This window comes from Pyrgilauda ruficollis, unplaced genomic scaffold (assembly GCF_017590135.1).
Source record: "Pyrgilauda ruficollis isolate IOZ18807 unplaced genomic scaffold, ASM1759013v1 scaffold185, whole genome shotgun sequence".
Classification (NCBI taxonomy): Eukaryota; Metazoa; Chordata; class Aves; order Passeriformes; family Passeridae; genus Pyrgilauda; species Pyrgilauda ruficollis.
Window position 1 is genome coordinate 318,490 of NW_024517540.1, and position 134,152 is coordinate 452,641.

General features: G+C 57.6%; 10 protein-coding genes across 17 annotated transcripts in view; 4 read left to right on the forward strand and 6 right to left on the reverse strand.

The window, feature by feature from the left end:
- LMNA (lamin A/C) overlaps nt 1-10,380 on the reverse strand; it is a 22,214-nt gene extending 11,834 nt beyond the window's left edge. Inside the window, exon 1 of the mRNA XM_041464925.1 lies at nt 9,918-10,380. Within this exon, the coding sequence (XP_041320859.1) occupies nt 9,918-10,267 (350 nt within the window). The 5' untranslated portion in view covers nt 10,268-10,380. The remainder of the gene's footprint in view (nt 1-9,917) is intronic.
- Nucleotides 10,381-27,987: 17,607 nt separating this feature from the next.
- MEX3A (mex-3 RNA binding family member A) lies at nt 27,988-46,697 on the forward strand. The gene is given in 5 exon segments (XM_041464882.1): nt 27,988-28,132; nt 32,139-32,154; nt 33,089-33,784; nt 33,786-33,826; nt 45,592-46,697. Coding segments are annotated over 5 exon segments (2,004 nt in total).
- Nucleotides 46,698-59,918: 13,221 nt separating this feature from the next.
- Nucleotides 59,919-64,131, reverse strand: LOC121352183 (ras-related protein Rab-11A-like). Its single transcript, XM_041464901.1, has 5 exons — nt 64,122-64,131; nt 60,696-60,891; nt 60,427-60,620; nt 60,265-60,345; nt 59,919-60,058 (listed from the first exon to the last, which is right to left on the reverse strand). Exons 1-5 carry the CDS (start codon nt 64,129-64,131, stop codon nt 59,919-59,921), a joined length of 621 nt encoding a protein of 206 aa, XP_041320835.1.
- Nucleotides 64,132-65,859: 1,728 nt separating this feature from the next.
- Nucleotides 65,860-69,982, reverse strand: LOC121352132 (ras-related protein Rab-26-like). Of its 4 annotated transcripts, none has more exons than XM_041464806.1 (5): nt 68,935-69,982; nt 67,854-68,049; nt 67,548-67,741; nt 67,333-67,413; nt 65,860-66,555 (listed from the first exon to the last, which is right to left on the reverse strand). In XM_041464806.1, exons 1-5 carry the CDS (start codon nt 69,680-69,682, stop codon nt 66,425-66,427), a joined length of 1,350 nt encoding a protein of 449 aa, XP_041320740.1. In that variant the 5' UTR covers nt 69,683-69,982; the 3' UTR covers nt 65,860-66,424. The 4 variants fall into 4 exon arrangements, 3 of the variants coding, with proteins under 3 accessions (XP_041320740.1, XP_041320741.1, XP_041320739.1); XR_005954898.1 differs by having other exon boundaries at nt 66,417-66,555; nt 66,915-67,413; XM_041464807.1 differs by having other exon boundaries at nt 66,423-67,155.
- A 152-nt stretch (nt 69,983-70,134) lies between these two features.
- LAMTOR2 (late endosomal/lysosomal adaptor, MAPK and MTOR activator 2) lies at nt 70,135-72,105 on the reverse strand. Of its 2 annotated transcripts, XM_041464808.1 has the most exons (4): nt 71,952-72,105; nt 70,829-70,991; nt 70,625-70,714; nt 70,135-70,347 (listed from the first exon to the last, which is right to left on the reverse strand). In XM_041464808.1, the coding sequence occupies exons 1-4, from the start codon at nt 72,017-72,019 to the stop codon at nt 70,291-70,293; spliced, it is 378 nt and encodes a 125-aa protein (XP_041320742.1). In that variant the 5' UTR covers nt 72,020-72,105; the 3' UTR covers nt 70,135-70,290. The 2 variants fall into 2 exon arrangements, with proteins under 2 accessions (XP_041320742.1, XP_041320744.1); XM_041464810.1 differs by lacking the exon at nt 70,625-70,714.
- Nucleotides 72,106-72,251: 146 nt separating this feature from the next.
- On the forward strand, nt 72,252-83,954 carry UBQLN4 (ubiquilin 4). Of its 2 annotated transcripts, XM_041464803.1 has the most exons (11): nt 72,252-72,650; nt 74,530-74,681; nt 76,858-77,063; nt 77,394-77,656; nt 78,747-78,905; nt 79,575-79,800; nt 80,174-80,313; nt 80,760-80,843; nt 81,445-81,560; nt 82,182-82,359; nt 82,756-83,954. In XM_041464803.1, the coding sequence occupies exons 1-11, from the start codon at nt 72,486-72,488 to the stop codon at nt 82,906-82,908; spliced, it is 1,842 nt and encodes a 613-aa protein (XP_041320737.1). In that variant the 5' UTR covers nt 72,252-72,485; the 3' UTR covers nt 82,909-83,954. The 2 variants fall into 2 exon arrangements, with proteins under 2 accessions (XP_041320737.1, XP_041320738.1); XM_041464804.1 differs by lacking the exon at nt 80,760-80,843.
- Nucleotides 83,955-87,410: 3,456 nt separating this feature from the next.
- Nucleotides 87,411-89,754, forward strand: GPATCH4 (G-patch domain containing 4). Of its 3 annotated transcripts, none has more exons than XM_041464930.1 (8): nt 87,411-87,541; nt 87,573-87,681; nt 87,953-88,026; nt 88,103-88,195; nt 88,401-88,508; nt 88,626-88,732; nt 88,848-88,898; nt 89,009-89,754. In XM_041464930.1, exons 2-8 carry the CDS (start codon nt 87,606-87,608, stop codon nt 89,601-89,603), a joined length of 1,104 nt encoding a protein of 367 aa, XP_041320864.1. In that variant the 5' UTR covers nt 87,411-87,541; nt 87,573-87,605; the 3' UTR covers nt 89,604-89,754. The 3 variants fall into 3 exon arrangements, with proteins under 3 accessions (XP_041320864.1, XP_041320862.1, XP_041320863.1); XM_041464929.1 differs by having other exon boundaries at nt 87,436-87,497; nt 87,550-87,681; XM_041464928.1 differs by having other exon boundaries at nt 87,415-87,681.
- Nucleotides 89,755-89,902: 148 nt separating this feature from the next.
- Nucleotides 89,903-92,067, reverse strand: NAXE (NAD(P)HX epimerase). Its single transcript, XM_041464931.1, has 6 exons — nt 91,837-92,067; nt 91,479-91,587; nt 90,979-91,089; nt 90,721-90,834; nt 90,489-90,636; nt 89,903-90,408 (listed from the first exon to the last, which is right to left on the reverse strand). The coding sequence occupies exons 1-6, from the start codon at nt 92,010-92,012 to the stop codon at nt 90,206-90,208; spliced, it is 861 nt and encodes a 286-aa protein (XP_041320865.1). The 5' UTR covers nt 92,013-92,067; the 3' UTR covers nt 89,903-90,205.
- A 314-nt stretch (nt 92,068-92,381) lies between these two features.
- On the reverse strand, nt 92,382-95,763 carry TTC24 (tetratricopeptide repeat domain 24; the record flags this gene model as incomplete). Its single annotated transcript, XM_041464883.1, has 10 exons — nt 92,382-92,493; nt 93,127-93,303; nt 93,529-93,661; nt 93,771-93,835; nt 93,931-94,001; nt 94,118-94,234; nt 94,352-94,473; nt 94,596-94,724; nt 94,804-95,016; nt 95,094-95,763. Coding segments are annotated over 10 exons (1,797 nt in total), but the record flags the coding sequence as incomplete, so codon positions are not given.
- A 1,579-nt stretch (nt 95,764-97,342) lies between these two features.
- IQGAP3 (IQ motif containing GTPase activating protein 3) lies at nt 97,343-112,552 on the forward strand. The gene is made up of 38 exons (XM_041464927.1): nt 97,343-97,395; nt 98,122-98,209; nt 98,538-98,694; nt 98,973-99,050; nt 99,228-99,304; nt 99,443-99,510; nt 99,771-99,884; nt 100,849-101,043; nt 101,323-101,385; nt 101,651-101,814; nt 102,000-102,087; nt 102,232-102,395; nt 102,552-102,712; nt 102,959-103,083; nt 103,257-103,423; nt 103,604-103,694; nt 103,774-103,941; nt 104,470-104,612; nt 104,688-104,858; nt 105,139-105,222; nt 105,705-105,776; nt 106,332-106,401; nt 106,782-106,990; nt 107,183-107,335; nt 107,428-107,591; nt 107,735-107,959; nt 108,044-108,184; nt 108,645-108,729; nt 109,009-109,241; nt 109,330-109,462; nt 109,743-109,845; nt 109,991-110,135; nt 110,286-110,373; nt 110,990-111,202; nt 111,312-111,478; nt 111,635-111,736; nt 112,094-112,202; nt 112,439-112,552. Exons 1-38 carry the CDS (start codon nt 97,371-97,373, stop codon nt 112,550-112,552), a joined length of 4,917 nt encoding a protein of 1,638 aa, XP_041320861.1. The 5' UTR covers nt 97,343-97,370.
- The last annotated feature ends 21,600 nt before the right edge of the window (nt 112,553-134,152 follow it).

Sequence of the window (134,152 nt, forward strand, 5' to 3'; positions counted from 1 at the left end):
CTTTCATGAAGAGGCAAACAGGCCCCCCTGTCTAGGATTCCCCAAATCCAGGATGTTCCTGTCCCTCCACAGCTCCCATCACCAGGAACACTGCTGGGAGCTGTGGGTGCACACCTGACCATACTGATACCCCAGGAATCAGCCACACACATCCCTCTGAAGGTCTGAAGAAGCTTTTCTCCTGCTGGATGCACCAGAGCAAAGACCTGTCACCCTTCAGCCTCCCTTCCTGCCACAGGAGCAGCACTTCAGCTTCAGCAGCACCACAACAGCCACGCGCTGCTTAAGAGCTCCAAGCACATTTCTGACAATAGATAGAGTATTAATTGTTCAGAATTAACAATGCTGCAGCTCAGTGCTGGCTGGGGAGCCCCAGTGTGGCTCCCTCCCTGTCCAGGCTGTCACGCCAGCTGGTGACTCACCAGCAGCTCGGAATGGAAATCCCAAATCACCAACTGACGCCGCTGTTTGGGCTGAGTCCCCCACAGTAACAGGACAGCCCGTGGTTTTGGAGGGTGGGTGGCTTCACCAGAGGTCTTTCAGAGCTGGAAAAGGGGGTTTTGCCCTTTTGCCACGTGGGAATCGTCGGGGAAATGGGAAGGACTTGGTTTTCTACAGCCCACGTTGTGTTTTTGGGGGAGGTTTGTGTCAGGCATAAATCTGTGTCTCTGCACAGACAAAGGGCAGGGCTTGTCCTCCATGGACAAGTGTCCCAGCTTGGAGTATGCACCAAACACCCCAGTTTTGTGTCTGCCAGTGCCTGGCTGCCTGGGAGACCCCCTGCCAGCTGTGGGACCCCATCTGCTGCCCACAGGACCCCCTGTTACCCCCGGAACTCCTTTTCCAGCTGCCTGGCAAAGCTTTTCCAGGGTGCAGCAAGGCCCAGGGGACAGAGGCAAAGAGGATGCAAAGTGCAAGGAGGATCAGCCACTGCAGTCCCCAGTGCTGGGGGCAGCACAGGGAGCCCAGCAAAATGAGGGCAGGATTTCCCTGTGGGGAATGCCTGCACCAAGCCCTGGCTTACCTGGAATGAGCCTCCAGCCTGGGGTGACATGCAAAGTGCTACCAGTTCAAACTTGATTTAGCAAACCTGGCCCAGTCCCAGCTCTGCTACCAGAGCTGGTCCTGAAGAGCTTGGGAATTACACGGCACTGGGAAAAGCTGGCCAGTGTCCATGCAGGTCCTGAGGGGGGATGAGCCTGGGATTTCCTTGCTTGAAAAAACTGCGTTTTCCACTGAAAAAAGTCACCAAACACTTGAACAGGGTGCCCAGGGCAGTGGTGGAGCTTCCCTCTTCCTGGAGTGATTTAACAGACAGGTAGATGTGGCATTTGGGGACACGGCTTAGTGGTGGCCTTGGCAGGCCTGGGGGAACTCGATGATCTTGGAGCCAACCTAAACTATTATGTGATTTTATCTCCTTATAAACCTGAACATCTCAACTTCTCAGAACACCAAGAGCAAACACTGGCCAAGCCCCCTCACAGCCCAGGCTCAGCACAACCCAAACCCATCCATTTCAAACATGCCAGCCTGCCTTTTCCTAGCTTCCCATGAAATCTTGAATTGGGTTAGCTAAAACACACTTGATGGCCTGGGATTGAATCATCCTAAATATAGATTAAAACAATAATGCCCTTTACCAAGAAAAAGAAACTTACTAACAAAAGTTTGGAATTGAGCTGGAAAGAGAATTTTTTTAGACACAACTCAAAGATGTCAATACACCACCTTCCACACTGCTCAATTCCACCTTCTGAGGGCAAGATTTCACTAGGGGAGACACGAGAAAAAAGCTTTGAGGTCATGGAATATCCTGAGTTGGAAGGGACCCACAAGGATCATCGACTTCTCCTGCACAGGACAGCCCCAAAAATCCCACCATGTGCCTGAGGGCGTTGTCAGCTTGTTTTTCCCAATCCAGAATTTGCTAACAGTTTGCAGTGCTGTCTATTGCTGACTAAAGCCAAAGCCTTTGGGAAGAGGAGGGAAGAAGGAAATTCCAAGTCTTCATGCCACTACTCTGAACACTCACCATTTTAACAAGTCAGGTTTGTACCATTAATATAGTTAAATTACATGTTAAGTAATGACAAATTAACAATTAAGCTTTGGACTGGATGAAATTGAAGGAGTTTTGCCCAGTCTTGATTATCTTACTCCAACACAGCAAAAGCCAGCTTTTGAATAATTGGGCTAAAACTTAATGGGAAAGTTGTGGGTTTGGTGTTTTTTTCCACCCAGAACAGCTCTGAGTGTTGCCCCTCCATGGAAGCCCCAGAACATTCCGTTCACTTCAGCACATCCTTCCCTGGATGAAGGAGAAACTCTGAGCCCATAAACCACCACCTCAAAGGATGAGACAAAGCAGAGATTCCCGGTGTTTCCCTGGGAGACTGGACATGGTGGGAGCCTTACAAAGGAGGTTAAAAACAGGGAGCTGAGTCACTGTGTTAGTCATGCTTCGGGACAGGAGCACTGGGGGAAAACAGCCCTAAACTGTTTAGCTAGGAGCTGGCGACACAGCCAGGATGTGCGGCAGGGATGCAGTCCCAGGGAGGCAATCCCAGCCCCAGGAGCAAGGAAACATGCTGCCACTGTGCAGATGTGGCTGCAGCTCCCTTCCCTCTGCTCTCACGTGCAGCTCCTGAGCCCAAAGCGGGGTGGGAAGGGATGAGGAGGTCGCTCCGTACCTGCTGCATCCTGACCCACAACGGAAACCAGGGCCCTGTGCAAGGTGGGACAAGGCAGAAAGGAGGCAAGAGAGGCAAAACAGGGGGCGAGTTCAAGGCCTCCTTTTTCTCTTCAGAAGCAGCAGTAGCTCACCGAGCTTTTCATAAATTGAGTACGCAAAGCTTCTGGCCCGCAGCATTTGCTTGAGAAACAAAGCAGGGGATTGTTGGGTCCAGATGCCACACATACTCCTGGGAACAAAAGGGTTTGCTATCCCGGCTCCAGCAGCAGATAAAGGCAGACAAGGTGTTTACACTGCCACAAGGTCTGTTTGCATGTGGTGGTGGCAGCGGGGCCGGGGCAGGCTGCACTGTTGAGTCACTGCCGGCACAGGGAGCTCCAGCTGCTGCTGGAGCGGCTCTGGGGATGGATACGGACGGGATTCCAGCAGGAAAACGCAGCTCAGCACAGGGATGAGCAGAGACCAAGGTGACTGCCTGTGTTTTGGTGCACTGTGCCACGTGCAGAGCTGCCAGAACACCCCTGCCCGCTTTCCCTGCCAGCCTGCACTGTGCAGGGATGGAGCCCAGACCTGCTTGGCATGTGGGCAGGCAACCAGCACTTCCCCAGAGAGGGCTGCAGATGTGGCATCCCTAGAAAGCACAGCTTAGCCCCAATTGCTGCTTGCACAGAACTGCCTGTGAACAGAAGCACCATGAGATGCTCCAGCCCCCCATCACCTCCCTCCTGCCCAGCACACTCTCACCACCCAAACCAACCCCAGACCCGTGCCTTTTTGCCCTGGAACTGCGGAGCTGAGGCTGGGTCTCACAAAGCAGCGTCTCTGCCCTGAAAAGGGGGCCTGGCAGCCCCCCAAACAGCAAAGCACAACGCCCAGGGCTGAGGCTGCTCCCCTTCCTCCTAAAGCCCCCGACACGGAGGCTCAACTCAGAAACCGCCCCCAGTTTCTCCCAGTGTAGCCTGGTGTCCGGGGGGGAGCATCCTGGCACCCCACGGATGCTGCTGGGCTATCTGCCATGGTGCCAGGAAGGAAGGGGCAGAGCAGGGCTGCGGGACGGGGGGGCCCCAAAGCCCGGCCCCGCGGAGCCGCGCCCTGCTGCAGCCCAGGGACGCAGGCTGAGCCTGACTCATCTCCCTGCTCCGATGCCAGCCCTGCGAGGGACGGCACACGGCTCTTCAGAGAGGGGACTGGCAGCTGGACCCCCCTCAGTGCCGAGCTCCCTCCGGGTTCCCACCCCTTTTGAAGCTCACTTTGCACATCCCCAGCAACAGCTTGGATGGGCTCAGGTGACTCACAGGGGGTTTTAGGGAGAAACTGTGTCCATAAGCTGGTAACAAATAACCCCAAGAAACTGAAAGCTCTTAGCTTGGCCACGCCGAGCTCTGCCTGGCCAGCATGGTGGCACAGGACTGGATGGCAGGAGGGCAGGCAGGAGGACGTGTGTGTGTGCAAAGCAGCAGCCAGAACAAATGGCTGGAGGTGGCTTTTGTGCAAGAGGGAGGAGAGACCTCTGCTATCAGAACCTTGCTCCTACAGAGGTGCTTCTGAGCCACTCACAGCCCCGACACAAAAATTCAACAGCTTCAGGAGAGCCCATGTTTGTTCCTACCCTGGCTCTGCCACCTCTCCACAGGGACACAGCACCAACGCCTGCAAGGTGCAACCCCATAATTAAAGAAGGTACAGTACAGGCAGGGCAGCACCCACCCTGTGTGCTGAGAACTTTGTCCCTGCTGTTGTTAGCAATTCCTAGCTCTCCTAACCATGGAAGGAAGAAATAGAGGGTTGGCTGCAGCTTGGGAGACACCCCAAGCCAAGGGCACCTTCACTGGAAAAAGGTAATTGGTTTATGACAGAGAATGTGAAATGTTGACTCAGCCTCGCCAGGAACAGAGGTGTCCCAACCCCAGCTGGGTTTTGTGGTATCTCTGTGGGCTGAGTTCAATGCACCTCATTAACCAACTTCCACACCCTTTGGCTTTCCCCAACACCCACAGCCCTGGATATCACACCATGGCTCATGGACGTGCTGAGACATCCTTCACGTATAGGAACAAGGAAAAATGTGGGGATTTTATTATACTCTTATCAAGGTTGTGGAGTGAAGACTCTGGGCAAAGCAGAATGGCTTTAAAGCGAGAGGGCAGATTTAGATGAGGTGTTGGGAAGAAACTCTTCCCTGTGAGGGTGGTGAGGCCCTGGCATTGCTCAGAGAAGCTCTGGCTGCCCCATCCGTGCAAAGACTGGGCTCCTCCTGGGCAGCTGGGAGTCTGGCTGTCACACAGATGTCTCTGCAGTCAGGGCTGCAGCTGCCACTGCACCAGGCAGGGCTGGGGGACCCTGCCAGCCCCCACAGTTGTTCAGCTCCACACTGGGGATATTCAACCCTGGCAGGGAGGGGAAGGGAGCAGAGGCAGGTGGGCACCCAGCCCTGACACCATGCTGTCTGGTGGCAGCTGTCAGCAGAGACAGGTTTTACATGGCACCAGCCTCAGCTGTTTGGGAACGTGCTGAGCTGGTCACAAAGGAACAGGCTCAGCAAACAACCTCACAAAGAGCAGGATGGTGAAACAGGTAACGCAGCCAGTGGCAGGACAGTGGGAGGTGATTCCCAGCTCACCCTGAACCCACTGGGCTGACACTTCCTGGGGAATCCTCCATGACAGCTCTAATTTTGGCCAGGACCAGAGGGAGAACTCTGGTGACTTCCTCCTTTCCTGGTTGCCAGCAGCACAAAAGGAAACTACCCCTCCCAAAGGCCATGAATTCAGCCGAATAAGGAGCTGGCAGCCGCCCCACATGTCCCACCCTGGTTGTGTCACCTTCTCTGTCTGCATCCCTGAGCACCACACAGGGGAACTCCCTGTTCTCTGGGCTCCAGACTTTCAGTGTTGATGGGACTCAGGCAAGTGAAGTGACACGTGCAAGGCTGGAAAACACTTGAGGCAGCATGTGGGACCGGGCAGGCTGGGAGGGGCTGGATCCCTTCCCACACCAAACTCAGCCCTGGCCCTCTTGGCAATCGCTTCTCTTTAACCCCCAGCTCCAAAGACAAGGTCCTTCATTTTCCAGAGTGGATCCTATCATCCTAAATATATATGAGGCAACTCTGACTCCCCTCAATCCTGGGAAAAGTGAGCTGTGGCTGGAAAACACTGGCAAATGCAGAGATGGGAGCGAGGTCACAAACCAAAAGTGCTGGAGCACGTTTCTCTGCCACAATTTTTCTTGGAAAAAGAGGGGCTGGATGTTTGCACAGGCAAGAATTCCTCTCTACTGGGAACAGCTAATGAAAACCTTCGCCTGGAAGAAACGTTTTGCCACGGAGCCCTCCAGCCCTGCAGCATGCCAGGAGGGCTGGAATGCCCGGCCATCCTGAGCTGCTGGCTGCAGATGTCAGGGGACAGCCAGTGTGTCCACAGGGCTGGAGATTCAGGGTGGCTGGCGTGTTTAAGAGGGTCCCAGAGGGCCACGGAGGTCTGGATCAGCCCAGCTCTGTGTTGATGACTCCCCCCAAAGTATCCCCAGCTGCACAAGCTGCTCTTTGTTTGCTCCGAAAGGGCAAAGCCTCCTCCCAGCCAAAGCATTCCCTCCCTGGCAGGGATTCCATGAGGCAGACGGGGGAGAAACCCAGGAGCCCGAGGTTTCACCCCACGCAAAATGTTCCAGCACAAGCTCACGGCTGCTGAAGGAAGTGCAAGTCCCCACCCCCCCAAGAGCACTGAGCCTTAATTCTTTTTCCTCCCTTTTTTCAACTAAACAGGTTTTGTTTACCTGCTCCTGCCTGGAGGATGACAAAGCATGGGGCAAAACCCCCTCGGGCTGGGGAAGGCTTGTGGAGTTCACCTCCTGGCACCCCAGTGCTGCCTCCCTTGCTCTGCCCCTGGACGAGCTCCCCCCTCCACAACAACGTTTGGGAAAAAGGAGATTTGTCCTCATTATGGCCAGGGATGAGATCTGGGCCCGGGAGGAAGAGGCGCTGCCAAGACACTGCCTTAATCAGGTTAGGGGCTGCAATTCAGGAAGGCATTGCTCATCAGCGTGGTACTAACGAGGGCTGGTTCCTGCCTGGAGAGGGCAGCTGGTCACTGTGTGGCCACCACATGGCCACTCCTCGCCCATGGAGTGGGCACTGAATCCTCAGGGGTCTCTCCTGGGACTGAAGGTGCCAAGGGCTGCATTCTACACCCCTGCATGCCCAGGCTGGAGCTTGCACTGTGGGATGGGATTAACTCCCATGGAGCAAGGCAAGGGCTGTGGCTCTGTTCACCCTGTGAGTCAGAAGCCAGCTTAAAGAGAGGGGGCAATGGGCAAGACCAAGCACAGAGCACCTCTCCAACCCCCAGTGCCATGCTGCAATCCAGGCGTTCTCCAAGGAGGGGACAGAAGCTTGAGGACACCAGGGACAGAGGCATTTCAGACTAGTCCTACCTCTGCCCGTGGCCTGGGAGGGGATGATGCCGCTGTTGCCAGCACCCCTGAGTCACCAGCCACCCTCCCCACACCCTCTGCCTCGCCTGAAGCGTGGCTACAGCACAGCCAGAGGCCATCCAGAGCTGGGGACACATGTGGCACCAGGACAGGCTGGACTGCCCCATGTCCTGGGGCACAACCTGTACCAGGCTGCACAGGGCCGAGGGTTCCCGTGCCAAGAGCCAGGTGGGCACTTTGGGAAACCCCTCCTGGATCACCTCTGGCAGCAGCCAAACAGGCAGTGGGAAGATCCCACTGGAAACTCTGCCAAGAGAAGAGCAGTCGGCCAGGAGCAGAGGGGTGGCAGGAGGCAGAGGGCAGGCAGCCCAGCTCTTTTCAGACCCTCCTCCACCCATGCAGCTCTTGCACTGGTACTGGTTAGACTGGTCTCCTGTTTGCACAGCTTGTCCCCCTCCAGCCAGCAGCTCTTTCCCCACCCCAGACAGAGCACCCAGCACCCGGGGCCGTGTCACATCATGCCCTGGCATCCCGGCCCCCCACCCTCCCTCTGTGCTGGCGAGACAACCCCTGCATCAGGCAGCGGCGATGCTGTGGGTGCTGATAACACCGCCCCGGGCGCCTGCCCTGCGGGAGATACCCGGCGCTTCTCCGGGGCTGACGGGCACAGCGAGGGGCGCAGGGAGCTGCCAGTTAATTATTAGCCGAAGTCTCACCGTGTCAAGGACAGTGAAGTGGCTCCGGTGCTGACCCAAGGGCTCAGGGTGCCGGCAGAGCGGGCACATCCCTGCCCAAGTGGGTGCAGGGAGCAGAGCACTGTCAGTGCCCTCCTGATCCCCCCAACAGCTCTGACCCTCAACAGGTTCGGCCTCGTGGCTGCCCCATTCCCTCATGCCCCAAAGATTCGGGACAGCCCAGGCAAAGTGAGCCCAAGGAGCAGCATCGCAGCTCAGCAGGTGATTGTGCTGCTCTCTGAGCAGCCCCGGCACATCGAGCGGGTGCCCAGGGACACAAGATGAGCTGCAGCCTCCTCGCAGGGGTTTTGGGGCTGGAGAGCAGCTCTCATACCGCGCCCTAGGAAGAGGGGACAAGCCAGAGGCAGGAATGAACAGCAGCGGCTTCCCCCGCATCTCCGCTCTTCCATCGCACCGTGACTCAGAGATGACTCAACACAGAAACACCCCTGGCCCCCGGAGCCCGCGCCCCTGCTGCTCTCCCAAACCCACCGAAATCCATCTCTCGAGCACAAGCTGCTCTCCGGGAACCCCCGCCAGTCACAGCACTCTTTCAGGGGATTTGTCAGCGCCCGGGAACAAGCACCGCAGCTCCCGGAGCGCAGCCCCGTCGCAGGGAAAAATTCCACATCCGTTTTCCACAGGGCCGGCTCCACAGCGCAGCCAGCTCCAGCTCCCCTCCAGCCACGGCTGCGAGCCGGGCATTTTTTCCAGCCCTCGAAAGATCGTGGCCAAGATAGTTCTGGGTTTGCATAAGGCAGAAAAAAGCCTTTAGACAGCTCAGCTCCTCCTCTCAGCAGCATCCGGATCCTTGGGATCCGGGAGCAGGGATCTGGCGAGCAGCAAAGCGCCTGATCCGAGGACGGAGCTGCAGCGGCGCACGGGAAACAGAAAGCTAAATATAACCGCAGACAGCTTTCGGATACGGCTCTAACAGCACAGTCCCTCCCTCCCAGGTAGAATATTTATGGCATCTGCTAAGGAAGTTAATTTTAGCCTCATTTGGTACAGGCTCAAAACGAGGCGTCCAGAATAAAAGGCAAAAGATCAAATGGAGTAAGAGGGGGCAGTCCCGCCACTGCCCAGCCCGAGCGCGGCTGCGAGCCAAAGCTGATGACGGAAAGGGATCCGCTCGCTCCTTCCCTGGAGCGGCATTCGGGGAACTGAGCGCCACGGGGACATGTCCCGACGCCGCACGGGCTGGCAGAGCCCGGGGGAAGCCCAGCGCCAGCCCCTGCTCGGCCAGCAGTGACACTGGCCAGGGAGCCCCGTGTCCTCAGGGGACCTGTGCCGGTAACCGGTGACAGCCCCGAGGAGGGCAGAGGCACCCAGGGGCAGCAGGGAGGGGTCCACGAGGGGGGCATTTCTGACGGCAGGGAGGGAAAGAAGCGAGCCCGATGGGAAGCGGCTGGAGGAATTCGTGCCTCAACGGGAGCACACCGCCCGGTGACAGCTGGTGGGAGGGGGACGCGAGCAATGCCCGCACACTTCTACCCCCAAAGCCGGGGACCCCGCAGAGTGGGAGCAGCTTGGCGCAGGGAGGGTTAAGGCAAACAAAACCTGGAGCAGGTTCTTTAACCGGTGCCAAAGACAGCAAAGGAAAATAGGACGAGCAGGCGAAATCTGTAGGCAGGACAGAGCCAGCTGGCTGGCACGGCTTCCCGGGCTGTGCCGGAGCGTGTTTAGGAATAGCTCCAGCATGACGAAGGCGGAGGGGCCGCCAGCCCGGCGCTTGTGGCCCGCATAACACCGACCCTGCCGGGGGCCCAGGGCATGTCTGCTCAGCCCCTGCCCCAAGCGTCCCCAGCTCCGCTCCCAAATCCCCGCTCCAAGGGCATCCCGGCCAAAGATGGCGCTTGGATGGAGAGCAGGAATGACGAGAGAGCTTCTCTCCTCTTTTGGTCCCTACCACAGACACTCCAGCCCCGGCCAGGCCGGGGATTTTTCCTCTCTCTCCCTGCCTCCTCCAGGTCACTCCTTCCTCCCTCCCGGCTCCCTGCCAAGCATGACGACAGCACCCGTCCCGCTGCAGTCCCCGCCGTCCCCAGGGCACTCACCGGGCTTTCAGCTCCTTGTGCTCCTCCCGCACTTTACTGAGCTCCAGCTGCAGCCGAGCTCTCTCCTTAGCCACCGAATCCAAGGTCTTGCGGGCATCCGCCAGCTCCGACTCGTAGGCAGCCTTGATGCCCGAGACCTCGCGGCTCACCACCTCCTCGGACTCGGTGATGCGGAGCCGCAGGCCGGCGTTCTCCAGCTCCAGCGAGCGCACCTTGTCGATGTACACGGCCAAGCGGTCATTGAGCTCCTGCAGGTCCTCCTTCTCCTGTAGCCGGGTGATGCGTGTGGGGGACAAGGGGGTCCCCGAAGCCCCGCTGCGGGTGCTCCTTTTCTGCGAAGGCGTCGCCATGGGGTCCGGCGTCGAGGCGAAGGGCACGGCTCAGGTCACGGCGCGATGTCCCACGCCACCCGCCCAGCTGTCGCGGCAGCTCCCGGGGCCTGAGTGACTTGCTTATATCCCAGCTGGGCTGTTCACTGGGAGGAGGAGCTGAGAGGCGGCGGCGGGTGGAGTTATCCAAAACCTGGGTGGAGACAACTCGCATCAGTCCCAGCCCTTCCTTAGGAAAGGCTGGGAAAATATCCCTGGGTGAAGGGGCCTCGGGAGGGCGTCTCTGCGGACAGGGTCCGGGGAAGCCCCCTTCCACACGCTGGAAAAGGGCGATTCCCCCGACAGAGGCTGCATTGCAGACTGGGGGGACTTGGCCAGGGAAAAGGGCACCTTGAGGGGGGCTGCAGTGAGGAGGTGCAGCCAGGCACCCCCAGGACTCCTGGGCTGAGCACCTCCAGGGCACTGCTGTCCCACAGGACAGGGCAGGCAGCATCTCAGCAGCTACCCCAGGGTGTGGGGGTCCTGGCACACCCCGAATGCAGGACCCTGGAGTACCTAAAACTGTGGGGTCCGGGGACCCAAATACAGTCCTGAAACACCCGGGTCTGGGTTCTCCTGAATCCTGAGGCATCCCTGAGATCTGGGGCACCAAAGAATGCCCCCACCCACCTACCCACTTCCCTGCACTGGTTTTGCCCAGTTCTCTCAGCACTGGGATTCCCCATTTCCCAGCTCTCCTCTGTGCCAACTGTGCCAGTTTGTAGCTCCCCAAATTCTGAGCACCAGCTGTGAGCACCCCAACTCCCTGTTTCCTGTTCTCCTGCCTCTCGGCCCTCTCCAGTCCCACTCAACCCTTCCAGTATGGCCAGCTCCCAGCAGGGGTGGTTCCCAGTCCTCCCAGCAGGTGTGGGGTGCTCTTGTCTCCCTCGAAGCTCTGCCGAGACTCGGGACTCGTGATTTCCAGATCTGCCAAATGCTTCCCGGCACTCTCAGTGCTACCAGAGAGAGGATGTCCCTTCCTCGGACTTCATCCCCCTCCTGCGTTGTGCTGTGGAGCCAAACCCTCCAGTGTGTGAGAAATGGGAATGGAAAAACGACCCTTTGACAGCCTAGAAATGATGGGTGCGTGGGGGTCCTGGTGGGATCCAGCTTCCTCCGTGTGAGCTCTGCTTGGAAAGTTGGGCTCTGCAGCAAGGAAAGAAAGAAGGCAGCTGCACCTTGAAGCTGGGAACGCTGGCGAGAGCCGGAGCACCCTAAAGCACAACCTCCCCCAACCATTCCTGCGAGCAGAGGGGTCCAAGGTCAAGGGCACAGCCAAGCCGAGCCTCCCCCGGAGCCGCGGCCTCCCGGCTCCTCCCGTCCGCGCTGCAATCCAAGCTCAATTTGCTTCTGCGCTCAGGGAGGGCAGCAGAGCCCCAGGCGGGCTGAGAATGACTCACACAGCAACGGAGCAACACACGCAAACACGCGGGGCGCACACAGGACACACGCGTGTACGCTGCGCGGCAATGATTAACCCGCTGGCAGCCGCGGGCTTGGGAAAGGAGCCGGCAACAATCCAGGGTCAAACTTTGAAAAAGCAACAGTTCCGCGCCGGGAATCTGCCCCAGCGCCACGTCAAAGACGGGAGGGGAAAGGGGAGAAAAGGCGGGGGGGTCAGCTGGGCAGAGCCCTCCTGGCATTGCCACGGGGGAGGGTCGGGATTCGCCCTCCTTCCCCCTGCCCCCGCTACACCCCCTTGCCCACCCTGGCTCGCAGCGTAGCCCTCTCTGCCTGGAGAAGCCCCCCGAGTGCTGCAGGCATTACTGCGTCTCCAGAGGGGTCTGCGCTCCTCCACCCCATTCCTTTGCCCAGTGCCACACAGATTCCTCCTTTCCTGCCTCCTTGCCTGTCCCGGGCTGCCTCTCCTTCCCCATACCTTTCCTTCCCCCTCCCAGGCGCACAGCCCCGTCCCTGGTGGGCGGGGGGACACCGCAGCCCTGGGGACAGCCGTGCGTGTCACACACCACGGCAGGCGAGAGCAGGCGGGCAGGACGCTGCGGCCGGGCCATGGGACAGGGACGGCAGCAGGGATGGCAGCAGGGATGGCAGCAGGGATGGCAGCAGGGATGGCAGCAGGGACGGTGCCCCGAGGGCCGGCGGGCAGGGCGGAGGGCGGGCCCGGAGCGCTCGGAAGCTGCCGGGACGCGCGGCCCGCCCGCCCTGCGCCTCCGCGCTGTTTTCTTTCAAACCCCGAGCCCTGGGTGGGAGCGAAGCCAAAGGCCGTTTGGCCCCAGGGTGCTCTCTCAGCAGGAGGTGCCCGCCTGTCCAGGGCATCCGCGGGGGCACGGACCTTGGAGCGTTTCCAGGGTCACCAACGGCGGGCGAAAGCTGATTGCCTTAATGTGGGAAACGGCATCCAGGCTAAAGGCGGGAAGGGACCGGCTTGGGCAACAGCTGGAAATCACAGCTAAGGGTCACTGGCACAGCCTGTGGCTGATCTGGCACTCCTGGCACCTCATGCTCCCCCCAAAGCTCCTGCTGTGGATGGAACCCCGGCTCAGTATCCCACCCTTCACTGCCCCGGGGACCAAACCCGAGGGGTCCCTCGGGCTGGGCATCGAGGGGGGACCTGGGGGAGCCGGCTTGCTCCGGAGCCCGCGGGGGCTGTTGGCAGCCCGGAGTGAAAAGCCCCCAGGGAGGGTCAGCTTCAGCTCCTTTGCAGTAGCTGCTCCACACGCAGCTCCCCCGGGATGGGAGGGACAGTGCTGTCCCCACGCTGCTGCTCTGCAAACCCCCTTCTCCTGGACATGGAGATGCTGCTGCCCTTCCCCAGCAGCCCCCAGGGGCAGGGGCATCCCAATCCCACACAGGGACAGGGAGCTAGCACAGCCCTGAGCTGGTCACTGGCTCTGGCGGAGGCGCTTGGCACCCGAGCAAGGCAGGAGGGCTTAACTCAAACCAGATGAGCCAGGAGGACTGGCTGTGCTCCACGGCTCTGGCACAGGCACGGCGCTGTGCTTCAACACAGGATTTCTCCAGGATCCACTACCGTGCATTTCCCAGGATCCACTGGTGTGGATTTCTCCAGGTTCTGCGGGCACTGAGGGAACTCGGGGTGCAGAACGCTGCAGCAGAGTAATGGACTGAGGGACAAGGCATGGATGGGAGGCTGGGGATTGAGGAGAGGCCCTCAGCAGAGGCTGCATTCTGACTCACATGACTCAGAAGGCAGAAAGGAGCCGCATCCCTGGAATTTCAACGCACTTCCGGCTCTTTAGCCTCCAAAACCAGCCCAGTTTTGGGGCCTGTAATTGATGCCATTTTGTGATACAAACAACATGTGGGCAGTGATGAAGCTGGGTTTGGGATGGACAAGAGGAGCTGCAGCTCCAGGGACCCCCCTCTCTGGCTGCTCCACTGGAGGGGCACAGGAAGGGGATGAGCCATGGGGTCAGGCAGTGTCCCTGGGGGCACCCCTGGGGCCTGCTTTGCTGGTGGCTTTTCAGGTCTTTTAGGATCTTTGCAAGGAGCCTGGGGTTCATTTTTAGATTGTACAGCTTTTGGCACTTGCTTTTGCAGGTGCACAGCAACCCAGGGCTGAGCCACCCCTGTCTCCCAGAACCTTCCAAGTTCTTCCAATATATTCCCCTCAATTCTGCTCCCAGCACAGGGCCATTTCTCCTTTCCAGGGCAGACACACCCCATCTCCAAGTGGGATTTTACCCTTTAAACCCATTCTTCTGGCCCATCCTTAGCCTTACACCCCCATCTGCCTCACTACCAGGAGGAGAAGATCCCAGCCTCAACATTTTTTCCCATCTGATCCCAGAAAGTGGAGAATTTCTGGGTTGGATGCAGGCAGCAATCCTGATCCCTGATAGCCCTGGCTAGGTGACACACCCCAGAATGAAGAGACAGGTGATGGTACAGGCAGGAATGGGACACGGGGAAGGGTGAATGGCTTTAAACTGAAAAAGATAAGGTTTACAGAAGATGTTGGGAAGAAATTCTTCCCTGTGGTGAGGCGTCAGCACAGGTTACCCAGAGGAGCTGTGGCTGCCCCTGGATCCTGGGAAGTGTTCAGGGTCAGGTGGGACGGGGCTTGGAGCAGCCTGGGATAATGGGAGGTGTCCCTGCCCATGGCAGGGGGTGGAATGAGATGAGCTTTAAGGCCCCTTTAAATCCAAAGGAGCCTGTGGTTCCATGATCTCCCCATCCAGCATCCTGCCCCATCACATCACGCTGTGCATCACGCTGACCTCGAGACCCAGCTGCAAAGGGCTTCCAGTTCCCCCCATCCAACAATCTGTGCACATAAGGGGGTTGGGGTGTGTGCACAGAGGAGTTTTAATTAGCTAATAATCTTTAATAGGGTTTAATTGCCTTGTTATAAAAGGTAATTACAGCAATACATCAATTAGAGCTGTAAAATTAATAGATTTACCAGTTGTATTTATTGAGGAGCTGCGACAGGCAGCGTGCAGCAGCCAGGCCAGTGCTGGTGGTTCTGCTCTGATATCCAAGAGGGGGAAGGAGAGCAGCCACCAAGCCTCTCTGGTGTGGGTCCTGCCCCTCCACCCAGGACAATCTGACCACCAGCACCAGCAAACTGCCCCACGACCAGAGCAGATGGACAGGCAGGCCAAATGAGAATATGAGCTCTGTAGGTGCAGGCTCGGGCTCACAGTGTCCCTGCCATGTCCCTGGGGGACACTGGAACAAGTCACCTCGGGAGATGGAAAGAGCTCTGTCTGCACGTGCTGGGGCAGATGTCTGCCCACAGCAATGGCTGTGGAGGTGCCCATGGCCCCCCTCATCCCCATGCTTTACTTTCAGCAGAAAAGCCATCCCCATAACCAGGGTCTGAATTTCTCTTTAGGAGACAGCAGGCACCCATGGGTGCAAGGATGGAAGCCCACCCACCCTGCCAGGCAGAGGGGAGTGTTCTCAGGGCTGTGCAGCTTGCTCCAAGCTCTGCCAGACCCTCCCAAACCCCGAGCACGGGTGCTGCAGTCAGACTGCCAAGTGGCAAGTGGTGACCCAATGGAAAATGCATCTCATGGCTTCCCATGAGCCCTCCCAAGGGGAGGGCTTTAAAGGAAAAGCTGTTCTCGTGTGTTGCTTTGTGGCTTCGTTATTCAGTTCATGGGTTAAGCACATGGGGGATCAGGGATGAGGTGCTGAGCCCTCCCTCCCCCTTTCCAGCCTTGCTGATCCTTCTCTCAAGCAGGATCAGCCTATTTTCCATAAAGTCAGTAGACCACACGAACATCTGCTCAAAATATCCCATTTCACTGAAAAAAGTGCTTCTGATATAAGGTCCCAAACAAGCCAGTTTCCTGCTCCCCACAGCCCCAGTTTCCCAAACAAGCCAGTTTCCTGCTCCCCACAGCCCCCAGCCCCGCAGGGTTGGGGTCACACTCACGTTCTCATGACCAGCTTTCCCCAGCAGTGAGCTTGGTGCCTGCAGGAAAACCCAAAAGACAATGGCTGGCACGAGACCAGGCCAGCGTGGGGCAGAGGGATGGAGGCTCACACACACAGACACCAGCCTGGGATGTGCCCCACTGAATGCCACTTTGGAACAGCCCCCAAACCTGCAGTGACTGGCAGGACCCTGGCTCACCCCCATCAATCCTGAGGGGGACTCAAAGGAGTTGAAAAATCCCTTTGTGCTTTGCCCAGACACCTGGGGCAGATTAGGGGACCCTCAGCACAGCTGGAAATTAATCTTTGCTTCCCACACTGCAGCAGCAGAGTCATCTCAGCCTTGGAGAGAGCTGGGGATCTGCACAGTTGGTGCTCTCCGTGGGCACACAGTGCCTTGAGGCAGAGCAGGGACCATGGGCTTCACAAATAACCCAGCAGAGCTGCCTGGGGTCACTCCTGCCTGCTCTCACCGTGTGTGCTAGAAAAGCTCCAAAGCAGGGATTGCCAGGCAGGGATGGGATGGGATGGGATGGGATGGATGGGATGGGATGGGATGGGCCTTGGGATTCTCCCATGAGCTGGGAACCCCCTGGAGCCCCCAGGCAGTCCCGTGGCACTGCCTCTCCAGCCTGTGGCAGGGATGCCATCACAGGGATGTGATTTGTGGTGGTTTCCTCCCGCAGTCTGTGCCAGCTTACCCTGGCATGCAGAGCACCGGAGCCCCGGCAGGGCTGGCAGTGCCACGGGCAGGATGTGGCTCTGCCTGCCCTCCTCCCAGGCCAGGGCAATCCCCATCCTCACCCCTTTCCCTGCAGGGCTCTGGAGGTGCCGAGGGGATGTTTGTGCAGAACAGAGCTGCACAGGATCCAGGCCACTGGCAGGGCTTAGCCCTCCCCAGTGCCACACTGAAGGTGAGTAAAAGCCATCCTGCCTCCAGGGCTCACCTGAACCTGCTGAACCTGCCCAGCATCCTCCAGGATGCCAGCTCAGCCCCAAACCTGCTCTGAGGGCCCAAGTCCCTGGGTTGGCAGGGCTCCTGGCACCTTCACTCTCTCCTGGGGAAGCCCCAGGGTGGGGGTCCTGATGTAAGAAACCTGCAGTAAAACATCCTTGTGCTCAAGGGTCTCCGCTGCTTGGGGCTTTAAGGATCCCACAAGAAAAATAATATCCAGGAACAGCTTCAGGATGAGCTATTCCCACCTCTAGAGTGACCTTTTCCTCTTCTACACTTTGCACAATGTCCAGCTCTGCCCCTCTGCTCCAGCTGCAAGGAGAAAAGCTCACCTTCAGCTGGGGGCTGTAGTGGAGAGCAGCCCCCAGGCCTGGCTCCCTCATTCCTGCTGCCCTGGGGAAGGCACAAGGCACGTGAGACACCTGGAACCCCACATTGCCTGTGCAGATATTCACATCCCTTTTCACTGCTGTTTAAAGGCAGAAAGGGGGAGAGGCCTTGGCATGGCCCTCCTGGGATCCTTGGTGCAGAGGGGCAGAGCAGACTCACTCCCTGTTTCCAAACAGCATCCCATGTCCCCAGCAGCTTCATGCTGTCCCTGTTCCTCAGGTGGTGCCACCTCCTCTGGCTCTGCAGCTCCTCAGGAAAGGGGCCATGTCTGCAGATGTCCGTGGCCAGCTGGGAGCAGAGCACGTGGAGCATTCCACACTGGCAGAAGGGAATCAAGCCCCAGCAAATCCAGCCATCAGCATCCTGAGGTCTTCTTATGCCAGAGATGTTTTATAAACTCACTGCTCCTCCAAAGGCAGCATTCTGTCCCTGTTTGTCCTTTGACCACCCTGGATCTGACAGCAGTGAGCACCTCAGTGTCAGCACATCCTGCCAGAAACATCCCAGACATTTTCTCATACAAAAGATGGTGTTAGCTCATTTCAGCTCAGAATGACAGGGACATGGAAGTCTCCACTCTTCCATTCCTTCCTTCCAAATCTGCCACCTTTGCTGCTGTGGAGGCAGCTCTGAGCAGTATTGACAAGCTCAGAGAGCAGGATTCCATGGGAAAACTAGAATTATGGAATATCCTGAGCTAGAAGGGACCCACAAGGATCATGAATCCCACGAGGACTCCTGGCCCTGCACAGATCCCCCAACAATCCCACGCTGTGCCTGGGAGCAGTGTCCAAACCCTCCTGGAGCTCTGGCAGCTTTGGAGCCATGGCCATTCCCTGGGGAGCCCGGGCAGCTCTTGGCCACCCTCTGGGGGAAGAACCTTTTCCTGATATCCAGCCTAAACCTCCCTGGCACAGCTCCAGCCATTCCCTTGGGGAATTTTCTCCCTGTCCCAAGCCTCATGCTCCTTCACCAGCCCAGGGCCGTGGGGGTGCTGAGCACCTTTCCCCCTCTTTACTCTCTGTATTTCCTAGAAATCTGTTGCCCATATTGCATTAGCAGGAAAAGCTGCACGGGGAAAACCCTGCCAGCCCTGCCAGGTGTGTCCACAGCCACTTCCATTCCTTTCCATCCCCAGTGCTCTCTGCAGCAGGGCTGTTTTCTGCTGTTTTCACTGCTCTTCTCCCTCCTGGCCTGCTCAGTGCTGCCTCTGGGGTGGAGGGCAGCATGGTGTGGCTGGTTGGCTTTATCACATTTAGTGATCTGAAAAGCCAAATTTAAAAAAAAAAAAAAATTGCACTCAAAACAGTACTAAACCTAAGTGCTGGGAGAGTCCCTCCGTTTAAAGGAGAAAACGAAACTGGGCTCAGTTGCAGAAATTAGAGCAGGAGGTTGCACAAAGCTGGAGTCAGAGCATGGTGCAGAGGGGGTGTGGGACTCACTCTCTCCCCTGCACAGGTAGAACAGCCCTGAGGCTGGGAGGTAGAAGTCTTTTCCCAAAGCAGGGTGAACAAATCTGCCCCATGGAGAAAGCTCTGTGTGTTGGCTCTGAGGAAGGGCCTGGAGCCCCAGAATGTCCCCAGGGAGACCCTGAGTTGTGGTTTGCAGGGGGAATCCGGGGCTGGCAGCACGGGACCGAGGCTCACCTGTGCTGCCCCTTGGAGCTGCTCCCGCAGCACCCCCAGGCCAGCGGGAGGAGCAGCAGCTCGAGTTCTCTTCATGGGCTTTGGACGTAAAAGGCAGCAAAGCTGGAGGTGAGCAGATTAACATCAAAGGAAAACCGTGATAAAAAAGTGTTTCATCCCGGTTTGTCCCAGGCAGGACAGGCCCAGTGGCCAAACAGGCTCCCAGCCCCACCATGAATCACGCTGCTGACGAAGGCAGCACCGGGCTGTTTGTTTGCCTGTTGCCAAGGGCCCCGTGGCTGTGGGCTGGGATCCGTGAGCCCTGTGGTTCAGCCACTCTTTCAAGAGGGTTTGGGATGGGGAAGCCCGGGGATCCCTGCTGTGATTTGAGGGTAGAGCTGAGACCACAGGGTGGGGTTGGCCTGGGCAGGATGGAGCTTGTGGTACCAGGAAAGGGGGCTGTGCTGGCTGGAGACCCCAACTGCTGCAGAGAGCAGAGAGATGGAGGCTGTGGGGGCCAGTGGCAGCAGAAGCAGCGGGTGCTGTGACACACACCAGCCCCAAGAACCACTGCACAAGGAGGGCTGGAGGACAGATCCCTCTGGGAATGACTCACGGACAATCAGAAAACACCCTTGGCTCCAACGACAAAGGCAGAGAGCACCAAACTGCCCTCCTGTTCTGTGTTGGAGGTGAGTTTTTCTTTCCACTGCCTCCACTTCTACCTTCTGCCCTTCTCTGTGCAGAGCCTGGCTCCACTCACTGGATGCTCAGATCTGCCTGGTCTGCAGTGCCCAAGTGCTAAAGCATCCCCTCCACCCTGCACTGAGGGCTGGGGTCTTCAGAGCTCATCTGTCAATGATGCAGAGGTCCATGCCTCCATCTGCCCATCTGGGTTCAGCACATTCTGCCATTTTTCCATTCTTCCATGACTCTCTTAACACCTGGGGCTTTGTCTGCATAGGGGTGGTGTCTTCAAGCATATAGAACATCAGAGTCACAGTCTGATTGGGGTAGAAGGAGTTTTAGAGCCCATCTCCTTGCACCCTCGTGCCATGGGCAGCACGCCTTCCACTGGGCCAGGTTGCTCCAAGCCCTGTCCAACCCTGAGCACTCCAGGGATGGGACAGCCACAGCTTCTCTGGGCACCCTGTACTGGTGCCTCACCACTCTCACAGGGAAGAATTTCTTCCCAATATCTAAACTAAACCTACTCTTTTAAAGTTTAAATTTGTTGCCATTTGCCCTCTTTCCATGATCCCTGCTCCCACTGCTTGTCCATTCCCTTCCTGCCCTTCCAGTCGACCAGCAGCTCTCCCCTCAGCCATGCCAGTCTCTTGTCTTCCTTTCCTGATTTCTTTCTCACGTGGATTGAGAGTTCTTGCACTCTATGGAAAGGGTCCTTAAAGACCTGCTAACTCTGTTCTGCCCCCTTGTCCCTCAGGGCAGTTTCTTGGGGTCCCATTGACCACCTTGCAGTTTGCTTTCCTAAAATTCAGGATCCTGTCCTAACTTGAATCTTTGCCTGTCCCACATCCCCCAGGGCTGTGAACTCCACTGGTGTGGTCACTGCAGCCCAGGCTGCCTCCAATCCTGATGCTGCTGATGAGCTCACATGTGTTGGTGACCAGCAGGTCCCATGGTATATCTGTCCTCTCTGTAGGGCTTCCATACATGGCCCTTGCAAAGTCAAGACCTGCTCTCCTATGAGGACGCTGGAAATTACCATAATGCAAATAAAGCAATGTATTATTAATGATAATTCAGCATCACTCACACTGCAGGCTCTGCACAAGCCTCTAAAGGAGGAGGGTGGGGAGGCCCTGGCACAAGTTGCCCAGAGAAGCTGTGGCTGCCCCATCTCTGGAATTGTCCCAGGCCAGGCTGGACTGGGCTTGGAGTAACCTGGGATGGTGGAAGGTGTCCCTGCCCATGGCAGCATGGTGGAAGGAGATGGGCTTCAAAGTCTCTTCCAGCCCCTCAGAGATTCTGGAATCCCCAGGGTCTGCCCGGTCCTGTGGCTTTGCTGTGACACACAGCTGGGCTCATCCCTCCCCTGGGCAGTGAGAGGCACAGTGCCCATGGGCACAGGACAGCAGCAAACCCTCTGTCACCGCGGGCTCGCACGCAGACCCTGCCCCACCCCAGACCCTGCCGGCACCCCCAGACCCTGCCCGCACCCCAGACCCTGCCCCACCCTAAACCCTTCCCGCCCCCCAGACCCGGCCCAGCGGAGCCTCCAGCCCTGGAGGTGATGCCAAGGTCACTCCGTGGCCCGGCCGGCCGGGGCCATGGCTCGGCGGAGCGCAGCCCGAGCCCGGCAGGGCACAGGAGGGATCGGCAGCTCCATCTCGTGTCTGATCCCCGCAGTACAGAGCGGGCAGCCCAGCCCGGAGCGCGCTGCCCACGGCGCTCCCCGCCCCGCGTCCCGGCGGGCGGAACGCACGGCCAGCCTCGGCCCGTGCCCCCGAGGGAGGCCGGGACTGGGGACAGAGGCGTCACTGGGCTCTGACAACTCCCAGCCTGGGGGCTCGGAGCGGCGTGGCGATCGTCCGGCACCCGTGCAGAGCCCTCCGGCTCCCGCACCTCGGGGGTGCTCGCTCGCGGGGATGCCACCCCCTCGCTGTCCCGTGCCACCCCCTCGCTGTCCCGTGCCATCCCCTCTGTCCCGTGCCACCCCTCAGCACAGACCCCCTGCTCGGGCCGCAGAGCACGTGGCACCGAAAGCACAAGCACGGATTCATTTTTGCAGGCACGGGGCCAAGCCTGAGAGACTGCTTCTCATTAGGGAAGCAGAGCTGGGAGTCAATGCTCCCGAGCTCCCATTCAAGGCTGGCGCTTTCCCTAGGGGATGAGGAGAGAAGCCATCCCTCGCCGCGGTCCGCACTGCCGGCAGCACTTGTCCCTGAGGCTGTGAACAGCCCGTGTCGGGGGGACATCGGGGAACACCCCCTTGATGAACAACCACGCCTTGACCCAGCAGTGGCGGCACAGCCTGTGCCTCCCTCGACCCCCCCGCCGAGCCGCTTCTCCCTCCGGGCTTTTTGCCAACAGCAAAGAGAGAGGGAAAGGTTGCCGGCCAGCAGATAGTCCCGGTGAGCCGGCAGGAGACGGACACGCTGCCAGAGCACTGCCGGGTGGCAGCGGGAATCAGAAACCAGCTGGTGGCGGTGCCACCGCGGAGCTGTGGGACGGGGACAGAGATGAGCACAGCTCCCCGAGGCAGAGACCGCTGAGCAGGACACGGTGGGATGCACACAGCTCCTGCACGGAGCGCGCCGGACACACGGCCAGGCTCCCTGCTTCTGGGCTGGACCCCCGGTTCTTGCTGCCTCCCGGTGCCCTTCCAGCCCAGCTGCACAGCCCTGGCATCTCCCCGAGCAGAAAAGAGCCCTCGTGTTGCTGCCGGCACAGCGCTGGCGCCGGGATCTCGTTGCTGCCGCGGCAGAGCGCCAGGCGCTCCGGTGGCAGCGGTGGCAGGCTGGGCTGCAGGTGCTGGGCTGGCCGCAGCTCCTCCCGCTGCTCGGGGAGCTGGCGGGGCAGCGCCGGGGCTGCTCCGGTTTCCAGAAACAAGATCTCCAGGGAGGCGCCTGGCCCGAGCACCAACTGGCAGACGTGGCGAGCAGGGCGGTGGGATGGCCCGGCAGCGAGGTGCTGCTCTGCTGCACCACAACCCTGCCAGTCAAGGGCTGTCGCCTTTGGAGCATCCCAAAGGACCGGGGAGTGGGGGGGACAGGAATGAATACCGGGATTTTGGTGTTGCTTCAGCCAGATGGTGCCCAGCACCTGCCTGCTGGTACTGGCTCTGTGCTGCTCCAAGGAAGGGAACAGGCCAGGCACGGCCCAAGGTGCCCACTGCATCCCCTACAAGGGGGTCAGGAACAGGGCCCCATGATCCTGGGAGGGCAGGAGGGGCCTCAGACAGCCTGGGTGGGGGGGAGCCCAAGGTGGAGTTTGAGGCAGGAGCAGGGTAACACCTGGGATCAGCATTGCTGCCCTGGGTGCTACCCCCTCTCCTACCCCACAGCGTCCTCCTTTGGCATGGCACAGGGGCAGGGTGGCACTGTCCTGAGCCACCTCCCTGCCCCCGAGATGCTGAAATTAAGGATTGAGAGGCTTCAGCCACTGTGGGGTGCTCCGGGGGTCTCCTGGACTTGCCAAAGCAGGACCAGCCCTGTACTCCATAAAGGGCTCTGAGCCCAGGGCAGCGCTGAGTGGTGAGACACCCCTGCTGGGGTTGTGGAAGGCTCAGGAATTGCCTCCCATCCCCTTCCCCTTTCCCTGCTGGCTGTGCCTGCTCGTGACAAACGCAGAGCCCCTGTGCCCCAGGCGTGGCCGGGACTCGGGGAGCTCCCGGGAAGCAGAAGGTGTCCCCCACACTCCTGTGTCCCCGCAGCCGGGGCAATCCCGGCGTTTCGGGAAGCACGAGAGCAGTCTGCAGCTCCCGCTCGGATTTACACCGCAGGGAGGGCCCTTCGCTGCTTGCCCAGGATCCGGCCCCTCGGGCAGGCTCCGAAATGATCCCAAGCCCCCCTGCTTTGTTATTAAATCAAATCCATCTGGCCTCGACCACGGACGGTTGTTATTCGAGATCCCTCTCCTAGAGGAGCTGGGATTAGCTCCGGGCATGGGGGATTCTCCCTCCCTCCCTCTCTCCCACCGCTCCCAGCCCTCCTGCCTCTCTCTTTTGTGTTTCTTCACTTCTCGAGGAGCAGGGGGAGGCGCGGGCGCCTCGGCAGCTTTTGTGCAGCTCGGAGCTGGCAGCAGGGGTGTCCCCGCAGTGTCACCGCGCTCCGGTGGGTCCCATCTGGACATGCCTGCACCCCCTTACCCACACCAGGGCAGCCGAACCCCCCGAGCCCCGGGAATGCCACAGCTGGCACGGGGGGTGACAGTGACAGTGGCTGTGTCCCAGACGCCTGCCACCCCCATTTTTGACCCCAAAACGCTGCCGGGAGCTGCTCTCCTCAGGGACACGCAGGGTCGCAGGGTAATCCCCTGTCCCAGCCCCACAGAACCCACTGCCCCAGGAGAGCAGGCTGAACTGGAACGGTGTGGGATGTGCTACTGTGGAGCAAGTGCTTTCAGCTTTACAGCCAGTGCCTTGAGTGCTGCTGCTTGCCCGGGTGTCACTGCTGTCACCTCCTTAGGGCTGCAGCTTCCAAACCCCCATTGAGGAGCTGCTGGATCGAGGCTTGGGCTTTTGGAACCTTCATGAAGACCATGGATTTCCACTGCTCTGACAACACAGAAAGCAGGGGGCAAGTTAATTGGTGATGACCTGCCAGCAGGAGGCAGAGGCAGGGCACCCCGCCCGTGTGGGGATGTGTGTCTGCTCCTGGAGCGACCCTTGGGGCCGCCTGCACCAGCAAGGATAAGGTGACAGCATGTCTGGCTCCAGCCCTCCAGGGACTCCTTTAGGTTGGGCAGATGGAGTCGTGGTCCCCATGGGCTCTCCAGTGCTGGGCTTTGTGTTCTGGCTGGCAGCAATTAGTGCTCCAGCTTGTTTTGGAGTGATCACTGGGTACAGGCTCTCCCTGAGCAGAGCTGGGGCTCAGAACATGCCCTGACAGACCTCTCCTGGCTGAGCTTGGCCTCTTGCACCTCCTCTGCTGTGAACTTCTCTTGCAAGGACACAGCCTGACACGCAGGTACCCCCACCATGGACAGGGTACACAGTCCCCACCAAATGACACCCCAGAAGCTGTGTACGAGGCACATCCCTCCTGGGAGGAGTGACTGTGGCAGTGTGGGGAGAAGGCCAGCTGGGCACAGGGTCAGAGGCCAACTCTAAACATGGGTTCAGTGTTTAAACCCCTTTAGTGTGTAAATCTACAGAGCAGCATGCAATTCCCAGCCGTGGCAAAGCCTTCACCACACCCCAGGGGAACCAGCACCAACCCCAGCATTTTCCTCTGACCACAGGGATACCTGGACCAGAGCCTGTAGACAGCCTGGACTGGAAAGTGGCACCTGAGCATCCTGGCTGGTCCTTCCATCACCCCTGGAACTGCTGCAGCACCTTCCGAGGCTCAGAGCTTCCCTGCACACCAGCAGCAGCCCCCAGCTCACTGCAGACCTCCTGCAGCCAGGTCTGCTGGACTTCAGCCTGCCTTCCAAGAACTGCTCCTTCTGCAGCTGACTGGAAAACATAAAAGGAGACAAGGCACTTTCTGAGGGAGCACTGGAGTCCAGGGAATCAGCAACGTGGGAATTGACAGTAGCACCTTCACTCCTGGGTCACACCGAGGCACAAACATTTCCACACCTGCTCTGCTCTCCTGGGGCACCTGCAGCATTTAGGCACAAAGTTTGCATCCCACAGGTACTTTGTAATGGCACAAGGGACTCTGCAGTGACAGAGATGGTGCTCTCATCTTTCCTGGATGACTCTGCTGGTGCCATCCCCTCAGGGACCAAAGCACAGCCCCCTCCATCACCCAGCCCTGTGGTAGGCTGCCAGCCCGTTGGGGAAGGGATGGGAAAGTGTCCACTTGATGTGCCTGAAAAGCAGCACACATCTCCCTGTTGCTATGGAAACACTGCTTTTAAAGCAAATTAATAATAATAATTAACACCATCTATTAAATAATGGTAATAAAAGCATTAGTAATGACTTGTAATTGGTAAGGCACTCGGAATAATGCACACTCACCCTGTGACCTGCTCCCAGCTCGGAACTGGAGCTGGGGGCGGCATCTCCCACCCGCAGGGGAGCCCTGGGTGAGGGCGAGTGCCCTCTGCCTTCAGTACTGTACAGGCAGGGGCTTAGTGGGATTCAGTGAGGGATCAGACTTTTATCTGGATAATGAGGATGTCTAGACTGATAAGAAGAAGGGGTAAATTGGCTCAGGGCCTGATTCTGCCTTGCTGTGTGCTTGGTGGTGCCTGGGCAAAACTGAGGTGGGTTGAGAGCAGGAGTCTGTGCCAGGCTAGACAAAGCCCTGGTTCCTTCCAGTTTTTAACCTAGAAATCAGAGTACTTCCAGGGCTGTTAACCCCTGGGAGGCAGAGGTGAAGAGAACTCTAAGAAACTTTTAATGTGCTCGAATTCAGCCTGGAGAAGGGAAGGCTCCAGGGACACCTTAGATCTGCTTCCAGTGCCTAAAGAGGCTCCAACAGAGCTGGAGAAGGACTTTGGACAAGGGCCTGAAGGGACAGGACAAAGGGGAATGCCAGAGGGCAGGGTTAGATGGGATACTGGGAAGAAATTGTTCCCTTTGAGGGTGGGGAGGCCCTGGCACAAGTTGCCCAGAGAAGCTGTGGCTGCCCCATCCCTGGAGGTGCTCAAGGCCAGGCTGGACAGGGCTTGGAGCTACCTGGGATAGTGGAAAGTGTCCCTGCCCATGGCAGGGGCGTGTGACAAGATGAGCTTTAAGTTCCCTTAGAACTTGGTTGCAGCCAAGGGGATGGGGCAGCCACAGCTTCCCTGGGTCCCTCTGCTCTGTCTCTCACACCTCGGGTCCTTGTGTCCCACTCATCAGCCTACACCACCAAAAGCAGTGTCCAGAGCAGAGCACGCAAGGCAGGGCCCAGAGCTGTTATAAAACACCCTCTTTTCAAGCTGTGAGGTGCTTCCAAAAGGATCTGAACTGTGGAGAGAAAATCAATGCAAAGACCTGACAGCGTCACCCGCTTGTTTGTGCCCAAAGTCCCTGTGCTGACAAGGTCTTCTCTGCACGGCAGAGCAAGGACCTGCTCTCAGAATCACTCAGCTTTCCCGCAGGAGCCTGCCCAGACAGGCAGAGCCAGGATGTGAACACCTGGGAAAACCTGGCCCTTGGTTTAGGTGCCTGCATGAGCCTGAACTCTTTGAAAAGCAGGTCCCCACTGTCCCTGCTGTGCTTCTGGAGAGGCATCAGCCATCCCTGGACTGGCATAAGCAAGTGCAAAACAGCTAAAAAAGTGCTGAGATGTATTCCTTAGACTTTCCCCAGCAAGGTCTGGCACCCAGACTGCCGTGCAGCTTTAGGATTGCAACACCTGCGTGGCTCAGGCTCCATCCCAGCCCGAGCTCCCGGCAGCAACTTCCACCATGAGACTAAAATTAGCAGCGACAGGAAGAGCTCTGGAGCACGACAGGATGATTAGAGCCTCCCTGGAAAGGAGGCATCACCTGCAACGTAATGACTTTCCTCATCTCTGTCAAAATGTGCAACGACCGTTGTGGAATATGATGGGGAAAAGTGAGGCAGTGAGACAGGGGAAGGTGCTTCTGCACAAAATTGGAGTGAGCATTTGTCCAGAGGAGAAAAAAAAAGGATGCTGGCTCTCTGGACTACGCCCTGTGTGACAATCATACCTGAAAGGTTGTGCCCTGGACCTGCTGCATGACTTCAATCAAATTGCTTAGAAAGACACAAAAGACTTCAGGATTGTGCATGCCAGCTCCACCCAAGATTTATAAACAGCAAGAAAACACCCAAATAAAAGGTAAAGAAAAATCTTTTACATGTATTTATATGTTATGAGTGTGAATAATCAGTGTCACTCTTCTCCAGCACCAAATCCATGCTTCAAAACTCTTTGTTGGCCTTCTTTGGCTAAAAATAGCCAACACCACCCACATCCATGTTCCTGAAAGAATGGGATGTCATTGGGCATCACCCCTCCTATAAACTTGCCCTGTTTTCATTTAAAATAACTCATAACTAGAAAGAGCATTAAAAGTGGGTGCACTGAGCCTCCAAGTGGGAAGATGTGACTGTGCTGGGGGAACTCGTGTGTGGCTCACAGAAATGCCAGTGCCACTCTTGTTGCACCTAGTACAAACTGGTTTGACTCCATGACTCACATTCCTGTCGTGAAACTGGAATTCATGGCATAATAGAATCATGGGATGATTAGTGTTGGACAAAATCTTAAAGCTCATCCAGTTCCATCCCCCTGCCATGGGCAGGGACACCTCCCACTATCCCAGGTTGCTCCAAGCCCTGTCCAGCCTGGCCTTGGACACTTCCAGGGATGGGGCAGCCACAGCTTCTCTGGGCAACTTGTGCCAATGCTTCACCTCCCTCACCGGGAAGAATTTCCTCCTTATACCTAACATAAATCTACCCTAATTTTGGTTTGAAACCATTTCCCTTTGTCCTCAGAACATGGCCCATCCCTCTCTCTCAGGTGGCCCCTTACAGAGAGGGCTCATTTGTCAGGATAACAGGAGACAGGCAAGTCCCTTGGATGAAGAAGAGTTTCCCTTCAAGATCTCCTGGACAGAAATACGTGCACATGCGCTGCACAGCTTGACAATGAACGTGCAGCGAATCCAACACATCCTGGACGTGTTGGATTTGCTGGGCACACATGGACCATCTGGCCAACACATGGGCCTCGGGCTTGACATGTCCAGGAAGCATCTGACTGATGGTGGATGCACCAGGCAGGCAGAGGGAGCACATGCAGGAACCCAGCCCCACTGGCACCGCGGTGGAGGTGGCTGTGATCCTCACGGAGCTGATCCGCGGCTGCGCCGGCATTCCTGGGCTGATTTCTGGAGATTCAGACACAGGTAAGTGCCAAAACCCCAATGTGCCCCTGGACAAATTTCAAAAGAGGACATACCCAAGGAAAGTCATGGTAATTCTGATGTTCTGGAAGTTGAAATTGGGAATTATCTGCTTGCAGAAGATGGGATTCCAACGGGAGGAAAACACGTTCCTTGGAAAATGAGCTACATGTATAAGCAGCAAGAATAAGGGGAGAGTGTGACCTTGAAATTGAACACCCCCTTTTGATCCCAGACCTAAAATTATCCAGATTTCAGCAGAAGATTCTTCAGTTTTTAAAAACAAGCCCCTGGTGACTAGAAAGTCCAAACCCTCCACGTTATGAACACAACCAAGTGTGCCAAGGGTGCGGCACCCGCGATCCCAGCGCCAGATTGTCCCTGTAGCTTAGCACCCATCTGCAGCCAATATGCTGAGCTCTTAACAAAATTGAGGGCTTTTAAAACCTGGTCTTCCAGGCCTGATCCCATGGACCTGGGCTCACCAAAACCAATGGACTTCAAGGAGCTTTGGATCAGGCTTTGCGCTAATTTACTTATCTCATAGAACAGCTTAATTAACAAATGTTTGCAAAGCACTTCAGGATCCTTCCACGGACAGTGAGACTCCTCTTGCTGCCAGTCCCATTGACAAAGCAAAGAGGTTTAATGTCAACAGGCAGCAGATGAATTGTATGGACACAGACGGGGATCGGCCACCACGGAGTCCCCCCTGAACCGTGTCCTACAGGGAATGGCCAGCACGTGGGCTCAGAGTGGAAGGGAGCCCTTACAGCTTCCCAGAATTTGGGCTACTTCTGTTTCATGTGCAGCTGAGCAGTTCTTGAAATGAGCTGTCCAGGGACAAGGAGATGAAGTCTCAAAGCACTCGTGGTGATGGTATCCCAGCTTAAACTTTCTACCTCAGGATATTCTATGATTCTATGCAAGATGAAAATGAAGAAAAGCCTAAAAAAGGCTGTCCTGGCTCCTAGCAGGTGTTTGCTCCCCCTGTCCTCCCCACCACCAGCTCATCACCTCAGTCTGTGGGACATGGGATGCTTCCACAGCATTAAACCTTTCCTAGCAGCTGCCACCTTTCCCCCAGACTTGGGTCATGTCGGTGGGCAGAGGGATGCAGCACTGGGAAGTGCCAAATTCAGCTTCACATTGATGACACAAATTCATCCAGAAAGTTTCTCCCTGCGTTAGCTCTTGATGGTGACTCTAAGTCGCTGTTCTGCCTGAGGACAGGCTGCTGGCACCTCCTCAGTCAATGTCAGCTTTATTGCTGCCTCCCACAGAACTTTGTGTCACCAGCCGTGGTGCCTGGCCACCCCTCCCCGATGGCTCTGGCACCGGCAGCAGCTGCAGTTTGCAGTTTCTCCCTTTTCTTTGATCGTTCTGCAGCCTCCTGCCTCGGCAAGGGGCACGTGATGCCGCTGCCTGATCCCGACCTCTCCGCTCCGAGGACTCCGCTGCCATCCCTGGCTTTAATTAATACTTTTTTTCCCCCCCTGACAGTAATTCGGGGATGTGGATTTTCAAACATTTGGAAATACCCGCTTTTTAACTAGAAAAACTGCGTTTCTGCCAAAACCTCGGCAGGGTGTTCGCTGAGTGGATAGAGCTGTGCAGAGACTACACCCATGGTGAAATCCTCACTCGCAATCCAGCACTACTTACCCCCAAAAATAACCTTTTACCCCCCTATCCAGGGAGCTGTGAGTGATCCAACAGCTCCACAACATGAGCCCCTCTGACCTACTCCAGCTCACGGAGCTGGCTCAAGCCACCTGGCAGAGCTAACTTTAACCTGAATTACTCCTGAAATCCAGCTTCCCCAGAGGCAGCGATGCCAGACGGGAGGTAAGATCATTCCCAAGCAGCTGCTATCACTGGGAAGAGGATCAAAGTCTTGGTTGTAGCCCAGCTACGCCCCCAAAATATTGTATGAACTGGGAGATGCTGCTATCAGGGACCCATCAGGATTAGTCACTGCCCATGTTGCCAATTCCTGTGATTTTTCTAGGAGCGTTTCTGGTTGCCTTAAATTCCCAGCTCTGTGAGTCATGTGAATCTGTGTGAGTATGAATTTTTGGTTTTTAAAGTAAGTTTCTAGACCCTGTGGCTGTGCAGAAAAGCAAGGTGATGTAACCAGAGTGAAATCCAACAGCCCCAGAAGAAGGCAAATGAGAAGAAACTCAACTTTCAATTTTTTAAATTTTTTTTTGGAGTCACACAAACTTTTTAGTCAGCTTGGTGATTTCTCGGCCTGGCTCATGCTGCTGGAATGCTCAGAGCTGGAGGTCCATAGTTTTTCCCTTTTTTCCTTTCACTTTCTGATTTCCAGGAGCACTTTCTTCTCCTGAGACCTCCGTGACAGAGCTTAAAATGGAGGTGGAAGCAAAACCATGTCCCTAAAATGACATGCTGCCTCCAGAGCAGGCATTGCTACCAGCCTCATGCACAAGATCCAACTTGGACACGTGAAAAGTCCACAATTTACAGGGCAGAACACCATAGTTCCCACCACCAGCACATGGCACACACAGGATCCTCACCCACGCTGGGAACACCCCTGCATGGACACATGTGTGCACACAAATGCCTCATACACACACACACACGTGGTTTTGGGGCATATTTCAGTGTACATAATTCTGTGTTTGCACCTGTAACTCATGCTCACACAGACACACACAAGGGTTTCACCTGGTTGTAAGCGTGGAGTGAGCCACAGCCAGCAGGTGTGTGCAAGGGAACCAGCAGTGTGTGTGTGTGAAATTCCATGTCCATTAAATGCACATTTTTGGCCATTTAGTGGGGCACACCCAGCCTGTGTTAAAACTTGCCACGGGATGTGTGTGTGCCCTATGGAGCCACCATCCATCACATCCCAAACAGACATTCCTCTTAGAAGAAGGAATATCCCAAACTTCCACGAAGGAAAACATCCCAAACTGCCACTCTCAGGACTCCCATCACCACACAACGGTGAAAAAAGAAATAAAGCCCAATTCAGGACAGTGCTCTACAGCATGACCAAAATGAGCTGCACAAAACACAGCAGTGGGTGGGTTCTCCTGTCCTTAGCTTTACTTTTTTTCCCTTTTTTTTTTGTTGTGCACACCTACAGCACAGCCACCACAAGCTCTAACCCACAGCAGCTCCACGCCGGGTCCCGCGCAGAGGGGAGCTGCCCCTCCGGCCGTGTCCCAGCATCTCCCTGAGTTTGTACTACACATCAGGAAACCTGGATGCCAAAACCAAACCGAAAGCAGAAATTCCCCTTCCCAAAGTGCCGGGGCAAACTCACAGGGAGAGCTCCAGCAGCACCTTACCGGCTGAGTCAGTGGATGAGCCATCTCCTTGTGCTGGGTGCCCCATCTGCCGAGTTTAGCCGCAGCTGAGATCTTCTGCTGGTAAACCCAGAAAGGGGAGGTGGGGGGGGGAAAGAATAAACCTTCCCGCAAGGATCCCAGAAACAGAGAGAGCAAATCACACAGGATACAGTGGGGGGTGGAAAGGTCCAGCCCCGGTGACAAGGCACCGGTGCCACCACCCCCCAGCCCTCGCCGCAGCCGTGGCCATTGCCAGAGCTGCAGCGCGATGTGGCTCGGCGGGAGCTCGCATCCCTCTGCATTGTCCCTCTCCAGTGTGAGCTCCGGCAATCTCATTTCATGGGAGACATCTGGTTTGATTCAGAGAGAAGAAAGGGGCGAGGGGAGAACCGCGCGCTCACACGCTCACCGCCCAGCCCGGCTGGCTGGGAGCTGGGGAGCAATTGTCAATGCTTCCCTCCGCCTGAATCCTCCTCATTTCAATGAGAAAGGCCAGCCCGGGGAGCAGGGCTGTCCCACGGCCCCCCCAGCATTCCCAGTCTGCAGGAGGGGGCTTTGCTGGGGCACAGAGCCAAGGGTGGGGAGCTGAGCCCCAGCAGCCTCACCAAGCCTGGCTATGCCTGGAGCCACTACAAGGCCTTTGGGGGGCTGGGGGGCTCCCCCTTATTGTTTTCCATAATTCCCAGGCCGGGTGGACATGCAGTATTGTCCCTCAAATGCTTGTGGCCGTGTTGGGGGTCTTCCCACTGCAAGACTGAGGTCCCCATGTTTTTGGGGAACCCTTTTGGAAGGCCTTGTCCTCCTTCGCAAGGATGAAGCAGTGAGCTCCTTGTCCATGGGAGGGGGGGTCCTGCCCCATTGTGCCACCACTCACCCTGCTGACCCTGGTGCCCTGCTAGCCTGTACCCAAGGTGTCCCTGCTGAGCCACCACCCCTCCCAGGGGTCCCTGTTGTGCCTGTGGGTCTCTGGATGGATCCCAGCCCTGGACAGCTCTGCAGCACCCCTCATGTGTGGGCAGCAACAGGTCCCCACACAAACTCTCCTTCGCCCAAGACCCCTCCACAGTGTGGGGGCACATGGCGGGTCCCCACACAGACCCCTTCCACTCGTGACCCCTCCATGCTGGGTGCAACCAATGAGTTCCCTCACAGACCCTTCTTTCCTGTGATCCCTCTCTGCCAGGGATGTGCACACTCATGGAACCCAGAGTGGGTACCCACGCAGCCCCTCCACCCACCCGCTGCATGGTGGGTCCCCAGGGAGCCCCCTCCACGTGTGGCACAGGGAATCCCACTGCAGCCCACTCCACCCATTGCACAGTGGTCCCACCACAGACCCTTCCACCCATGGCATGGCATGCCTGATCCCCTTGCACCACCCTCCAGCCGGGTCACAGTGGCTTCCCCCGCAGTCCCCTCCACCGGTTCCCTGCACGGCTGGTCCCCTCGCACCTCCCTAACCCCCCCAGCCATGTCATGGCATGTCCCTCTGCAGCCCCTCCACCGGTGACATGGTGGATCCTCCTGCATCCCCCTCCCCTGGTGGCAACCCGTGGTCCCCTTGCAGCCCCTACACCGTGGCACAGTGTGTGCCCCCACAGCCCCTCCATCCTCTGCACAATGTGTCTCCCCACAGCAGCCCCCCCTCCGTGTCCCAGGCGGTCCCCACACCACCCTCCACCCGTGTCACCGTGGGTGCCCGTGCAGCCTCTTCACTCGTGTCCCCGCGGGTCCCCAGCAGCCCCCTCACCGTGTCCCAGCCGGTCCCCCACATCCCACATCCCACATCCACTCGTGTCACCCATCCACTCGCGTCCCTACATCCCCCTCCCAGTGTCACAGCGGCTCCCCCTCCCCACACCGCCTGCCCCCGCGACCTCCGGCCCCGCCGCCCCGCTCCCGCCGCCCCGGTCCCCGCCGCCGCGGGCGGGGGTGTGCCGCCACCGGACTACATCCCCCATCAGCCCGCGGGCCGGGCCGCTCCCGCAGCGCCCAGCCGCCTTCAAACAAAAGAGTTTCTCCCCGCGGGGCCGCGCTCCGCTCCGCGCCCCCCGCACCCCCCGCACCCTAGCCTGGTAGTCCCAGGGATAATGGAAAGGAACGGGGGTTTCGGCGATTTAGGCTGTTTCGGTGGGAGCGGCAAAGACAGAGCGCTGCTTGAGGATGACCGGGCGCTGCAGCTCGCCCTGGACCAGCTCTGCCTGCTGGGGCTAGGCGAGCCTTCCTCCTCCTCCTCCTCCTCGGCCGTGGTGCTGGTGGAGGACAGCAACAACAACAACAATAACCCGCCGCCGCCGCCGCCGCACCGGCCCCGGGACACTCCCCCGCGGCCGGGGGGCCCCGCCGCCGCCCCCGCCGCTCCCTCCCGCCCATTGTTCGGGGCCGGGGCCGCTCGGCCCCGCCGGGGACAAAGCCCGGGGCTCCCGGGCTGTGGGCGGGTGGCCGCGCTCCCGGCACGGGGGTTTTGGGATGGGGGGTCTGTGGGAATGCTGCCGGCGCTTGTCCGGCTGCCGGCACCGGAGCCCCGCGCGCCGCTCCCCGGTTCTGCCAAAGAGCCGATCTCGACCGCGCTCTCCTTAAGAAAAAAAAAACTGGGAATAAGGCGGGGGAAGGGCGGGGGGTGCAGGCTGAGCCCGGCCCCGCGCCTCGGAGTCCCCCTTTGTTGGCCGGGCGGAGGGGGTGTGGTGGTGCCGGGCTCGCTCCGAGCGGCCGGTGAGCGGGTGGGAGCCGAGCTCCTCCCGCCGCCCCCGGGAGCGGAGGGACCCCGGAGCGGGGGGACCCCGGAGCGGGACCCGCCGTCCCGCGTGGGCCCCCCGCAGCCGCTGCCCGCGCGCCGCCACAGTGATGCTTTTGTTCTCACGGCTCCGTTCGGAGCGAGGTGGAATGGAGGAGGGCTTTAAAAAAAAATTACATATATATATCTATCTGTGTGTAAATATATATATATATATATCTCCATACCATACCCACTCTTAAGTCACCCCTCGCCCACCCCCACCACTCCCGGGTGTGCGGTGCGGGGCCCCGCGCCTCCCGTGGGCACTGCGGGAGTCGGGGCACGGCGCTGCCGAGAGAAGTTTTGTGTCGCTACAGAGAAAAAAAAATAATAATGGTGCGGCTAAGTGTTGGGCTTTTTTTTTCTTTTTTTCTTTCTCTGAACAAGTAACTTGACGCTCTGGAAGTGCGATGGGCAGAGCCTGCGGCTGCATGGGCAGATGCTCCCCTGTGGGTTGGGATCGAAGGGCCCTGAGCAGGGGGTTTGTGGCGGGACCCGGGGGGTGATGACCCCCAGTGCCCCGAGAAGGGCTGAGATGGGCAAGGGGAAGCCACGGGGAGGGGGACACAAATGGCTCAGTGCTGGACATCTCTGACGCTAGGGCGTGCGGTTGGAACAATGGGGCCTGCGGAGGCTCTGCTTGCTCCCAGCCCTGGAGCCAGAGTCCGGTTCCCACGGACCGGTCCCGGTTCTCCGGGATGGAAAGTGGGCAGGAGTCCGGGGGTGCTGACCTCCCCAAAACTTGGGGCGTCTGCAGCCGAGGGAGCAGCTCTTGCTCTGGCGTTCACACTGGGATGGGGGCCCCTCACTGGGGACCTGGGGAGACGGGCAGGAAGGGGTGAGGGTCTGGCCCAGGAGATCCCACTGGCTCCGATCCTGATCCTCCTGTGCTGCCTTCACCTTGCCGGGAGTGGAGCGCAGGCAGGCACGGTGGGGCTCAGCACCAGCTCTGCACTGGTGTGTGTGAGGCCATGGAGAATCAGGCCCCCTTTGTTTAATAAAGTTGGGAAAGAGGATTCGGCAGGCGGAACCAAGGGGAGATGTGCCAGGGCTGTTTTCTTCCAGGATCTCACTGCTGCCCCAGACTCCTGAGAAGGGGGTGTGTTTCACTGTGTTCAGAACGCAGCACGTGCCTGTTGTGTCCAGAGCGATGGAGAGGAACGTGCAGACCTGGATTTTTTCCACCATTTTTTTTTTGCGTGTGTGAGGGTTTTCCCACATCTGGGAAGCTGAAATGTCAGTGTGCTGGAGCTGTGGGGATGCAGCTGTGGCTGTGCTCCTTTGGCTGCTGGGGCAGATGGTGCAGCCTGTGCCCCACCGTGGAGGTGGGTGGGATGGATCCTGTGCTGGGGGTTCCTTCAGCACAGTCCTTGTAGCTGTGGCTCTGCACTCCAGCACAGATCATGGCCCACACTTGTTTCTAAAGGCCTGTAGGAATGTCTCTACTGTCTCCTGTGCCTTGTTTTTGTGTAGAAGGCCGGATTAAGAGGGTCTGGAGCTGGGTGTGGGGCTCCCAGGGGGATTGATTCCTGGACTCTCATGGATGCCTGACCAGGAATCCCAGAATGCCAGATTGTCATCCCTTGGTAGTACTGCTCCCGTTGCAGATGGTTTTCTAGGAAAACAATTGCTTTTATGGGTGCCTGTGAACAGGGTGATAAACATCTTGAAAAAGGGAGGGGGAAAAAAGTAATGATGAAATAAAAATTATTTCACAGCTTTATTTGGTAACAGGGTTTAGTTTTTTCTTCAAGTTATTATTTTCTGAAGAAACACACTATCCCTTCAGATTATTTTATAATGATATCAAATGTCTATTAAAGTGTTCCTCACAGACAGGCGTGGATATGAGAGGCCTGGGTCTGGGCACAGGGGCCCTGGTGCACACACCTGGCCACGGGAATTCCACCTGCTATCAGGCCACCCCTCACTTTGCCAAAGGAGTGAAAAGGCATTTAAGTGTAAATAAGGCTCAAGCCCGATGTATTTCTATTGGAATGTGTGTAAGGGTGGTTTGTGAAGAGGTGTAATCGTGGCAGAGGGGGTGGCTTCACTCCAAGCAAGGATGCTGCAGGAACTCAACCTGAGCTTGGCAGCTCCTGCTTTCCCCAGGAGCTGTGAACGTGCCCTCGAGGAGCCAATGGCCTGTTGGAAGCCCTGCTCCAGTTTGTGCTGGGGCTGCTTTGTGTGCTGAATTCGAGCAGCACAGCCACGAGCTGGCTGGGGTTGGGGACTGCCCGGGGTGAGGTGGGGGGCTGTGGAAAGGGGGATCGCTGGGAACTGGCCAGACTGGCTCCTCCACCTGGTGCCCCGGGGTCTGTGGCAAAGAGCTGGGTGGCTGGTGGTATGTGCCAAGGGCTGCTTTGCAAACTGGAGGACCGGAAACTGGAAAAGGAAGAATGAGGGGATGAAGTCACAAGAATCCCTTTGACTGGTGCCTGTGACCCCTGGGCATGGGTGGTAGTGACACCCCTTCCCTGGTTGGAGGTGGAGCCATGACCTCCACGCCTGTGCTCCTGTTGCAGTGAGGGGCAGGGGCGAGTCTGCCTGAGTCAGGGCTCCTGCAGGTCATCCCCCCTTCTCCTGGCATGTGTGTGAACTGCAGCTGTGCTGAGTTTGGGTGACCGAACCTCCCGGTGTGTGCCATGGCACAGTGCTCCCTGGGGCCTGTGTGGCACATCGGGGTGCTTGGTGGCTCTTGTATTTCTCCTGCCAGCTCGGGCTGTGGGTGTCCTGCCTGCAAGAGCCTGTCCATGGCTGTGCTGGCTGTCACGGCCACGCCGATGAAATTGTAAAGACAAAGCACTGGAGGGGTTTGCAGCAGGTTTTTTAGGAGATGGTGGGACATCAAGGGATGAGATGGGGTGTGGGTGCTGGGAGGAATGGAGAGTGTCTGAAGGGCATCATGTTTTGGTTGTGCAGACTGTGAAATTAGGAAGGGGCAGAAATTGTCAGTCACTGCAGTTCTTCCCTAGAAGTGACCCGAGGTGGGTGTGGATTAGCCAGATCAAGATTTGTATCCAACTTTTGTGCCCACTCCCACAGACAAGCTGGGCTGCTGTCGGTGGAGCCAGGGGAGAGGCTGAAGGGCACATTTAAGGCCAGATGTTGTGGTTAGGGAGATGTGGTGCTGCTTCTTTGTGTGTCTGGTGTGTGCAGGTGTCAGGAGAAGGTGTGGGGTTGCTTTGGCTTCATGCTGCGCCCACTCCCAGATAAGACTTTCCCTATAAGGATTTTTGGACTCTCTAAGGATTTTTGGTCCTTCTAAGGGTTCTTGGTCTCATCACAGTAATAGCATCCATTGTCACCTGTACTCACAGACATCCTTTGATGCAGCATCTCCCAGCCTGCTCCAACCAGCCTGTTGTCACCAGGAATGAGATTATGCGAGAGAGGATCTTAACATATATTGCTCTTTCTTGACAAGGTGAAGTCAAATAACAAGAAGCTCCACTAAACCCAGGTGATTGGGTTCTTTGTGTAGCTCCAAACATGCTCCAGTGCTTTCAGCATTTAAAAATAGTCCGAGGAAGCCTTTTCCATTGAGGAAGTCTGATGATGGCAGCTCCCCCACCCACCCTGTGGAGGTGGATGTATGTACAGCACCCGAGGAGCAGCCGGGGGGGCAGATCTTCTTGTCTCCTTCACCAAAATCTTGGATCGAAAGCCACCCGATCTGGTGGGGTCTGGAGGCAATCTCCGTACGCTGCTCCGGCAGCTCGGGATGGGCCTGAAAGGAGAGAGATATTGCAGTGGGTGCCGGGTTGTTACAAAGTGTTAATGAGAATCGGTCTGAATTTACACCGGGGAAAAGTGCGGAGCGGGATCGACTTCGTGCCGTTTGAACTGGAGGTGGGAGGAGGAAAACGGGTCTGGGAGAGAGACAAAGGGAATTTTCTAGGGAGACACGCACGCTCCCGGCTCGGGCCGGGTGCCGCGCTGACCGAGTGAACCGCAGCGCAGCCGCCCGGAATCTAGGGCAGTGGGAAAGCGAGCGTGCTGCCATTGGGTGGGGGCCCCCGCCTTTGTCTGGCAGCCCCCTCCCCGCGTCCCCTCCGCCCGCCGTGCCCCGCTTCCCCCGCTGTGCCCGGCGTGTGCCGCGGCCGCGCAGGATGGTGCGGTGCCACGGGCACACCCACTCCGCCGCGCATCGCTGGCGCTTCGCTTCCCAACTTTCCTCCGATTGTCTGTGGTGCTGGGCTTGTTTCTGCTGGGTGTTTCCGTGGGGTTCCCCCCCACCCTTTTTTTTTTTTTTTTTTTTTTTTTTTTTGGGTTTTTTTTTTTTTTTGTTTCATAAACAACTTTCATCGCGATGCGAAAAAGCGTAAAATCGCCGCGCTGGAACAAGGCGGTCGCTGGTTTTCCTGGCATGGTGTGTTGGGTGGTGTTTTTGCCCTTCTTGTAAACACAACTTGCATCATCAGGACAATAAACCCTCCGTGCAAAGAGATTTAGTTGGTTGGTTGTGGTCCTTTTGTGTGCATTTGCGTTTTTTGACACCACTTTCATCGGGTTTTCAATGCAGCAAAACCTTACCCCACAGGCCGTCAGGAGGGTTTATTTGTGAAGTTCTTTGTGTGCTTGTCTTTTAACAAGGCTTTCATGTTAACGGGGAAAAGAATGCCCCACCTTACCCAAGGTAGCTGAGGGTTGTTTATTTTATGATCCTCTTCAATTTTATGACTACAATAGAAAAAAAAAAACAAGTTCTAATTTGCCTTTAGACCCTCTTGCACCCCACTAGCAGTGCCAGAAGGGACTGCGTGGGGTATTTGCAGGTGTAATTTGTATCTGTGCAGTGCCTCGCCATAAATGAGAAGAGGGCTTAAAAAGCTTTTGTCTGTAGAGATTACTTTGTATCTGATGAAAACAAGAAATATCAGGACCTGGAGTGATTTGTGGGGTGTGTTTTCCAAAATAAAACCACAACGCAGTCAATCAAACAAAAAGATCCACCTCGGGCTTGGCTGCAGAGCTGTTTGCTGTGGCCTGTACAGCTCCTCTGGTGCTTCCAGGGTCGGGGTCATGCTCCTGGGCTGGAGGTGCCAGCTGGTGCCAGGAGGGAGCCTCTAGACTGCATCAGTAGCAGAATATACCTGTGCAGGATCTGGCCTTGTGGCAGCACCCAGGAGAAGGTCATCAGCAGGTCTAACTCTGAATTTACACCAAAGTGAAATTATTTGAGGGATCTGCTCCACTTGTGCCACGGCACTGTCCTGGTGGCGTTGTCACCGTGGTGCTGTGCTGGCCACGTCCCTTCCATGCTCTGACCATCCTCTGCCCACTGATGGAGCAGCACCTGGGAGCCTTGGGGTAAACCCTGCTGAGGTCCTGTGAAAACACACTGGTTTGGGGCTGCTCAGAGTGAGAACATTTGGGATGGGCTCATGCCAAGGAAACGACAGCTAGATCAGATGCATCCAGCACCCTGGTGTCCCTTGTGAGCAGCTGTCTTTGCTGGAGAGGTGAACCAAGCTCCTAGAGCCTTCTCTGTTAATTGTGATGGATTTGTTGCCCTGGTGCAGGGGAAAGAGAGAGAGAAGGTGGCTGTGCATCCAGATCTCCCCCTGACCCCACCACCCATCTTGGCAATGTCTAGACTCAATTTATTTCTATGTTTTCAGCCAGAGATGGCTGCTCTGCGGATTAATTCCAGTTAGCTGACTGGTCTGGGCACCAGAGGCTCTCCACTCCTCCAGGGTTTGGTCCTGTGTGGGAATGTTTGTGATGTACTCAGGTAATTTGCAAACACGTTTACTTTGAGTCAATTGGTAATCAGTGAAATTAAAGAGAAAAAAGGGTGAGGGGAGGTACTGAGCTTATAGCCTCCTTCATGAAATGCTTTGGGATCTGCATTATTGACAAAACCCAGGGTAATAGAAGGTAGGCTGTGGAAACACAATGAGAAAGGGCTTAATTCTCTGTTTAATATAAAAATCCAAGTGGCAGGGGTCTGCCAGGGATCGACGCACTGATGTCTGTGTGCTGCTGTAACGAGGAGAACATACACCAAGTTATGTATTAGTGCTGCTTTCACAGGTCCCTTTCTTCCCTTAGCTTCATCTTGACACCACCTGCTAGGCCATTCCCTCCCTTCCACCTCCCTCCCCTTTGAATAATCCCCCGAGTAAAATGCTTTGTTACACGGTATTTTCAAATTTCAGTTATGCACGAAAGGAAAGTGTCAAAAAAACACCCCATGCAGGACAAATTTTGCTTGGAATAAGCACATTGGGGTGTGCTGCCCATCTGGCTGGGATGTCACGGGCCACATCCTGATCCAGCTGTGCTCCATCAGAAGCAGGGTGATCTCAAAGGAGGCTCAGCCCCTTTTTAGTGTGCAGAGCAGTCAGGGATGGGGCTGGGATGGGCCTGGAGCCTTGGCACTAAGTGAGTAAATCACGTTTGAGCCCAGCCTGGTTTTAGCTGATGTGAACCAGTGCAGCGCCCCTGGAAGTTGTGGAGTTCTCTGGGTTTGGGCTGCTGATGGTTTGCCCATTGTCTGTGCTGGTTTAGAGCTGCTGGAGGTCAGGGCTGCTGGGCATGCTGGAGTTGGTCTAATTTCCTAGGAGGTGATTTTCTCCAGTTTTTAAGCACAGGATCCCCATCTGTCTGTCTCCACAAAGCTGGCTTTCCCGTCTGCAGGCCTGCACAGAGACCCTCCCTCCTCCCCCCCTTCTCACACCACCGACTGCACCACGCGTCCTTTTGTCCGTTCCAGATCCTCCTTCCCCTCCCTCTCGCCGTGTTCTCTCCTTGCCCACCTTCCCTTTGCCGTTTTGGGGTGTCTTGGCTTTGCTCCCACACGCCTCATTCTCCTCCTCCCTTGGAGGGATCAGGGTGTGCCTCTCCCTCAATTTCCACCACCTTTGCTCCATCCCCAACTCCCTCCCACTCCTGCAGCTCGTGTAACGCGCTTACATTTGCCCTCATTCATGTGTATTCCTTGCCACTGCTCCCTTCCATCTGTCCCCAGCACGGAGCCCCCGTCCTTTGTCACCGCTCTGCCTGCCTGACCCTCCCTGTCGGCTCCGGGATTGTTTCCTGTCCTGCCGGGCTCAGATCCCTCTCCCCCACACGCCGTCATTGTCCCACAGCTCAGAGCAGCGCGGAGCCCGGTGCCAGCCGTGCCACACGCCTGCCCGAGGTCCTTTCCGCGCAGCAGAGCGAGCCTGGCGCTCCAGAGGCAGAGCGCGGGTCACTGCGGAATTCCACGGAGCTCCTGCAGCCCGGGGTGATGCACGGGGAGGCATTTTCAGCTGGATGCTTGCTGGGAACACCCCTGTCTTTCCATGTGATGCTCTGGTGATATCCCTGGGGAAATGGTGGCATCTCGGTTAATCTTCCTAAGATGGAATCTCCCTCTTTGGAGAGGGAGGGAGCAGCACAGGAGCGGGGCAGGGAAATGTCTGCCAGGGGTGGGTCAGGGACAGCCCACCCTGCCAGGGCTGCCAGAGGGCATGGCTGACCTCTCAGGGTTTTATCCAGCTCTCCTTGGGGTGCACCTTTATTATGGATTTTGCCTGGGTGGGTTTATCCTACAGTTGAGTTGTGCCTGGCTCCATGAATTGCTGTCCTTTGAGTTTCCTGGGAGCTGGTAGCACACCACTGGCTGACCACTGGTCCACATGGGCTGTTTGGAAACTTTACTCAGCAAAGCATCACAAATGTACCTCACGGTGCAAACTCTGGGGAGTAACCTGTGAGCGACACTGGATTTGGCAGGGGGTGGATTGGGTTTGGATTTGGGGATTTTCCCAGATCCTTCTTTGTGCCAGGTCTGGCATTTCCATTCCCCAGGACCCTGGAATTCCTGTTTCAGAGATGGGTTGAGAGCAGCAGCGCTCGGAGGAAATTTTGCAGGAGCACAAGGCAGGAGACAGCTATTCCTGCTCCAGAAACGGGAAATGAGGCTCCGGGAGCTGAGGCAGCTCTGAGGAGTTAAAAATCACAGTGAGAGTTGACAGTGAAGTTCTGATTTACCAGCGTGTGTCCCAAGACCAGCTGCTGCCAAGACCCTCCGACGGGCAGTGGGTTCATGACTGTGCCCGGTGCCCACATGGTGCCATGCCCAGTGCCAGTGCAGTGCCGTGCCTGGTGTCGTGCTGCTGCCAAGACCCTCTGAGGGGCAGTGGGTTCATGACTGTGCCCGGTGCCCACATGGTGCCATGCCCAGTGCCAGTGCAGTGCCATGCCCAGTGCCCATGCGGTGCCATGCCCAGTGCCAGTGCAGTGCTGTACATGGTGCTTGTGCAGTGCTGGTGCCCGTGCAGTGCCATGCCTGGTGCCCACGTGGTGCTGTGCTTGGTGCTTGTGCAGTGCCATGAGGGGCACGTGAGGTGCCATGCCCAGTGCCTGTGCGGCGTTGTGCCGGGTACCTGTGTGGTGCTGTGCCCCATGCCCCTGCAGTGCCGTGCCCGTGCCGTGCTGTGCTGGGTGCCTGTGCCATGCGGTGCCTGTGCCATGCCCAGTGCCTGTGCAGTGCCGTACCTGGTGCCCGCATGGGGCCGTGCCTGTGCGGTGCCATGCCCATGTGGTGCTATGCCCCATGCCCCTGTGGTGCCGTGCCCATGCTGTGCCATGCCCAGTGCCTGTGCAGTGCTGTACCCGGTGACCACGTGGAGCCATGCCTGTGTGGTGCCATGCCCATGTGGTGCTATGCCCCATGCCCGTGCTGTGCCATGCTCAGTGCCTGTGCGGTGCCGTGCCCGGTGCTTGTGCGGTGCCGGTGCCCATGCCATGCCATGCCTGGTGCCCACATAGTGCTGTGCCTGGTACTTGTGCAGTGCCATGCCCCATACCCCTGCAGTGCTGTGCCCTATGCCCCTGTGATGCCCTGCCCAGACTCCTGCAGTGCTCTGCCCATGCCCCTGCAGTGCCATGCCCCGTGCCCCTGTGGTGCTCTGCCCATGCCCCATGCCCTTGCTGTGCTCTGCCCATGCCCCATGCTCCTGCGGTGCCATGCCCCTGCGGTACCTTGCCCATGCCCCTGCGCTGCCCTGTGGTGCTGTGCCTGTGCCCCTGTAGTGCCCTGCCCATGTCCCATGCCCCTGTACTGCCCATGCCCAGAGCCCCTGTGGTGCCCTTCCCATGCCCAGTGCCCCTGCGTTGCCCTGCCTGTGCCTCTGCATTGCCCTGCCCATGCCCAGTGCTCCTGCGGTGCCCTGCCTGTGCCCAGTGCCCCTGTGGTGCCCTGCCCATGCCCAGTGCTCCTGTGGTGCTCTGCCCATGCCCAGTGCCCCTGTGGTGCCCTGCCCATGCCCCTGCACTGCCCTGCCTGTGCCCCTGTGTTGCCCTGCCCGTACCCCTGTGGTGCCCTGCCCATGTGCCGTGCCCCTGTGGTGCCCTGCCCATGCCTGTTCCCCTGCGGTGCTCTGCCCATGCCCAGTGCCCCTGCGTTGCCCTGCCCATGCCCAGTGCCCCTGCGGTGCCCTGCCCATGCCTGTTCCCCTGCCGTGCCAGCACTGTGAACACAGCTGGCTGGGCTGAGCGTGCTGCACGCCGGGCACCGCTGGATGCAGCGGCTGCCGCGGCGCTGTGAGCCCAGGGAGTCGTTCGTGCCAGCTCTCGTGGCACCGGGCTCTTTCCATCACTACAGGTGTGGGCTTCAGTCCTTGCCAACAATACAGGGTGCTGGGATCGCTGCTTTCCGGGGAACACCCCGGTGTCACCAGCCTGTGTCTCACGAAGGGAGCTGTGCATGAGTGGCAGCGCTGAGCTCCCAGCCTGAGAGGTGCTGTTATTTATTAGGATCTGTGTAAATAATAATGCTCCAGCCCAGGAGCTGAGGAATCTGCATTTGGTGGTTGCAGAGGCATCGTTTGCAGGTCATTGTTTTAGTGTGATGTCAGTGGAGTGTGTGGAGGAAAACCTGCCAGTGTCAGGTAGTCAGAAGAAGTACAGGAGATGGTCTTTTCTGGGGAGAGAAGGTGGGGTAGGAGGTGCTGGGGGATCTCACAGAAGTTCCAGTGCTGTGTCCTCATCCTCTGGTTGTCAGACACCCAAATCCTCGGGAAACCGCAGCAAAGTGCTCACCTCACTTCATCTGCACTGGAGAATCACAGGTTTTACCTTTCCTTTGGGATCTGAGCTCAGTGCACACCTCCTGCAGAGGAACCTCCGGCCTGCCCTGGAGCTTGGTGCCAGAAAAGCCTTGGGGCACCAAGTGAGCTTTTTGAGAGAGGGGTCTGAGGGGCAGAACAGCAGCAAGGAGGGGTCCAGGAGTAGTTTAGAGAACTGTGCCACATCTGTAAAAACTCTTAGTTGCATGATGGCATCCTGGTGTCATCTGGGAACCTGAATCAGCTGGATCAAGACCCTCCAAAAGATCATTTGGAAGCCAAAACACGCTGGAAAGTCTTTTGCCCTTTTTGGGAAAGCAGAAGGCTGTTTTCTGAGCTGTGAGGAGCTGGGGGAATGGGCTTGGTCAGTTCTAGGATTTGGGGAATGGGCTTGGTGTGCTCTGGGATGTGGATACTGGTACACAAAAGCACCACTTGGCCAGTGATCTCGGGAGAAGGTCTGAGCACCTGGAGCAGGAGTCTTTGCACTGGGGCTCACAGGAGGGCAGCCTTGCCCCATTTCTTGCTGTTTCAGCCCCAAAGCAAATCCTGGCCTCCTGCTACCCCTGGTCATCTAGCTCTGCTGGCATTTGCAGTCCTGCCATATCTGCAGTGGGGAGTCCCAAACTGCTGCATCTCTGCAACTCCCCTCCAAACCTGTCCCCCTGAAGTTCACGGTATTCACCTCAAAACCTCCCAGTAGTACCAAAATCCTCTGGAGTCAAGGCAGGCGACTCCCCTTGGGAGCTGGCACAGGGTGGCCAAGGGCTTCCACATTGGCCCTTCAGGACCAGCATCCCTCTGTTCTCCTGTGACCTTCAGGCTGCCCCATGCATCAGCCCTGTCCCCAGAGCCCAAGGATGACCACTGTCTCTGGGAGGCCACCCTGGGGCTCTGGGGACAGGCCTTGTCACAGAGACTCTGACACCTGGGGTGGATCCCCCATTACTCCGTGGTGTTGGGGTGGGTGGAAGGGAGATCTTAGGAATGATTGCTGAGGGAAAGCAGTTGGGGGGGATGGTGTGCTGGGCTGCAGCACACAAAATGGTGATCTCCATTTTGGGGAATGAGGGAGCATGGCACTCCTGAGGAAGGGAGTCTCTGGGAATGGTGAGGTCGGGCCTCCCTCTGGCATTTCCCCTCAGGGTTAGGAGGATAGGGCCTTTCCCTTGTTCCACGTCCTGCTCAGTGGCTGCCAGGTGGCACAGGAGATTGTGGCCACTCAGCCCGGTGTCCTGCAGAGCAGGGCGAGCCGTGGGACAGCCTCATTAACTGCTGTGCCTTCTTCTCTCTCTTCCCAAGGCTGCAAGATCAAAGCCCTGCGGGCAAAGACCAACACCTACATCAAGACCCCGGTGCGGGGGGAGGAGCCGGTCTTCATGGTGACAGGGCGGCGGGAGGACGTGGCCATGGCCCGGCGGGAGATCATCTCGGCGGCCGAGCACTTCTCCATGATCAGGGCCTCCCGCAACAAGGCGGGCACCACCTTCGGCAGCGCGCCCACCCTGCCGGGGCAGGTCACCATCCGCGTGCGCGTGCCCTACCGCGTGGTGGGGCTGGTGGTGGGACCCAAGGGAGCCACCATCAAGCGGATCCAGCAGCAGACCAACACCTACATCATCACGCCCAGCCGAGACCGGGACCCGGTCTTTGAGATCACCGGCGCGCCGGGCAACGTGGAGCGCGCCCGCGAGGAGATCGAGACGCACATCGCGGTGAGGACGGGCAAGATTCTGGAGTACAACAACGAGAACGACTTCCTCTCCAGCAGCCCTGACTCCGGCATGGAGAACCGCTACTCAGAGGCTTGGCGGGTCCACACGCCAGCGCCGGGCTGCAAGCCCCTCTCCACCTTCCGCCAGAACAGCCTGGGCTGCATCGGCGACTGCTCTGTTGACCCCGTCTACGAGACCCCCCGGCTGAACGACCAAAACGACTTCAATTACGGTTACCTCTTCCCCAACTACGGTGTGAACAAGCAGGATTTGTACTACGGGGTGCCGGAGTCAGGGGCCCCCATGTGGGCTGGGCAGGAGAACACCAACCCTGTCTCGGTGCTCTTCTCAAAGCAGCAGCGCTCCAGCAGCACCGGCACCATCCACCCCAACTCCCACCGCTCGCCGTCCTCCTCCATCCCGGAGCCCGGCCTCTCCGGGCTGCCGCGGCGGTCGCAGGGGGAGCCGCTGCAGGGCTTTTCCAAGCTGGGAACGCCCGCCGCTGCCCGGACATCGGTGGGCAGCAGCCGCGAGTGCATGGTGTGCTTCGAGAGCGAGGTCACGGCCGCGCTGGTGCCGTGCGGCCACAACCTGTTCTGCATGGAGTGTGCCGTGAGGATCTGCGAGAGGACTGATCCCGAGTGCCCCGTCTGCCACGCGGCAGCCACTCAGGCCATTAGAATATTTTCCTAAAGAGACAGAGCAGGGCATTGGGGGGGTGGGGGCAGGAAGGGAGAGTGGGGGGGGTCCGTGAGAGAAAAATGATGATGATAATAATAATAATAATGATAATAATAATAATAATAATGACATCTGAAGAACAAAAAAAATGAATGAAAGAATAAATTAATTTAAAGAAGAAAAAGAAGAAAAAGAAGAAAAGAAAAGAAATTATTTTACAAGCAATGTATGTTATTTTTTAAAAAAAAATAATAAGTGAATAATAAAATTAAAATGAATAGCAAAGCCAGAAATTTTGAAGGGCGAACAATGCTCCAGCCTGCAATGTCTTTTGTAAACCAAGTACTCAGAACGCACACTCGGATCTCGCAAGCGAAGCAGTTTAGTTCAGTTTTTTTTGGTGGTGAGATTGGGACTTCTTGGCGATGACCAAGCCAGGCCACCTGGATCGAGCGGGGAGGGAGCAGGGATGCAGGGAGGGCCCTGCCAGCCTTTCTCCAGCCACCTTCCACCTTTGTCTTGGCCTGAAGCCCCCACTCTCCTCCCCCCAGGGTTGTCGGCCCAACTGGGAGCTCAGAAAGAAACAACAGAAAGAAAGGAAAACGGAAGACAGGGATTTAGAAGAACAAGAAAGAAACCATCAACCTCTGGGAACCTGTTAGAACGAGGGCACAACTGTATTACCTCAAAGATTTAAACAAAAAAAAAAAATCACAGCTAAAGAACTTTTATTGTTTTCCTTTTTTTCTAAAAAAAAACCCAAACAAAAAACACAAAAAAAAGAAAATCAAAAAAAGAAGGTGAAGAAATAAAAACGACGCCAGTGAAACTGAAGAAGGTTTGGAAGAACCTACTGGGATCACACCAGGCGACGAGCATTTATTTTGTTATTCTGAGCCACCGTGGAGTCTGGAACTTTGTTCTTTTTTCCTTATCCAAGCAGGGATTTGTTCATCAGTCCAATCAGGAGTCACTAACAGGGTATTTCCAAAGCATTCCCGAGTTCCCGTCCATGGGGGGAGTGCATCGACTTCCACGTTTCCTTAGGTCACTCTTCATTCTTTCCTCCAAGTGATGCCAGCTGCAGCTACACACACCACACGCACACACACAGAACATTGTGCTTTTCTTTTCTTAAAAAACATACCTATTGCACCAAAACCTAAGAGAGACGATCATGCAATACAGGCAAATGAGCCCATATGAAACCAACATGCATCCCAACAGAGAGCAAAAAAACCCCAAGTTTATAGAGATAATTTTGTTGTCGTCGTTTTTAAACTGGACCAAAACTTTTGTTACCCAAATCAAGTAGGGGAAAAAAAAAAAAAAACAAAAAAGAAGAAAAAGTATTTCTTTATGGACCAAAACCTCTTCAGCTGTCCTTTTCCTGGATCTTCCTGAGGTTGGCCACTTTTATATATTATATTTTTTTCAGAACGAAACAAAACAGAAAAAAAATTGCCTTGTTGAACATCCTTTAATCATTTCAAGACTCCTGGTTTTGTTAAATGAGATACTTTAAAACCATTGGGAAGTGGGAGAGGATGGGCTTCAGATCTGGCTCCCGTGCCAACGCATGCAAGGTGCAGGCCAGCACCTTCACTCCATCAGGTTTGTTCAGCTGGTCTGTGGATGCCAAAATGCTGTGATGTTAAAAATGTGTTGGATTGACCTATTGAGTACCAGTACACCCAGCTATAATATATGTGTGTATATATATATATAGGCACTTAATTAATCAAGCACCTATATATATATATATGTGTGTATATAAACCCATATATATAATTTTTCTCCCACTACCACCGCTTCCCCATTTCCCACCCCTCAACTTTTGCTCACAGATCCTGGACCCTGATTTAGAACTGAACCAACAAGTTGCACAACTTGGCACAGACAGTTCTAACATCAAAAAAAAAAAAAAACCCAAACCCAAACAAACAAGCAAAAAAAAAAATCACCTGAGATTTTTTATTCCCTTCAGTTACAGGAGACTTTATTTTCATCGTGGTAGTGTTCCTGGGAACATCCTCCCTCCTGCTTGGTTTGCTGCCACTTGCTCCCTGGCACAGCGGGCTCAGGCCGGCCGTGGCTGCGGTCACCGAAGGCTGAGCTCACTCTGCTGGTGCAGGTGCTGCTGGTGCTCTGTGCTGATAAAAATCCACTTCTGATCTTCAGATACCAGTTGGAGGGTTTGAAATGATGGTGGGATGATGGGATGCCTCCAGTGTTTTGCATCGACAGTAATCTATTCCGTAGGGGTGGGCAATGTTCCCGGGCTGTAGTAGATGCTGAAGTTTTGGAAACAGTAAAGACAAAAGTAACGATGCCGTGCTAACGGGACACCGTCAGGCAGGATTGGTACTCCCCTCCTCCCCAAAGCTCCAGGAAATCCCTGGCCAGGCGTTGTCCCGGCCCTGCAGCAGAGCCTTTCACACCAGGAGTTGGGATGCGAGCACTTCCTGGGGGAAGGCGCCGTGTTCTGCACCCGCCGGTGTGGGGCCTGTAGGATGATGGGGGGCTGGGCTGCTCTGGATGAACCCCCAGAGCCCCCACGTCCCGAATTGTCCTGCGGCACAGCCATCCCTCCCCGTGGCAGGGTGGCATCAGCAAAGGAGCTCTGGCCAGCGCTGGCCACATCCTCCCTAAAACTGACCCATTCTCACTCAAAATCTGGCCTCAGTCTGGTCCCAGTTAAGGGAAGGGAAGGGAGAGGGGGACACTCCTGTTCTCTGGGAACCTCTCCCCTCCCAGTGCCACCTCCTCCATCCTGCCCTCCCCACACCACCCCACCCCACCCCAGGGTTGTATTTTATCCGTTCACGGCGCAGAATTCTCCCGCTGATGTAGAGAGAGTGGTTGAAGCACGACAGGGGGGTGGGCAGGGGGATCAGCCACCCTTCAGAGGGGCGTTCAGAAACGTTGGTGTTGGGGCTGGAGGGGCTGAGCTGGAGGCGGTGGCCGCAGCCCCCGTGTTAGTGAGTGAGTAGTCGTTCTTGGCTGAGTGGAGTCTGTTCGTGGTAATGTGAGCAAGTTCTTGATCAATGTCTTTATTTGATGCCAGGTTGTGAAGAGGTGGGTGGGAGTGGGGAGGGGGGAAGGAGACCCCTGTGTTGGGGACCTGGGGTGGGGGGACCTGTTCTAGCACTGACTGTAGGGGGTGGGGAATGGGGAAGGTGCAGGGGGCTCTCCTCTGCTCCTTGTACCTCCTCCCTCACCTTAACAAGCGAAAACGATGTAAAAGCCTCCTGCATGCTGAAAAAATGTTAGAGAAAAAGACAAAACCCCTTTCTTTAAAAAAAAAAAAGAAAAAAAAAGAAAAAAAGAAGGGAAAAAAAAAAAAGAATCATGACCCAAACAAACGTCCAGTGCTTGCTGTTGGGAACCAGAGTGGGGCTGTCCTGGGGGGGCTGCTCCTCTCTGTAGATGACGTTCCTACTCAAGTCTCCAAGTTGGCCTTTAATAAAATCTTCAGTTCCAATAACCTTTATATATATATATATATATACACATATATATATACATATACATATATATTAAAAAAAAAGCTTGATGTAGCAGTTCTAGTTTAAAATGAATAGAAGTATTTCGGCCCCTGTTTTATTTTGATTTTCCCCTGTCCCCTGCTTCCCGCTGTACCCCCCCACCGACTCCATATTTTGATGTAGCATCTTTGGAAGAAAGAAAAAACAGGCGCTGTAAATGCACCGAGAGCTACCTCTGCCTCGAGTGGGGGCTGCAGGGAACTCGGGGGGCTCGGGCCTCTCCCTGGCCCCGTGGGGCACCCGGAGAGGGGCAGCCTGGGCCCTGCCTGTTGGCATCCATGGGGAGCCCGGTTGCGGGGCTTAAACAACAAATTTGCGTAATTTTTTTTCCTCTTTTTAAATATATGTATATATATAAAAATCTTTAAAAAAAAAAAATAAAAACAAAAAACAAGAAAAATGCCCATGACCTTAACTATTTGCTCTGACTTGTATCTTCCTTGATAGGTGACTAAAAATGGCTTGTTGGTCTAATTCACCAGCAATAACGATAACTAAATACAGCCCCCTCCTCCTGCACCCATCCCTTTTCTGCAGCGCCCACCGAGCTGGCTCCTCGCACTTCTCCCCTTCCCTCCCACCACGAGGATGCCCTTGGTGACCCCTTCTTGCAGTGTGAACCAACTGGCCTGAACCTCGCTGGCTTCAGCTGCCCCCACGATCCCTCCCAGGCTTTTGGGGTAACCCCCTCGGGGTGCTGAAGCCATGGGGACACCTGGGCTGGAGGGAGGCAGGTGAACTGGGACCCCATATGCCAAACCGGGTCTTCCTCCCTCTGGGTTAGGAGCAGCATGACCCTTGTGGGAGTCTGGTCTGTGAGACCTCCATCCTGCAAAATCACGTCCCACCAAAGCGGGGTGGGTTCCTGGGAGCGATGACAGGACACGGGCACCCCCTGAGGGGGCTGGTGCCAACGGGCACCGCTGGTTTCCCCTATCCCCGGGGCTGGCATCAGCCCCTGGGGCCGCTGGAGCAGGGGTGGGGACCGAGGTGACCCGTGCCATGCCGTGCCATGCTGTGCTGTGTGAATACTGGTGGTGGTGGTCTTTGTGAGGCAGCGACACGAGGGCACAAGCAGCGGCACCAAGGGCAGGTGCCCAAAACCCAGGGCTGGGAGCAGAGAGAGCAGAGCTGCGCTGGAAGGCGCTGAGCTGCTGGCAGGACATGTCCAGGTTTGGGCAGAACATGTCCAGGTCCAGGCAGGATGTGTCCAGGTTGGTTCAGGACGTGTCCAGGTCCAGGCAGGATAGGTCCAGGTTTGTTCAGGACATGTCCAGGTTTGTTCAGGACGTGTCCAGGTCCAGGCAGGATGTGTCCAGGTTGGTTCAGGACGTGTCCAGGTTTGTTCAGGACGTGTCCAGGTCCAGGCAGGATGTGTCCAGGTCCAGGCAGGATGTGTCCAGGTTGGTTCAGGACGTGTCCAGGTCCAGGCAGGCTCAGCCCCACAGGGGGACAGGGACTGTAGTGTGGTGTTCTCCCAGTTCAGCGCTGGGATTTCCACTCGTGCTTTGCCAAACTGCCGCCGACTTTGGCACCGGCTGCAAACCAGGAGCGGGGGCTTGGGGCTGTGCTGGGTTTGGGACTCATCCTGTGACTTTTCCTGGGTGGAAGCGAGCTGTGACAGGGCTGGGGGAGCGAGGGACCCCCATGCCGTGTCGGGGTCCTGCCGTGTCCCCAAAACTGCAATCTGCATTCCTGTGAGCTGCCGCGGGGGGACAGCGCCGGCTGGACGAGGGACGGTGCGGGGCAGTGGGTGACAAAACGTAACAAGGGAAACGGAGGGATAAAGTAATATCATGCTGTGATGTCATCCTCATCGACATGAATTATATAGAGAATAGTGTGTATTATAATGCATAACAAAAGAAAGAAAAAAGAACCAAAATTGGATTTATAGTTAATGAGGAGATACTATAAAAATATCTTGTCCTAGCTCCCATTTGCAAAAGTATTTTTCAGCTGGAGGGATATCTATTATTTTTTTCTCTTTTCTTTCTTTCTTAAAAAAAAATAATCTTCATACATACAAAGGCTCAGACTGTTAATATTGTTAACCTCTGAAATCAAAATACTCCAACCTGTTTTGTTTGGTGTTTGAAGGGTTTATTTTGATGCATTTCCTGGTGTTTTTTAAAGAGAGAGAGAGGAGGGAAAAAAAGATTAAGATTTTAAAATTAGAACATTTCTTTATAATTTAATATTCTATTTTAATAAATGCATTTATTACATGTAAATGTAGCAAGGAACTGGGCTAATAAAAATACTTTTTATTAGGTAATTTATTATAAGAAAAAAGGATATTTTATTTTATGATAAAGTGATCCTTAAAAGTTTAGAAGGTTTAGAATATATGTAGGTTAAAAAATACATTTGTATCCAGAGTATTGCTTAAAAAGTGTTTTTAATATATGTTTCATTTTTCGTGTGTGCGTGTGTGTATGTAAAGGTGATAGTTATGGTGCAGATAGCCCTTTCCACAAATAAGAAATTAACACAGTTGGATGTATTTAAACAAAAAAAAAAAAGATAAAAAAAAAGGTAATTAAAAACAGAGAAGTAGAAGAGAAAAACCACTATAAACCCAAGCCTGTGCCCCCATCCTGTGGCTGCTCCATCTGGGAACCCCCTTGGAAAGGGTCGGGGTCTGGGTGGGTTTTGGCTCTGGGGCAGTCTTTGGGCAGCAGCACCCCCCGCTGGCCCTGGCCAGCCCAGCCCTGCTGTGGCACCGAGGAAGCTGTGGCACAGCCCTTCCTGGGCACCCTGAGCGTGCCAGGCTCCCACCCCACCCAAGCCCCCACCTCCCGGGCTGGGGAGCAGATTTTGTTCCTGCTGTGGTTCCCTGGGACCGGGGCTTGTGGAGAGCTGGGTGCTCGCAGGGCAAAGCTGGCACTGCCCAGCTCCTGCCCTCCTCCTCCTCTTGCCAGCACTGCCAGCCTGATCCCACCCCGGGGAGCCAGAGCAGTTTTGTCCTCGGTCTGGTTGCAGAGAGCCCAGTGCAAGGTGAGGATTTGTGGTCCTTCCCACAGCCTTGCTGGGCAGGACTGATGGCCGTGCTGGGCACACTCCTGGGGGCTCTGGGTGGTCTCTGGTGCCCCCCTTATGGCTTTGTCTCTGTCTCTTCCTGTGCTGGGTGGAGGGTTTGGTGCCAGTCCTGCTCAGGCAGGATCTGAGAACATCCGTGGTCGTTCCTTTGGAGCTGGTGCCGCACCAGAGCCCTGCGCTCATCGTGGGGCTTTGACAGCCGGGGGCTGAGCTCACACAGAGCTCCCAGCCAGCTCCAGCCCATCCTAGGTGGGAACAGGCCCCCCCATCTGCTCCCCAAGGCAGTGAGGGCACGGCTGCTGCTGGACACCCGTCCAGGGACAGCCAGAGCCGTGGGAGTGCCCCTGGCTGGGTGCTGAGCTTCCGTGAATCCGGGAGAGCACCTCAGCGTGGCTCCAGCACATCCTGAAGTGTTTCACAGGATCGTGTCCCTTTAGGGATGTGCTGAGCAGCCACCACCTCCCTGTGGGCTGGGGACTGGGGGAAGTCTGTCCCCCTCACACCCCAAATCCAGCCCTGCTCCCCTCCCAAAGCAGCAGGGTGATGGGGTGATGTTTCTGCTCTGTTGCCTTTCAAAGAAGCATTTTAAAATAAGAATTTTTTTTTTCTGTTTGTTTGTTTGTTTTTAACCAAAAATGAGAAGAAAAAAGGTTTGCGTTGATGGGTATTAAAAAAATGTTAATAATAATAAACACTCAAATTTATTTCATATAATCCTAGAGTAAAGATTAAAAAAAAAAAATTAACTAGTTCAAATAGTAGATACTATCCATATTGTTTAATCTATAGTAGATCCAAGTGATCCCAGACAGAGCAGAATGTAAAATAAACTTGTGAACATGATCATTATTAACTTCCCCAGGAATTCCATCTTTTTTTGGTACTATTTTTCTGAAGCAAACAAATAAATGACCGAAAGCCTAACAAAATAACAACCACCAACTGGTACCTTCTGTCAATCAAAGTCCTGAAGTTATTTTTATAGAGGGGGAAAAAAAAAGACAAAAAAAAAAAGGGGATCTAATAAGATGTATTTTTTTAAAAATATACGTTTGGGGGTTTATGTTGCTTTTTTAATAAAAATAGACAGATTTGGCTAGTCATGGAACAAAATAAGGAAGTTTTAGGCCATTAATTTTTGCCTTATTCTGACTTCCAGCCTTGGGCTTGGAGCAGGAAATTGCAGAAAAATGTTCAAAGTTGCTGTTACTTTCCTTGGGCTGTTCTTGGTTTTTGAACTTCTCCAAGCACCAAAGGTGTGGGAAGATCCTGGGATGGGCAGGTGGGACCACCCCAGGTGGGAAGGAGAAGGAAAGGAAGATTGGGTGATCTCCCCTCTGTAAGGTGACAGACAGAGCTGGAAGGCAGCGAGGTGCCAGGAGGAGGCTCTGCCCTTGCACCGGGCAGTGCCAGGGCATTAGGGTTGGTTTGTTCCTTCTTTGTTTTCTTTCTTTTGCTTGGTTCTCTCTCACCCTGGTGGCGTTGCACCGGGAGATGCTGTGCACCTCGAGGTGAGCTCGCTTGTTTAGCACGTGGCATCTTCCAGGAGATTTGGTTCCTTGGGTGTTTCTTTGCTTGGCCTCCAAACATCGGCTTTGAGCGCCAGAGCTGCGGGTGAGATGTTTGGAAAAGCCCCTGCTGGCCCCAGAGGGCCTTCTCACAGCCCTGATGGGCCACGACATCCCTGATCCCGCAGCTTTGCTCCCTGGCAGCTGCCCTGACACTGTCCTGCTCGGGGACAGTGACACTCGTGGCACGTGCCTGGTTTGGGCTGCAGGAGCACAGAGGAGGCTGGAGGCTGCTCCTAGCCAGCACAGCACGTTGGCTATGGATGGATCTGAGTCCCTGCAGTGCTGAGAGCAGGAGCAAGGGCTCCTGGAGCTGGCAGCAGGCAGAGGGTGCTGCGGTGGCAGACCCACTGCAGGGCAGGGCAACACAGCCCTGGCACCAGCACTGGGGCAGGACGAGGCCCATGCCCCTGCCAGCTGCTCCATTCATTCCACAGAGAGGCCAGCACTTCTCTCTGGAGTACTGGTGATGCTTTTCACTGCACCAAAATCTCTGCTTAAAGGAGAGAACTCAGAAAGAAACATCCAAGCGGCAACGCTGTCATTAGCAAAGCCGAGTGCCGCAAAGAAAAAACACCCTTGGGAGTTGCTTCCCTCTGGGTTTGGCCTTTGCTCCTCTCCTCTGAGTTGTGGCTCAGCTGTAGCAAACCCACGGATCTCCTGCAGCTTGGGAGCATCCACACAGATGCCTTCGAGGAGCGCGGCGGCCGCCCCTCGCTCCCTGCCTGCCTCGGGGGCTGGGGTGGCCTCTACCAGCATTCATCACTCAGCAAAGCCATGCAATAGGTCAGGACAGGAATGAAGACAGTTCTCATTCGGTTTCTGCATATAAATAGCACTGTGAATCTGAGATCCCTCCCCGGGACCCTCCTTGGTTGCTGGGGCGTTTCGGGAAGCAGGGCACGACGGCTCCTGCTCTTCTGGGGGGGTTCATGCTCGGTGAATCAAGCGCCTGGTCCTTCCCTGCCGGGGTGGCGAGGCGGCCTGTTTGCTCTTTCAGTTTTGTTTTACCTCATTTTTTTTTTTTTTTAATTTGATACTTGAAGAAGCGTCAGTGATGGACATTGTGCAGTGGTGCCCTGGACTGGAGAGTGGATGCACTTTATCGTCACTTGTGTGCGGACAGTGGCTCCCGTCCCACCCATGCGAGCCCCAGCAAGGTGTCCTTGGTGGCAGCAGAGCCAGCATGGGCTGGTTCTTCCAAAACCCCTTCTAGGACGTTAGGGAGCAATCTCTGTGTTTTAGTGTGGGTTTTCACATCCTGTAGAAACTTGAAGTCATGTTCTGCTGTCAGCTGACCCAGTGAAAAATTCAGCTAGGCAGACTTTGGTTTGTCTGCCGTGCCAGCAGGAGACAGCAGAGGTTGGGCAGCTCCTGCCTCCCTCCCTGGTGACTCCCCTGTTCCAGTGGGTTACTCTGCTGGAATCTGGAGTCACTGCAGCCCTGGCAGGCTGCAGCATCCCCGCTGGATCTGCTCCAGCATCGCTTCAGGGCTGCTAATGGAGCAAATTGAAAGTCACCCCCAGTAAAGTGACACTAATGTAAAATCTGGAGTAGTTCCACTACTGTCTGTGCGAAAATGAAGTCCCCCTCCAATGGTGGCACCGGGTTGCTGACAGCAGGATGTGCTTTCTGGGCTTATGATGATGCTTTTGAAACAACTTGCAGAGAAACGGAGCGGTGAGAGGTAGCAGTGTGGTGTGGCCAGTGAGATCTGCTCTTGGCTCCCAGGAGCTGGGACACAAGACATGGTCACAGGCTGTTGTGCTTATCTGTGAAACCATCAGCATTCCTTTTTCCTTTTTCTTTATGAATTCTGTTAAAGATAATCATAAAAAAAAGGGGGGAAAAAAGGACCAGGGGCTGGATCCTGTTTTGCAGCATGGGATTTGCTCCTGGTTAGAAAGCAGTGTTAAGCAAACATGAAAGGCAATGGGCACGAGGGCTGGCAGATCCCAGACTGGCAGCGCTGCAGAGCCGGCTCTGATCCCAGCCCCAGGCAAGCCAAGGAAATCCCCAGGGATGCCCAGAGCATCCCTCTGCTGCTGCAGAGAACTTCCTCTGGCTCTGCCCTGCTATCAAAGACACCCAGGCTCCAGCTGCTGCCTTGGGACTCTGGCAGAGCAGCTCCGGTGGGATTTCCCACAGGAGATGTGCTAGAACGACCCCAGGCCACGGGCTCCCTGCAGCAGCTGATCCCCCACACCCACCCAGGGCAGCACAGCCCTCCCCAGCCCTTCATGGCCTTGCTTGCACAGCACCACATTGGCTTCCTCTCCTCGGACACGCACAAGTTGCTGTGTACCCGCTGTCCCTCGGTCTGGGCGCTGGCACACGCTCCTGCCCCACGCTTCTCCCACCTCATGCTGAGCCAGCTGGCCACGGAGCCCCCTGACTCTGTGGCCCTTCCATTGAAAGTCCATTCCCTAGTATTTTGTATTTGCTTTTCTTTTTTTCCTTTTTTTTTTTTTTTTCCTTTTTTTTCTTTCCTTTTTTTTTTTTAACATCATAGGAAACCTGTAGTCGGGATTGTTACTATTGGAAACCGATCACATGTTCCATCCAGGTATTTTCATCTCTCTGGCGTTACGCAAAAATAAAGGCCTGAGAGAGAGATATAACCGAACATAGAAGTAGAGTTAGGCTTGTTGTCTGAGTTTTGAGGCATATAGTATAATGGGAGAAGGAAAAAAAAAAATTAAAATAAAATAAAATTAAAATAATGATGTTGCACAACTTGTAGAAAACAAAGAAGGGAAAGGGTTAATGTATTAAATGTGCTAAATTACATTAAGAACTTAATTTTATTAAAGTATTATTACTTAAGAAACTTGGTATCTGCTCTTGATTTGTGTCTGTTCACACTTTAGGGAGCAGTGGTTGGGAACAAGGCCCTGCTGGGCTGAGTTCCAGGGCAGTGGGGCTGCACCTCCCTCTGCCACCCCTGCTGCACCTCCCACCAGTCCCATGATTTTGGCAGCACTTCTTGGGGTTCATCAAAGCACTTGGGAGATGATGACCCTCCAAGGCAGCTGCTTCTCCCAGAGCTGGGGCTGGCAGGTCCCACGTCTGTGAGCCACCCCTGTGCCACATTTCACCCTTCCCACTTCTTCATCCCAGCAGAAAACACCCCAAAACTGGAAAGCCTGGAACAAAACTGAGTTGCTGAGCCCAAAAGTGCCCCCATGAGTCCAAATGAACTCACCACTCCCTGTGTCCACGCCAATGCCTGGCTGATGGCACATCCAAGGGCAGTGAGGCCCCAGGGGCACTTGGCTGAGCCCTGTCCCTTTGTGGAGCAGCATCCATCCCCCACATGCCCACCTCTCCAGCCGGTGGGGCTGACATCACCTCTTGGCACCGTGTTTTGGTGTGGGCAGATGGTGTGGGAGGAGGTGGTGCTTGGCATTTCCTGCACGTTTCCAGGGCTTTTCCAGCTGAGGTGGGCATGGGGTAAAGCACAGCCCGTGGGGCAGTGGCCACCATCCCCCTGGGGACAGCCCCCAGCTGCAGTCAGGGGATTACAGAGGATGGGTCTGACCTGCTCAGGGATGAGGCTGCCTCTGGAGGGGGCAGTGCCATGGTGTAGGGACACAGTGCCAGGGGGCTGGAGCCAAGGTTAAGGCGCTGCCAGGACTGGGGTGGCTGCAGTGGGTGGATAAAAAGGGGCACCCCTACGGTGTGGCTGCTTCTGCACCCCGTTTGTGCATCCCTGCACTGCCCTGGGCCAGCAGCAGGATCCCACCCCTTCCAATCCTGAATTTCAAGTTTTCCCCTCTGGCTTCCCTTGCCCAGGCTGCAGTCATACCTTCCTCCCAGCACTCCTCCTCCTCCTCACCCTTCCTTGCCTGTGGATGCTTCCCAGCTGCCCCACGTGGGGCTGGCACTGCTCTTGCCTCAAGGAGAGACCTGGCAGAGACAGAAAAGGCTTCAGCAGCAGCTTTATTTGGGGATTTTGCCTCAATTTCTGTTTCATTGACAAATCATGCCCCAAGGGGGAACCGTGGCCCGGATGCTACTGGCACAGCCAAGTGAGATGCAGAGACTGGGCGCAGCTGTGGAGAGAAAATCCCCCAAAACCCCACGTGGCAGGGGCTACACTCCCAGTACTGGGTCAATGCAGGCCTTCCCACCTGCACCCTCTTGATTGACACCTGCCAATCACCCTGACAGCAGCACAGTCTGTCCCAGCATCCTGGGTGATGCCCACCCTGGGGGGTGGCCACTGTCCCCCAGGCAGGGGACAAGGCCACTGTCATCCTGCTGCTGCAGCAGGCACTCCATCCAGTGGTGGCATGTCCCCAGGCTGGGCCATGCAGCCACCAGCCACAGTGGCCAAACACTGGAGCAGGGAAGGGCCAAGCTATGCCAGGGGGACCTTGAGGGGGTCCCCAGTGCTGACCCTGGCTCCCCCACAGGGAGCTATGCAGAGGGACCATTGCCTACCCTCAGCAGCTCATCCCTGCCCTCAGCCCCCAAATCCCTGGTGCTCCCCTGTGCCCCCCTCAGGGCTTCCCAAAGGCCAGGGCCCCCAGCCCCAGTTCCCATCCCTTTCCACGGAAGAGTCACAGCTTTTCTCTTTGCTGGGGTCACAACACAAGAACAGTGTCACTCCCACACCCCTCCCTAGATGGCCCCAGCAGCATTCAGAGGCACTCCCAGCTCCTGGTGCTGCAGGGACAGGGGGACAGGCCACACCACTGCTGCCTTCACCAGGCAGGAGAAGGATGCACCCAGTGTACCCCTCCATCCCCACCCCACGGGCTGCACACAGGGCGTCACCAAACAGGGACTCACCACGTTCAGTGCCACCAGCCACTGTCCCTGCAGGGCTAAAGGGAGCAGGGACACGGGGGATGGCATGCCCCCGAACCTTGGGGAGAGAGGGGAGAGACCCTGATGCGCTGCCTCCCCCTGGTTTTGTTGGTCCTACATAAACACAGGCGGAGCAGCACGTGGGCAGGATGAAGGTGCACAAACAGCAGCCAGAGCTCCCTGCACTGCTCAGAGTACAGGCTGTGAGAGCCACGATGCCACCGTGCGCTGGGGGGTCACGGTGGGGGCGGCCCAGGGGCTCAGATGTTCTGGCAGCAGGGCGCCTGCCGGCCCTCCTGCTGCGTGGGCAGCACCTGGATGGGTTCAATGGAGGTGGAGGGGCCAAACTCGGACTCCGGCTGTCCCGTGATCTGCCTCTGAGACACGATGCGGTAGATCTCTGCCAGCAGAGAAGTGGGGAAGGAAAGAGTTCTTCAGGTAAGTATTTCAGTGGGGGATCTGCTCCCTCCACAAACACACAGCTCCAGGGGTGCAAATGCCCGCCTCTCCCCATGCAGGGGAGCAGGATTCCAACCCAGATCCCACCCAGTACAGCCAGGCCCCCAGGGGTGCCCAAAGCCATCTCTGCTCCTGCTTGCCCCTTACCCGAGAGGATGTTGTGGAAAGCTGTCTCCACATTGGTGGAATCCAGAGCAGACGTCTCAAGGAAGGACAGCCCGTTCTTCTCTGCAAGAACAGCGTCAGCTCAGGTGGGTGCCAGCAACTCCAGCCAGATGGGACGGGACTGGACAGGATGGGGGAAGATACCTGCAAAGCTCCTAGCCTCGTCGGTGGGCACAGCCCGCAGGTGCCGCAGGTCACTCTTGTTGCCCACCAGCATGATGACAATGTTGGCATCAGCGTGGTCCTGCAGCTCCTTCAGCCAGCGCTCTGCGTTCTCGTACGTCAGGTACTTGGCGATGTCATAGACCAGCAGAGCTCCCACTGCCCCTCGGTAGTACCTGGGGGACAGGGAGGGGACAGGGTCACAGCAGGGCCCCAGGCAAGGGCCCCAGGCCGGCAGCGAGGAAACTCACGCGGAGGTGATGGCGCGGTACCGCTCCTGCCCCGCCGTGTCCCAGATCTGAGCCTTCACCGTCTTGTTGTCCACCTGGATGCTCCTCGTGGCAAACTCCACCCCGATGGTGCTCTTGCTCTCCAGGTTGAACTCGTTGCGGGTGAAGCGCGAGAGCAGGTTGCTCTTGCCCACCCCCGAGTCCCCGATGAGCACAACTGGGTGGGCACAAACACAGGGTCAGCTCCCCCAGGCACCCATCCCGCAGCCTGGCAGGGATGGCAATCCCCCCATCTGCCCCCCTTCCAGACCCCACCTCCGTCTCATCCAGGAGAAGCTGACAGGTGAGGGGTGAAGCTGCCCCCACTCCTCGCAGCAGCATCACTGCTGCCTGTAAATGCCCCTTGAGAAAATCCCTGCCATCACTGGGAAGTTACCAGAAGTTTCTGTCCCCAGGGGATGGGAAAGCACCATATGCACTGATGTACCCAAAACGGGCAGAAAAGCAGGGTCAGGACCTGTGCAGGGAGAGGCAGGCCACAGGCCAGGCAGAGCTGGGGCTCCTCTTGCCAACCCTGAGTGCCCTCCAGCCCTGAGGGCACACTGGAAGACTTGAAGACACAGTTTGAAAGGAAGCATCCTCCTCTGCTGCTGCTGGTCCAGCCCATGAGCTGGGAAGTCCCTGGGTGTGGGTTAAATGCATTTTGTGCCTGTCCCAGATCGGGCTGGTTCCTGTAAAACCTGGTGAAACAGGCTCTGGGGAGCTTTATCACACACCTCCCCAGTCAAGTTTGTTGAGTTTATGACTCAACAGGTTTTTGGCTTTATTTTTAAAGTTATTTTTAATTCCTTCACTGCCAATCGTGTTCATTCCCCAGGAGAACTCAGACACTTCACCCACCTGTGGGACATGTGTCCCCACCAGGCTTGGACAACAGCAGGGCTGAGGTCACAGCCATCCCGTGAGCAGGCTGGGGAGCACACAGGAACAGCAGCACCAGCAAGGGGCCACTGGGATGCCACACACTGCAGGAGCCTCAGCAAGGCACTGCTACCTCAGCCAAGGCTCAGCAGCCACCTTCCTGCAAGGATGCTGCTCCATGTCCTGGGTAACTCCTTCCCTCCAGCTCCAGCTCGTAGATGTGGCTCCCCTGCATGCTGCAAAGCCTCCACCAGTGCAGCCACCCCACTGACAAAACCCTCAGTGCAGGGCAGCCACCAAACAGCCTGGTGCCAGGAAACCCAGCGGGAAGTGGAGCAGCTCTCTGGGATCACTGAGGGAAGCTGGAGGAGCACTGCAGGCCATCACTGTGTCAGGACAGGCAGGGAATGAGGGAAGGGCAGCTCCTGCACTGCATCACAGAATGGCTGGGGGGATGGGACCATAAAGCCCATCTTGTTCCTTTGATTCAATGTCCCAGGTTGCTCCAAGCCCTGTCCAACCTGGCCTTGAACAATTCCAGGGATGGGGCAGTCTCAGCTTCCCTGGGCACCTGTGCCAGGGCCTCCCCACCCTCACAGGGAAGAATTTCTTCCCAATATCCCATCTAACCCTGCCCTGTGGCAGTGGGAAGCCATTCCCCCTTGTCCTGTACCTCCACACCCTTGTCCAAAGTCCCTCTCCAGCTCCCTTGGAGCCCCTTTAGGCACTGGAAGGGGCTCTCAGGTTTCCCCAGAGCCTTTTCTTCTACAAGCTGAATATCCCCAGCTCCCCCAGCCTGGCTCCAGCCCTTGGAGCATCTCTGTGGCCTCCTTGACTTCTTCAAGGATCTCCACACCTCTCCTGTGCTGGAGAGCCCCCGAGCTGGAGGCAGCTCTGCAGAGGGGCCTCACCAAAATGGAGCAGAGGGGCAGAATCCCACCCCTCACCCTTTTCCCAGCTGCTGGGGAGACTTCTCAGCTGCTGCCCACTGCAGGGAGGTGTGAGAGGACCACCTGGACTACCCTGGACAAGGCAGTAGGAAATGCAGGCCAGGTTCATTAGCACTTTCCCAGCTTCGAAGTTTTCATCTGAGCTCGGTTTTTTTACCAACAGGAAATTACTGCTTCCCCAGCTCAACTGCCACAATCCCCATCCTGGCAGTGCCATGCTCCATGGCAGGCTCCAGAGGGCTTTGGGCCACGCCAGGGATGCAGGGTGGGTGCTGCATGGTCTGCAGCCTGCGGGGGTGATGACCCCCATGTCCCTGAGCTTGAATGGCTCCAGGAGCTGGAGCAGCACCCCCCACCCCAGGCACAAAAGCATTTGACACTTTCTGTCCTCACTGCCATCCTCCACGTCTAACTGCAGGGATGGAAACAGCCTGGAGCCCCTCACAGGGCCCCAAGGAAGGGTCTGAGGAGCAGCCATGCCCAGAGCTGCTCCTCAGCCATACTGAGCCCCTCCAGCAGTGCAGGAGGGGGGCCTTGCACAGCTGGAATGTGCATTGTGCTCAGCAACAACTGATGCTCCCATTTCAGTGGAACTCAACAATGCTGCTTCCAGCTGTGACAATCTCCCTTTCCTCATGGGGGAGAGCTGCTGGACCCTGGGAGCACTAGCCCAGCTCCATGCCCCTGAACACTGCATTCCCCTTCAACTTTGCTCCTGCTTTGGAAGGGATGAGCTGTCCTTGCACTGAAAACTGAATTCTTCTATATTTTTTAAGGACTCCAGAGACCACCCTGAGACCCAGGAAGGGAATGAAGAGCTGCTCCCAGCCCTGGCTCCTGTAGAACGACAAGGGATGGACAGACACACGAGGACCAGGTACTGGAGGCCGCTCAGAGCCACACAGCTGGCACAGCACCGGGTGGGAAGCACAGAACAAAGCAGCTGGGACAGCTCCTGCCTGGGCATCGTACTCCAGGCACCACTCAGCATCAGAGTTTCCCCACAGCAGGTCCCAGAGTAACTCCAGGCAGGAGGATTTTCCTGGGCAGCAGCCAGGGGAGGTGTGCAGGGAGCCAGGGGCTAGCAGTGCACGGCTGGCTGGAATTACGTCCTGTCGGAGGCTGGAATTACTCGGGGCCTTGCGGGCAGGCCTGTGTGGGTAGGCTGACTCACAGCCACCCACCGGTGAGCTCACACCCTGGATTTTATGGCTCAGGAGGCTGTGGCACTGCCAAGATGTCCCTTTGCCTCCCCAGCACCTGCTCTGGCCACAGCAGAGCGCGGGGAAGCCTGGCACACGCAGGGATGGGGGTGCTGGGCAGAAATGCCAATGTCGTGTCTCCAGGAGCCTGTCCCTGTCCCCCACCCTCACAGGGCACAGCAGTGAGGTCAGAGCATGTCCAGCAGCAGGAAGGACAAGCCCAGATCCCTGGATCCTCTCCCTCCACTGCAGCTGGGGAGCAGCAGGAGGCTTTCTCTCCTGGGGGAGATCACTCAGCTCTCAGCTGTGCTCCCTTCACCCAGCGCCGCAGAGCGGAGCACCCACGGGTGCTCAGGGGCTGACAGGGCACCCACAGAGTCCCATGGACCAGCCTTGCCCAGCACCCCCGGGACCAGCACCCTGCCATGGCTACAGCCACCCTGCCACAGCCACAGCCACCATGCCACGGCCACCCTGCCATAGCCACAGCCACCCTGCCAGGGCCACCCAGCCAGGGCCACAGCCACCCAGCCAGGGCCACCCTGCCACAGCACAGCCACCCTCCAGGGCGCTGCGCACTCCGGCTGGGCCTGCAGCCCTTCCCACAGGAGTCAAGAGAGGCTGTCATGAGCATCGGGAGCACAAACCATGGAAGCAGCTCTAGCAAACCCTCCGACCACCGTAGCACTTCAGCCCCAGCCTCACCAGCACCCACCCTCCTTCCCAGCACAGCGGAACACCACAACAAGCCCCCCCTCCACCGTGAACTGGGAGCTGAGTGTTCTATCCCAGTACAAGCCCCCTCTCCACCGTGAACTGGGAGCTGAGTGTTCTATCCCAGTACAAGCCCCCCCCAGAACTGGGAATTGGGTGTTCTATCCCAGTACAAGCCCCCCCCAGAACTGGGAATTGGGTGTTCTATCCCAGTACAAGCCCCCTCTCCACCGTGAACTGGGAGCTGAGTGTTCTATCCCAGTCCAAGCCTCACCTCCCATCCCAAGAACTGGGAATTGAGTGTTCTATCCCACTACAAGCCCCCTCCGTGAGCTGGGAGCTGTGTTCTATCCCAGTACAAGACCCAGCTCCCCTTCCCATGACCTGGGAGCTGAGTGTTCTATCCCAGTCCCAGCCCCAGTTCCCTGTCCCGTGAACTGGGAGCCAAGTGTTGTATCCCAGTCCCAGCCCCAGCTCCTGTCTCGTGAACCGGGAGCTGAGTGTTCTATCCCAGTACAAGCCCCAGTTCCCTGTTCCATGAACTGGGAGCTGAGTGTTCTATCCCAGCCCCAGCCCCAGTTCCCCATCCCATGAACCGGGAGCTGAGTGTTCTCCCCCAGCCCCAGCCCCAGCCCCCCGTCCCACGCCGGGGGTGCCAGCAGCGGGCTCACCGGACACAGGCACGCTCACGGGGGCACGGCCAGCGCTGGCCGGGCAGCAGACCCACCTTTGAAGAGATAATCGTACTCATCGTCCTTGCCCCGCATGTCGCCCAGCCCCACAGCCCCAGTGCCACTGGGCCAGCTGGGATTTCCGGGCCTTTCCCAGCCCTGGCCGGGGCTGTCCCCCGCCACCCATTGGTGGCCACAGCCTTTCCTGCTCCGCACCCATTGGCGGCCGGGGCTGCCCGTCACACTCAGGTGTGCTCACCTAGGCAGGTAAGGGGGGCAGGGACAGCCACCACCCGTGCGTGCTCCCGATGGGGACAGTGCGCCCAAAAGGAGCCGTGGGTGGGACACGGAGCTGGGCTGGCACGCCGGGCGTGGTGCCAAGGGAAAGCGAGTGGAGACACGGAGAATCCAGCAGGAATTATCCCGTTTCCGAGGGGTTTCAGATAACCGGCAGAGGCTGCGTCATCCTTTGAACTGATAAAGTTCAAACAGGGGACCTAAACTGGGAAAGGCTGCAAGGGGAGGGGGCACAGGGGGAGCGTGGCTTTAGGTGGGAGGTAGTGCAGGAGGGCCATGGCATCGAGGTAGGAGGGGGCACAGGGGTGCCGTGGCATCCAGCTGGGCTGCTTTGGAGGCCACGATCTTCAGCACATTATGAAGGTGGGGACCCAGGGCGTTGACCACAAACACGCAGGAATTCCAGCTCAGTAAATCTGCATTTCACAAGTCCTTTAATGATTGCGTCACGCCCGTGCTGGACACAGAGCTGCTCCCTGCCCCATGGCACCGGGCCCTGCTGGGACTGCCGAGGGCTGAGTGCTGCCACTTCACACCCTAGAGCAGTCCCTGGTGGGACAGATACCTGCAGGTCAGCCTCATCCTCAGTGCACCGCACAGGGTGGCCCTACAGGAGCAACCCCAGGGCCAGAGGTAATCAGAGAGGCTCCTGTTGCTGGCATGATCCTGCCCAGAACCTACTGGCTTCTTCCCCAGAGGTGCTTCGGGGGTGTCCTGGTCACTTTGCCCTGCAGGTCCAGAAGGGCTGAAACGGTGCGTGACAGTGGTGATGCTAATCAGGGCCCAGCAAAAATGCAACAGAGAGAGAAGAGCTCCTGGAACTGGTACTTCTCACTGTTTATGGCAGAATTTGACCCCTGTCCAGGCTGCTGGTCCCCACTGCACCAGGACAGGGATGGCACTGTAGGCAGGGTGACACCAGCTTGTGCTGGTGGCCACTGGTGTGTCCCGGGGTTGTGGGGTTCCCTGGGGACTTCCTGGGGTGCTCAGAGGGCTCAGAGGGCCACGCAGCACGGGCGCCTCTCTGCCTGCACTGGGGCTGTGCTTGCAGGGTTCTCACTTGCAAGTGACACCGTGTTGCTTTGGCTGCTCCTTTGCTTCTGCTTCTGCACTTTGTAGAAGATTTCTGCAAAAAAAGAAGTGCTGGGGGGTCTGTGTGTCAGCCAAGGCCCCCTGGGGATGCAGGGACAGTTTCGAGCCTGCAGCCCCCACTGCTCAGCATGCTGGTGGCTTTCCTTCACCTCTACACAGCAGAGGGAGTTACCCCCCCACTTGAGGGGTGACAAGGGACAAGGCGTGCATCCCTGCAGCGCTTGGGGAACACCCTGTGCTTGGCCCATTTCCTCTTGCCCAACCTGGGATTAGTGCTTCACCCTGTGCTGGGGCTGGCAGCTCACTGGGCCAGGCTGGCTCAGCACAGCACAGCACAGCATGGCATGGAATAGCACTGCATGGCTTGGCATGGCTCAGCATGGCATGGCACACCTCACTGCCCGGATGCTGCTGGCTGCCATTCCTGGAGAGCTGCCCTTGGACTCCATCCCTGGCCCCCCAGGTCCCCACAGCCGGTTTGGCAGGATGCTGGAGACACCAAGTCATGAGCCCAGGACAACAGGAAGGAGACTGGAGATTACGGGGGAGAAGCAGCCCCTGGGGCTTCAGGGATGCCCAGGGGCCGTGAGAACAAAGCTTCGGGTGTGGGGAGTGAAACGCCCAGCAACAAAGGCTGAAAACCAAAGCAGACAGAAAGAAACACCAAAAGACCTCATGAAACTAGCCCTAAATAGCTCAAGTGGAGCAGGGAGAGAAGTGCTGCACATCATCATCTGCCCAGCCCTGCATCCTTGGAAAGGGACCCCGCAATGCCCTGGGACCTGCTGCACCACGGCACCAGTGCCTGTACCCTTCAGGATGGTCTCGAATGCTTCCTCAACATTGGTGGAGTCCAGTGCAGAGGTCTCAACAAACAGCAGCCCGTTGTTGTCTGCAACAAGAGGAGACCCCTGAGATGATGCAGACCCCAGTGAGGACATGGCTCCAATCTGGAGCACCTTTAGAGGTGCTCAGGTGCCTGCACTGGTGCAGGTCCACACTGCTGGGGAGGTTCTGGCCCTGTACCTGCAAACATTTTTGCCTCCTCCATGGGCACCTCTCGAGCCTGTGCAAGGTCGGTCTTGTTCCCCACCAGCATGACAACGATGCTGGCCTCAGCATGGTCGTAGAGCTCCTTCAGCCAGCGGTCCACCACATCGTATGTCTGGTGCTTGGTGATATCAAACACGACCAGGGCACCCACAGCCCCCCGGTAATACCTGTGCCAGAACCCCACCATCATTCCGTGCCCCAGATCCCCCCTCCCCTACAGCATCCTCACCCGTGGGGCTGAACCCCAGCCCCAGGAGAGGCAGGATTTGAGGTCCTTACGCGGAGGTGATGGCGCGGTAGCGCTCCAGCCCAGCCGTGTCCCAGATCTGAGCCTTCACCGCGGCGTCTCCCACCAGGATGGTGCGCGTGGAGAACTCCACGCCGATGGTGGTGCGGCTGTCGTGGTTGAACTCGTTGCGGGTAAAACGAGAGAGCAGGTTTGTTTTTCCCACCCCAGACTCCCCGATCAGCACAACTGTGGAAGGAAGGAGAAATCCTACTGGTTGCACGGGCATCGCTCGCTGTCCGGTGACCCCAGACTGGTAGCAGAGGCTGGGCAGCTGTGTGGGTTTAACCCCTGGTGGGGTCACTCCTTCAGCAAACAGGGTCTCCGGGGGAGCCCAGCTGTGCTCCCTAGGGCTGGTGCAACCCCAGAGCTGGTCAGGGGGTCATGCCTCTGGGCAGCAGGAGCAGGACAAGGATGTTGGTGAGCCCTGGGTCACCCTGCTGCAGTGGGCACCCAGGACAGGTGGCACAGCACAGCCTGTCTGTCTCCACTTGCCCAAAGGGAGCACTGAGCCCCAGCACAGTCCAGCCAATAGTACCTGGCAGAGACCAGGTGGGCCCAAGGAGCTCAGCATGGGAGGTGTGAGGCTGTGCCTCCATTTCTCCAGCTCAGCTTTGACCCCCATGTCCTCTGCATGTGCCACTGCCCAGGTCACTGCAGAAAGTGACTTTTCAATGCCCACTGCTCTCGGGGGTTACAGGCTCTTGTGGCATTTGTCTCACACACTCAGCTCCAGCTTTCACAGCCCCCCTATCCCGTAACAGCAATTTGCCTGGCACTGCACACCTTCAGCCTTGGGGTGAGCGTGGATCTCCCCGGGTCTCTGTGGACCTCGCTGCTGCTCACCAGCCCTGGCTGGCCTCACTGCCATCAGCAGACCGTGCCTGCCCCCCCAGTCCCCTGACCCTCCGTAGCTCCCGGTGCCCATCACAGCTGCAGGGATTGTCAACAATGCCCCAGCTCAGGACACAGCCGCCCTGGGGAAAGGGCACCCTCCTTCCCTCCCCGCAGCCCCTGGATTTCTGCTCCCCTCTTTTTGGGGCAGGGGGGTGTCACACAGAGCGCAGGACTCACCCTTGAAGACAAAGTTATAGTCCTCCTCGGCGCTGCCCATGTCGCCCCGGCCGCCTGCCCTGCAGGGCCGCCCGGGTTTCCTCCTTCCCGCTGCCAAGCCAAGCCTCGAGGAGACGGCGGGCCGGGCTCCCGGAGGCGCCGAGGGAGGGCACGGAGCGACCGAAGGTTCCTCCCTGCCGGGGAGTGAGGGGGGTCCGGGGCAGCGGAGGGTCCGGGACAGCGGAGGGTCCGGGACAGCGGCGGCGAGAGAGGCCGAGCTGGCGACAGCGCGGCCGCTTGACTCAAGGGGTGGGACTGGGTGTCGCAGCGCAGGTTGGGCAGGTAGTGTCACCCCTGGGACCGTCACGGGGCGGCTGGAGGAGGAGCCAGGGCCCGATCCTGAGTGCGGGACAGCCTCGGGCAGCGGGAGCAGCACCGACAGTACGGGCAACGTGGGCAGGGAGGGAGCGAGGGCAGCGGGAGCAGCACCGACAGTACGGGCAACGTGGGCAGCCTGGGAGGGCAGCGCGGGCAGGCTGGGGCAGCGGGAGCAGCACCAACAGTATGGGCAACATGGGCAGGGAGGGAGCGAGGGCACCACGAGCAGGCTGGGGCAGGGCGGGCAGGGCACGGAGGGCAGCTCGGGCAGGACACGGAGGGCAGCGCTGGCAGGACACGGAGGGCAGCGCGGGCAGGGCACGGAGGGCAGCGCTGGCAGGGCACGGAGGGCAGCGCTGGCAGGACACGGAGGGCAGCGCGGGCAGGGCATGGAGGGCAGCGTGGGCAGCGTGGCACGGGCGGGACAGCAGCGTGGGGAGGGGACGGATGTGATGGCATCGAGGGCAGCGATGGCAGAGCAGGGCAGCGTGAGCTGCGATGGCAGCAAAGGCAGAGCAGGGCACTGGGGGGTGGGATGGCAGCGAGGGCAGCTGTGCCAGGAGCAGAACCCCCGCTCAGCCCGGCTCCCGCCGCTCCGAATGTTCCCTCGCCTCTGCTGCCATCGTGTGAAAGCCAGGGAAATAAGGATGGGAAGGAGCCCCCACCACCCCCAGCTATCCCAGTGTGACCAGCAGGGCTGTGCCAGGGCTCGGCTCTGTTGTAAATCCTCTCCTTTGACAACAGCCCCTGGCAACTTCTTGTCCTCCCCGGGGCAATGGGCACGTCCAAGCCCAGTCCGGCTGTGTTACCCCTCAGCTCCCCCAACAACAGACACAACAGACACAAGCATCAAACACGCTTTTATTCCCCCCGCTTCTGCATTCCTGCCACCTTATTTTTAAGACCACACTGGAGCTCTGGGATGCCCGTGGGGCCACTCACGCCCCACCCACGGTGGTGATGATGATGGTGATGCTGTCGGGGCCCTCCACTGCCTGCTCATGATGCGGCCACCTGCGTGAGCGGCTCCTCCAGGTACTGGACCAGTGCCTGTGCCTGCAAACAGAGAATGCCATGAGCCACGCTCAGGTGGGTTTTACAACACGTGTGCCCACTGCCCGCTTGCTTATTGTAATTTATATTTCAGTTTAGAACCTTAAAAAGGTGTCACGTGGTGCTTGGGCAGGCACAGGGGACAGAGGACTCTCTGCAAGGTGCAAAGAGCGTCCCAGGCACGGCAGCTTCCTCCAGCCCTCCCATTCCAATGCTCATAAAAACAGCTCTTTCCCACTCCAAAGCAGGGATGCAGCCCTATCGATTCCCCAGCCGTTACCTTGGCTTTCAGCATCCCAAATCCGACCGTCTCCTTGGCGTACATGCAGAGCAGCAGGTTTGCCACCCGTGTGATGGCCACTCGCCCCTCCTGCCCAGGGAGAAACAGCACCCGTTGCGCCCCAGCTTGGCCTGGACCCCAGCACGGTGCTGGCACCACAGGCACATCCCCAGGGAGGGCAGGGCAGGCTCCAGCCCCACATACCATGCAGTCCATGAGGATGAATTTGAGGTTGTCCTCATTGAACGCCTGGTGCCCGTTCTTGTCGTAGGCCACCCAGATGTTGCTGGCGATGGCCGCGGTGACCCTGGCATCAGTGTCCCCATAGCCCGAGTAGGCAAGCAAGGAGCCCTCGTTGTTCAGCAGCCTGGGAAGGACATGGAGGGCAAACTGATGCCTCTAACACCAGACCCCCTTTCAAGACCAGGGGTAGAACAAAGCCCCCGACCACAGTCCCAAGCACTTCTCCCAAGACACTGCCATTCTGCAGGGGTTTGGCAAGGGGTGGGGGGCTTCAAAGTCAGAAAGCTCTGCAGTGGCCCCAGGCCCGAGCAGGGCAGTGCAGGGCTGTGGTTGAAGCAGTAGGACCTGCCACAGGCTGGGCACAAGCCTGGGGACAAACACTGTGCACAGCCCCAGCTCTGTGCACGGCCCTCGCACTGTGCACGAGGCATCCCAGCACCAGACATCAGGAGCCCCACACACTGTGCACAGTGCCAGCACCATCTGGAGACCAGCACCACACAGGGTTCGTGGTCTCAGTCCCACACCTGCCCCTGGAAGGGCCCAGCCCCTTGCCTTCCCTGGGCAGGGACAGGGAGCATCCCCAGGCAGGGACAGGAGCAAGGGCAAGGAGCATCCCCAAGCAGGGGTAAGGGCAAGGAGCATCCTCAGGCAGAGGCAGAGGCAAGAGCAGGAGCAGGGGCTGGGGAAAGGCAGGCAGCATCCTTAGGCAGGGGCAGCATTCCCAGGGCAGGAGCAGGGAGCATCCCCCGCTGCAGGGACTGGGGCAGGCAGCATCCCTGAGCTAGGGACAGGCACAGCATGCCCGAGGCAGGTTCAGGGCATGGGCAGGAGCAGGGACAGGGTCAGGGGCAGGAGCGAGAGCAGGGGCAGGCACGGGGGAATGGTAGGCAGCATCTCCGGGCAGGGGCAGCATCCCCTGGGGCAGGAACAGCGGCAGTATCCGCCGGGGTAGCTACGAGGGAAACATTCCCGGGCAGGGAAAGCATCTCCCCGCAGCGGCGTCACCCCGCATCACGGAGCGCCCGGTGCCCGCCGGGCCCGCTCGGGGAAAGCCGCCCCCCGCCCGGCCCCCCGCACTCACAGCGTGCTCTGGACGCCGCCGGTGTTGGCCTGGCTGAGCACCTGCGTCAGGGCCTTGGGCCGCAGCATGGCCGCCGCCGGCACCGCGGGGCGGGGGTGGCGCCGCGCCGGGCGGGGCCGTCACGGCGCCGCGCCGGGCCCGGGGCATTCTGGGGGCTGTAGTCCCGCCCGGCCCTGCCGCTGTCCCCGTGGGCGCCGGGACTCCAGAGGGGCCTTGGCAGCAGAAGGGAGCGCGGGGCAGGCGTGGGCCCTCGGTGACCGCGGGGATCGGGGGTGGGGCCGGTGAAAGGGGGTCGGTGGGGGCACCGGCGGGGAGCTGCGGGCAGCACACCCTCCCCAGGCTGTGGCAGCCTCTTTCCGCTCCGGTTCCGCCTCCCCGCCCCCGTGAGCCCGAGCCCCGCTCTGTCCCCCGCCCCCGCGCCGCCGCTGTTCCTCCGGGCCGCCGGGAGGCGCTGTCTCGGGCCGAGGAGGTGCTGTGGCGCCGCTCCCGGCTCTCTGTGGTGGCGGTGGCCCGGGCTGGCGGCGGGCGGCGAAGATGGCGGAGCCGAGTGGCGGCGGCGGTGGCGGCGGCCCCGGCCCCGGCCCCGGGTCTGGCGGGGGCGGCCAGGCAGGGCCCGGCGGGGCGCTCATCCGCGTAACCGTGAAGACCCCCAAGGACAAGGAGGAGATCGTCATCGCGGATGGCGCCTCCGTGCGCGAGGTGGGGGCGGGGGCAGGCCGGGGAGGCGGAGAGGCCTGGGGGGGGCTGTCGCGGGTGCTGAGGGGCGGCGGCGGCTGGTCTGCGGGGACTGAGGGATCGAGGAGTGGGCTGAAGGGTTTTTGGGAAGGGACCAGAGTTTGGGGCCGGGGAGGAATTTCGGGCGCGCGTGAGGAGCGGGGGAAGGGTGCTCTGGGCTGGGGGGCGGTCAGAGGGTCCGGGGGTCTCTTGGAGACCCGGATCAGGGCTAGGGCTGGGTTCGGGGGCCTTTCGGGGCAGCCCGGGCCTTTGGGCCTTGCTGGAGCCAGGGTGGGAGGGAACGGGGAGATCTGAAGGAGGGCAGGTGCTCGAGGCCTTTGGAGGGGAAAGTGCCGAGGGCGGGAAGGTGGTCTGGGGGGCTCACCTGTGGGAGGGGTCGTAGGTGTCGAAACCGCAATAGTTGAGGGACTCGGAGAGCGCCTTTGGGGGTGGTGGCAGTGGGAGGAGTGTGAAGGACCGGGGTGGGGTCTGGGGGCTCGGCCCGTGGGCCGGGCTGCGGGGGAGAGTGTTCCCTGAGCGGAGGGGTGGGAAAGGTGTTGGGGTGGTGGGCAGAGGTGCGTGGGGGCTGCCGGGGGCACATCTGAGGGTCCTGGCCTACGTCTGGACTTGTCTGGAGGCAAATTTCCCGGGCGGGGGGCGAGGAGCCGGGCAGATGTTTGGGGCTAGTGTTGGATGAGGTGGAGGAATGGAAACATCGGCCCTTCCGTGGGTGGGCTGGGGGGGCTCTGCACCTGCTAGGGAGCGGGAGAGGGCTGGGATTGCCGAGAACTGGGCTTGGCAAAGGCTGGGATCGGCAGGGGCGGGCTCTAGGGCTGGTCCTGGCATTGAGGAAGTGGCGATGCCCACTGGGACAAGGTGTCATGGGCTCTGCGTTGGGCTGGCTGCGCGCTTTGGTCGGCCGTAGGGCACGAGCTCGGCGTGTGAAGGGCCTGGCAGGGATCTCTGGGCAGCAGTTCATGGCGTGGGCAGGGGCTGTGCACGTGTGGCCCTCCTGATCCTTTCCCTCCTGGGGAGCCCCTTGGTAAGGGGGCGTTTTGTGAGGGCTTTGTGCAGGGGGGACACGGAGCTGTGCGGGGAGAGGCAGACAGGGTGATCTGGGGTCGGGCTGTGCTGTGCCCAGCCTTGATTTTAGAGTTTTGCTGTGAAGGCTGAGAGCTCTGGAACCTGCGTGTGTTTCACTCTCCATCCTGGCCTTCCCCTCTGAATTCCCTTTAGTTTGTGTTTTCCAAGTGCGAGGCTTTATTTCCTCCAAATCAATCTGGGGATGCCCCAGCAGGGCCAGCAGTGAGAGTCTTGCTTGCAGGTGTAAATCCCAGCACAGCACTCAGTAAGGAAGAGGTGTCCATGCTCTGTGGCATGCTCACAGGGAATTCAGTTGCAGAAATAGGAATTGGAGAAGACCTAGTTTATTTCCATTGGCTGATAAAGGATTATTGCCTTTTCCATAGAGCTCTGTCCTGTATTAAATCAGAGATTGGCTTTCCTTAGGAAAAAAACCTCAAATGAGCAGATGAAACCAGTTCAGTCATTCAGCATAAATGGTGTGTTTGGGTTAGGCCTGAAGCACAACTGGTCTTGCTTTGGAAGTCTTCAGCCCTTCTGAGGGAATGGCTCTGTTTTTTCTGAGATTTACTCCATAGTTTGTGATTTCAGAGCTTGTCTTTGCTTTGTTTTGGTTTTCGTGAACACCTCAGACATCACCAGCACCTGGTGACTGTGTGGTACCTTCATGGGCTCTGAGAGCTGGTCAGTTCCTTGGGCTGCTCCCAGAGTGGATGTGAGCCCTGGAGCTTTATGTTACTGGTACCAGTCCTTTGCCTGAAAAATGCTGTTTGTTTTTCAGTTCAAAGAAGAGATTTCTAGACGGTTTAAAGCCAAACAGGATCAGCTGGTTCTGATCTTTGCTGGGAAGATCCTGAAGGATGGAGACACGTTGAATCAACATGGGATCAAAGATGGGCTCACTGTTCACCTGGTCATTAAGACTCCGCAGAAGTAAGAGCTTGGTCTTGGGTGGGCTGGGCTCAAATGGGGGTGGAAATAACTGATGGTGAGGATTTTTACCTGCCCCAGCTGTGGCACACAGCAGTGGAGTTTGTCACTAACCTGTCCAGGGATGACATGGCTGTGATGGTGTGTGGCAGGTACCTGGAGGGGCTGGTCCTTTAACATTACTCATGTGTGTGTCTTGGAAGAACTCACCAGAAATGGATACTGGTTCTAGCAAGCCAGCAAAAGTCCTAGGAAAAGTTGCTGATAAAAGAAATCACTTTCTCAGTGAATTTGTGTTAATACCTGGGTTTTCTGTCACCTTCTCAGGCTCTCTGAGGTGCCACAGGAGGCACACAGGCCCTGTGTGGCCCCTGCAAGCACAGCTGCACAAACTGCTGCAGGCAGTGGATGCTGTGCAGCCACGGACACGGGGCAGTGTGGGGTTCACTCGTGGGTGCACCCTGGCAGTTCCCTGTGGGGGTGTGGCTCAGGTGCACCACAGACCTCAGGCTGAGAGCAGGACACAGGGCTGACCTCTGAGTCCTGCAGGTTTAGCTCTTCCCAGCACTTTCCAGAGGGGTGGTGGGCATGGAAGGGTTTTGGGAACAGCTGCTGTGCTTTAGTTGCAGCCACATTTCATTATCTTGGAAGGCTCTTCACAGCCATGCCTTGGGCTCTGCCCACACTGTGCCCCAGCTCCCAGGGAACTCCAGGGCTGTGTCTCTGTGCAGTTCTGCTGTCTCCTGGGGCAGCTGCATTAATCAAGATGGGGTTTTTCCCTGTTTTTTTTATTCCACCTGTTCTTTTACAAACACAAGGAAGTGTGCTGTCAGGTTCTGCAGCCTCTCCTTGGATTCTGCCTCTCCAGATAGCCTGAGAGCCTGATGCTGTTTCTGCTGTCTCCACTACAAATGTGGTATTGGTGAATCATTTCAAAGGGGGAATCAGAACTGTCCTGGGCTGCTCATTTTTCTGCTGATAGTCCTAGGAAAGTGCTTACTGAAGACATTACAGCCTCTTCCTGTGGGAAGAGGCTGAGAGAAACCAAGTGTCCTTTCTCTGGCTTCCTTCTTCCTTTCTTGTTCAGCTTCCCATTTGCTTTGTTTTCCCACTCTTTGCCTCTCTCAGTGGCCACTGGTTTTCATCAGCACTCAGGTCAGTCTGGACAGTGGCAGGGGCCTTCAGGGTTGATTTTTCAAGTCCTAGAAGAGTGAAAAAGGAAAGGGAGATAGAGAAAATTAATAATTCTTGGTTTGGGAAAAAAAATAATGAAATCATTGTTCTTGTTGTCAGAGGTTTAATATTGAGGTGAGTAAAGTGAATTTTGTGGTCTAATTTAATGAAAGCTCTTCAATACTAGTCCAGGGCTCACTGTCATGACTGGAGAGGCTTCAGAAAATCTTTAAATGTTCTCTTTCAAATTCCTATAACACTCTTGAGGAGTAACTGTGGTAAGAAGGTACCAGCCTGGGTTGGTGTATTCAGCAAAGCTGATGTCCAGCACCTGCTGCATGGTGGCTTACAGCACAGTGTCTGTGTGAGTGGGTTAAAAGAAGCTCCAGACAACGTGTGTTGGAGCAGGAGCCTTGCATCAAGGTACAGCCAGTGGTAGAGCTGGGAATTTGGAACCCAGCTGGCCAGAAACGTTCCATGGCTTTGTGAGACAGGTGCTGGCTGCCTCGTGCCTCAGTTTCTCTCTTTGTACAGTAATGCTGATGCTTCTTTTTGCCCCAGAAGTACTGATAGGAATATTCAGAAATGAACATTGTTGTTTACCCCGTGCACTAGCCCTGCTGTAACCTCCTGTGCTTTCTGTGGGAGCAGCAGAAGGATTTTGCTGTTTGAAGCACACTCATTGCTCAAGGATATCCTGCAATAAATAGTTCAGTGGGATTCAAGGAAGAGCTGGATACAAGTCAGGGTAAGACCCGTCCAGCCACTCTTCCTGGGCCAGGACATGTCAGGGGCTGCAGTGCTCAGGATGGGAGGCAGATTGCAGCAGATGGAAGGCATCTGGGAGCACAGCTGTGGACCAGTGCAGGCAGAGACGGGGTGGAAGCTGGGGCTGGCTGCTGGGCTGGGAGCCCGGTCATCGTGGGGTGCACATCCTGTGTCCCCGCAGAGGACTCCCCTTGCCCTTCCCCAGTACCAGGAATTTAATACTTTTTATCCTTTGCAGGGTCCAGGATTCAACATCTGCTGCTTCTGCCCCCAATGCTGCTTCTGCCCCCACTGCAACCCCTTCTTCTCCTGCTGCTCCATCTCAGCCCTCCACATCCAGCAGTGCTGGTCCGGACGCGGGGAGCGGCAGCAGACGGAGCAGCGGGTCAGGGAGCGTGGGAGGTCCTGGAGATGGAGGCCCCAACAGTGCTGCATCCATCCTGTGTAAGTGGGCACTGGGAAAAGGAAGAATTTTCTGGGATTAGACCAAGGAGATTGGATTCTTGACCCCTTGTCAAGGGGTTATTGTCTCTGCTTGCCATGGGCTTTGCATGAGTCACTCCCATGGCACACCTCTGTGTATTAGCCCAAGCTAATGCCTCTTGGTGAAGTGTGTGTGTGTAGGGCTGTCCTTACTCATGGCTGGCTGCTGTAGGAATACAGGATACTCCTGGATTTTTGGGGATGCAGTTCAGCTGCTGTGCCTGTCCTCTTTTGCAGTTGCTCACAGTTACTGACTGAAGCCTCTCTTCCTGTGTGTTGCTCCCTCTCCAGCTGGCTTCGGTGGCATCACTGGGCTGGGCAACCTTGGCATGGGCTCTGCCAACTTCATGGAGCTCCAGCAGCAGATGCAGCGGCAGCTGATGTCCAACCCGGAGATGCTTTCCCAGATCATGGAGAATCCCTTGGTGCAGAACATGATGTCTAACCCTGACCTCATGAGGCAGATGATCATGGCCAATCCCCAGATGCAGCAGCTCATGGAGCGAAATCCAGAGATAAGCCACATGCTTAATAACCCAGAGCTCATGAGGCAGGTGAGTCACACCAGGGCTCAGTAAAGAATGTTGAGGAGAGTCTTTGTGGACCAACATCAGTGTCTGCACTGCAGAGGAGGAGTGGGAATGCCAGAGCAGTGGTTTTGGAGATCTGTTCCTTTCTGCTGTGAGCTCTCCACAAACAGATGGTGGTCTTGAGTTATGTGAATACTAAATACTCAACCCACATCCTTGCAACTCTTATCTCCCTTTCAGAGCTATTGAATCCATTGTGTATTGGGAAAAAAGGGATGCTGGGATTTTCCTAGCAAGGCCACTGTGTTGTGATTCAGGAATGGAAGTAAAAACAGTGCTGGAGAAGTGAAGCTACTGCAAAAGTTCTTTGTTACTCTCTAGTTCTCTTGTCAAATTACATAGAGACTCCAGAGCTGTACAGTGAATGTTTCACCACCTGTATCAGCGGGGAGCATTAGTGTAGGCTGGGATCCCAGAGGGCTCTCATTTTTCCCAGAGCAGAGTGGACCCGTGTTCAAAAGGAATGGCTGTCTGGAAGACCAAAGGTTCATCAGAAGGGAATCCTAAGGGGTCAGTGAGAATCTGGGTGTTAATAGCCATTAACTGGACTCTGCTGTTTCCTGGGGAGGCTTGTAAAGAGAGTTGTGCTGATGGGCCTCGTTTCCATCTGCTTCTCAGTTATTCTGCTTTCAGCTGTGTCGGCCATACATGAAATTCCAGAGCTGCAGAACTAAATTGTGAATAATCTGTACATGAGCAGTTCCTCAAATGAGAGCTGGATATTTTTTGTGCAGGGGAGACCCATCAAAAGTCTGGAGAGGGTGGAAGGATCCACCTTCCCAGTTGTATGTAGTCCATCCAGTCTGAGTGGGAACATATGGGTGTTGAGTGTTTGGATGTCCTGATGCTGCTTGGGAACAAAACAATCTCATCAAGCTGAACTGAGGCTGAGCAGGAAGAGAGCTGAGCAGGGCCTGGGAGGAGCCTGGATCCCTGGGCTCTCTTTGCTTGGATAAATGATCTCTCTGCTCTCTGCCTGTGAATTTGGTTTAATTATCCTCTGTCTCTCCTGGGAGAGGAGCTTGAGCTTTCCACCTTTTCCTCCTTCTCCCAGACGATGGAATTGGCTCGTAACCCTGCCATGATGCAGGAGATGATGCGGAACCAGGACCGTGCTTTGAGTAACCTCGAGAGCATTCCAGGAGGATACAATGCCCTGCGACGGATGTACACAGACATCCAGGAGCCCATGTTTAGTGCAGCCAGGGAGCAGGTATGGCTGTGTTCTGTGAGTGGGGTGAAGTGTGGGAAGGGGGTCTTTCCCTGTCCCCTGTGCTGCTGGGGTAGTTTTCCTACAGTGTGGCTCCACTCCAGTGCAGGCACTGGCCAGAGAACATGGTGCAGTGCCTCTCATGACATGGGTTGAGGTGTCAGAGGAGAGACCTGCTCTGGCTCCTCCAGTCCCCCAGCTGGATGCCAGCCCTGACTGATAGGCAGGCCCTGTCACTGTTAGCCCAGCCCTCTGCTCCCTGGATTAGCTGGAGCCTGACGCCTTCAGTGAAGGAGCTGGCTCAGATCCAGCTGGCTGGTAGTGCAGGAGGAGGGAGCACAGGCCTGGCTGCAGAGGGCTGTGCAGACATACTCCAGTCCAGCATTACCTACTGCTATGTCCGGGTGCTGGTTTTACAAGGGCATTTTGAAGCCCTGCATTTGGGAACTGAATCTGAGGCTGTGGCCACTCCTGAGCCTGGTCTTTTTCTGAGTGAGGTGTGTTGTGGATTGCAGATTTCTCAGGAGGCGGATCATGGCACATGTTTAGCAAATTCTGGACTTGGCTGAATATGATCTGCTGTTCCCTGGCTCACTCAGTGCTGGGGTTGGTCTGCTGGGACTAACTGATTCCATCTGTTTCTTTTTTTTTTTTTTTTCTCTTTCTCCCTAGTTTGGCAGCAATCCTTTCTCTTCCTTGACGGGGAATTCTGACAGCTCGAGCTCTCAGCCTTTGCGGACAGAGAACAGAGAGCCATTGCCAAACCCCTGGAGCCCCACACCCCCTGCTTCCCAGAGTCAGGCACCCAGCAGCGAAGGGAGCACGGGCTCAGCCACCACCCAGGGCACCCCAACTGTGTCCAACCCCTTTGGGCTGAATGCTGCCAGCATCGGCGCTGGTACGTACGGGAGGAGCTGGAGGGTGCTGCTGGCTGAGCAGGTCACCCAGGCTTCCTTGGAGGGTTGGTTCTTCTGGCATTTGAGCCCTGTCTGTGGCTGTTATCCATAGGAATGGGTCTAGCCTACTTGCAGACACCATTGAATTATTCTGATGTGATTGTCAGACGGTTCCTTTGGGAACTCTGCTGTCCCTGAAGCTCTCAGGAGCAGGAGTGGCCAGCACAGCACTGCTGTGGCTGTCCACAGCCATGTTTGCTGTAGGCCAGGGGATGGAGTACAGGCAGTGCTGTCACCTGTCACATTGTGTTTCAGACAGTGCAGTGGTGTTCAGGCTCATCAGGGGTTTTTCTTTGTCTTCCCTTCCCATTGCAGGCATGTTCAACAGCCCAGAGATGCAAGGACTCCTGCAGCAGATTTCTGAAAACCCTCAGTTGATGCAGAATATGATCTCTGCCCCCTACATGCGGAGCATGATGCAAACTCTTGCCCAGAACCCGGACTTTGCAGCACAGGTAAAAGTGTTGCAGGTGTCTGCTGTTGCCAGCAGGCCATGAGCTCAGAGTGAGGTGTCAGTCTGCTGCTGGGGTCAGACTGGTTCCTCCTGCAGACACTGGAGCAGAGTGAATACACAGTTTGGTTGTATTTCTCAATAGCCTGAAGGCAGCCCCAGCTCTGAGCCCAGTGTGTTTTGCAGAGCCCATAACACAAGAGGTGGCTCTCAGAGGGACATGGGAATGGCCTTCTCTTTGCCCATGGCCAGGTGCCCTCTGTTCAACACTGCTGTCAGGAATTGAGCTGTCCCATTTTCATCCCCTGTAGCAGGGGAGCAATGTTGAAAGCCCAGGGAGGGAGTCAGGGGCCCCATGAGTGACCTGTTCTTCGTGGCTTAGTTGCATAGGGTTTAACAGCAAGTGGCAGCAACCCTCTGACCCTACCTACATGTGCTGTCTCTTGCTAGATCATGGTAAATGTCCCCCTCTTTGCTGGGAATCCACAGCTTCAAGAACAGCTCCGCCTTCAGCTCCCTGTCTTCTTGCAGCAGGTAAAGGCCTCTGGCTGGCCCTGTGCTGCCCTCAGCCCCTGGCTCCAGAGCTTCTCCCCCACTGTGGGACAGGCAGGATCTCAGCTGCTTGGTTGAGTGCACCAGGAAGCATGTGGGCTTGGGGGGCCGGGCTGAGGAAGGAAGGGGGTTGCACAGGGGAGACAAAGAGGAAGAACTTGGTTAGACAAGGTAGTCTGAATTAACTCATCTGAATTACTGAATGGTGGACTCCAGATTAGGTTTGTTAAGCTACTTGGAGCCCCTGTGTAGACAGTCTATCACTGTGTAGAGTTTACAAAAATTACACAGTTAATTGTGCTAGAGCAGCTGGTTCTCAGGTAAATCAGAATCCAAAGGCATGTCCCCAGTTCTAATCTGATTCACCCAGTTCATTTAGGAAAGCTGCTGTGAGCTCTGTGAGTGTCCCTGCAGGTGAGCCCTGCAGTCTGGAGCCTCAGAGGAGGATCCAGACACGAAGGCCAGCGCTGGCCGCAGGCAAGAGGCGCAGCTTGGCGCTGGCCCAGGTGTGACAGTGGTGGAGCTCTGGCTGCCTGAGCTCTCACTGGTTGGTACCGTGGTGTCTCTCTGCCTTGGTCCCCAGATGCAGAACCCGGACTCCCTGTCCATCCTCACCAACCCCCGCGCCATGCAGGCCCTGCTCCAGATCCAGCAGGGACTCCAGACGCTGCAGACGGAGGCCCCCGGATTAGTGCCAAGGTACGGAACGCTCCAGAGAGGGCCGTGCAGGCAGAACTGCTGTGCTCAGAACCAGCAGGCAGAACTGGCTCTGGATTCATCCAGGAGATCTGCTTAGGGTGCTCTGTCATGGGGACTTGTGCTGGTGTGTGCCTGCAGGCCCCTCTGAGCAAGCTAATTAGCACTTGCTGCTTGCTTGTGCTTCACTGGGAAGTCCTTGACCCTTTCTTTTTGGAGAAAAGGCTTGGAATGCACTCGGTCCTTCCCCCATCCTTTGTTTGCTGTGTTTGGTGTGGACTGAACTCAAGAACTTTATCTCTGGAGAACAGTATGAGATGGACAGACGCAAGGCTGGGTGGGTGTGCTGGGGCAGGCTGATCTACTGGCAGCTCTCTGCCTACTGTCCCCACGGGTCATGCTCCGTCACAGCAGTTCTCTGCAGGCTTCTATTAGTTCTGCTCACTCTCAGTGCCAGGTGTGATCAGAACATGGATGCAGCTGGTTCGGTTTTCAGAGCTGCCCTGTAGCAGGGCCTTCAGTGAGGGGCCAGCCTGGTCACACCTGCTGGCTGCCCTGCTGCCCCACTCTGGGGGGTTGCCCAGTGCCAGTGTCACCCTGAGCGTGCCCTGCCTTCCTCTGCAGCCTTGGCTCCTTCGGCATGCCCCGGATGCCCCCGTCCTCCACAGGAGGAAGCACAATCCCGGAGAACCCCGTTCCCTCTGCTTCGACGCCGGCCAGTGCCTCTCCAGCTGGGGGTGGTAACCCTCAACAGCAGCTCATGCAGCAGATGATCCAGCTGCTGGCCGGAGGAAGCTCTCAAGTACGTAACGCCCAGTGGGTGCTGGCATGGGCAGGGAGGTCTCCAGGGGGGTCCCCACCTCACCTCACTCAGGGGATGTGGTCCCCAACAGTCTCTTGTGGCTGTGGTGCTTTAGGCCAGGTTTGGTGTTGGGGTCTGGCTGACCCTTTGGGGTGTTGAACCTTTAAGAGCTTTAAGCTCAGCGTGCTGGGGATCCTTCTGCCTGCACTGCTGCCACTGTCAGTACAGAGACAGGACTGACTCTGGTGTGCCACATCCCAAGGGGACATGGAGACTGTCCCTGCATGACCCTGAAGCTGAGCTGGGGTTCCTGCAGAGCCGTGGCTGCTGGCAGTGCCCGTGTTGGGATGCTGTGTGTGCTCTCTGACTGCAGGGTCCGTGTCCTTTCCCTCGCAGGCGCAGAGTCCCGAAGTGCGATTCCAACAGCAGCTGGAGCAGCTGAATGCCATGGGCTTCATCAACCGTGAGGCCAACCTGCAGGCGCTCATCGCCACCGGTGGGGACATCAACGCAGCTATCGAGAGACTGCTGGGCTCCCAGCCTTCCTAAACTCTGCCCTGCTGCCCCACAGACGTCAGCACACGCATCCATACACATGCACAGGGGATCTTTCCGGAAAGCCCGCCGTCATTTTCATATCTGACAGCTGTCCATGTATTTAAAACAAAAAGATACAGCTTAACCCCTGACCTTCCTACTAAGTTAAGATTTCATGTTGAAATGCTCTTTAACTGGCTTGTATGTGGATTCCAGTTCTCATCGTGGCCACAGAGACTTCAGATGTGTATTTTTTCCTAAATATGCCCTGTCTCAGACACTCTTCTCTCTCTCTCTAGATGGTAGAGGCGATACTTCTAGTTACTTACCTGAATGATTGTGTTTTGAGTAGCTTGATTTTAACTGTACATGATTCCTTCCCTTAGCCCTCCTTTCAGGCAAATATTTAAAAAATTGAGCCGAGTTTGGGGATTGGTTATTTCTCTCAGTGTCTTATTGGGAATGGATCAAAAGAAAAATTGAAATTACCTGAGAATTTCTGATGTCATTTGTCTTAATGTTTCCTGGGATGAACCGAGCCCGTGTCCCTCACTCACAGGTGCCTCCAATCTCCTGGTAGAGTGGGTGCAAAACCTGCATTTGAAGTGTGGCCTCTTTACACTTTGGGGGTGGTGTAGTGGAACCCAGGGGTGTGCAGTGACCAGGTGTGCTGTTCTTGAGCTTGAGTTGAAGGTGCTGTGCAGAGGAAGGTTTGGAAGGTGTGTTCCTGCCCAAGTCATGTGGTTCCTGGTCAGAGGTGTCCAGGGGCATTGAGTCCCGTGCTCAGTGGGCTCATTTGTACAAGTGTGAAAACTAAAAAGGAAATGGAAAAATAAGCTAACGGTCTTTTCGCCTCACTGAAAAATGTTGAAGTTCATGTTCCTCCCAGTTTAGATCCATCCTCCACCCCCCCTTCCATTCTGGTGTGTTTGAATGTTCAGACTGTCCAAGAGACTCCCCAGGACCAGCAGGGTGGTATTTCCCAGGAGCCTCCATGGCTGTGTAATTTGCATACACCATTTTTATCAAAGGAAAATAAATGCGCACAACCATCTGTCTCCCTGCATCCCTGTCTCATCCTTGCCTGCCTTGGCTCAGATGGGCCAGTTCCCAGTTACTTGGGATTAATCTGTGCTGTCCTGTCCTTCCCTCCTGGCCAGGAAACCTCTGACACTTCAGGAATGCTGCTGGAGCTTCTCAAACACTGGCCCTAAAGTGCTGGGTTTGGAAGCTCCTTTGAATTAGAATTGGCAATTAGCAGCTGTTGGAACCGCTGAGAGCTTGGGAGTCAGTGTTATTTGAGAGTTTTGAGTTTCTTTCAGTGTGGGAGGATTGGGCAGAGAGGGAACAGGAGGTTTGCTGCATACCTGTAAAACCTGCTGCACCCAGCTGGAACTGGGATGGATGGGTGTTGGTGTTGCTGAGTGTAGGTGGTGGTGCTGGAGAAAACACGGGGCTGGGAACACTCCTGCCTCTGTGTGTGCACCCTAATGAGCCTGCAATCCCTTGGAGGAGGATTTAGAAAGCAGCTTTAACCTCTTCTGGAGGCTGTGCACAAACGTGTGCAGTGCTTTGTGCACTTCAGACATGGGAAGTTTGCACAAAGCTGTGTAGGGATGGGACTGGAGGTCCCAATTGGCACTGGCAGGGTCAGAGCTCTTCCCAAATGTTACTGATTGCAGCTCAAGACAGGCTCCTGAAAGTGCCTGTGAGCCTTGGGATCTCTTCAGTGTCCCTTGATGGCACTAAAGTCTGCACAAGCCAGCTCTTGTAAGGAATGTGCTTGTGAGAGGATGGATGGATGGATGGATGGATGGATGGATGGATGGATGGATGGATGGATGGATGGTGCAAGCAGGGAAGGGAGGGTGCACAGGGAGTGGGGATACAGCCCCATGGTGAGTTTGAATCCCCAAGGAGCAAAATTAGTCCCAGCAGTGTTTCTGGCCAGGCAGAAATCATCCTTCCACCCCCTCAGCGTGCCAGCAAGGTGTGACGTGGTGTCAGGCACCACAGTGCAAGGGCTCTGTGTGTGTGCTGGAACAGGGACTTGGAGGGATGGAGCAGGTTGGTGACTCCAAAGCTGGCTGGAAATGAGTCCCTGCGTGGTGGAGGAATCCTGCTGCAGTGGGTGCACATGGCTGTGAAGCACTGAGGAGAGTCCACAGGAGTTTGAGAATTCCAGAAAGGTTTGGGTGGGAAGAACCCTCATAGCTCATCTCATCCCACCCCCTGCCATGGGCAGAGACACCTTCCACTGTCCCAGGTTGCTGCAAGTCCCATCCAACCTGGCCTTGGACATGATCAGGGATGGGGCAGCCACAGCTGCTCTGGGCACCCTGTGCCAGGGCCTCACCACCCTCACAGGGAGCAATTTCTTCCCAATATCCGGCTTAAGTCTTCCCTCTTTTGGTTTAAAACCATTTCCCTTTGTGTCATCATTATCTGTCCATACAAAAAGACTTTGTCCATCATTTTAACAAGTTCTCTTTAACTCCTGAAAGGCCACGATGAGCCCTCACAGGCTGTCCACTCCTTGGTGTCTCTTGCTTGTTTAAGTGGGAAAACAAATTTCTCCTGTCTCCACATTGTAGCACCTGCTCTTGTGCCACTTTGGGCTCATTCCTCCCCTGCTGCCAGCCCACCAGCCAAGATGCTGAAACAGAGACACAGGGCAGCCTGCAGCCTCTGGTGCCCACCCAGTGCCACCTCCCCCAGCAGCCTGGCAGAGCTGCCCAGTGCTGCTCCCAGGGCTTTGCTGCCCTGCTCATGTACAGGAGGGAGAGGTGGAGGGTCGGGGCTGCAGCCCTGGGGGGTGGGACAGCCAGGCTGGGGTCAGCGGGAGGGAGCTGGGATCACCGGGAGGGGGCTGGGGTCACCGGGAGGGGGCTGGCAGGTGGATGCAGCTGGGTCTGGTCTTTGGTACCCACGGGGTGCAGACCCGGCCTTCCCAGGCTCCGGAGGAAAAGGAGCTTTGAAGGCTGGTGAGAAGGAGCCTTTGAGTGAAATCTTAATCCCTCCAGAGCTTTCCCTAATCCCTGGTAATGTGCTGTTCAAAGGCCCACTTCCAAAGGAACCACTGCACTTTCTCACTCCCGTATCCCTCCTTCCCCAAGGAGTTGCCCAAAGGTGTTCTCACTGGCTGTTTCCTCTCCTTTTCCTCTGATACATAGAATTAATTATTTTAAAACATAATGAATGAAGTGATTTCAGCAGCAGGTAGTGGCAAATCCGGCTGATTGACTGGGAGAGATTTCTGCTGTCAAGGATATATTTATACTTCATTCCCCCCCCTTTCCTTGGAGGGGATCTGCAGCCTTTTCCCCCAGTGTCCCAATGTAACACTTCCAACTTTGAAATCAAAAATGTGGAGGAGAGAAAGATGGCAGGAGACCAACATCTACATTCCTTTCAATAAACCATTTTTTTGTTACCAAATTCCATGGTATGGGCAGTTTCCTGTGGCCACAGCCCTGACTATGGAGGGGCAAGTTCAAAGTGACTCAAGAGAAGGTCAGGAGGGAAATATCCTGGGGTTAGGAGCTCGAGGAGTAGAACAGCTTGGAAAAGTGTGTCTGTCTGTCTGTCTGTCTGTCCCTTGTCTGTGTGTGTACAGGGCAGAGTCAGCTCTGTGTGTGTGTGTATGTCTGTCTGTCTGTCTGTCCCTTGTCTGTGTGTGTACAGGGCAGAGTCAGCTCTGTGTGTGTGTGTGTTTATCTGTCTGTCTGTGTGTGTGTACAGGTCACCCCGTGTGTGTGTTCCTATTGCACACCCAGCAGGGGTGTGTGCACGGCTCAGCTGAGGAGGGCTGGGTGTAGGATGTGTCACGTTCACACACACGAGTGTGTCTGAGTGTGCAGCCGTGTGTGTGTGACACGTCCATGTGTGTGAGCACGGCTGCAGATGTGGGTATGGGTATGTGTGCACATGTGTGTGCACGGTTTTGTTTGTGTGTGTCCCCGTGTCCGTGTGTCCCCGTGTCCGTGTGTCCCCATGCCTGCGTATCCCCGTCCCCGTGCATCCCACGCCTCCATGTTCATGTCTCATGTCGCCATGGCCCCTATGTCCCCATGTCCGTGCAACACCCTGTCCCCCTGTCCCTATCCCTGTCCCCGTGTCCGTGTACCCCCCTGTCCCCATGTCCTCATCTCTGTCCCCATGTCCGTGTGTCCCCCTGTCCCTGTCCCTGTCCCTGTGTATCCCACGCCTCCATGTTCATGTCTCATGTCGCCATGGCCCCGATGTCCCCGTGTCCGTGTGTCCCCCTATCCCCATGTCCTTATCTCTGTCCCCGTGTCCGTGCACCCCCCCGTCCCCATAACCCTATCCCTGTGTCCCTGTGTCCCCCCATCCCCATGTCCCTACCCCGGTCCCCAGTTCCGTGTGTCCCCATGTCCCGATCCCTGTCCCCAAATCCCCAGCCCTGCCCACTGCCCCGCCCCACCCTCGGCCCCGCCCCTCGCGCATGCGCACAGCCCTTTCCGGGCGGTGCGGCCGTGACCCCGCCCCGGCCTCGTGCGCCGGTGCCGGGACGCACCGGGACACACCGGGACTGCCCCCGGGACACACCGGGACTGCCCCCGGGACTCAGCGGGACACACCGAGACACACCGGGACACACCGGGACACACCGGGACTGCCCCCGGGACTCAGCGGGACACACCGGGACTGCCCCCGGACCCTCCGGGCTCCCCCGGAGCCGCCGGGCCATGAGCGCCCCGGAGCCGCCGGGCCGCGGGATGCTGTTCGCCGAGAGCCAGCTGAGGCGGCACGGCTGGCGCCGAGGTGGGGCCGGGCGGGGGTCCCCGCTCCGCGGTCCCGGCCTGTCCCGCCCCACCCTGGCCCCCCTGAGCACCCCCGGCTCCCCCCAGACTCCGATCCCCCCCAGATCCCCGGCTGCCCCCGTGCCCCTCCAAGCCCATCTTCCCCAGCTCCCTGCAGGCCCCAGCTACCCCCTCCTTGCTGCAGGACCCGGTCTGGGGTCTCTCCCCACCCCCGGGGTCCTGCAGCCCCGGTGCCCCCGGCCGTGCAGGGGTGACGGGTGCCTCGTGTGCAGGGCAGGGGCTGGGCAGGCGGGAGGACGGCATCGCCGAGGCCATCCGGGTGAAGGTGAAGTGCGACACGGCGGGGGTGAGTCCCGATCCCCCCCCGGCCCGGTGCCCGCTGCCCACCGCAGCCATTGCGGCAGCTCCTCTGCCCCCCGCAGGTGGGACACGACGCGGCGGAGCCCTTCACCTTCCACTGGTGGGACCACGTCTTCAACAAGGCGGCCGCCAACATCGCTGTGGAGGCCGGGCAGGTGGGAGGGCTGGGGACAGGGATGGGGTTGAAGGCAGGGGAGGGTGTTTGGGTTCCTTCGGTGACCCCTGTACTGCCACCGTATCCCCCCAGGCCCTGGGAGGAAGCAGCACCTCGCGCAGGGGCTGTGGTGGTGGAAAGGTGCTGCTGGAGGGGTGAAACCCCTTGGACTGATCATTTCCAAGCCTTTGCCTTTTCTCACCCAGGATGGCATCTCTGTGAAGGCACTTTCTGAGCAGGCAGGCAGCATCAGCAATAAGAAGCCACGCAAGGCTGGCAGCAGCGGGAGCCTGCTGTACGGCCGCTTTGTGAAGGTAACTGGCCCCAGGAGCCTGGGGGCTGCCTGGCCCCCAGCTCATTTCTGCTGTGGCCCCCAGAGCCCCGTTTTCCTTGCTCCCCTTCTTCACAGTCCCTGTGTCTCTGTGCTGCAGTCAGCCACGCTCACAGCCTGTGGGGAGGAGGCTGTGGCACTGCCCGCCAGCTCTGAGAGCAGTCAGGAGGAGGAGGAGGAGAAGCTGGACCTCTCTTCGGTCAGGAGGTGAGGCTGGGCCTATCCCTTGATGGGGAGGGATGAGGGCTGAACGGTGGAGCCCTGCTCCAGACCGTGTTCCCCCCACAGATGCTCTGGTGACACCTCCTGTCTGTGTCCCCAGGCTGACGGACGAGGAGCTGGTGCAGGCGTGCGGGGGCCGCACGGCACACAAGTGAGTGCCTGGGGGTCAGCTGGCCGGGCTGCCCCCTCCTTCCAGGCTGGGCTGGGGACCACCTTCCCTGCTGGGGAGGTGCCAGTCCTCGCTGCCTGTGGTCATTGCAGGGGTGCCCGTCACGGCCTGACCATGAGTGCCAAGCTGGCGCGCCTGGAGGAGCAGGAACGAGCCTTCCTGGCCGCATACCGGCAACGGGAGCAGCAGCAGGAGCCCCCGGAGAGCAGCCAGGGCAAAAAGAAGAAAAGGAAACAGTCCAGGGATGGAGCTGAGGTGCCACAGAGCCAGGAACCCAACACAGAACAGGAGGAGGTGTTGGAAGAAGAAAAGGTTGTGAAGAAGAAGAAAAAGAAGCAGGGGCCAAGCAGAGAAGAGGAGCTGACAGGAGAGGAAGAGGTCGTGAGGAAGAAGAAAAAGAAGAAGGTGATCACAGAGCTATGTGGAGAAGAGGTATCAGGAGAGGAGGGGAAGGTCATGAAGAGGAGGAAGAAACCAGAGCAAAGCACAGAAGAGGAGGTGGTGGAAGAGGATGGGAAGGCTGCAAAGAGGAGAAAGAAGAAAAAGAAGAAGAAGCAGGAAGAGGAGGACAAAGAAGAGCCAGCTGAAACAGACATACCTCTGCAAGAGACAGATGAGCCAAACTTGGGACACAGCCCTACAAAGAAGAGGAAGAAGAAGAAGAAGAGGAAGAAGGAGCCAGAATGAGCAAGTGACATGGCTGCCATACTGTGCACCTGCCAGTCCCACCTGGCTGTAAGGGTCCTGGTGCTGGTGGGTGCTGTGGGGTGCTCTGAGATTGTTCCAGATGGAGCCCAGCACTGTGGCCCAGCTGCCTGGGGATGCTGGGCTAGGACAAGTTGGTCTGGAGCTGGATCAAGCTTTACTTCACCACCTGAACCTTCAGGAGTGACCCTGGTTCCCCCCCAGGCCCTGGGGCAGGGACCCGTTTGCCATGGGCCTGTCACAGAAGAACACAAGGACACACCCTGCAGAGTACTGAACTATTTTTTTCAAGGGCATGAATAAATCTTTATTGTGATCAGATTATCCCAAAGTGTGAGTGGTGCCGTGAGTGGCAGAACCCCAGCTCACCTTTACACCTGAGCACTTGGATTAGGCAGCAGCCCCAAAGAGAGCTCCCCTGCAGCCCCTCACCACTCCCACCTGCTGGGCCTTTCCATCCTGCAGGCTCGCACCGAAGCCCAGTGAGGTGCTGAGCACCCTCCTAGCAGAGGCTTGGGCAGAATTTGGCCCTGGTGTGCAGTGCTGAAGCCAGGCCTGGCCCCCCAGCCCCTCTGGCCCCAGCTCTAGGTGAGCTGCAGGACGCAGTCTGTGCCGGGGTAAGCTGGCAGGTTCAGAGCGTATTTCTCCTGGAGCGCAGGCGGCACAAACCTGCCCCCAAGAAAGTGGTAGCGGCCGGTGAAATGCATCGCTGCCTTCTTGGGCGCCGTCAGGGAGATGAGCATGTCGGGCTGGAGGCCGTCTGCCTTCCCCTTCTCCACATCCCAGCCTGCAACAAGCCATGGCCAGGCTGGAGCTGGGACCACCCTGGCCGGGCACCTTCCTCCGGCAGGTGCGGCCACAACTCACCTGAGGGGATGTCGATGCTGGCGATGGGCACCGTGACGCGCTCCAGAGTGCTGAGGATGCTGCCAAAGGGCTCCCGCACTGCTCCCGTGAAGCTGAAGCCGAAAATGGCATCCACCACCAGGCCATAGAGCTCGTCAATGAACGCAGCCTGCGGCGGGGATGGTGGCAGGTGAAGGGCAGTCCCGGCCAAGCTCCAGGGGAAGGTGATGCCAAGCTGGGGGCTGCTCCTCACCTCAGCTGGGAACTCAGGGAGGAAGGGAATATCCATCTTATTGCACTGGGTGGTCAAACCTTCAAAGAGGGGCTTGCTGGGGCGCTTGGGGTAATACACAGTTGGCTGGTAGCCCTGCAAGAGCAGAAGGAGCCTGAACTAATCCCACTCTGGCACCAGCAGCAGCCAGAGGAATGGGACCCTGGAGCCCACAGGTACAGGGGGGCACAGGGACCAGCACCCTCACAGGGACCCTGTGGCTGCCTGTGCAAGACTCACAAACATCTTCAGGTGCCGGGCGCAGACCAGCCCATCACCGCCGTTGTTCCCTGGCCCACAGACCACCAGCACAGCAGGCTGGCTCGTGGTGAAGGAGCTGGGTGGGTAGGCCTATGGGGGGCAAGAGGCACAGCATTATGATGGGGGAGTGGGCCCACACCATGGGGCCAGGATTTGCAAGACCCCCAACTTGGGACTGGCATGCCCATGGGACCGGGATGATCCCCAGGATCACCATCTGCCTTCCTGGTGCCCACCTTGGTGGTAGCACAGCTTGGTACACAATGCTAGGACCCCCAGGGCCCCCAGCTTGTCGATGGTGGGGACAGCACTCAGCCTGTAGTGCTGGAACTCTCCCCCAAGACCTCCACCCACCTCCTGGGCACCCACCCTGGCAGTGCACAGCTCAGCCCACGATATCAGGACCCCCACCTTGCTGCTGGCAGTGGCACAGCTCAGCCCACAGTGCCAGGACCCCTTCTGCCCCCCAGGACCCCCACCTTGGCAATGGCAGTGGCACAGCTCAGCCCCGCCAGCTCCATCAGCTGATCCACGCTGAACTTGTACTCAGTGAAGAGCTCCTGGTCGATAGCCTGGGCCTCCTCCTGCCTAGAGTGGGAGACGGCAGCCCTGGGTACCCCAAAACGCGGCCAGGCCCAGCCTGGGGGCTGTGATCCCCTCGACTTTGCATGAGCCGGGTGGGGGAGACACACAGAGCTGAGCCCCCGTGTACATCTGCACGCATCCCGGTGTCCTGCCCGACCCCTCCGCACCCCTCAGCCCGCCCGTACCCCGTCCCGGTGCCCCCTCCGCCCCTGCGGACCGCCCGCCTGCTCTCCCGCCTCCCTCCGTCCCTACCCGAGGAAGCGGAGCCCCGTCGGGCCGGCCCCCGCGCTGGGGACGTGCATGGCGCGGCGGGGAAGGCACCGGCCCCGCTCCCGGCCCCAGCCCCAGCCGCGGTCCCGGCACCGCCCGCCCGCCCGCGCCGCCGCCACCAGCAGCCCCAGGCCCAGCAGCGCCCGCGGGCCCGGCATGCGGCGGGCACGGCCCGGTACAGCCCGGTACGGCCCCGGAGCGGGTACAGCCCGGTACGGCCCCGGAGCTCCACGGAGCAGGCGCGGGGCCGCCCCGGGGCGGAGCGCCCTTCACCGCCCGGCCAGGCCGGGGAGGAGCCGCGCAGAGGCCGCGGTGCTTTCCCGGCGCTCCGCCGCTCCCTCAGTCCCCGCCGGCACTCCGCGGTCCGTGCAGGCTCTGCCGGCGCTCCGCGGTCCCCCCAGCCCCTTCCATTTCCTCCCCAGGACCCCGACATACAAAGGATGGCAGAAACGGAGCTGGGTCAAAACCGTGTTGGCTCCACGGCCTGCCCCCCTCCCCTTCCTCCCCCCAGAAGCGGCGTTTCCCCGGTGTCCTCCTGCTCACACGAGGCTGCAGACGAGGGACAGAGTCCTGGTGCCCGTGCGGGGTCCCCGGCGGGACCAGCAGCCCGCAGCAGTGGCAGTGGGGTCATCGTCAAGGCTGCAAGGTCACGGAGGCATCACAGGGAGTGAGGGAGTCCAGCAGGATGCAAAATGGAATAATCAAATCACAGAGTCACAGACTGGTTTGGGTGGGAAGGGATCTTAAAGGCCATCTCACCCCACCCCCTGCCATGGGCACGGACACCTTCCACTGTCCCAGGTTGCTCCAAGCTCTGTCCAACCCGGCCTTGGACATTTCTAGGGATGGGGCAGCCACAGCTGCTCTGGGCAGCTCATGCCAGGGCCTCCCCACCCTCACCGCCAAGAATTCCTTCCCAATATCCTAGCTAACCCCGCCCTGTGGCAGTGGGAAGCCGTTCCCCCTTTTCTTGTCCCTTCAGGCCCTTGTCCCAAGTCCCTCTCCAGCTCTGTTGGAGCCCCTTTAAGCACTGGAAGGCAGGAGTGGGCAGGAGGTTCATACCAGGGTCCTGGAAACCACCCCTAGATCTGCTGCCCCATCCATAGGGCACGGTTTTGGTGTTGGCTATGAGGCACCAAAATCCCCAGCCCCTGTGACTTTTGGCTTGGGGTCGTGTCCATTCCAAGAAACAGCCCTGCTGGGGTCTCCACTCGTGAACCCTCCCCTCAGAGCCCAAACCTCCCTTGCCCACTCCCCCAAGCCATCACCTACCTCTCTGGAGGCCTTGGATGGAGGGTTTGGTGGTTTTGGTGCCCTGTGGGATGCAGTGTGAGACCCTCAGGCCTGGGCTCACTGGAGAAGCAATGTTCTGGTTGTCTGTGGTACTTACGGAGCTGGAGGCCAGCATAGGGCAGCTTGGCTGGGGGCAGGGGGCTGGTGGTCCTCATGCTGAGAGACAAGTGAACCTTGTGTGGGGGTTCTGGACAGCTCCCCTGTCACACTGTGACTGAACCCTCCCTAGGATCCAGCTGGAATGACCCCAGACGCAATCCCAGAATTATGTGTCTTTAAAAATCTCTGGATTTTCACCATTAAACAGGAGAGGTCCCTTGTGCTGCAGAGGTATTTGGGTGCCAGGGGCTGTACTGAGATGTCTCCCCCTTTCCCACCCACCTGTTAGCCTGGGGCTCACTGTGATACCCTGGAGCTGAGCTGGGACCATCGTCATCCTCCCCAGAGGTGCCCAGGAGGCCACTTGGGTTGCAAGGCTCCCACGTGAGACCACCAGTCAGGGCCACTCTTGTACCTCCAGGAAGGAAGGACAAACAGGCAAGAACACAGGCTGTGCCAAAGACTCAGCTCCATCAGGAGTTGAGTGGATGGCTCAACCCCACATTTAGTTTGCAGCCTCTCACCTGAATACCTGGGATGTGCTCCTGGGGTACGCCAGTACAGCTCGTCCTCAGCCTGGGCTTTCCCCCTGGAGGACATGGAGTGAAGGAAGGCTTGTCTCCTGTTTCATCTGGAAACACATTCCAGAGGAAGGAGAGAGAGGATGGCAGCTTTCTTACTCACACCTTGCTCCCCTGGAGCTGTGTCCTACTGGCACGGGGCACTGTGGAGCAAAACCGCAGCTGGCTGGGCTCCTGATGGGATTAACGTGTTAATCTGCCCAGCAAACTCAGGCACCTCTTGCCACAACCCCTACTGGGGTCCCAGTTCCCAGCCCTCCAGAGTGTGCCATGCCCTGGGAGATGCTCACCAGGGCTGGGCTGGGTGCCCAGCCCTCCTGGTAGGACAGGTGGCCGAGGTGGAGTCGGTGCTGGATGGCATCTGTGAGCTTGTGCACGACCCGTTTGTGGGCAGCTCTGGGGCTGTCCTGGGGTGGAGAGAACCCATATGTGTGATGGGCTAAGTGGGTGTGCCCCAGGGCTGAGGACAGTGCCTCACGATGCACGGGAGGGTCTGGCCCTGGGGATGCCCCATCATGCCTTACCTGACAGCGGGAAAGCAAAATCAGGGCCTCCTGATAGTGCCCGATGGCTTTCTGGGGGTCTCCCAAGTGGAAGCACGCTGCACCCAGCCCCTCGCACGCTTGCCACTGCCCCTGCAAGTCCCCTGGGAGGCAAAGGGCTGCGTTGGTCCCTGCACTGCTCAGCCGAGATCCCCGGCAGGCAGCATTACCCAGCTGAGTCCGCCTGGCTGCGGGATGCTGCCGGGGTGCCCGTGCCTCCCCTCACCCGAGTCCCGGAAGGCTTGCAGGGCGTGCAGGTAGCTCTCCGCGGCAGCCCCGTGCTTCCCGAGCTGGCTGCAGGCGTACGCCAGGTTCCCAAAGCTCTGCCCCTGAGCCCTGCGGTTCCCCAGAGCGCCTGGAATTGGGAACACAGGGCTCCATGCCGAGCTGGCACACCTGGCCAAGCCAAGAGGCAGAGACAGCGGTGCGAGTACCGTGCAGCGCGGCCGCACGCCGGTGCCAGCCCAGCGCGGGGCCGAAGCTGCGCAGGGCGTTGAGGGCAGCGCCCAGGTTCTGCAGCAGCGCAGCCTCCTGCTGCCGGTCCAGCTCCCCAGCGCACAGCCCCAGGGCCTGCTCGAAGCTCTCGGCAGCCAGGGAGAAGATGTGGAGCTGCGAGTAGCCGAGGCCGATGTCGTTGTAGAGTTTCCCTGGGGACAGAGAGGAAAAGCAGGCGTGGGAGCTGCTCCGCGGGGCCCTGAGAGTGGAGGGCGCGGCGCAGCGTTACCTCGCAGGGCCAGGTCGGGGATGGCCTCGCAGAGTGAGCGGCACCGGGCGAGCACCCCGGCGATCTCTGCCGCCCGGAACCGCCGGCTCTGCAGCATGGAGCCGCTCGCCCTGCTCAGAGCCACGGCCGCGGCCCCGGGGCTCTCCGCCGCCGCGTAGGCCTGTGCTGCATCCAGGAAACACCGCGCGGCCCGCGCCGGCTCCCGCATGCCCAGGTAGCAGCAGCCCATCTGCACGCAGGTCCCCGCTCGGCTGCCAGCCTCGGCAGCGCTGCCGTGGCCGGAGGCTTTCTCAAAACACTCCAGAGCCTTTGGAAAATCCTGGAGCCCTTCGTGAGCCGCCCCGACGCTGAAATAAAGGCTGCCCGAGTGGTCCCCGCTCTCCGCCTCTGAGGGTTGGGACTGGAGGAGGAACTCAAAGCCCTTCTTGGGCTTCCCAGTCTCCACGTAGGCAGCCCCCAGGTTGAAGGCACAAGCCCTGTGGAGCTGGGGGCTCACTGTGTCCCTGCAGAGGAGCAGGGCCTTCCTGAAGCACCCCACTGCCTCCTGCCCGGCGCCCAGGGCCAGTGCCCGGTGTCCGGCTCGTGTGAGGCCCTCGATCGCACCCACCCGCCCTGCCGCCTCATCCCCTCCCTCCTGAGCATCTGCCCTGGCCTCAGCCTTCTTCTTCTTCCGGCTCTTCTTGAAGCTGGCAGGGGCTGCGGGGGTGATGGTGATGGTGGGGGCAGAGGGGGCTGTGGGGTGTGTGGTGGCAGTGGGAGAAGAGGAGGCAGTGGGGTGTGTGGGGGCAGTGGGGGCAGAGGGGGCAGTGGGGTGTGTGGGGGCAGTGGGGGGTGTGGGGGCAGTGGGCTGCACTCCCAGGTCAGCAGCCTCTTCCAAATCCATGGGCAGGGGCAGCAGCCTGCCTGCAAGAGACAGAGGTGCTTAGCCAGCCAAGCCAGCACGGTCCAGGCAGTGAACACTTCAAACAAGCAGCATTATTTTATATTATTTATGGAAATTAGGGATGTCTTGTAGCCTGCTTGCTATTAAGTTTCAGGAAGGAAAAAGGCCTTTCCATGGAGGACCCCACAAGCCTTGGGGGCCACAAGAGAGGAAAGAGGTCACTGGGGGAGGAGGAGGGACACCACAGCATGGAGTGGGATGTTGCTGGGGTGCCTTTTTGGGAGGCAGAATAAGGAGTTGCACACACTTACTGTTTGCTCTTCAGGTGCAAAGGGTGCTGAGAGCAGGGAGCAGAGAGACAAGGCATCCCTGCCGCTGCAGGCACGGCTCTCTGCTGCAGGGATGGAGGATGTCTGAGGCGCCGCCGAGCTTGGGCTGCCTGGAAAGGTCCCTGGAGCAGGTCACAGCCCCTGGTGATGGACGGCCGGGTTCTGAGAGACGGGAGCGTGGCAGGCGGTGGCACAGGCTGGGACAAAGCCAGGCCTGTTCCTGGGAAAGCACATCCCACAATGGCCCCGCTGGCTCCGGTTTCATCCCTGTCACCAGGGTGGTGTGCAGTGCCATGGCAACTCACTGCAACAGTGCCAGTGTGAGCCCCGTGAGCGATAGATGGATGGGAAAACTGTGTGCTGGACAGGACAGCCATGTAATGGATGGCACAATTATCTCAACAGTTCGTGGCAGGTGCTGGGGGCTTGTTCCATGGGGGGCAGGTTCATGCTTTGGAGCAGGCTGATGGATGGGCTCAGAGCAGCGAGGGTACAGGGCACCCCAGGGCTGGGTGGCACGTCCTTGGTCTGGCACAGCGCTGAGCCCTCGACACGGCCGGTGGAGTCCTCCGGTCCTCGCCTGCCCCTGCACCCCAAGACCCCCCTGCAACCCGAGGCTCCCCTCGCTCTCTCGGTGTGTGTCACTTCCCACACCGCCGGTGCTCCCTGAGCTTCCCAGTGTGCGCCCCACGCTCTGCCTCCCTCGGTGTCCCGCGGTCCCAGTGCCGCCGCTCCGCGGTGCCCCGATGCTCCGGGGTCCCGCTGGCCCGGTGCCCCGAGGTGCCGGGGTCCCAGTGCCGCCACTCCCCGGTGCCCTGGGGTCCCTGTGTCCCGCCCCTCTGTCCCGGGGTCCCGCGGTGCCGGGGTCCCAGTGCCGCCACTCCCCGGTGCCCTGGGGTCCCTGTGTCCCGCCCCTCTGTCCCGGGGTCCCAGTGCCGCCACTCCCCGGTGCCCTGGGGTCCCTGTGTCCCGCGGTGCCGTGTCCCGCCCGGCAGCCCCCGCGCGGAGCCACGTGGGCGGCGGGAGATTCAAACCGCGGGCGGAGCCACCGGAGCCACCGCGGCCATGGAGGGAGCGGGGCCGGGGCGCTGTGAGTGACCGGCACCGGCACCGGGGGCTGCGGGCACGGCTGGGGGGCAGAAGGGTGAAGGGATGCAGCGGGACGGGAGGGGGACAAGTCTGGGGTGCAGCGAGCTGGGGGAGGACAGGTAAGGCTGGGGGGACAGGGGGTGTGAGGGGACAGGTAAGGCTGGGGGGACAGGGGGACGTGAAGGGGCAGGTGTGGGGTGCACAGCGGGACAGGGACCCTGGGTGTGCAGAGGGATGGGGGAGCGGTCAGATTTAGGGATGCAGGGGGTGGAGGGGGAGCAGGCAGTCTGCATGTGGGTAGAGGGATGGTGGTGGCAAGGTGCCAATCCTATGGGGACAAACTGGGGAAGGCATATTTTGAGGAATGGTTTTTTGGGAGGTGTGTTGGGTGCCTCCAGCACGAGCAGCAGTGTAAAAGGACCCCAAACCTGTGGCTGTGTTCCCCACCTCCTCCCCGGATGCTTGATCTGTGCCCTTCCCCACTCCAGTGCCAGCTCTGATGGCCGTTATTTGGAAAAAAGGGAAATTGGAAACTTTCCTCTTGCTGCCAGAAGGGCTGGGCTGGTGGCATGAACTGTGACGTTAGTGCCACTCCCACGAGGGCTGTGGGAGGCTACTGCACCCAAAGCCTGGCTCCCTTTCCCAAATCTTAGTTTCAGGAGCCATGGGGGCTTCAAAAAACCTCCCTGAGCAGGGGGCTCTGACGGGAGGCCCCCTTTCTGCCCAGGTGAGCGCCCGACTGCTGACGAGATGGACGAACAGAGGAGGCAGAATGTTGCCTACCAGTACCTGTGTCACCTGGAGGAAGCCAAGCGGTGGGGCTGCACTTGGGGAGATCCTCGAGCTCAGATTTGAGGGGAAAAGGGGTGTTAAGGGGAGGGACAGGGGAAGTGGGTGGGGAGTGGCTATAGTGCTGCAGAATGCTGCTGTGGCTTTATGGCTCCTCAAAGCTGGCTGGGGGGTTGTGTTTTTTGTAGGGGGACACTCAGCCCTACACCCAAACTGAAAACCACCCAGCAGCAATGCCTGAGGGCTGAGCTCCCCTGCCAGGGAGGATTTATTGGAATGGGGCTGGAGGGGGGAGATGTCCTTTGGGTGCTTTTCTCTGGGAGTCGGTGACATGCTCTGTCCCTGCCCTGCCAGCTGGATGGAGGCCTGTCTGGGTGAGGGGCTGCCGCCGCCCACGGAGCTGGAGGAGACCCTGCGCAATGGGGTTCTCCTGGCCAAGCTGGGCCACTGCTTTGCCCCTGCCATTGTCCCCCTGAAGAAGATCTACGACCCTGAACAGACACGGTACAAGGTAAGGCTGCGGCACCAGAGGGAAGGTGTAGTACCCTTTAGGGTGTAGCCCCAAACCTTCCCTTGCTGGTGAGTGCAGAGTGAGGAGGGACTTGGTGACAGCAGTCACTGAGGGACTGTTCTGTAGCAGGTGGCTGCAGTGGGGTCCCTGAGCTGGGGATCACAGGCATTGCCTCTGTCTTTGACCTCCTGCCTTGGCTGGGTTGCTCTGGGGGCAAGGGTGACCCCCAGGGATGGGAGAAAGTGGGGTTCAGCCTGACCTCAGCTCCTCTCTTCCAGACAGCTGGGCTTCACTTTCGGCACACGGATAACATCAACTACTGGCGTGATGCCATGAGCCACGTGGGGCTTCCCTCGGTAACACCTCCCCTCTGCTTTCCCCAGCCAAGGGACACACTGGCCTTTGCCTTGTGACAGTACTGGGGTGCTGGTATGGCAGGGGGGCTTTGTCTTTGCCCCCCACTCTCTGGCACCAGCGACCCTAGGGACCGTCTCAATACCATTGCCTCTGATGTGTCTCTGTCTTGGTGGCAGATCTTCCACCCAGAGACCACTGACATCTACGACAAGAAGAACATGCCCCGGGTGGTCTACTGCATCCATGCACTCAGGTGGGTGCCCTGGCCTGGCTCTCATGGAATGTGTTCATGCTCATGAGCCCTTTGGTGATGTCACCCATCAGCCTCGGGTGACACAGAAGCGTCAGGAGGGAGAAGCAGGTGATGTCACCATGTGGGTTTGTATTTCAGCTTCTACCTCTTCAAGCTGGGGCTGGCTCCTCCAATCCAGGACTTGTATGGGAAAGTGAACTTCACAGGTATGTGCAGGGAGACCTGGGCTGGACTTGCCAAGGGGGGTTTGCCACCGATGCTCTGGGGTCCCGTGGCATGAGGGGTGTGCAGAGTGAAAGTCTTGGATGCGTTTTGCCAAAGCAGCCTCAGGGATGCTCACCCCAGTGTGGGGTTTTTTTGCACCCCTCTTGGTGTGGCAGGGGAGTGGGAGCTCTGCTGCCTGCCCCTGCTCCAATACTGGGCTATGGGGCTGGTGCTGAGCAGTGCTGCCTCTGCTCTGCTCCAGAGGAGGAGATCAACAACATGAAGCGGGAGCTGGAGAAGTATGGGCTGCAGCTGCCTGCCTTCAGCAAGATTGGAGGCATTTTGGCCAACGAGCTCTCAGTGGATGAAGCAGCAGGTGATGGGTGCCTGGTGGGAAGCAGGGCTGGGTGTCAGCCCTTAGCAGGATCTTGGCTCAGCTGCTGAATGCCAAATTTGGAGCCAGCAAGCTGGGAGAGGGTGCCCTGGGAGGTGATGGTGGCCTGGGATGCAGTTGGAGGCACCTGGTTGTTCTTTTTCAGACCAGCACAAGGCTGCAGGTGCTGGCACAGCCATTGCTAGGCAGCAGCAACCTGAGTTCTGCATTCCCTGGGCTTGCTGTGAGACCTCCCAGGTGCTGGGGACTGCAGCTGGCCTTCTGAACAGGGCGGGTTCCCGCCTGTGGAATGTCTTGTCCCACTGCATGCAGGGATACAGCAGATGGTCCATCCTGCCCCTCCATGTCCCATCTCACCCCCTCCCTGCCTCACCCCCAGTCCACGCTGCGGTGCTGGCCATCAACGAGGCGGTGGAGCGGGGCGTGGTGGCGCAGACGATGGAGACCCTGCAGAACCCCCACGCCATGCTGGTGGGACTGCGCCAGGAGCTGGCAGGTGCCTACCAGGAGGTGCTGCACCAGGCCAAGCTGGAGAAGGGCAGCAATGCTAGAAACAGGGTGAGCAATGCACCACAGGGTGCTCTGGGGTGGCTGGGAGAGGAGCAGCCCCTTTGCTGATGGGCAGGTGGAGGGGGTCCCTTGGCCAGAGACCTACAGGGCTTGCTGGCTGAAATATGGCCTGGGAGCCCTTGTGCTGAGCAGAAGATGGGGAGATGATTCCTCTTTGGGGGCTAGTTCACCCAGAAATGAGCCCAGGCATCTGCAGGGGACCCCACTGTGCATGGTGGGGTGGGCTTGGGCAGAAAGCTCAAGCTGGGGAGTCCCTGTCCAGTACCCACAGGTGATCCCTGAAGGAGAGGACGTCTACGACTGGTGTCTGACCCAGGCTGAAATCCAAGGGAACATCAACAAAGTGAATGTCACCCCCTCCCTGCCTCACCCCCAGTCCACGCTGCGGTGCTGGCCATCAACGAGGCGGTGGAGCGGGGCGTGGTGGCGCAGACGATGGAGACCCTGCAGAACCCCCACGCCATGCTGGTGGGACTGCGCCAGGAGCTGGCAGGTGCCTACCAGGAGGTGCTGCACCAGGCCAAGCTGGAGAAGGGCAGCAATGCTAGAAACAAGGTGAGGAGGGCACAGGGTGCTCTGGGGTGGCTGGGAGAGGAGCAGCCCCTTTGCTGATGGGCAGGTGGAGGGGTCCCTTGGCCAGAGACCTACAGGGCTGGCTGGCTGAAATATGGCCTGGGAGCCCTTGTGCTGAGCAGAAGATGGGGAGATGATTCCTCTTTGGGGGCTAGTTCACCCAGAAATGAGCCCAGGCATCTGCAGGGGACCCCACTGTGCATGGTGGGGTGGGCTTGGGCAGAAAGCTCAAGCTGGGGAGTCCCTGTCCAGTACCCACAGGTGATCCCTGAAGGAGAGGACGTCTACGACTGGTGTCTGACCCAGGCTGAAATCCAAGGGAACATCAACAAAGTGAATGGTGAGCAAAGCTGGGCCTTCCCTCTGGGGGTTCTCCAGGGCTCATGGTGGGACCATGGTAGCCCTGGGCATGGGGAGAGTGGGGGGTGGAGCAGAAAGAAGCTGCTCTGGCCAGCCTCAGACCTAGTGGGAAGAAGGGCTGGGTGTGCATTTCCAAGGAGAAATTAAAGTGATGGGTATTCAGGCTTTAGCCATAGCTGCCTTTGCTCCCTGGAGCTGTGGGATGATTTACCTGCTCACCTCTGGGGTGAACTGGCCTCTTGTAGTGCGTGGGGCTCTGGAAGAGGTGGACAATGCCCTGGAGAGACAGGATGTGCTGGCACTGCACTGTGCACTGCAGGATCCCAGCCTGGCCCTGCGCTGCGTCCAGCGTGACAACCTCGAGCTCTACTTGGAGCAGCTCAGCACGGACCGGGAGGAGAAGGCACTGGTAGGGGCTGGCAGGAGCCTGGGGTGCAGGGTGCTGGTGCTGGGGAGCAGCCCATGGTCCCCAGGAAGAGGGAGGTCCCGTGGGCTGGGAGTTCCCAGCTTTCTGCCAGGGGTCTGAGCATGGCTGCTCTATCAGCACAAGCAGGGTGAGCTGTGAGAGCTGACACCCCTCTCTGCCTGTTGCAGGAACTGGGCTACCTGGAGCTGCTGGAGCAGGAGGAGCTGCAGGCAGGGATCCTCACAGCGAACCGGAGGGACGAGAAGGAGCGAGCCAGTGAGTGCCTGGGTGAACTTTTATTGCAGGTTCTGCTGCCCAGTGCATCCCAGGAGCTGGTGGGCCTGCTGGCAGCCTGGCCCCGAGACAGGGCACAGCCACCTCTTGTAGCCCCGCTGTGCCAGCCCCCTGTCTGTCCCTCAGTGCTGCAGGCTGTCAGCCGGATCAACGCTGCTGTCCGCCAAGGGGTGCCAGCCAAAACCTTGGAAGCTCTGATGGACCCTGCAGCCCAGCTGCCTGATGTGCATGCCCCTGCTGCCCCCCTGTACCAGCACCAGCTGGCCCTGCTGCAGAGCCAGCACCCACGGGTGAGAGACCCCAGGGATGGGCCGTGGGTGCCCTTGACAGTGTGGGGTGGTCCCTCTGCTGGGACTGGGGTGCTTCCTTTGCTGCTGCTTCCCCAGGGAAGCTGGGCCTGGAGGAGGAGGTTATGGGGGTTCATTGTCTCTACCTGCCCTGCGCAGGGCGAGTTGGCACAGGAGGAGTTGTTTGTGGCTGTGGAGATGCTCTCAGCTGTGGCACTGGTTAACCAAGCCCTGGATGCCAGGAACCCCAGCAGGCTCTGGAGCAGCCTGGTCAGCCCTGCCCTGGGCCTCTCAGGAGCTGAGGATGCAAATGCACAGCGGTGAGTTGGACTCTGTGTTAGGGGTTGGTATGAAGAAATCTCGTGGAAAGGGCTGGTAGGGGGCCTGGGCTTTTTGTGGGCTTGTTCCAGCAGCCTCCCTGTCCTGTGCCTTGCCTCTCCCCTCTGAAGAGCTGGGCAGCTGGCTCTGGCAGGTGCCCTCCTGCTCAGAATGCACCAAACCCTCCTTGGAATGCACTGAGCCCTGCTTGGAATTCTTCAGGTCATTGCCTTGTGTCTCTCCTGCAGGTACTTTGATGACTTGTTGCAGCTGAAAGGCCAGTTGAGGAAAGCAGGAGCTGAGTTCCTGAGTTGGAATGACATTCAGGACAGCATCAACAACACCAATTCATCAGTGCAGGATGAAAACGACCGTGAGTGCCCGCACGAGCTTTGGGCATGCAGGGGGTCGCAGATATCCTGGGAGGGAGGTTGCACTGGGATTCCAGCCCCAATAACACACCGGAGAATCTCACACCACCCTAGGCTGTGACTCCCCTGGAGACTGGGGGGGTTGAAAGGTGTGTCCTCCCTTCCCTCCCGGCAGGAGTCCGTGCGCTCCGGCTGCTCGACGAGGCGCTGCTGCAGGAGGACCCTGAGGAGACGCTGGCGGCGCTGCTGCTGCTGCCTGGAGATGCCCTGCCCGACATCGCCCCTCCCTGCGCCCTGCACTACCACCGTGTCCTGTCCCGGGCACGGAGGCACAAAGTCCAGGTGGGGTGGGGGTCGTCAGCTGTGGAGAACCTCCATGGCAGCACGGTATCCCCCCTGGATGCAGGGTACCCTGCCTTGGTCACAAGACTGTGAAGTATTCCCCCTCCCCACCCTAGCAATGCAGCAGGTGCTCAGAGGGGGCTGCCCAGCTCACTAGAGCCCATCTCCCCCATCTCACAGGCCACGGAGGACAGCGGAGCTGCTCTTTGCTGGGAAGAAATCCAGGAAGGGGTCTGCCAGGCCAACCAGGACACAGTGGCAGCCAGGAGGAGTGAGTGCTCTCCCCACGTGGGTGCTGCTGGAGGTCAGGGAACAAGAAGGGGCTGATGTGAGCCCCTCTGCTCCCACAGTGGCTCTGGGCATAGCTGCCATCAACCAGGCCATCAAGGAAGGGAAGGCATCACAGACACTGAGGGTGCTGTGCAACCCTGACGTGGCCCTGCATGGGGTGGTGAATGCCTGTGCTGATACCTACCAGGAGCAGCTGGCAGCTCTGATGGCCACCAAGAAACCAGCAGGTAAAACCCTGGGGGCTGCAAAACCTCCCCCACCCTGGGAGCCTGGGGTGCACCCCTGGCCAGGGTGTTCAGGGGGAGCAGCACTCTCCAGCAGCTCCTGTGGTTGTGTTCGAGGGTCCCCAGGACGAGGGAAGAGATGAGAATCTTGACTCCATGTTTCAGAAGGCTGATTAATTATATTATATTATATTAAAATGCTATACTAAAACTATACTAAAAAGAATAGAGAGAAAGGATCCATCAAAAAGCTAGAAAAGAAAGGAATGGAATGAATAATAAAAACCCGTGACTGCTCAGAGAGTCAACACAGCTGGGCCATGGTTGGTCATTAAATAGAAACAATCCACCTGGACCAATCAAAGATGCACCTGTTGGTAAACAACCTCCAGACCACATTCCACAGCCATCAGAGAGTTATTGTTTACATTTCTTTTCTGAGGCTTCTCAGCTAGAATAGGAGAAAAATCCCAGCAATAGATTTTCATAAAAATATCATGGTGGCAAGCTCCCATCCATCCCGGCACGCAGGGAGCACGAAGCCATCCTGGATCCGGCACAGGCTGCTGGATGGTGCCGAGTACTACCTGAACCTGCAGACCTTGGAGGGCAGCTGGCAGTGCCCACGCGACGGCAGCTTCAACACCACGCACCTGAGCCGGGAGGAGATCCAGGTATGGGCAGCGTGGGCTGGCTGGGCACCGCTGGCATGGCTGGGGCTGAGCTGGTGCTGCCTCGTGTCCTTGCAGTCGGTCATCACCCGAGTGACGCTGGCCCACGAGCGGGAGCGCCTGTGGGCATCCAGGGTGGCCTTGGTGGTGAGGCTGCAGGCGCGGCTCCGCGGCTTCCTCGTTCGCCGGCAGCTCGCGGCACGGCGGCACGTCCTGCGGGAGCAGAGGCCAGCTGCCATCAGGATCCAGGTGACACAGCCAGCACCCGTCCCTCCTCTCGGCACAGCGACACAGACCGAGGGCAGCCGCTCGCAGCACCTTCTGGCAGGTCTGGGGAGGGCCAGCGCTTGCTGGTCTGTGGTTTTACTGCCAGGACCCCTGAGGTGCTGCAGAGAGCAGTGAGGGGCTTGTTTCCCTCACAGTGGCTGCTTTCCTCTTTCCCCATGCTGTGTTATTCTCTTTCCTCGTGTGCTCCCTGAAAAACCAATGGAGCCACAGTGACCTCACTCAGGTGTCTTCTTGTGCCCAGGCTTGTTGGAGGGGGTACAGGCAGCGCAAAGCTTACCTGGACAGGCTGCACTACCTGAAATCCAACACAGAGGCTGCAATCAAGGTTTGGAAGATTCTTTCTTCAGTCTTTGTTCCCATGTTGGGCATTGTCACTTGCTTGTTCAGCTTGCGAGGGTGGCATGTACCCCTGCCTGGTGCAGAGGAGCTGGGGGGATTGTGGCAGCTGGGCCAGGGCAGTGTGAGTGGACAGGGGAGAAAAAGCATAGAATAGTATTGTTACCATGGGCTCACTGAGGCTGGAAAAGCCCTTGAAGATCACTCAGTCCATCTGTTCCCTCAGCACTGCCAAGTCCACCACAAACCATGTCCTCAAGTGCCACATCCCTATGGGTGTTAAATCTCTCCTGGGATGGGGAACTCACCACTTTGCTGGGCAGCCTGTGCCAATGCCTGACCACCCCTTCTATGAAGACATTTTCCTTAATATCAACCTAAACCTCCCCTAGAAGTCCTCATGATTTTTCCCCTCCACCCTTTGGCCAAGCAAGTCCTTCCAGAATCCAAATATTTGAACATCTCTCCCAGATCCAGGCAGCTGTGAGGATGTGGCAGGCACAGAGGAAGTACCAGGAGAGGCTGCGCTACTTCAGGCAGAATGTAAGTGATGGGATGGGAGTCAAACAGCTCCTGAGACCGTGTTGGTGGGGGTGTAGGGGGATGATCTGGAGCAGTTGGATCCCTGTCCCCGAGTGCTCTCAGTGCAGCTGGAAGAGCTGATTTATCCTGGCTGGGGGACAGATAGGAAGGAAAGGTACCTGGTGGGCCCGGAAGCCAAACCCTCTGGTTTTGTAAAGTGTGAGGAGAGCAAAACCACTCCAGTTCCATCAAAAGAACAATGACTTCAAGATGCCCATTAAGAGAGGATGGAAATTTTTTTGGGGAAAAGGGGGAGGGAGGTGTCAGCTGTGGGAAGTGAAGTTGCACCCTGGAGTTGCTGCAGCTTCTGATATACGGTGAGTGGAGGGGAATGACCACTGAGAAGGGTAGAATCCCAAAATCTCTCCTGTACTGTAGAGACCCTCATCCCAGGCCTTAATACATTCCTGGCAGTGGGACCAGGCAGCGAGGTGCTTGTCCAGCTCTCCTTCACTCCCCACATGTGTTAGGAACACTATGGAAAAACATCTCCCACTCCCTTGTTTGTCTTGGCAGATTAAAGCTGTAATTAAAATCCAGGCTTTTGTGCGAGCCAACAAGGCCCGTGGGGATTACAGGATGCTGGGTAAGTGCGTGCCTGCTCATTGCTGCTCTGAAGTGTGATGGCTAATTGGGAAGGGGACTCTGCCTCTTCCCTTGCTGGCCCAGCACAGTGGGGAAGCAGTTATGAGCAGGCTGCTGGTGGCCCCTTGACAAGGACAGGAGTGACAGAGCCTTGGTGGTCCTTGCTCATCAGCCCTGGGGCTGCCCTTCTGCCCCCAAAAGCTTCCTGGAGGCTGTTGCACAGTGTGGCCGTGTGCTGTCCCGTGTCTGGTGCTGCAAGAAGATGCTTTTTGGGGAGGAGGATGGGATGTCTGAGTGAATGCTGGGGGTCTGAGGGTCTGCAGTGGGGGTGGCCACTGCAGTGGGGGCAATTATTCATGGCTTTACTGTGCATTGCTGCAGTCCACACCAAGAGTCCACCCCTGGGCATCGTGCGGCGCTTCATCCACCTGCTGGAGCAGAGCCAGCACGATTTCTGGGAGGAGTCGGAGGTGCTGCGGCTGCAGGAGGAGGTGGTGAAGAGGATCCGTGCCAGCCGGCAGCTGGAGAGCGACCTGGACCTCATGGACATCAAGATTGGGCTGCTGGTCAAGAACAGGATCACACTGCAGGTAGAGAGAGGGGGAGGACTTGGCTACCTCATGCCGTCCTGCCCTCGGCGGCATCGCAGCTTGGATTTGTCTGTGCTTCACTTCTTAAGCATTTGAAGGGGTCAGGGAGCACTGGGGTGCCTCTGGCTTTCCCAGAAACTGGTCAGAATGCCAGAGCCTTAGGCAGACCCCTGTGCTTCTCTCCCACCACAGGAGGTGGTGTCCCACTGCAAGAAGCTGACCAAGAAGAACAAGGAGCAGCTCTCAGAGATGATGTCCATGGACAAGCAGAAGGGGCTCAAGACGCTCAGCAAGGAGAAGAGGCAGAAGCTGGAGGCCTATCAGCACCTCTTCTACCTGCTGCAGGTGGGGCTGGGGGGCTCTGCTGTGTCCCCACAGCTTGGGGGGCAGTGCAGGGACCTGACCCCTGGCTAGCTTGGTGTCCCTCCTCCCTGCAGACACAGCCAGTGTACTTGGCCAGGCTGATCTTCCAGATGCCCCAGAACAAGTCCACCAAATTCATGGAGTCGGTGATCTTTACGCTTTACAACTACGCTTCCAACCCACGGGAGGCTTATCTGCTGCTGCAGCTCTTCAGAGTGGCACTGCAGGAGGAGATCAGGTGGGTGTCCTGGTGTGGGAACGGGCCCAGGGAAAGGCTGAACTGCATCAGCTTGGATGCTGTTATCTCTGCTGCCTCCTGCTTGGAGAACACACAAACACTGGTCCAACCCCTCGTCCCACCTGCCCCATCTCTGTCCCCAGGTCCAAGGTGGACCACGTTCATGACATCCTGACGGGCAATGCCACGGTGATCCGCCTGGTGGTCAGCTTCTACCGCAACGTGCGTGGGCAGAACGCCCTGCGGCACATCCTGGCTGGCCCCGTGCAGGAGGTGCTGCAGGACAAGACCCTCAGCATCCACACGGACCCCGTGGACATCTACAAGGCGTGGATCAACCAGACTGAGTCACAGAGTGGGCACAGAAGGTCAGACCCTGGGTAAGAAGGCTTGGCTTGGCCACAGGGTGATGGGCATTGGGATGGTGATGGGGTCCTGTGCTCCCTTCACAGCAAGCTGCCCTATGAGGTCAGCCCTGAGCAGGCTCTCAGCCACCCCGAGGTCCAGAGGAGGCTGGACATTTCCATCCGCAATCTCCTGGCAGTAACAGACAAGTTTGTCTCTGCCATCACCTCTTCTGTGGACAAGATCCCGTGAGTATTCCCATGGTTTCTGTGCATACTCCAGGAGTGCTCTTGGCTCTAAGGTGTCTCCAGCAAGGCCTTAGAAAGGAGGTTGGGTTATGGGGAGCTTCCTGGCCCCTTTGCTGCTGCAGGACTGAGTTACTGCACTGTCAGCAAGGGGAACCCCAAATATCAGCAGCGCCTCATGGGCTGGCTTGTTTTTCTGCTCCATTCCTGGGCAGTTTACTGCTGACATTGAGATGGATGCCAGCTTTGTGGTCATCTCAGAGGATGAAGGCCTCCTCCAGAGATGCCTGGGCTGGCAGCAGGGTGGGAGAGGGAGCTGAGGGGTGCTGTAGCTGCGAGTCCTACCTGTGGGCTTCTCCATCACCCCAGGGCTGGGGGCTTGCTGCTTCTTGGATGATGGGTATAGCACTGGGTCATCAGGGTGGACCCACATGCTGATGGTCCTCTCCCTACCTCTCCTCAGCTATGGGATGCGCTACATGGCCAAAATCCTGAGGATGTCCTTGGTTGAGAAATTCCCCAAGGCCCCAGCAGAGGAGGTTGATAAGGTACCGTGGGGCTGGGGCACCTGCATGGTTTGGTGAGGTTCAGCTGTGTCTGTACATGAAGGGCCACAAAAGGTCAGGTCCTCTCGACTTACAAACACCTCCAAGTCAACATTTTCCTTGAGCCACTAAGGAAATGCCAAGAGTGGGATCTTCCCCTGCACTGCCATCTCTTCCAGGAGGGTCCTCCCATGTGGAGCAAGGATGAAACATCCTCCCCTGCTGAGGTGTCACCTCCTTGGGCCCTAACCCAACTGCTCCCCAGCCTGTCTCATGTCCTAGATCGTGGGGAACCTGCTCTACTACCGCTTCATGAACCCGGCAGTGGTGGCCCCCGATGGCTTTGACATCGTGGACATGTCTGCCGGGGTGGCCCTGCGCCCCGAGCAGCGCCGCAGCCTGGGCTCCATCGCCAAGGTGCTGCAGCACGCCGCCGCCCGCAAGGCCTTCCAGGGGGACAGTGCCCACCTCTGCGGGCTCAACCAGTACCTGGAGCACACCCACAGCAAGTTCAGGTGGGCCCCAGCATGGTGATGGGGTGGGAGGGTGGCTTAGGAGCCCGTGGCAGGGGTTTGGGGTGACCAAAGGGGTCCCTCCCTGCAGGAGGTTCATCTCTGCTGCCTGCTGCGTCCCTGAGCCTGAGGAGAGGTTTGACATGGATGAGTACTCAGAGATGGTGGCAGTGGCCAAACCAGTCATCTACATCACCGTGGGGGAGCTCATCAACACGCACAAGGTCAGGGCACAAAGCTCATGGCAAGCTCTGTTTCCTCTACTCCCACCCCCTGGGCTTTCTGCTGAGTTTCCTCCCATTCTTCTGTATTCCACCCCTGGCACAACTTCCCTCTTCCTGACCCTTTTTTCTCTTCTAAGCAAGGAAATAACCTAGATTCTGCAGGTTTGTCCTTTTGCAAACCTCGTATCTTCTCCATCCCCTCGTGGGTGTGAAGGGTGGCTCTCCCTCACTCTCCATTTGCATCCCCCTTTGCCACTGATTCATCCCTTGCACTGTCCAGCTCCTGCTCGAGCACCAGGACTCCATCACAGCACACCACAGTGACCCCCTGCACGAGCTCCTGGAGGATCTTGATGAGCTTCCTACAGTCCAGTCCCTGGTTGGTAGGTTGGATTCTGGGAGCCGATGGGAGCAGGGTGGACGTGGCCACACTTTCCTTGCACAAAGCTTGAGCTGGATTGCTTTGGGCATGGGAAGCCAGCCCTCTAGAGCCCAACACAGCTAGCAGGGCTCTCTGTGCCCTCACAGGGGAGAGTGTTGCCAGCCTGGGAGACAGTGATGCTGAGCAGGTGCTCTCCCAGCTCAGCAGAACAGAGATCTCCCTCACCCTCACCAACAAGCTGGTGCCAGTGGCCAGCAGCGAGGAGAGTGACACGAGGAGCCTGCTGCTGAGGTGAGGATGGGCTCTGTGGGCAGCAGGAGGGTTCTGGGGGTGTTGGAAGGGTACTGGGGGCTGGGATGCTCAGGGTGGGCAAGAAACCTGAATATTGTGTGGAGGGTGATGGTCTGGAGCAGATGCCTGACATCTCCCTCTGGTCTCTAGCACCAAGCAGATGCTGGTGGATTTGATCCAGTGCCAACCAGGAGATTCCCTCCCAGAAATCCTGTGGACACCAGCCTCAGAGCATGAGGTGAGGTGTGTGAGGCTGCTGCTAGGGATGAACTGAAAATCCTTGTGGGCAAACGGCAAAAAAGTTCTCAGCAAAAAGCTGCCCTGCTCGTCTCAGAGGTTTGGCCACTGCTCCTGCGACCCAGCAGTGCCTGGACTCTGGTTTTCAGAAAAGTCACCTGTTCTGGGCCAGGAGGGACCCACATCAAAGTGTGGTGAAGGAGTTCTATAGTAAATTCAAGGCGACCCCCGTGGCAGGGAGAAATGATGCATCTGACTCCATTGTATCAGAAGGCTAATTAATTACTTTATTATACTATATTAGACTATATTACACTACATCTAAACTGAAACTGCACAAGCACTCAACTGCACAAAATCTTGTGACTGTCTGCTGACCGACCATCAGGACACAGTTTTCAGAGTTTGGTCAAGAAAAAACAAAGCACTATCACTCTGGGTAAACAATCTCCATATTGCATTCTACTTTGGCACAACACAGGTGCAGCAAATGAGATAAGAATTGTTTTGATCATTCTTTTCTCTGCTTCTGTCAGGTTCAGAGAACGTGAATCCTACAGAGTTCGGTTGCTCCATCTCTGTACCCCATTCCAGCTGTGTTCCCTTCTCGTCCCTAGGAAGCTGCCCATGAGCACCTGGTGTGCCAGCGAGCTCTGCGGGATGCCCAGCCCTCTGCCCAGCTGAGGCGCCACCCCTCCCTGGCTGCCAACAGCCAGCTCTCCATGGAGGAGAAGAAGCGCAAGGTCATCCGCAACCTGCGGCGCTTGGAGAGCCTGGGGCTGCTGGACTCTGCCAACCAGTACCAGCAGCTCATTGATGAGTTGGCCAAGGTGTGCTGGGGGATGTGAGTTGGGGATCACCCCTAAACCCCCAGAGGTCCTGCTCTGGTAAAGCTCCTCATGACATGTGTTGGTTTTCTGGCACTGCTGTTTCCTCCAGGACATCCGGAACCAGCGGCGCCACCGGCAGCAGCGCCGCAGGGAGCTCCTGAAGCTGAGGCACACCCTGGAGGGCCTCGATGCCAAGACTCTGTTTTATGAGGAGCAAATTGATTATTACAACCAGTACATCAAGACCTGCCTTGACAACTTGGCAGCCAGCAACAAGTGCGGTTCCTTACCAAAAATCAGTAATTTAAAAAAAAAACCACGTTATTTGGTTTCATTGCTCTCTGGTTGTTGCGAGTCCTGGAGATGTTGGGAATCCAAGGGGTCACAGATGACTGGAGATGAGTTCTCAGAATGTGGTCCCTTCTCTTGCAGGGGCAGTGGGAAGAGCAAGAAGCTGCCATCTCTGCACTACACAGCAGCCCAGCTGTGGGAGAAGGGAGTGCTGCTGGAGATCCAGGACCTGCCACCCAGCCAGTGCGTAACCCTGCTCCAGGGAGGAGCTCCTGCTTGGGGTTATTCAGTGCAGGGCCAGGAGTTGGACTTGATGATCCTTCTGGGTCCCTTCTGACTCAGGATATTCCATGATTCTATGAAACTTGGGCAGGTAGAGGAAAACAACTGAAGAGGAGGATGCATGTGGGCCACTGTTGTCCTGCCATGTGGGGCAAGTTGTTTTGTGTAGGAGAATGCAGGAAAGTTGGGATTTGCAGTGGGGTTTGGGCTGTGGGTCTGGCTGCTGTGCTGAGGGGGTGCACTGGGTGGGTGACCTGGTCCTTGGCTGTGTTAAAGCTGTGAAGCCCCTTTTGGTAGTGAGTGGCTCTCTCTTCTCAGGCTCAGGAACGTGGTTTTCGACATCATCCCCTGCGAGGAATCAGGCAGGTTCCAGGTGAAAGCCAAGTTCATGGGCATCGACATGGAGCACTTCCAGCTGCACTACCAGGTGGGGAGCCTGTCCTGCAGCTGCTGGGGCTCAGAGAGATGGGGCAGCTGGGTATGTGGGGGCCGGGTGGTGTCCCCACACCTGCAGCTCTCGTGGGGACTTGGGGCCTGTGTGGAGCCCTGCCTTGAGCTGTGCAGCTCCCACTGTGCTGTGTCCCAGCTCCCCGTGCCTGGCTGGGCACCCAGGAGGGCTTCCCTGGCTGGGCACAGTGGCAGTGGCAGTCCCCTCTCCCACAGGACCTGCTGCAGCTGCAGTACGAGGGTGTAGCAGTCATGAAGATGTTCGATAAGGCCAAGGTCAATGTCAACCTGCTCATCTTCCTCCTCAACAAGAAGTTCTTCAAGAAGTAACAGGGTCAGGGGTGGGGCTAGAGGGAAGGGGAGCGATGGAAACCTGCCAAAGAGACCTCAGGGCTGGTGGTCCCAGGGCAGGGGAGCTGCTGCTGGCCATGGAGCTTTCCTGCATGGATGCAGTGTGCTTGAGCATCTGCAGCCAGCAGTGCCTGACTGGGGAACACAGGGCCCAGCCCCAGCCCTGGGCACCCCGAGCTTGGTACTGAACCAGTGCCCAACCTCCCTGCAGGAGGATGCAGCTGCCAAAGCTTTCACGGCATGTGTTGCTTTTAAAATCTGTTTTATCTGGGTATTTTGGCTGTTTAATTCCTGTGTTGCCAACAGCCAGCTGCCCACTCTGTATTTCTGGACACTACACAGCTTTTACTGATATAATAAAGGTATCTAATTTATCTATATCTATATATCTATCTATATCTATATGTATTTATATATTTCTTCCTCATACTAAGGCTTGGGAAATGTCAGAATCAGTCTTTTTATGGAGAGGAAGGGAGAAGCCAGAACAGAGAGGCAATAACTGCTTGTGAAGACACCTGTGAGCTCTTCTCTAGTACATTGAGGTGCAACAGAAGAATTTTGATTTTAAAGATGAATTTCACTGCTCTTCAGCCAGGCTGTGAAACACAAGAGAGAGGCTCAGTGTCACTGCTGTCCTGTGGATGTTTTGAGGGACTGGAGCAGGGACCACATCTCTGGACCACACTGGTGCCTGGCACCTGCTGTGGAACAACCCCACAGCAGCACCTCAGCAGGGACGGTGATGTCTCTGTCCCCTCTTGATTTGCTCTGGTGTTTAATCAGTTTTCAAGAGTGGGACAATGACTCTGTTTGGCCATGGCTGCATTTAAAACACTTTGTCTCCACGTGAGCTCCTCCAGCCCCTTCCATGGGATGGGAAGGGAGCTGCTGGCAGTCCCAACCTGCTCCCACCCCTCTCCTTCAGGCACGGCAGCAGCAGGTCCCAAAGCTGCTCTGCAGAGGAAGTTTTTTGGGGGATTGGAGTAGGAATCTCCCTCGCTGCTCAGTAACTGCCATGGGACCTTGAGGCAGCTCAGGGGTACCTGATCTATTGGCACTTCAGGCTCTGTCTTGTCTTTGGAAAGTGATGTTTGTTTGTGAGGTTTTTATGTGTTTTTTTATTTCCCTCCTCTCACAGAAATGCCTCAAACTATGCTTTTTTTATCCTCATCCGTGCTGGATTCCTGCTGTGCTGCCTCTGCTTGTTTACTCTAAATAAAGATGTATCAGAAAACGCAGAATTTCTCTGGATGATCATTTCCCTGTGCTCCTCAGCTGCCTCTCCCCTTGCTTACCAAGGTGTTTGAGGCTGGTGACATTCCTACAGCCCCTCATTCCCAAGGCAAGGAGCCCCCTCAGCTCCTGGCCAGGGACACAGGGAGCAGCTCCTCACAGCAGTGCAGTCAGGTGCTGAGGCACCAACTCAGCTCTTGCACAGGGAATTTAGGCCACTTTCAGACACACTTAATTCTTAAATAAATACTATGATTACGTCTCCTAAAGACTATGATTATATCTCTACAGGAATGAAGTGGGATCAAGCTGCAGCACTTTTCTGTGTTTAAAATAGGACCAGGCTGCCATTAACCTGTTGGATGCTGCACCATCTGCAGGGACAGGATCCTGGGGAAGTTGCTGCTGCACATTACCCATCACCACATGGGTTTTTATCTTCTAGTTGCCATATTTGTTTATTTTTTCCCTTCCTTGCCTTCAGAGGAGGATCCAGCATGTCTCTGGCTGTGGCTCAGTGTGGTTTGTTGCTGCCAGCCACTGGCTTTGCACCAGCAGCATTTGGCACGCTGAAACCCTTTTTTTGGGGGGGCTTTGAGGATGGAGGGGAAGCCTGAGGTAAAGAACTCCACCTAATAAAATAGTCCCAACTATTGACCAAGCACAGCTGCAGCATGGGCTGGAGGGGACTCGGTGCTGCTGTGGAAAAGGCGATTTATTTTTTTTTTTTTGGCTCCCGGGAAGCCGTGCTGCGGCCAGCCACGACTCAGAAACAGGGTGCCACCTCTCGCCTCCTGCCCACACGCTTGGGAGAGGAGGTCGGAGGGGAAAACGCAGCCCTGGGAGCGCTGGAGGGGCCCTGGCAGGCTGAGCTCCTCCCGAGGCAGCTCCACTAGATGTCATCGCAAGCCGGGGATAAGCGAGCTCAGCCCCGCCGGGGCTGCTCCGTGCCCCAGCTCCAAGGACGGATCCCCCCCAGCAATCCGGGCTGGGCAAAGCCAGGCTGAGCCTTGCAGAGCGCAGGAGCTCCAGCACAGCCTCTCCTGAGCCCTGGGGCTTTTCCTGGGGCTTTTCCCGGGGCTGGGATGCAGAGAGGGATCCGCGGGTCCTGCCCCAGCCTAACCCCATCTCAGAGGTGTTATTTGGGAAGGGGAGAGAAGGAGAAAACTGGGCTCCCTCTGGGGCTCGTGTTTCATACCAGAGTCCCACAGTGGTTTGGTTCAAAGGGACCTTGAAGATCATCCAGTCCCTCCCCCTGCCGTGGGCAGGGACACCTTCCACCATCCCAGGCTGCTCCAAACCCCATCCAGCCTGGCCTGGAACACTTCCAAGGATGCCACAGCTTCTCTGGGCACCTGTGCCAGGGCCTCCCCACCCTCACAGGGAAGAATTTCCTCCCAATATCCCATGTAACCCTGCCTGTTGGCAGTGTGAAGCCATTCCCCCTTGTCCTGTCCCTCTGTAGGCACAGGGAGATATTATTTCACCTTGACCAGCTCCAGCACGTCCTGTCCAGCACCCAGGCACCCCCAGCATTCCCTGCATGGCAAAAGGAATCCTTGTGCTTGCATTAATGCCCCTCACTGACTTCCCCCTCCACACCCAGCTGTGACACAGCCTTCCCAGGGCTGCTGGCTGTGCCAGGGGCTGTGCTGGAGGTGCCACCTCCCCAGGTGCCACAGGGTCCCTCTGCAGCACAAGCCTTGCTCCTGCTCCCTCCTCACTCACTGCCAAATTGCCTCCAGGAGCACAAACGAGCTGCCAGATGGGTGGACTTTGGAAAAAAAAAATAAAGGGGAAAAAAAAAAAAAAAGGAATGAGGGAGGGTTAAGAAAACTATTTGTATAAATATGTGCATGTGTAGAGATGTGTGAGATGGAGAGGAAATTTGCACCAGGGTACAGCAAAGGCATTCAGCTCTTCACTCTCACCAGGCTGGTTTGGTTCAAGTCCTGCAGCCTGTGGCACTCAGCATGTGTAGGAAAGTGTAATCTGTGGAGAAAGGTGCCCACACTGGGGCTGCTGCCCTGCTCCAGGGTTGGAAAGGGGCTGCTGGGACCTCCCTGGCTTTGCGAGGGAGAGGTGAGGTGGAACGAAGGAGCGTTGGGAGGTTCACAGCTGGGAGCTGTCCCTGTTCCAGCCTGCTCACAGGAGTCCAAACACCCAAAAGGGATGAAAAATGGTTAAACTGGGCTCAGAAAGGCGCTGCTGCAAGTCCTGATCCCAGCAGCTCAGGGCTGCTGGGCCTGGTGGAGAAGGTGCTGGGTGCTGGTGCTGGGAGCTGGTGCTGGGTGCCGGTGCTGGGTGTTTGGTGCTGGGAGCTGGTGCTGGGTGCTGGGTGTTGGGTGCTGGTGCTGGGTGCTGGGAGCTGGTTCTGGGTGCTGGGAGCTGGTGCTGGGTTCTGGGTGCTGGTGCATGGGAGCTGGTGCTGGGTGCTGGGGCTGGGAGCTGGGAGCGGGGTGCTGGTGCTGGATATTGAGTGCTGGTGCTGGGTGCTAGGAGCTGGTTCTGGGTGCTGGGTTCTGGGAGTTAGTGCTGGGTTCTGGGTGCTGGGAGGTGGGAGCTGGTGCTGGGTGCTGGTGCTGGGAGCTGGGAGCTGGGTGCTGGGAGCTGGGTGCTAGTGCTGGATATTGAGTGCTGGTTCTGGGTGCTGGGAGCTGGTTCTGGTGCTGGGTGCTGGTGCTGGGTTGGGTACTGGGTGCTGGTGCTGGATGTTGAGTGCTGGTGCTGGTGCTGGTGCTGGGTTCTGGACGGGCCAGCTCCAAGGCTCCTGCAGAGCCACTGTCCCACTGTCACATGCCAGTTGCTAATCCCATCTGGAGAGCCCGTGCCCTGAGCTGTGCCCACTAATCCCCCTCGGTGCCAGGGCTGCAGGGCTCGGGCTGTGGGGCTGCCTTGGCAAACCCCAGGGTGTCCCTACAAACCTTGGGGTGTCCCTGCAAACCCAGGGTATCCCTACAAACCTGGGGTGTCCCTGCAAACCTTGGGGTATCCCTGCAAACCCCAGGGTGTCCCTGCAAACCCCAGGGTGTCCCTGCAACCCCAGGGTGTCCCTGCACCCAGCTGGGTGCTGGGAGCTGGGTGCTAGTGCTGGATATTGAGTGCTGGTTCTGGGTGCTGGGAGCTGGTTCTGGTGCTGGGTGCTGGTGCTGGGTTGGGTACTGGGTGCTGGTGCTGGATGTTGAGTGCTGGTGCTGGTGCTGGTGCTGGGTTCTGGACGGGCCAGCTCCAAGGCTCCTGCAGAGCCACTGTCCCACTGTCACATGCCAGTTGCTAATCCCATCTGGAGAGCCCGTGCCCTGAGCTGTGCCCACTAATCCCCCTCGGTGCCAGGGCTGCAGGGCTCGGGCTGTGGGGCTGCCTTGGCAAACCCCAGGGTGTCCCTACAAACCTTGGGGTGTCCCTGCAAACCCAGGGTATCCCTACAAACCTTGGGGTGTCCCTGCAAACCTTGGGGTATCCCTGCAAACCCCAGGGTGTCCCTGCAAACCCCAGGGTGTCCCTGCAACCCCAGGGTGTCCCTGCACCCAGCTCCTCTCCACAGGCACACCTGGATGTGCCCGCACTCCTGCTCCTGCTGCAGTCCTGAGGATGCTCAGGTCCTGTGCAGAAGGGTCCTGAGTCCTGGACACCCCCGAGGCACTGGATAGAGGCTGGGCTGTGCCTCCAGCTACACCCCAAGGCTCTGTGGAAGCCTGCCCTGTCCAGGAGGGGGTTCACCTGCTTGGGCAGCCTGGCTCCAGCACAGCCCTGCTCACCCAGCAGCACCGAGGGGGCAGGTGAGCAGCTCAAAGAGCCCGTGGCAGAGTCAGGGCTCAGCTCAGCCGTGCCAGGCTCCTCCCCAGGAGCAGCAACCTCCCTGGCAGTGCCAGGGGTCTGCCCCACAGCTCCTGCTGGGATGGCACAGGCTCTCTGAGGAATAATATTGCTGTTCCCTTCTGATGGCAGCAGCTTCCTTGTGGGAGAGGGGAAAAAGCACAAACCGAACCGGGGAGAAAATAAGAGGGGAATGTTTGCCGACTGTCTGCTGTGTGTTGTTGCTGTTTGTTGTGTTTCTGTGGTTGCTTTGGCAACCCTGGGAAGAGATGCCAGGCTGTAGCATGGCGGGTACCAGCGCGGCGTGGGGAGGAGCTGGGGGATGAACTGCTGGTCCCTGGCAGCCCCTGGCAGGGATGGGAGGCTGGCAGGGCATTGCTGGGGTCACGTTTATGGCACACTCAGCTGCTGCCCCCTCAGGTGAGCCTGGGGTGGGTGCTGGTTCTCATCCCAGGGCCCTCCGAGCGGGAGCTGGCTTGGAGGTGAGCAAGGAAGACTGGCTGAAGGGTCCGTGGGGACAGCAGCCAGCCCTGGGGTGAGCACCTGGGCTCATCCTCTCTCCTCTCGCCTGGAGGCAGGAGAGTGAACCAGGGCTGGTGTGGAGGGGCAGCTGCTACCATGCAGTGCCCAGGGGAGGGTCAGGGGCTGCCCAGGACAGGAGCCACTGCTCTGGTGCTGGTTTAATGTGGGGAGGGTCACGCTCTGTCTCCTGGAGCTCTGTGTGGAAGGGGCTGCTCCCCGAGCCAGGGGCAGCATGGCACTGGGGACACCAGGGCAGAGGAGGGGACAGGGCAGCTCGGGGAGGATGGGGATGCTCCCAGAGCCCCTCTCTGTCTGCAGCCCCGGGAGCTGCAGAGCTGTCAGAGCAGGAGCCTGCGGGCATCCCCAGGGCAGAGCAGCCGGGGGTGGGTGAAGGCTGTGCCCCTGGGAGCCAGGAACGTTCTGTGCAGCTCCGGAGATGAGTGTTAACCCTTTGGGGGCTGCAAGGAGGGCTGCAGGAGCTCCTCGGGGCTGGGGGCATTGCCATCCAGCCAGAGCCTGCAGATCCCGGTGTTTGGGGAGAGATTCCAATGCTTTGGGGGCTCTGCTGCTGCCCATCCTGCCTGGCACAAAAAGCGTGGAAAGGTTTCAGCCTGTCACTGGTCAGAAGTGCCAGTTTAATTGAATTGTTTAATTGCTGCATCTCCAAATGGTGATTTTTTAAGGAGAGGACTGATGAGGAATCCTGCCCTGAACTGGAAGCTGACTCATTCTCCTCGAAGTCCTGGGGTCATTGTTGTATTGCAAATAAACACACCAGATTCCCACTGCTGGGCTCTGGGAACGTGCTCCTGGCCCTGCCTGGAGGCCAGGGACCCGGGAAGGGCTGGGTGTCTGTCTGCCTCCCACTGCATCCCCCCACCCTCCGAGCAGGGGGGGCTTTGGTGCCACCTGGAGCTGTCTGGGCTGGGGGGGAACACAGCTTTAACCCTGATGTGGGTCTGGAAAATCCCAAAGTGAAGAGATTCGCTGTTTCCTCTTTGAAAAGCAAAGAGCAAGGATCAGGCCCCAGCTCTCCTCCCTGCTGTAGCTACCAGGCAATTCCCATTTCTTTGCTTTCAGCACCGCTTGCAGCATCTCCAGCTGCAGCTTCAGCCCCGGTCTTGGGAGCAAAGGAAAACTGGAGGAATAAGAGCTCAGAGCTGGGGACTTGAAACCACATCCCAGCGTGGGGGGTGAGGGGAGGGCAGCGCTTTCCATCCCAAAAACCTCCCCACACGGGGCTGAGCAGAGGCTGGAGCCAGCGTGAGTCACCCTGAGCAGCTGCTGCCAAGGCAGGAGCGACCTTGTGCTGCTGAGCCAGCGTGGGCTGAGCCACGGGAAAGGGAAGCTTTTGCTCAGGCCGGATGCTCCAGAGGAAAGAATGAGCTCTGGGGCTGAAACCACTGGCCAAAGAGGGCCAGAGCAATGGTCAGAGGGTCTGGGGTCTGTCCCTTCTCTGCAGGGAGAGCAGCAGGGCCCGCTGGAGCAGCGAGCAGGTTTTGAGCACTCCCAAAATTCCGGGGCTTGGTGAGTGGTATCTGTGAGGCACCCGGGGATGGGACTCACTTTCCATGGAACTTCAGGGAAAATCAGATAAATCTCCCCTCTGCTCCTGCCACCCTGTCCTCAGCCTTGGGATCCTGCCAGGCTGGCACTGCTGAATGTTTTCCCCATCAAGTTCTTTCTCTTGAATCAGCGGACGTGACTCACAGGGAGGGAGGAGAGGGCTCGCTGAGGGCTCTGTCCCTGCAGGAGCTGGGCTGGAGCTGCTGGACACCAGGGCAGCGGCGTCCCGAGCCCCCTCCCTGCCAGGAGCCGCTCGGGGCTGACATTCCCCTTGTCCCACGCTGTCCCTCCCTGTGCCCAGCCCAGTGGGTGCAGCAGAGGGGGAACTGGTTGAGCCGGTGCACCCCGTCCCGGCAGAGAGGGGACATTCCTCGGGCAGGGGGGGTGACCCTCGGGGGCTTCGTCACCGGGGTGGCACCACGCCCTGAGTGCTGGGTTCGTGCATCGCCTCCCCGAGGGAAGCAGGCAGAGAAGCCCCTCATGGTGGGGTGGGCGGAAAGGGGAAGGGGCTCGGGGGGTCACTGCCGGCGGCACTGGGTCAGGGGAGCAGCAGCCAGGGTGCCCAATCTCGGCTGGATTAGTTAAAGAGATCAAGAGTTGAGGGATTAGGGAGTCAAGAGAGCCGGGCCACCTGCGGGGGAGGGAGAAACCTAGGAAGGAGAAGGATGGGAGAGGTGTGCAAGGCCCGGGCTTTGGAGCAATTAGATAAGTGAATCAGGGCCTCGGAGCGATTAGAGAAAGAAATCAGGTTTTACACCAATTAGGTAAAGTCCCCAGGCGATTAGACACGGAGGTGGCTGCAAGAGGAGGTCTCCCAGCAGTCCCTGGAACTGATAGGGCCGGGCATTGATTAAAGGAGCATCAGGGGCTGAGAGCAATTTGATAAGAAAACAAAACAGTGGATCAATTAGCCTGGGAAAAGGAGGCGGCTGGGGCGATAATGGGAATAGGGGCCAGTCCAAACAACCCCAACAGCTCTGCGTGGGGTGCTGGTGGAGCTGCAGGGAAGGGGTGGAAAGAGGGAAAATGGGCCCAGCTGGAGCCTCCAAGGGCCAGGGGAACCCGGGGCACTGGGATGAGATTGGGGGGCGATTTCAGCTTGGCCTTAGTGAATTCACACCTGGCCTAAAGATGGGTTTGTTGGTGGCTCTGGCTGGTGTGAGCCTCACCCAGCTCCTCTGGGCTGCAGTGCAGCATCACCAGGCAGCTGCTGCTCCCACCAAGAGAAGCAGATAGTTCTGCCTCTCACAGAGTCTCAGAATCATGGAGTGGTTTGGCTTGGAAGGGACTAAAGAGCTCATCTACCTCCAAAGGCCCTGCCATGGGCAGGGTTTTACTCTGGGCTCACACTGTCACACACCTGGAGCAATTTCATCCACTGGGAAGGCAGTGATACCAGGATAACTCAGCCCTGTGCCCTGTCTCAGATGCTCTGGGAGTTTCCAGATACGGGTGCCAGACGAATAAGCAATTAAGTAACTCAACGGAGCCTAGAAATAATTAGACCAAGGAATGCAGCTCCAGCAGATGAGTTTAGTGAAGAAATGGGAGTATTGGAGAGATGGAGATGAGAAGGGTGATCAGGTCTCAGCACAATTATCTAGAGAAAGTCTGCTCCAGACTGATTAGAGGAAGGGAAAAGAGCTTTCTGGGCAATTAGGTGAGGGAAATCAACTCTGGGCAGGAAGAAAATAGACTGTGAAAGAGATTGGGGTGGGAGATGGTGAGTTTCCTCTGCCCCTGACTTAGATAAGGGAGCTCGATAAGGGCTTTGCGAGGCAGAGGCTGAAATGAGGATGAGGAGGATTAAGGAGCAGAGGCGGGTGTGCAGCAGATGCCTGGGGCTGGGGAAGAGGGAGTGAGGACTGAGGTGGCTAGGAGGAACTGAGCCCTGCCCCTGAGGAACAGGAGGACCAAAATCTGGGGATCAGAGCTAACAAACAGAGTAAAACAGGGTAAAGCAGAGCAAACCAGGGGTGCTGGCAGCTGGAATGGCCGTGGGCTGGAGCAGGGAAGGGAGCTGGGCACTGTTTCCAAGCCAGCACGTGGCAGGATCCTTCCTTAATCTGTAAAACAGGATTAGCCCCTCGTGCCCAGCAAAGTTGAGAGCCAGCAGAGTCTTTCTGCACGAGTGACTTTGACTTCAGGACAGAGGAACCTGCAGGGTGGGAGCGTGATCAGGGATGAGCATGGGCTGGGCAGCCCCTGGCATGTGCCCTGTGCCACCAGCAGTCCCTGACTGAGCCAGGGGCAGGGGGCAGGCAGGCCAGGCCGGGCTGACCACAGCAGGGAGCTTTACCCCAGGTTTTGGGGGGCTGAGCTGCCCTGAGAGAGGTGACAATGGTCAGCTGCAGCCCAAGGCTGCACCACGGGTCAGCAGCAGCTGCAGCTGGAGAGTGCTGGATCCTTTGGGAATGGCTGCATTTGCTCTTTAATTAGCCTTGACGGCTGCTGGAGCAGATTTTGCTGGTCCTTTCCTCTCTGAGGCTGGCCCTGGCTTGAAGTTGCAGGGTTCAGTGAGGTCAGGCTCCTTTTTCCTTCTTTGCCATTTTCCTTTCTTCCATCCCAGCAGAGCAGCATGGCTGAGGCACATGATGCTGACTCTGGGACTGTGGGAAGGGGAAGCTGTGGTTTGGCTGCCAGGTCACAGTTTGGCCTCTGGAAATGACCCTCTTGCAAAGGGAAGCAGTGTCTTGCCAAGCTCGGGCAGGGGCTCAGCAGCCCCCCAGGAAATGTGGCAGCATTGCTGGGGGGTGGCTGGAGAGGGACTGGGGGACCTCAGCAGCAGCCAAGGGCAATGCTCAGCTCCTGGGAAACACCCCCAGGTTAAACCAAGCACCTGTGGAGGGTTTTCACATTTTAAATTTCTTTTTTTAATGATTTATTTTCATTTTTAGCTGAGTGCTTTTCACCACAGCTGCTGGTGAGTGACAGAGAACAGTGCCGGGGCCATCCAGGGAAGCTCTCATGGACACTCGTCCCTCCTGGGCATCACAGCCCTGCTTTTCCCAGCAGGAGGGTGGCTCTGACATATCTCCTTCACCCCTTGGCCTCTGCTGAGCTGGCTGGGACGAGCCTGCTTTCTGTGGCTTGACAGCATTATCTGGGCCACAGGCAGAGCCAGGCTCCACTTTGGTCCCCGTTCCTGTGGATATCCTCAGGAGATAGCACAGCCCGTTGTCCCCCTGGGACTCCATGTGCTTCTCCTCCTCCCATCACAGCATGGAAATGGGATTTGCAGAGCCCCAGAGCCCAGCAAAGCCCCAGGGGCAGGGGATCCATCCCTGGGGCCCATGGGTGTGTCCTCCTCCCAGTGCTCAGACGCTGCTTTTGTTCAAGCCCTATTGTGGATTTCAGTGTTTTCATGGCTTTTAAATTCTTTTCCCCCCTTTCCAATTCTGATGAAAAAATGTATTTGGGGAAAATAGAAATATTTAGACATTTCCCTGACAGGCAGCAGAGCTGGAAGAGCTGTGGTACAGCTCTGTGCACGTGTGCTGGTGGAAGCTCAGCACAAAGAATCAGGCTGGGGAGCGCAGCATCCTCAGCAGCAGGAGACCCACAGGGTGAAGAGTCAGTGCTCACCCCACAGGTCACCCCTCTTGCCAGCAGCCCAGCACCAAACTGCCATCAAAATCTGGATAAGAAGATGGGTTTGAGCTGGTTTTGGGGAGGTTTTTGATGTGTGTATATATATACACATATATATAAATCTTGTGTACACAAAAATATATGTAGTGCATTAAAATATACTATATAGCATTTTAAACCTCACTGTAGTAGGAGGTTTTTTTTTTAATTAAATAAGTAGCAGTAAATGTATTACAAATGTGTATTTTATGTTGTGACTCTGTCAGGGCTGGAAAGGGGGCTGGTGGTTGTGGTCCATACCAGCCCCCCACTCTCCCATCAGAAGGTGTCTGGGCCAGATGTACCTTGAAAGGGCCAGTGAAAACCCCCTCTGGAGCTGCAGGATGCTGTGGGGACCCTGGGCAGGTCACTGAGGAACAGAGCTGCTCTCCTCTGTGCAGGTGGCTCTGGGATGAGCCCAGTCCTCCCTTTCCAGGAGGCAGAGAAATCCCCAGCCCACAATCTGCCTTCCCCACCCCATTTTTGTCCTGCTCACACCCTGGGGTGTTGATGTCAGCTGCCGGTGCTGAGCACAGGGCGGGCAGCACACCTGTGCTGGGGAGGTGACAGTCCCCATCCTGCACCCCCCTCCCTTTGTCCCGGCCCTTCAGGCTTCACCCCATTGCTCTGCCTCATTCCAGGGGGTGCAGAGCCTCCTCCCCACCCAGCAGGGCTGTGCCTGCCCGGGCTGGCCTCTGAGCCCCCTCTCCCTGCTGGGTCCCCACTGTGGGAGCTCCCTGATGTGTGTCCAAGTTGGGATGGTCACAACACGAAGCAACGCTCCATTTTCAGGAGGCTTCAGACCTGGTTTTATTCTAGCATGCATGCTTTTTGTACATTCTTACAAAACTCATAAGTTTACATTCGCTCATTGGTCAGGAAAGACAAACAAAGTGCTCACAGTTACAGGTTTCTCTTATTTCTCCTTCTTTCTTTCTTGGTTTCTATGTCAACAACCTCAGTAGAAAATTCTTTCAGGGGTAAACATGGATCCTCTTCTCAAACTTCTCTCTGGCTCACAAAGTCACTGTAAAGCCTCTTCCACAGAGGTGGATGCCCCCTGCACAGAGCAGCTCTGTAGAACTGGGTGTAGGGGGCTACTGAGCTGCTCCTGGGGAAGGCCATAAACTCATAAAATCATGGAATAGTTTGGTTTGGAAAGCCCTTAAAGCTCATCTCATTCCACTGTCCCAGGCTGCTCCAAGCCCTGTCCCACCTGGCCTTGGACATTTCCAGGGACAGGGCAGCTGCAGCTGCTCTGGCAACCTGTGCCAGGGGCTTCCCACCCTCACTGTCAAACACTTCTTCCTTATATCAAATCTCAATCAACCTCCTTTAGTTTAAAATGCTCCCCCTTGTCCCATCCATCCCTCTACTTGGACTTAGGAAGAAAAGCTCAAGGCCCCTGTGCCCAGAGATCTTGCAAAGTCATTTTCCTGCTTGAATTCTGGGGAGTTTCCCTGCAGATTTGTTTGGTTGCCCGCTCCCCTCCCTCTCTTTTCTGATGTGGGGGAAATAAATGCTCTTAAAGAGTTTTGTGGCTGCAAAAGCTCTGGATTACCCAGAGCCTGGAAGTGCCAGGAGACGTGTGGGGTAGGGCTGCAGCAGTGGCACGAGCTCCTCCACCCCTGCCCCAGCCCCTGCCTGGTGGAAAGAACAAGGCAGTTGTTTTCAAACCACCTGAGAACCACCTTGGTGTCCTCATGTCCCTTCGGGACTTGTCCTGATGTCCCTTTGGGAGAGGTGGTGCAGGAGGTGAAGTTTTTGCCCCACAGATTTTGTCCGTTCTGCCTGAGCCACCCTTGGTTTGGGTGTTTGCTGTGGTGGGGTGAGGAACCAGAGACCCAGACAGAGCCAGAGGGGATGGGGAAGTTGGCGAGAGGAGGTGATGAATGCATGGGATGGGCTCAGCGAGCTGTCCCACGAGCGAGCCAGCCTTGCACAGAGCACAGAGCACAGAGCACAGAGCACAGCCCGTGCCCACGCCGAGGGGTGGAGGCAGTGCTGCTCCCTCTGCCAGGGAAGCAGTGGTGATTTCCCACCTGGCAGGGCTGCTTTGGGGGCTGGGGAGCAGCGTGGGGCCATGGGCTGGTGGGAGCTGGGGCTGGCTGCCTCTTCCCACAGCCCCCACACATCCTGGCTCATCGGCAGCCTGACCCCTGATTACACTCCACAGGCTCTGCATCGCTGCCGTTGCCCCAGCAACGTGTCGTCGCCACGGCAACCGTGACAACCTTCTGCTCATTAATTTAAAAAGGTTCGCAGTGTAACAAATGAAATAGTTATAAGCTTGTCAGGGTGTTAAGGAGCAGGGGCTGACAACTTGCCCCCCTTGCCTGTGCTGCCGGAGGAGCCTGGCTCTGCCACGGGGTCCCCACCCCAGAGCTGGCTCCATCCCATCATCTTTGAGTGCAGTAATTCCTTCAGGGCAGTCCTTGGAGCATCCTGTGGGGCAGTGTGGCATCGCTTGGTGACCACCCCAGGGGACAGATGCAGCTGGGGGCTGTGGCAGAGGTGCTTTGGGGGTTTGAACCAGTGACACTTCTGTTGGGCCATCCCTGCTGTGGTGGGGCTGATGTCTGGGATGGAGTCAGAGTTATCCCAGGGTCTGTCCTGGAGGATAATTATTTTCATGCAACATGTAGCACCTCTGCATCTGCACTATTAAAATTAACATCTTTACCTTTGTACCTAATAGGATTGAGAGGGGGAGGATGAACAGATCAAACACATGACTGTACACACAGATATTCCTCAGGAAACCTGGACAGATCACAGATACCCTGGATATCCTCAGCTGGGGGAAGTTAATCCCAGCTGGCTAAGCCTGGCAGCTGAGGTAAATCAATGTTTCCCTTGAAGTCCTGGGCCAGGTTGCTGACAGGTACAAAGAGGTATTGGAAAGCTGAAGCTGCTGAAGCCAGGGCAAAGGACACCAGTTGAGGATTTGGCTCTTGCTTCATTATATATCATTTTGCTGAAATCTCAGCGGATTTCAAGTTGACCAAACCCCTTTAATCTCAAATAAAGGCCATTCTCTGGCTTTTTGTAAGTGGAAACACGAAAGGAAATGGTTTAAAAAAAAAAAAAATCCTGCCATTGCAATTCTGCTTGGCAAGCTGAGAATAAGGTCATTTTTCAGCAAGAAAAGTGTCCGTTCAGTTAAAAATAAAAATGGTGAGTTCTGGGCCACATTCATTCTTAATGGAAGCCAGAGCTGGGATTGCACTGGGTTTTGTCAGCTGGGAACCAGCATTTCCCAGCTCTGCCACAGCCCCTTGTGCCAGACAAGTGTTGGTTTGGGAACAGGATTTGTCCCTTGTTTTGGCTCTGGAGCCTCTCTCCTCACGATCACCCAGCAGTTCCAAAGCCCAGACCTCATCCCTGCATCCACCCCTGCATCCGGCCCTGCATCCAGCCCTGCCTCCATCCCTGCCTCCATCCCTGCCTCCAGCCCTGCATCCAGCCCTGCATCCACCCCTGCATCCAGCCCTGCATCCATCCCTGCATCCATCCTTGCATCCATCCTTGCATCCAGCCCTGCATCCATCCCTGCATCCATCCCTGCCTCCATCCCTGCATCCATCCCTGCATCCATCCCTGCACTGATCCCTGCATCCATCCCTGCAGGCCAACACTCCAGGCTGGAGCTGCTGTCAAAGATTCCTGTGCCAAAGGGGAGCTGGCAATTCCCCAGCCCTGCTCTGTGCCCCAGCCCTGCTCTCTGCCCCGTGCTTCAGGAAGGGAAATCCAGTGAGCGCTCCAGGGCCTTGTTTCCTTGCCTTCAAGAGATCCTTCAAAACCTTTCTCAATAATTAAACAAGCAAGGCCTAAAAATAGCACCAATATCTATTATATGTGGCAGAATAATTGAAGGGGAGAGCAGGGAAAAAAGTGTCCTCAGTGTCCCAAACTTCCCCACCCCACCCTCAATGGGCTCCTGAGGAGTGCAGGGAGGCTGCTGGATGTCAGGACCCCCAGGTTCTGCTGGCTGGGATGTCTCCTTCCAAAGCAGCCGGGTTTGGGGATCTTTCATTCCCTAGAAGAGGCTCTGTGGCAGCTTTTTATGCCATGGTGGGTTTTGGATGGGCACAGCAGCCTCAGCTGTGGCTGCAGCAAGGAAGGCCTGGGACCTACACCCACGGCTGGGAGCATCTTGCCCACCCTGGGCACTGGCAGCAGGAACCCTAAATCTACCCCATGATAAGCTGGTGGCACAACTGGTTCTTGGAAATTGGGCTGCTCCCACCCAGCACATGGTGCAAATGCTGCTGTGAGTGGCAGCCCAGGAACAGCATCCCTGGAAGTGGCAGCTGGAGCCTTAAATCTGCACTCTCCTGAGCTCTTGCTTATCTCCAAAGCTCCCAGCACTGAAGTGGGGCTGTGCTGGAGCAGATAAACCCATGGCTTGGAAGGGGCTGCTGGAGCCTTGGCTGCAGGGAAGGGCAGTGAGGTGAGGCCCTGGACTGGGGGAACTTGGCCCTGGGGGGTGCTGAATTCAGGGCTGTGCCTCGTGGTCCTGGGAGGGGGCTCACAGTGCTCTGACTCATGTGGAGAATCAAAATGAGACTCAGTGCCAGCAGCACCATGGCACTGCAGTGTGAAATGGCACTGCCACACTGAGGGTGGGTGATGATCCCAGCTGGGAGCTGCCAGGGGTAACTGGGAGGGCAGAATTAGCCAGGATGGTGTGCCAGGGATAGCCAGGACGGTGTGCCAGGGATAGCCAGGCTGCTCTGCCAGGGACAGTCAGGATGGTGTGCCAGGGTTAGCCAGGGTGCCATGGCAGGGATAGCCAGGATGGTGTGCCAGGGAGAGTCAGGATGGTGTGCCAGAGCTAGCCAGGGTGCCATGGCAGGGATAGCCAGGCTGCTCTGCCAAGGATAGCCAGGATGGTCTGCCAGGGACAGTCAGGATGGTGTGCCTGGGATAGCCAGGGTGCCATGACAGGATTAGTTAGGATGCTGTGGCAGGATTTACTGGGATCTGTGGCAGGATTCACTGCGGTGCAGGATTCACTGGGATGCAGGATTCACTGGGATCTGTGGCAGGATTCACTGCGATGCTGTGTCAGGATTCACTGGGATGCTGTGGCAGGATTAGCTAGGATGCTGTGGCAGGCACACCTTAAGCTTGAAGAAAACTCTTCTTGCAGCATGGAGAGGCCATGTGGAAAGGGAGCAGGGCTAAACCCTGGGGGATACCTGGGAAGAGGAGAAGGGGAATGCATTAGGAACGGACAACAGCCCCTGGGGCAGAGAGAGGGGGGAACCAGCGTGCAGCTTCTCGATCCCCATTTGGGGCATCCCAGGGCCTGCCCATTGCCCGGACAGGGTAGCCAGCCCAGCCTCCCAAAACTCCTCACGGAGAAAGGCAAACAGCTCAGCCGTGCGTTGCATAACCAGGAAAAAAGGCGTCCTCGGAGCCGAGTGGCTGCCGGCCAACTTTGGCATTAAAGTGGAGCAGAGGATACCGGGAGGGGAGCGCGGATTAGGCGGGGAGGAGACGGGATCAAGTGAGCAGCAGCGAGGGCAGGCTGGCCGCAGCCTTAGGGAGGGTCACGCTGCCCAGGAGGGATCCAGCCTCCCTTCCCTGTGAGAGAGAGCCCTGGGATCAGGAGGGATCCAGCCTCCCTTCCCTGTGAGAGAGAACCCTGGGATCAGGAGGGATCCAGCCTCCCTTCCCTGCGCAGAACCCTGGGATCAGGAGGGATCCAGCCTCCCTTCCCTGTGAGAGAGAGCCCTGGGATCAGGAGGGATCCAGCCTCCCTTCCCTGTGAGAGAGAACCCTGGGATCAGGAGGGATCCAGCCTCCCTTCCCTGTGCAGAGAGAACCCCGGGATCAGGAGGGATCCAGCCTCCCTTCCCTGTACAGACAGAGCTCCGGGATCAGGAGGGATCCAGCCTCCCTTCCCTGTGAAGAATCCCGGGATCAGGAGGGATCCAGCCTCCCTTCCCTGTGCAGAATCCCGGGATCAGGAGGGATCCAGCCTCCCTTCCCTGCGCAGAGCCCCGGGCAGGTCCCATCTGTGCCAAGGACGGGTCGGACCCGCAGTGGCGAGGCTGCCTTGAGTCACGGGCGATAAGGAACTCAGCCAGGAGAGGCTTTTTGTGTGCGATGGGCTCAGTTTGTGCAGGTTTAACTGGCTGGGCGATGGGGAGGCGCCGGGCCCTGTCATTAGGGCCAGGTGTGTGTGCAGGAATCAGAGAGCATCTCGAGGAGGAGGGGATGAGATACTCGTGTTCAGCACTGAGGTTGTGGCTGCAGAGACAGGATCTTTGCTTTCTCTGAGCTGCTGAGCGTGGAGCTGCTCTGGATCTCGCACTGATTCAGCAAGACGTGAAGGCTTGTAACTTTTGGGAGTTCTTGGAAATTGGGCTGCTCCCAGTCAGCAGCTACTCCTACACACTGAGGAGACGCACTTGCTTGGGGAGCTTCTGGAGCTCTACCCACTGGCTGCCTGCACCACAACGGGGCTGCAGTTTTATGCTGGGAAGAAAAAGGAGATATCAAGTGAATTTAAAATTGCAAGGTGCTCCAAAGTGTGCCCAGTCTCCATTAGCTGATAAACATTGTGCTGGGCTTAAACCTCCGGGGTGCTAAAATGTGCTAAAAGATGCTTAGCTAGCTGATAAACCCCCAGCAGCAGAGACAGGGGCCTCTGCTCTGCCTGTTCTGCCCCAGGAACTGCTGCTGTCCCAGCTGGAAAGCTCCAACACAGACCAGCAAAGCTGCTGCCAGCTTGGGCTGAGCTAAACCCCAGCTGGGTTTGCTGCCTGCAGAATCACAGAATTACAGGCTTGCTTGGTCTGGAAGGGTCCTTAAATCTCATCTTGCTCCAGCCCCTGCCATGGGCAGAGACACCTCCCACTATCCCAGGTTGCTCCAAGCCCTAACCGTGCTGACCTTGAACTCTTCCAGGGATGGGGCAGCCACAGCTCTCTGGGTAACCTGTGCCAGGGCCTCATCAACCTCCACAGAGAAGAATTTCCTTCTAATATCTCATCCTCTGGACTCGCTCCAGCAGCTCCATGTCCTTCCTGCGCTGGAGGCCCCAGAGCTGGAGGCACCTCTGCAGGTGGGGTCTCACCAGAGCCCAGCAGAGGAACAGAATCCCCCCCTTAGGTGCTGCCCACGCTGTGGGATGAGCCCCACACAGGTGGGACAGCATTGCTTGTGTTGGCTGCCAGTTTCTACTGCCAGGTCACATCGAGCTTCTCAGTCCCCAACAGCTCCAAGTCCTTCTCTTTTAGACATTTCCCACCAGGGTTTGGCCCTGGTGGTTGCCCACAGTGTCAGCCCTGGTGAGCAGATCCCACGCCCTGCAGCAGGGTGAAGGATCACCATCAGCAGTAGATGAGTGGTGTGCTGGGGTTGTTGGCAAACTGTCCTGACCAGGGGCCAGGCCAAGGCAACGCTGATGCCTTGCAACAGCACTGGGGTCCTCCCCCTTGAATTGATCAGGTGTTCTCCAAACCTAGCAACCATGGTAGCCCAGCTCAGGACTGGGAATTGTCCCCTTGGCTCGGTGCCCTGAGTGGTGTGCCAGGGAGGATGAGGATGGTCCCCAGTGGGTGTGCTGCTGGCCCTGGGGTGCTTGTGCAGGGCTACCTTGTGGCCTGCAAGGGGTGGCCCCCACTTAGGGTGGCTGCTTTCTGCAACTTGAGTTATTTTAATTTTCGCCCCCTCTCTCGCAGTGGCTCCTGTTTGAGGGCTCACCACGATGGTTCCCACTCGCCCATCTGAGCTGAGCATTCCACAGCGTGGCAGTGCCAGCGCTGCTGGAGGCACTGGGCTGGGGCTGGGGATGTTCGAGGGGAGGAGATTCGGAGCTGCTCCGTGGGGAGCTGAAGGGCAGCGTGTTTGCTCTCAGCTTTGCATCAAAACCAGGGTCAGAGCCAGGAATCTCTGTCCCCCAAGAGCCTTGCAGTGCCAGCGCCCGTGGCATGCTGCCCAGGCTTCCCGGCCTTGGGTCCAGGATCAGGGCGAATCCCGTTTTAAGGCAAAAGGTTATGGGCGGGAAGGAAGCAATCACAAAGCAAACACCACAGCCTTCTCCAACCGCACACGGCTCTGGCACAATAAATAGAAGGAAAGGGACAAAAATAGCCCCCCGTGTTGCAGCGTGGACACGGCGAGGAAGCAGGGCTGTGCTCAGGGGTGCCGGCGTGTTCTCCTGCCCACCCCGACGCTCGGAGTCACTGCCAAGGGGATGTCCTGCAGTGCTGCGGCTGCCAGGCACTATCCTGGAGCAGAAATTATGAGTGGGCTTCAGGGGAGGTACCTGAGCCCTTGTAAAAGTCACTGCAGCCCGCAGCTGAGCCCTTGCAGAACTCGCTGCATCCCACGCCCTGGCAGAGCTCTGGCACTTCCCTGCGTGCAAAGCCAGCTCCCAGCCCCCAGGAGCCAGCTGAGCTGCACCGTAATTCGGGCAGAGGCAAAGCCCAGATGTGGAGGCACAAGGACTGGCTGGGGGCCCGGCAGCCGGGAAAAAAAACATTGCGAGTCTGGCTCTGGCTTTGGGAGCGGGCTCGGGGAGCTCGCACGGCCAATGCAAGCTGCCTTCCCTGGCCAACAGAGCTGCCGCTCCCCGTTTGGGGTGGGTTTGGAGCGCGGCAGGAGGGATGCAAAATGTTCACGGTCCCGTGCAAGCCTTGTGAGGGGCGAGAAAAAGCCTCATCTTCCCCCAGCCCGCGCTGATTCCCGGCGGGGCGAGCCAGGAAACACCGCCCGGCGGCAGCGGCAGCGGGTCCCGTTTGGGTGGGGGGCTCGGGGGTGCCCCTCCCCAGCCGGCCCCGCTGCTGGGGGTGCGCAGCTGGAGCCCTCCCAGGGCCCTGCCGCTTTAACCTGCCTCTCCCACGTGCTGTCTGGTTGTGCTGGAGACGGTGACGCAGGCAGGACGTCAATGGACGCTGTGGGAGAATTTAGACTTGGAGAGGAAGGGGGGCAGGGAGGAAGGCAGCGTTTGCAGGGGTGGGGGCCGGCGGGGGTGCACGGCCGGGGCAGGAGGGACCCCGCACGGAGCCTGGCAGGGTCGCCCCGGAGCATCGCTGGCAGCTGCGCCCATGCCATAGTGCCCCCCCTCCCCGGCATAGGCTGGGACCTCGGCCAGCTGCGAGGGCAAATAATCCTCCTCCTCCTCCCCTGCCCAAGCCGGGGTGGGCGGCGGGGGGGCCCCAGGGGCCACGTGAAGGCGACGCTTCCTCCCTGCCCGCTGCCCCCCCCCCGCATTGTCACCACACGTGTGCCACTCTTGTCCCCGCGCGGGTCGGGCACGCAGCGACCGTGCCGTGCTGTGCCCGGGCGTGTCAGCCCAGCGCAGGCGGGAGGTGACGGGGGGCCCAGGAACGGGGCTGACACAGACCCTGGTGGTCGCTGGGATGTCCCCCGGCTCGGGGTGGGGAGCTGGGGGTGATCCCGGTCACGGGTGGCCCGGGAACGGGGCTGGCACAGACCCTGGTGGTCGCTGGGATGTCCCCCGGCTCGGGGTGGGGAGCTGGGAATGACCCGGGCACGGGTGGCCCGGGAACGGGGCTGGCACAGACCCTGGTGGTCACCGGGGCTGTCCTAGGCTGGGAAGCTGGGGATGACCCGTGAGTGCCCCTCCGTGCACGGCTCTGCTCCTCTCCCCATCCCGAGCTGGGCTGTGCCACTGCCAAGGGCATCACCCCCACCCCGGGCCAGGGTCCAGCCGCTGTGGCATGGCAGGACCCCCATCCCTCTCCCTCTTGCAGAGTTTTCAAAGCTCTTTCGGAGCTTTCAGCATACCCACGGCACCGGCACTGCCAGGGACAAGCTGGAGCAGCACTTCCACTCCAGGGAGGGATGAGATGAGCCACCAACTGTGATTCCTCCCTGCGTCCAACCCCAGTCTTTAAGAGCTACACTGGTCTCCCCAAAAGTCGCATGGAACTCTGCTCCCAGTTGGTTCAGAGGGAGGAACACAGAGAGAGACAAAAAGTCATGGCAAGTAGGATAGAGATGCTGCTCCACAGTACGAGACTCTGCTCTCGGCCTCTTGGCTTTGCCCCCAGCCCTCACCCCACTCCCCTCCCTGAGCTCTGTGCAGGAAAGGAACAAATATCTTTCCCAGTTTAGGTTTTTGGGTGCTTTTTTTGTTTTGTTTTAATAGCCCGAGGGTGTAGGTGGCTGCATATCTTGGAGGACCCAGGAGTCCTGCCTCCTTCCTGCTGGCACAGGGCAAGGGAAAGCAGTTTCCACTGTCAAGAGGCTGCGCACCAGCTGTACAAAGCAGCAGCCTGGTGTGGGAAGGGAGTTACTCAGCATTTGGTTCCCAAAAAAAAAAAAAAAAAAAAAAAAAAAAAAAGAAAAAAAAAAAAGGCAGCTCAAACTGACTTTCCAAAATACTTTGAGGTTCATAGTAATGTTCTCGTCTTTGTCTCATAAATATCCTGGGTTGGATCCTTCCCTCGTTTTCATCCCGTAACTCACGGAGAGGCACCAGAGCGCGGCTGCTGCATGTTATTCAGACTATTTTTATTTTTTATATCTTTGGATACATGATCTCAGTTGATTGGAAAACAAACCCCAGAGAATCCTTGAGGAGAGACTGCAAACAGCTCTTGGTGAGATGACTAATCCCATCTCTATCTAAACCAACAGCGTCCTAAAAATAGCCTTATTTCTAACAATAAATATAATAAAATAACTAACTGATAACAAACAGCCCCAAAAAGCCAAACACACTGAAAAGTCCACTAGAAATACATACTGGGACGGGGGAAGGAGCCAGCAGGAAACTGTGTCACTGAGTCAGAGGGGTGGCCATGCCACCAGTGATGCTCGGTC

Coding starts and splice junctions, on each gene's coding strand:
- LOC121352183 (XM_041464901.1), bottom strand. Junction 60,621..60,695: donor TACCGCGCCATCACCTCCGC/GTGAGTTTCCTC, acceptor CCTGTCCCCCAG/GTACTACCGAGGGGCAGTGG. Junction 60,346..60,426: donor CGAGGCTAGGAGCTTTGCAG/GTATCTTCCCCC, acceptor CTGTTCTTGCAG/AGAAGAACGGGCTGTCCTTC.
- LOC121352132 (XM_041464805.1), bottom strand. CDS start 69,682: ATGCCCTGCCCGCGCTGCCCTCCGTGTCCTGCCAGCGCTGCCCTCCGT. Junction 67,742..67,853: donor TACCGCGCCATCACCTCCGC/GTAAGGACCTCA, acceptor GTTCTGGCACAG/GTATTACCGGGGGGCTGTGG. Junction 67,414..67,547: donor GGAGGCAAAAATGTTTGCAG/GTACAGGGCCAG, acceptor CTCTTGTTGCAG/ACAACAACGGGCTGCTGTTT.
- LAMTOR2 (XM_041464808.1), bottom strand. CDS start 72,019: ATGCTGCGGCCCAAGGCCCTGACGCAGGTGCTCAGCCAGGCCAACACC. Junction 70,992..71,951: donor GGCGGCGTCCAGAGCACGCT/GTGAGTGCGGGG, acceptor TGTCCTTCCCAG/GCTGCTGAACAACGAGGGCT. Junction 70,715..70,828: donor TCATCCTCATGGACTGCATG/GTATGTGGGGCT, acceptor CTCCCTGGGCAG/GAGGGGCGAGTGGCCATCAC.
- UBQLN4 (XM_041464803.1), top strand. CDS start 72,486: ATGGCGGAGCCGAGTGGCGGCGGCGGTGGCGGCGGCCCCGGCCCCGGC. Junction 77,657..78,746: donor ACCCAGAGCTCATGAGGCAG/GTGAGTCACACC, acceptor TCCTTCTCCCAG/ACGATGGAATTGGCTCGTAA. Junction 80,314..80,759: donor ACCCGGACTTTGCAGCACAG/GTAAAAGTGTTG, acceptor GTCTCTTGCTAG/ATCATGGTAAATGTCCCCCT.
- GPATCH4 (XM_041464930.1), top strand. CDS start 87,606: ATGAGCGCCCCGGAGCCGCCGGGCCGCGGGATGCTGTTCGCCGAGAGC. Junction 87,682..87,952: donor GCGGCACGGCTGGCGCCGAG/GTGGGGCCGGGC, acceptor CCTCGTGTGCAG/GGCAGGGGCTGGGCAGGCGG. Junction 88,027..88,102: donor TGAAGTGCGACACGGCGGGG/GTGAGTCCCGAT, acceptor TGCCCCCCGCAG/GTGGGACACGACGCGGCGGA.
- NAXE (XM_041464931.1), bottom strand. CDS start 92,012: ATGCCGGGCCCGCGGGCGCTGCTGGGCCTGGGGCTGCTGGTGGCGGCG. Junction 91,090..91,478: donor GTGCCACTGCCATTGCCAAG/GTGGGGGTCCTG, acceptor TGCCCCCCATAG/GCCTACCCACCCAGCTCCTT. Junction 90,409..90,488: donor CAGCATCGACATCCCCTCAG/GTGAGTTGTGGC, acceptor GGCTTGTTGCAG/GCTGGGATGTGGAGAAGGGG.
- IQGAP3 (XM_041464927.1), top strand. CDS start 97,371: ATGGAGGGAGCGGGGCCGGGGCGCT. Junction 101,044..101,322: donor CAAGGTGAGGAGGGCACAGG/GTGCTCTGGGGT, acceptor TCCCTGAAGGAG/AGGACGTCTACGACTGGTGT. Junction 106,991..107,182: donor AGAACAGGATCACACTGCAG/GTAGAGAGAGGG, acceptor CTCCCACCACAG/GAGGTGGTGTCCCACTGCAA.